The sequence below is a fragment of the Hibiscus syriacus genome, unplaced genomic scaffold (assembly GCF_006381635.1).
Source record: "Hibiscus syriacus cultivar Baekdansim isolate YM2019G1 unplaced genomic scaffold, ASM638163v2 tig00112259_pilon, whole genome shotgun sequence".
Classification (NCBI taxonomy): domain Eukaryota; kingdom Viridiplantae; phylum Streptophyta; class Magnoliopsida; order Malvales; family Malvaceae; genus Hibiscus; species Hibiscus syriacus.
This window is the reverse complement of record NW_024063287.1, coordinates 270,251-412,821: the sequence shown is the minus strand read 5'-3', so window position 1 is coordinate 412,821 and position 142,571 is coordinate 270,251. Positions and strand designations below refer to the sequence as shown.

Sequence of the window (142,571 nt, the reverse complement as noted above, 5' to 3'; positions counted from 1 at the left end):
CACTGTTTGGTTACTGGGAAAGACGCAAGAAAATTTTGGCTTCATTACGTTTCAGTCAAGAATCGACATGATTGGCAAATCTTCAACCCATCACCATCAAATTGTCAAAACTATGGTATGCAAATTGCTAGAAAACGAGTTGTTCATGTAACAGACGTGATGTTTTAATTTATATTATGGAGCATCGAAATTATGTTGTAATTGTTCCACTAATATCCATGATACACTAAGAATACGACATTAATGGTTATTTTTTATTTATTTAACCATTGGTATCTAATCAGATGATACATTAAGAATACACTAAGAAGTCGATATTCTCTTTCCATTGGTAACAGAAATTATATAAAATTTACGGTTCCTGGTGGTGGTAAGCCGTAGTCGATAGCAGAAGTCTTCGACGAAATTCTAATGTTGAGAGAGTTTTTAAGGTTCTTTTTTAGAATATGAAAAATAAATGAAATAAAAGTTTAGGGATCAAATTAGAAATTAACCTTTATGATTAACGTGTCATGCTAACATTTAATGATCAAATTAAAACAAATTGATAAAGTAACTAAAACATAACCTTTTAATTTTCAATGATCAAAATAAAAAAAATGAAAATAAATGACCTTGAGATAGTTTATCTTTTGATATGTATTATGTGTCACGTAATCTATTCTTAGAATATTGTATGAATTTTTGTAACGAAAAGAACGAGTTTTGATAACGTGTATCATAGTTAAAAATAATAATGATTAAATTGAATCAAACAAATTTTAAATATCGGAGTCATAATAAATAATAAAATCTACTAAGTGTAAGTCGGCCTAAATAGAACATAATGTTGCATTTGTAGAAAATTTTAACCATTAAATCGCAAAATTCCTTTTAAAAAAGTCCTCACAATTAAACCAAAGGCCTCACCACCTTTTAGTTTAAAAATGTCGTGGCACTCATAGCAATTAGGGTCAATGCTCGATCGAGTCGAGTTGAATTTAAAAAATTCGAGTTATTTTAGTTGGTGAGTCCTATTTTATAATTCAAACTTGATTTAAAACTTTCTCGAGTCCAGTCGAGTTTATAAAATTTGTGTCAAGTTGAGTCAAGTTTTTTGTAAATATTTTAATATATGATACTATTTTATTATAATTTAAACGGTTTTTATAACCATATACAATACATATATATTTCTTCATATTCTTTTTCATATGTGATACACATATATCATACATAGTCGAGGTACTCGACTCAAACTTGAAAATCAATCAATTAATCACTAAAAAATTTCTAGTTATTCTAGTTTTATTTTATAACTCGATTTGAACTTGAAACTTTTTCGAGTCGAGTTTATAAAATTACAACTTGAAGTCAATTCGAATCAATTTTTTTTAATCGACTCGAGTAGAATTTTACTTACCCTAATAACAATCATGGGAATTGGACCCTCAAGTCTCCACTAATTAAGAAAATTTATTAACCCTTAATTAAAATATAAGGGCATTGGTTTGTCGTGGGATACCTAATTTTGTCTGCCACAAAAAAGAAGGAAATATTTTCTATAAAAAATACAAAAAAGAATGAAATAAGTACTATATATGTGTCATATGTTAATTAAAATTCAAATGATAATTGAGGGAATGAAGAGGGACATGAATTAGACCTTAGCAATTACAATGGTGTTGATTGCCTAGGGCAGTTGAAACACTAATCCCCCCAATACCAAACTTGAGATCACCTTCAAACAAACGAGTGGATCATTCACAAATTTTAAGTCTAATAAATTTCGGGTTTTTTTAATTATAATATTTTTGTTTCATTTTAATGCATTATAGTTAAAAATTTAACGAAACTGCTGCATGTGACATTTTTATAGATAAATTACATCATTCATAACTTAATTATCTTCTCACTCTTATTTTAGTCATTAAAGTTTAAAATTTTCAATTTAACTACTCAACTTTCAAATTGCTCATGTTTAATCACTCCAATCTATGCTATTAATATTTTTTGTGACATGATATTTTTTTTATTATTTTATCAATATATAATTAAAATAAAAAAATTTAAAAGTTAGATGATTAAATTAGGAGTAATTTGAATGTTAAATAATTAAATTAAAAAAATCAAACAGGAGTGAGAAGATAGTTGGGTGACGGATGATGTAATTTACCCATAAAAAGTGTCATGTAATTAAATTTTTAACGGCGAGGTACCAAAACAAAAACTAAACGTTAGGTATGATTTAAAACACATGAAAGTTTAGATACTAAAACGAAATAAAACTAATAGTTTAAGTACTAAATGTGTAATTTATCATTTTAAAAGAAATTGTGCTTGTGCAACTCATCGGTAACAACTACAACTTGTGTTTATCCAACTATTCATTTAACAACAATAATTATCTTTATGGTTAAATTTAACTTTGTATGGTAACTCATTTGATTTGATCTATTAATAAATTGTCACACTTATGATTAACAATACGATGTTATTAAGCTCATTTGTGATTATGTGTTTGTTAAGAAATAATAATTAACTTTGTAGTAAGAGTTTAAATCATGTTATATGTCTTTGGCACTTCATGCTATGTCAATGTTCAATATGCTTGCATTACATGTAATTGTTAAGGGATTGTGTATTATTGAACTTCGTAATTCGGCAGTTGTTTACAATTTTATGAGTAGTATTGGCCAACACATGGGTCCCTAATGTAACCTTACACGTACCCTGATTATTATAAAGCTTGCAACTTGAAGAATTCATATTGCCCACTTTCCCAAAGGGGTATGGACTATGAACTCATGATATCCACTGCATAATCATGGAATTTGGGTGCATTCCTATATTATATTTAACAAAAATTTTATCATGGTGAAAATCATTGATGCTTTGGAATTCAGAGGGAGGCTTTGAATTTGTTTAATATCCCACTTTCGACGGTGAGATATTTTAATTAGTGATGAATATTCGATCGAGTTAAATAAATTTAAACTAATGAAGTTGACGAATCATACGACCAAAATGAAAACAACCTCGAAAATATACCAACATCAAAGGTCAAAGCAAAGGCAAGTAACCAAAGTCACCCCTTGACAAATTCACTCATTGCCCTAATAACGGCTACATGAAATCACCATGAAAGACGGCCATGTTGACACATTGTATTCTTCAACATGTCTGATATTATATTTTCAATATGTTTACACCCTCGTGATTTTGTTTCTCGTGCTTCATTAGAGGGTGGTGAGAGATCCGACCAAAAGAAATTTGTGTTATCGTAATATCCAACTTACTACACGAGTTATCATGATATCCATGTCGTATCATTTGTGTCATCATAATATCCAACTTACTACACGAGTTCAAATCCCACTAACAACAAATAATTTGGTTTCTCACTTATAAACTCTCACAACACCCTTAAGTCGAACTCGAGATTCTCGAGTAAACACATGATGAATACAGTATCAAATATTTTTGAGAAGTAGATCGATTATTTAAGAAAATAATAGTAAAGACGAATGACACTTGTCTCTTTAGAAACTAAAAATTCTTTTGACAGGTATTTTTTTTTCTGTATATTATGATGAAGATAAAATTTGACATATAATATAAAAGGAGATTTGAGATCCCTGGTGAGGCAGCAACAAAGTATTGGCAACATTGGCATCATCAAATGAAAATATTGTTGGTGGGGGCATCAAGGACAAAGAAAATGACAATATTTAGGTGCTTTCTTCTTACAAGGAAATCAAACCCCCATGTGCCGCGCACTCATATGCTGCGCTCCTTAACGTCAACTTCTCTAAGTTATTAAACTTAGTATTTATTATATGCTTAATGTAAAAATAAATATTCAGACTATACTTAATGTTTAAATTTTTTCAGTCAATTTAAGTGTTTAGCGTTACAAATGTTATCATTTTCTGTTTTTGATCTGTAACAAACGTTAAATTTCATTATTAAGTGATATGTGTCGCGTTCAGATAATTTTAAAAAATTACTTTTTAAAAAAATTAAAATTATATTTTTCTAAAAAAAGCCCAAAATTTTCAAAAATCTTTAAAAAAAACTAAAAGTTGAAAACCCTAAATCTAATCCCTATACCTACGCTAGCCGTCACCCTTTATCGTCATCGTTACCGTAGATTGAACCTATCCTCGATCGTGTCTTCACCCGATGACCATCCACGCGATGAATAACCACCGATAAACTCCAATTATGATTTAAATCCGACGAACGGAATAAAAAAAATCACAACATTTACGTGACTGCACGAGACCCAACGACGACAAGGACGATGTCAGCCGAAAAGGGAGGTGGCACCGGTATCATCGATGACAAGGTAGAAACTAGGATTGTGTGAGGGATTGGGGTTGATTTTAGAGATTTTTAGGAATTTAGGGCTTTTTTATTTTTAGAAAAAATTAGGTTTTTAATATAATAATATTTTAAAGGTTTTTTAAATAAAATTTTAAAAAATATATAAATATGACACGTGTCACTTAAAGGGTTTTTTAATTATTGTTACGGTCGAGACATCTAAAGTATATGTTTATAATTTTTATTAAACATTAACAATGCACACGTGTCTTGTAAATGCAACTGTTGAAACTCGAAACTTCAATAAATAATACCACTCCTTTAAACCACGTTTAAAGACTTCTGCATCATACATTGCCGAGTTTAAAGACTTTGCAAACAGATACATATATTTAAATGTCATCAAATATATTTAATTAATTGTAAATACCAAATCTAATATACAAATCTTTATATCTTTGTTTTAAATTTAAACCCTAAGATCCTAAAGTATACAATCATGAATTCTAAATCCTAAATAAGAAAGACAATATTAATGCAATTTCACTTTTTTTACACCATCAGTGTATTGATATTGTATAGTTCTATGTACTGTTAATAAATAAGATGATAACATGTCATCAAAAATGTTAAAAATTAAATTAAATTTACTTTATTTTTAATAACATGTCATCGTTTTATTCACTAACAGATCAGTACATAAGAATATATATAACATCGATATTGTTAGAGTTGTGTGTCTCAAATTCTTTTTTATGAGGTCCAAGATTACTCACTTAAAATAGAGATCTACGGTGAAATTCAATCCGTGTAAAATTATACTTTTTCCTTTACACGCTGATGAAGAATAAGAAACTTAGTTCGAGTAAATTTCTTTATATGTATATTTCCTTCATGAATAAGAAATTTGTTTTTATAAATAAATACTAGGTTTAGGGTTTAGAAGTAAGTCGATTAAATCTTAAATCACCTTCGTCACAAATCTTCTTGTATTCATTTTTGACTTGATGAATTTTCATCTCATTTGCCCCTGATTTTTTCTCGAAAGAGTACTTCCACGTTTAATCTTAATATTTTTTATTTTACGATTGTTTTACCTTCGTTATTATCGTGTTTACATTATTACAAAAATATCAAATATTAATCCTTAAAATTAATTCTTAATATACTGAGAGTGTATAAGTCTATACATTATCAGCTAGTTAGGACATATATAACACCTTATTAAATTCTTAATAACATGTAATATTTTATTGAATTCATTATAAGGGTATAAATTAATAAAATATACTTAAATTATATCATAAAAGTTAAGAGATTAAACCTTGTGTCTTATAGTGCAAAGGAATTCCACTAATCAAGATTCCAAATATTAAACTTTTTCTCTCCCCAGGCTGTTCTATAAATACCAATTGTCATTTACGCCATTAATCAACAACAATCGTAGCTTGTCCTTATTAGTATTGTTTTCAGCTGCATACATCTGGCCTCTTCTTCGTCTCTCTCGCATGGATTACCTGTCACTTTCAGGTGTTTGCAGGCACCATTTTTCACCCACCATGTTGGATTTCGATCATACCAATCATGAAATGATGGAGTTTTCTTGGGGAACAAGGCTGGTTTTACTAGGAGACGGGTAGCGATCGCCGGTGTAGTGAGTCCGTTGCGGCCGGTGATCGTTCCGTCTTTGGATGAAGAAACCGTCGGTCGCCACGATCGGAACCACCACACTGCATGGACGAGTGTCAGGCAAGAACGGTGGGAAGGAGAGCTAGTTGTGCAAGGAGAAATACCTTCGTGGCTGGTACGTACGTCAGAAAAAAAAATTATAATTTACATTGATTTTTCATTGTTCTTTAAAAAATTACAAATATCACCATTCAACTTTTTTCATCCTTTTATTTTGGTTATCAAAATTTAATATTTTTATTGATTCACTAAAATTTTGATTGGTTCTTATTTTGGTCCTCGGGTGTTAAATCAGAAATAAAATGAAGACATGACAGTTGTATGTGCTGATTTGGATCAATTTTGTTGACATGATATTCATGCCATCTTTTTTTTTATTTTATCTTCTCCCTCCAAGAATGAAAATTTTATAATTTCATCAATATCTCACTTTAGCACTACAACTATCATTCTTTGTTGTCTTTTTCGACCACTCAAAATATTAATAAACTCATCTAATCGTCTCATATCACTCTATTATGACTCACTTTCTCCTTCTCCACCTCTTCACTATTGGGATTTGAAAGAAAATGTTTTATCATTGAGAAATCAAATGAAATTTGAAATTAAGGGCTTTTCATAGAAAAATAAATTTTGGGGATTTTTCATGATTTTTTAAAAAATAAATATATTTAGTAATAATATTGTTAAATTTTTAACGATAGAGTGGCCAAAATAAAAACAAATAAAAATTAGTGAGTAAATTAAAAAAATTAAACTCTAATTATTAAAATAAGAGTAAAAAGAAATTCCAGTAAAAAAATTTGCAATTTATCCCAAAAAAATTACAACTTTATATAATTTCATCTTTGATCAACACTGAAAATCACAGGTACTTTGTCCTTTGTCTTTTTCCTTTTTTTTTGGGTCATTCAAAGAAGAAGAGATACAACAATATTTAAGTCATTGAACTTTGTAACTTCTTACAATTTAGTCTCAACTTTCTTCTGTCTATATTAATTTAAAATAATTTATGTAAACATTGGATCCATGGTCATCGTTTTATATGTAAACTATGTATAAACTATGGAGTACATGTCATAAGATCCTGATAATATACTAATATTTTATATACAAGAGATTTATAAACATATATCAAGTGTATATTTTATATGGTGATTATTGATTAAAATAATTAATTAATTTTACCCTAATGACATGCAGAAAGGGACGTACCTGCGAAATGGCCCAGGTCTATGGCATATAGAAGATTACAACTTCCGTCACCTATTTGACGGCTACGCAACACTAGTCAAACTCCACTTCGAGAATGGTCGCTTGATCGCCGGTCACCGACAAATCGAGTCCGAAGCCTACAAGGCTGCAAGGAAAAACAAGAGGATTTGCTTCAGAGAATTCTCAGAAGTTCCTAAGTACGAGAACTTCATGGCCTACGTTGGGGACATTGCGAAGCTCTTCTCCGGTGCTTCTTTAACCGATAACGCCAACACCGGAGTAGTCAAGCTCGGAGATGGGCGAGTCGTTTGTCTTACAGAAACTCAAAAAGGGTCGCTAGTTATCGACCCCGACAGCTTGGAAACACTGGGGAGGTTCGAATATAGTGATAGCTTTGGGGGATTGATACACTCGGCTCATCCGATAGTGACCGATACCGAGTTCTTGACGTTGTTGCCTGATTTAGTGAACCCTGGCTACTTGGTGGTGAGAATGGAACCAGGGACCAATGAAAGAAAGTTGATTGGAAGGGTTAACTGTCGGACTGGACCGGCTCCCGGTTGGGTCCATTCGTTTCCGGTGACCGAACATTATGTTGTCGTGCCCGAGATGCCATTGAGATACTGTGCACAAAACTTACTCAGAGCGGAACCGACTCCATTGTACAAATTCGAGTGGCATCCTGAATCTAAAGCTTTCCTCCATGTTATGTGTAAAGCTAGTGGAAAAATAGTAAGTGAATTCCCATTTCGAATTCGATTTTCTTTCTGCTATATTTCGTTTTGTTCATTCTTGAAAATACTTTTGAAGGTGGCGAGTGTGGAAGTTCCATTATTCGTTACGTTTCATTTCATCAACGCGTATGAAGAGGAAGACGAAGACAGTCGGGTGACTGCCATTATCGCCGATTGTTGCGAACACAATGCCGATGCCACCATTCTTGATCGGCTTAGGCTTCAAAATCTACGGTCTTTCAATGGAAATGATGACATATTACCAGATGCAAGGTAAGCTCCAAGACATACACACAGACATATTGCATGCATGCATGCATGCATGATTTACAATTAATTTGATTAACAGGGTGGGAAGATTCACAATTCCATTGGATGGGAGTCCCTATGGGAAGTTGGAATCGGCATTGGAGCCAAATGAGCATGGCAGAGGCATGGATATGTGCAGCATCAACCCTGCAAATTTGGGCAAAAAATACAGATATGCTTATGCTTGTGGAGCCAAACGCCCATGTCATTTCCCTAATACCCTCACCAAGGTAATTTACAATTGTGGTGATGATGATGGTGACTAACATGCACAAAAATGATGTGCTAAAGTTGATTTGTTTATGCTGTGGCAGATTGATTTAGTAAAGAAGGCGGCCAAGAATTGGCATGATGAGGGAGTTGTGCCGTCTGAGCCATTCTTCGTGGCTCGGCCGGGGACGACGGAGGAAGATGATGGTGTTGTAATCTCCTTGATTAGTGAGAAAAATGGAAGTGGGTATGCTTTATTGTTAGATGGATCAACATTTGAAGAAATTGCAAGAGCAAAGCTGCCTTATGGTCTACCATATGGGCTACATGGATGTTGGGTACCCAAAGAATAAAAATCAAACTCAAACTTCTTCACAAGCTTCTCATGCTTCATAAATGCAGATGCATTTGGCATATTAAAAGAAACTAACAGGAGAAACTACCTAATCCACCGTGAGCGAAGTTTTTAAACTTCACGAGCGAGATTATCAATCGATGCATACGGTGAGAAGCTTTTTCCCGCTCGGGAAGTTAAACTCCATTATTGATGTATGAAACAAGGACTCTAAGAAAACAAATGGAATACACAATCTATCCTGTGTAGGAGTGAAAGATGTATAAACATTCTTGATCAAGTATAAGCAAAGCCAATAAAATATCGATCTTATTACTACTATATCAAAGGCATTCAACCATGAATAAACATTGCCAAAACCTTTACAATATCAAATGATTTAGTGCATTGATATGTCTAAGAACAGTACAAGTGCGATTTATGACCAGAAACAAACATGGTAAGTATAATTCATGACTACAGTATATACAATCCTTCTCGTAAAAGACGAGCAAATAAAAGTAGTAATTTGTATCTGAAATAGGGAAAGCTTATCACAGTAAAAACAATGCTAAATGTACTTGTGTTTCTGTTGTTTCATTACGATGTTACCATGCTATTTTCCTTGCGTTGAAGAAGGAAGATACTCCTTTATTATCTCCTGGATCCTTTTCTTCATCATCTTATCCTTCACACCCGCGAGCATGTTTCGATAGAACATTTCCATCCTAACAAGCTTGCTACGATCTGCCGACTCCAACATTCTTTCCCATTCCCTTGCAATATCAAAAGTGCCTGAGCTTTGCAATGAATTCGGGATATCTCGCTCTTCGAAAGGTTTACCGAAGATTGAACTGTGAAGCATGCTTGCATAACGTTCCATGGTGGAAAGTTTCGATTGCAGGAGTTTCATCTCTTCCATGGCCAAAGATAACGTCTTCTCCATCTCTGAGTCTCCATCAGAACCCTTCTTATCTACAGTTTTATCTGGCTGGTTCAGCTCTTCTTGTTTGAAATCCTCGATCAGTGGGGGCCATAGCACAACTGAAGGGGTGAAGCAGTCAACGGTTTTGCCATTTCCAAGAACCCCACTCCTTCCCCTGCCCCAGGACCATAGCTTGTATCCATCATGTGCAACAAGAACAGTATGTGCAGCTCCACAAGATACTTGAACAGGATCATTAAATTTAGGTCCATGCAGTCCATCACCCGATATCCGCAGGGGAGATCGCATCTCCCGAATCTGTTCCAGTAAAGCTAGCATCAGGGCATAGCCCTAAACCCTTTTCCATTCCCCAAGACCACACTTCTCCAGCTGATGAAACAACACTAGTGTGGAACAATCCACAGTCAACAGAAACAAGATATATAGGCTGTGGTAACTCTTTCACAGGTTCAGGAACCAACGCAGTTTGAGTGGTTCCATGCCCAAGTTGCCCTCTGTCCCCAAGGCCAAATGTCCAACACATACTCTCAACTGTGTCACTAGGTCTCTTTTTGTGAGTAAGCAAAGCTGTGTGGAAGGCACCACATGCTACCTCGTAAACCGTCCATTGAAAGTCCTGGTTAAATGTTCCAATCATTTCAGGCCGGACCCTGTTCTCTGTATCTCCTAAGCCTAACTGACCATGGCCATTGCCACCCCAAGTGTAGCTTACGAGATCATCATCTTTATGCTTTTCTCCAGCACTGACTAAAGCTACAACATGCTCATTTCCACAAGCAACCTTAACAACAGTATGGCCATGGAAATCCCAAACAGGAATCGGAGTAAAACAACTCTCAAATGTCAAGCTTCCATCCCCATTGCTATTCTCCTGTGGACAATTGCCCCACATCCAAAGGGCTCCAAGATTATCTATAGCGAGAGACATCATCCCTCCAGCTTTCACTGCACAAATCTATGGTAGAACAAACGATGAGAAGAATGTAGAACATATCATTTGAATTCCAACAACAAATAACTCGAGTCATACCTTCAACGATGTTTTACTCTTTCTCTCTGAGTCTAACTCTAACTCAGCTTTTGATTGACCAGGGGAGCCCAATTCGAGGAACCGCTCCATCAATTGAGGTGCCAAAGAATTCTCCCCGTGCATACCAAGTTGGCCATCCATATGGCAGTCAAGGTATACACCAAAAATGAGAGCACATAAAGTAGATGATAGTGATGCAGCTTCAAAAACAAATCTTACGACAAATTCCACTGTAAAAAGGATACATGTATTATAACCCCATGACCAAACTGATCCAGAATCTGTCATCCATAGATAGGCGTCAACGAAATAAAATTTAGATCAACTACAAACAGTGGGCATTCAGTGTGGCATTTTAACAAACATCAAAAAGACTATTCCAATAAAAAAAACAAGACTGCATAAAACCCAAGAATATAATGAACCTGCAAGAGCAAGATTGTGATAAGCGCCAGCAGCGATAGCTATGGACTTAAGCTCCGAGTCCTGGAACTTGACCCGAACCGGGAACAGTTCGTCGGATTCTGAACCAGTCCCAAGTCGTCCAAACATTCCTCTGCCCCATGAATACACGTACCCATCACCTGCAATTTTCCAATCATTTTAAAATACATTATTAAAATCCCCCCATTTTAAAAATTCTTATCACTATATATAGATCGGGGAAGAAGGGAAATAATAAACGAAAGCTTTTTCTTTTTGTTTACCGGAGAGAGCCAAAGTATGAGCTTCACCGGCGGCAACTGCAATAACTTTGTGCGGCATGTTGCCGGAATCGGAGACAGACCCGGCAGGGGATTCCATTATTTCGGCGAATGTATAGCTTAGTTTTTATATAGTCGACGGAGCTAATAAAACATATGAAACTGATAAAAATGCTCGACTTGTAATTATCTTGAAGCTTTGGGGATACTTTTGGAAGTCCAAAATATTTAGTTATATGAAGGTCATTGGTCCATTTACTATAATCAAATTTGTAATTTTATCCTACACTTAACTTTTACATTATTCAATCCCTATATTTTTATAATATCATTAATTAATCTAAATAGTTAACGACATTAACTATATTCGCTAGAATGTTGATGTGGATTTTCTCTTACAACAAAAAAAAATGTTAGCATCACGGATGGAAGAGGGTTAATGAGGACGGTAATTACTTCGGATAATTTTAAATTTTTATTTTCACTTAGATATTTTTTATATTTTATATTGATAATTTATTTTTTATATCTTAAAATTTTAATAAATTCGTCATGTAGCATATAATAATGTATATGTTATTGTTTAGCACGATGGATTGAAATTAGAGATAGATATTTGACCCAAACCTGACGGGTTTTGATACGACATGACCTTATATGATTAAGTTTTTTTTTAATTTAGGCAAGTCAAATTAGCTTTTTTTTGAATGATAGAGCCAGGTTGAGAGGAGTTCAGGTTTATGGTGGAAATATTATACTCGACCCAAAAATAATTATATAAGTAATGTTTATATATATAGAGTTAATTGTTATAATTTCATCTATCGATATTTTTCAATTAGATCTCTAAATAATCTAATAAAATAAGATTTTTTTATATATATATTTAAGTCGGGTGCGAGTTTTATCTTAAAAATTAAGTTGAATTTCACATCAGTCGAAATTTATGTAAAATTGAGTCAAATCGCGTGACATATAGTTCATGATAAAATTTTGCATTAACAATTTAACCAAATAGTTGAAGATATTATTATTCAAACTAACTATAATATTATATAAAAAGTAGAAGGATCAATTAATACTAAATAAAGTATAAAGATCAAATCTCTAGTTTAAACATAATAAGTGGATCAAAACAACAATTAAACCTTTGTAAATTTCAAAACAAAAATGTCAGAGTCGGATGTAAATTCTCAACCTGCATTTAAAAGAAAACGATTAAATAATTTTTATAATTTAAAGGAAATTACGTGTTGGAATTCTAATAAGTATGTCGGTTCAAATGAATGAAATAATGAAACTATTATAAGTTAAGGTTATGGAATCAAAGATTTCGGCCGCAGCAGGACTTGTTAATTTCTAGTGTACGTGTGCTTATGGTTATCTTAAAATGTGACCAAAATGGATTGAAATTCGACCAACTTACAAATTAAATTAAATTAAAATTTATATACTTAATTTCGAAGAGTGAGATTTACTGAGAATCTTTCGGATTGATCCAAATCTCTAATAATCAAGTATTATATTTTTGAGTTTCAGACATTTCATGTCTACTGGTAGTGAGCGGGTTTCTAGAGTGAGAATTTGCTCTCTCTCTCTAGGATTTCTCTTCGAGATGGGACAATGGGTGGTTTCAAGGGTTTCTTCCATGATTTTTCATGGATATTTGGTTGTCGAGATTTTCAAGGGTTTCTTCCATTTTTCATGGATATTTGGTTGTCGAGATTCATTCTTGATCTCAAAACGGTTTAATTTCATCAAAGTCAGGGTGTTGTTAAGTCAAAATTATGGTTCTTGGAAGGTGAAAGTTGTTCAAAAGTAAGAAATGTCTTGGTTCTTCTAAGCTCAAGCGATGTGTTTGGTGTTCCTCAAAAATCAAGAGTCATTCTCGGTGTTCCTCTTATGCGGAGAATGTGAAGGTAAAAGCTATTATGTTATCATTGGAATTTTTTAATTGCGGTTTATGTCTGCAGGATCTTCTTAAAGGCTGTTGCCGAGGAAATGACATTGAGAGAGGGAATGTATCTTATGGGAAAATGGCCAAGGGGTGGTAGAGGAAGGGGAGTTAGAAAGAAGGGCTTCATTGGAAGAAGGAATGGGGTTTTAGGTGTAAGAACGGATGGGTTATTCAGTTGTAAAGGATAAATTAGGGTATGTTCTGGAGCCGGAAAAGCAGGAAGAAGAGGCCAAGGGCAGGAAGAAGATGATCGGCGTGGGTTTCAAAATGTGTTAAGGAAGAATTTGGATTAATTAAGGGGAGGTACAAGCTAATCGTTGTTCCAGTTCAGATTACAATTGGAAGGGGAAATGTCTGAAATTCAGCAGAACTTCAAATGTGATGTGATGTGGAGGTGGAAACATGAGCTGTGAATAGAGAAATACATCAAATATCAAAGAAATCTGTGTAATGATATTTAATGGGATTTATGGATGGATTCGGAGATGGTCTTGGGATTATGGAATACGGATAATATGTTGAGATTTGTGTATGAAGGTAGATGGTGTCAGGTGAAAGAAATTCTTTATAATTATTCCATTGGTTACAGCTTGTTCAGCAGGAATTCCTATATCTTGGCAGCATGGGGACGGTCTTTGTAGCTATTGTTGCATACGGGTTGAGGGTGACAATGGCAGTCCAATCACGGGGAGGGGAATAAGGTTCAGACAGGCAGAACAGGTGGGCAGACCCAGCAAACGGGCAACCAACGTATGGACATGCACTGTTTTTATGTAAGAGTAGGTTCTAGTAGGAGATGGGGAAGAGACTAAGGAGTAAAAAGATAATTGTTATTATCACCTTTCCAAAAAGAAGCAGACGTGTCCTGTTAGCATTTCTCTCTTGCAAGTTGTCCAATTGTGGGTTAAAGAAGAGTGTAAAAGAGGAGTGTTCTTGGTTTTATTGATAGTTTTTGCTACGGGTACCATGTCTGAAGAGGTGGCATATCTCATGGAGCAGTTGAAATTTACAGAGGATGAATCAGAAGATATCTCCCCTCCAAGGGTTATTTCCGAAGATGATCTAGTGGAGATAGACAATGGATTGTTGCTAAGATTATTGGATACAAACGTGTTGAGAGTGAGGCGGTTCTAAGAGTCTTCCGGTCAATTTGGGGGCAGCTAGGATTCTCGGAATCTAGCATTCTTAAAGATCAATGTTCATGTTCAAATTAAAACATTAGCGGATAAACAAGCTATCTTGAAGCGTACCCCTTGGAGTTTTGAAGGAACACTGTTGGCTATAGCTCACTTCGACCCTACGTTAAATCTTGAGGATTTGATTTTAGTCCACTGGGGGTGTGGATGAGGATTTACGAACTTCCGATGGGGCTTATGCGTATTGAGACAGCGGAAAAGATTGGCAACAGAGTGGGGAAAACCATCGCTACGGACACTAGGCCAGGAGAGGGTCGGATGGGTGAATATTTGCGTGTGAGGGTGGAAATTGACTGCACCAAACCTTTGAGGAGGTTGTGCTAAGATGGGGGGTGAATGCAATGGTCAACCGAGAAAGTGTCTACTCAAGTATGAAAGATTGCCCTCCTTTTGTCACCATTGTGGGCTAATCGGTCATGTTCTGACGGAATGCACAGGATTTTCGGAGCATGTACAACAGCCACTCCAGTTCGGAGAATGGCTCAGAGTGACAAGCATGAAGAGGATCGAAGAGAGTAACAGCAGAAAGGGATGGGATAGTTTACGCGGAAGGAATGAACAATACGGTAGTTGTCGAGTCCGGCAAATAGCCCACTTGCTGAAAGAGCTGCTCGGGCACCTCGTGGAAGACCCTGGTTGTCAGGAATAGTCCTTCTGCTCTCGTCAAATTCCAACCAAGGAGATGGTTTATATTCATCTGATCACTCTGGTTCTGATAACTCACTTCCCCATACATTTCCGGAGGTTTTTATGGTTTGTGAGCGTACGGTTATGGAAGAAAAGCAGCCTGAGCGTGACCCAAGTGTCAGAGCAGAAATCGGTTCTTCAAGTACGGGAAAAAGGAAGAGTGGGGAGTCGAGCAAAGCAAAGAGGAAGGCTAAACGCATTAACAGGCAGTTGGTGCACATTTCAGACTCTACGTTGAATTCCAAGGTGGGTACGAGTGAGGAAGAGGACCCTAGCGAAATCCCAGAGGAGAATTCGGAGGACATTCTTGCATTGGCGGAGGCTGAGGTTCAGCCCCGCTGGTCGCAGTGACGATCCTGTGCTGGAACTGTCGAGGGCTTGGGAACCCTGCGACAGTTCGTGAGCTTAGGAGAATGATCTCCATTAAGGACCTGATGTTGGTGTTTGTTTCAGAAACTAAACTACGGAAAAATAAGACGGAAGCTATCAGACTGGCGATAAAGATGTATGGATGTTTTGAGGTCGAAAGAGCGGAGGGATGTGTGGGTTTAATGATACTGTGGAATGAACGAATTGATGTTTCGTTGTTGAGTTTTTCCAATTTGCATATTGATGTGGAAGTGTCAGGGATGGGAGATAAATTTCGTTTCACAGGGTTTTACGGGCGTAGTTCTTGGGCGAAAAAAAAGCACAATTGGGAGATGATTTCTCGTTTGGCTTCGACTTCCTCGCTCCCGTGGTGTGTGGGAGGTGATTTCAATGAAATTATTCACTCTGATGAGAAAAGAGGGGGGTGGAAACCGGTTAGAAGTCACATGGAGGAGTTTTTTCAATGTCTTCGCGGAGCTGATCTGTGGGATATTCGGCCAAAAGTTGGTTTGTTCTCTTGGGCAAGTGGTACCCGGGCTAAGACTTATGTATGCGAGAGAATTGACAGATTTGTGGCGAAAAATGATTGGAGGCTTATGTTTCCGGATTATTCGGTTGAAACGATTCCGATGGCAATGTATGATCACTCAGCTATTTTGTTGAAGATGGTTGGTGAGGAAAGAAATTGCGATACTAGAAAGGATTACTTCAAATTTGACTTCTGCTGGGCTAATGAAGACCAATGTAGGGATATTGTGAAACGGATTTGGGAACAGGATGATTCTTTCACGGCAAAGGTGGGGAAAATTGGCATTTCTCTAGGAGATTGGCAAAGGTCGAGGAGGACTCAAGCTAAGAGGGAAGAGAGACGTCTAAGGGATTACTTAACTCGGCTTCAATCAGGTCCGATCACGGATGTGAATTGTGAGCTTCGTCGCAAGGCTTTGGTGGATCTTAAGGAGGTTATGGATAAAGATGAAAGCTATTGGTTCCAGAGATCCTGTGTTGCTTGGCTTAAGGACGGGGATCGTAATTCCTCGTTTTTCCATGCTAGGGCTAATGGGCGCCGTAAAAAGAATAGGATTGAGGGGCTGCTGAGTGAAGGGGGGGTTGGAGTGATAAGTTGGAGGACATGTTCGGTGTTGCTATAAGATACTTTTCCTCTCTTTTTTGCTCGTCCAAAGCGGCTCCCGATGAGGAGATCCTTCAAGCCATTGATCGATGCGTGACTCGGAGTGATAATGAGTTACTTTGCCGAGAGTTCTCCGCGGAGGAGGTCACCAGTGCCTTTGCCCAAATTAATCCTTCGAAAGCTCCTGGGTTTGATGGCCTTTCAGGTCATTCTTTCGCTCTTTTTGGAATATTGTGGGTTGTGATTTTGTTAATCTTTGTCTATGTCTTTTGAATGGTACGATGGATTTTAATTTTGTTAACCGTACCATTATTGTTCTTATTCCAAAGGTTGATAGCCCTACTTTAATGAAGCAATTTAGACCGATTAGCTTATGCTCGGTCATCTATAAGGTCGTGTCAAAAGCTATTGTTAATCGTCTTAAACCGTTGATGCATGGTTGTATTGCTAAAAATCAATGCGCGTTTGTCCCTGGTAGACGAATATCTGATAATTTTTTAGTTGCACATGAGCTTATCCACTATCTTAAGGGGTCTAAAAATGGTTCTAATAAGGGAGCTGCGATAAAACTTGATATGGAGAAAGCGTATGATAGAGTGGAATGGGGTTTTTTTATTGGATGTTATGTTGCGTATGGGTTTTGATTGTTCCTTTGTTAACCTTGTTCGGAAATGTATTTCAACGGTCTATTTCAAGTTCGGATCAATGGGGTGTTGTCTGACTCTTTCATTCCTGAGAGGTCTCCGACAAGGAGATCCTTTATCTCCATATTTGTTTTTGTTTGTGCTAGGGACTCTCCGCATTACTTCTCAAGGCTCAAAGGAGGAACGAGATTAAATGAATTAGAGCGAGCATGAGAGGGCCAAAGATTTCACATCTGTTGTATGCCGACAATAGCCTGTTGTTTGTGAAGAACTCGATGGAGGAGGTGTGCAAAGTAAAAAGCATTTTGAACCAATATGAGAAGGCCTCAGGACAAAAAGTGAATTTCGAGAAATCAAGTATTTACTTTAGTCCTAATACTCCTGCTGCGGATAGGATGAGATTCTTAAGTGAACTAGGAGTTGTTGAGGCCTCGGACCCGGGGAATTATCTTGGATTACCGCTTGCTGTTGGAAAAGGCAAACGAGCAACCTTTAATTTTATCAGAGATAAGACCGAGAAGAGGATTCAGGGATGGACCAAGCGACTTCTTTCTTTTGGAGGACGAGAAGTTTTCATTAAGTCGGTGGTTCAAGCACTTCCTGTATATGCAATGTCATGTTATCTCATCCCGGAGGGAGTTATTGAGGATATTAAATCACAAGCGAGATCTTACTGGTGGTCGGGGAAATAGAATGATAGAGGATGGGCTCTGGTTGCTTGGGACAAGGTGTGCCGTTCTAAAAAATTTGGTGGGATGGGATTCAGGGATCTTAAACTGTTTAATATTGCACTCCTTGGTAATCAGATTTGGAGACTTATTCAGGATGAAAATTCTTTGGTGTTTAAGGTCTTTAAGGCTAAGTACTTCCCTTCAACTTCGTTCTTTGAGGCGAAACTTGCTGATAGACACTCCTATGCTTGGGCGAGTATAATGAAGGCAAAAGAGGCTCTTAGGGAAGGTTTTTTCTAGAGAGTGGGCATTGATAGCAAAGTTTCTATGTTTGTGGATAAGTGGGGGGATTCAAAGCCTATATCGTGGACGGAAAGATATTTGGATAATGTGGAGGTACCGATGGGAGTGGGGGAGTTCATGATCCCAGGATGTGCTAGGTGGGATGAGAATAAGCTTAACAGAGTGCTTATTGCGGATGATGCGTTCAAGGTTCTTAACACGTTAATTGCCCCGGTTCACACTGATCTTATGTTGTGGTCTCATCACACTTCGGGAATGTACTCTGCAAAGTCGGGATACAATTGGTTAAAATTTCAGAACTCCCCTTTGTTGATTGCGGAAGGGATTTGGAATGAGGTGGCCAGGGCGAAAGTTCTCCCAAAGATAAAAATTTTCGGATGGAGATTGTGTCATGAAGCGATTCCTTCAGGGTTAAAAATTAAGCAAGCAAAATTGGGGGATGGCTTGTGTCCACTTTGTAATAGAGAGGTTGAATCGGCGTTACACGCTCTTAAAGATTGTCCCAAATCAAAGACGGTTCTCAATTTATAGGGGCTTCCTCAAGCGGTGGTTTAGTGGAGCGGTGATTCCTGTATCAGATGGCTGTCCTTCGCCCGGTCGGTGTTGTTATCTGAAGGATTTGATTTGTTTCTTGCTTTGCTTTGGAATATCTGGAATAGGCGTAATAAATTGGTCCATGATGGGGATTTCCAATCGGACAGAGAAATTATTGTTAATTCTTCTAATCTTATTGGGGATTATAATATCGCTATTAATCTAATTGGTGGTTCTTGTGAGGTACTGCAGATTAGTAGATCGCGTAATTAGAGTAAGCCGAATCGGGATGAGGTTAAAATTAATGTGGATGGGGCTTTTTGCAAATCTTCTCGTACAGCGGCTTTTGGAGTTGTTGCTAGAGATGCGTATGGGATGGTTTTAGGGGGTATGGCAAGGAAGATTGACCCACCGTTTACGGCGGAATCTATCGAAGCACTTGCTTTCACTGAGGGTATCCGATTTGCTTCAGAGAATGGGTGGAACAATGCTATTATTGAAGGAGATGCCATCTCGATAGTTTACAGGTTGTCGAATCAGAGTACGAAAAAGAGTCAGGACTTCTCTACAATTGGATTGTTGCTCAATGAGGCTAGGCGATTGTTAACTGATCTCCCTTCACTTAAGGTGTTTTATGTGAGTAGGGACGCTAATAGAGTTGCTCATGCTTTGGCTCAATGGGCCTTATCGAACCACAATCCAGTTGAATTTTTCCTGGATGAACCTGATTGTATTAAACAACTTGTAATTGAGGATGCTATTGGAATATAAGCAATACTTTATTTCAAAAAAAAGTATTATATTTTTGAAATCATAATTTTTTTTATTTTTTTAAATAATTTCAAAAAATTCTCGAAACAAATGGGTTGGTTTAAGTAGTAATTAACCTCAGTGACCAAAAATGCCTTATAATATACGATTTTAACCATTTTTTTTTGGATTTGCCAAAATGACCACGATAATTCGCAACGCGATCTCCGGTATCGCAAATCAGTTTCCAGATTCGCAACGATTTACATATTCGCATTGCGATTTATTCCAAGTTCGTTACGATTTATTCCAAGTTCGCAACTACGGTATTACATTTGTTTCTTAAGAATTTTCTCTAAAAAGATAGTATTCGTGCGGACGTGTCGAAGACACGTATTACCACAACCACGACACGACACGACACGACCCGAGATGAGACGGCGACGCGCGAGAGTCCCCCTTGTTCTCTATCACTCAACAAGGAAGTGTGAAAGCCAAGCCTTAAATACCATTCCCAATAGTGTTTCCAATACTATGTGGGATTGAGCATTACCAACACTTGTTCCCAATACTATGTGAGATTGAGCCTTAAATAGTGATATTATTTTTGAATGTTTTGCTTAAAATTGCAATAATCGTGATTGATTGTAGATTGACTTTTAATTATGACATATTTAATCGTATAATACTAATGCAATTGGTTGTTGATTCAGTTGTTTTAAGGTGCATGATTGTTAATTATTTCCTTAATAATCACATTGTATTAGAAACAAGTGTTGGTAATGCTCAATCCCGCATAGTATTGGAAACACTATTGGGAATGTTATTTAAGGCTTGGCTTTCCCACTTCCTTGTTGAGTGATAGAGAACAAGGGGGACTCTCGCGCGTCGCCGCCGCCGCCGTCCGTCTCGGGTCGGGTCGGGTCGTGGTCGTGGTAATACGTGTCTTCGACACGTCCGCGCGAATACTATCTTTTTAGAGAAAATTCTTAAGAAACAAATGCAATACCACCAGTCGTTGCGATTTTGGACTATCGCAACGAATTTGGAATAAATCGCAACGCGAACTTAGACTATCGCAATGCGAATATGTAAATCGCATTGCGATAGTCCAAGTTCGCATTGCGATAGTCGAAGTTCGCGTTGCGAATCTGGAAACTAATTTGCAATACCGGAGATCGCGTTGCGAATTATCGATCGCATTGCGATTTAGTTGATCATTTTGGCAAATCCAAAAAAAGTTGGTTAAAATCGTATATTATAAGGCATTTTTGGTCAATAAGGTTATTTTCTCTTAATTTAATATTGTTTAGACATGTTTTGAGTTCGAGGTATTGTGTATGCAGAAAATTCTCGTAAGGAAATTCACCCATCAAAACTAAATGTACGATATGAATCGATTCGAATTATTTAGAATAAAACCCTAAAATTGATAGAACAACCACAAAAATATAATCGAATCCCTTCACTATTCCTTAAGGGGAAATCGTGGTAATTCTATATAGACAAAGGTACATAGAGAATGAAAGGAGCTTTTGTCCATCCCGAAAGTTTTGGTATAATAGTATTCTAGATTTTTATCGGTTTAAAATTGAGTAAACTTATATTTCTACTCCCTTTAATTTTTTAATTTAAATACTTAATAAATCTCTATTATTTTAAAATTAGATTATTTATCCCCTTAATATTTGATCGTAGTTTTGTCTCTACTTTTCGAGCACCATTAAGTCGAGGTGTAATTCTTTTTTATTTTAAAAACAACATAAAAATTTGCTAATCGGAATAAAAATTATCAAAAATTGTTTTTTTTTAAGTTGTTGAGTGATTACAAAGGGTAGTATATGTTCATAACTTTCTCAGTTTATTGACAACACATACCCTGTAGACTTTACTACTCGAATTCATAAGTTCTAAGGATATCAATATTTTCTATTATCATTGAGACTGCTTACTGAATTTTATTTATTTAAATATCAGTTAAGGACATATTTCAATTTTTTTAAACATGCTTGTAAAATAGACTGTAGTATTATTAATTAATTAATTAATAGAACAATAACCATCCTAAACCTTGCTAATAGTTTAAATCCGGTCTAATTTAATTTATCAGACAAAATTAATAATTTGAATTCGTTTTATCTAAGTGTAAATTAATTCGATTCCGAACAAATTCAAACATAAAATTGGATTAGATTTAAAATATAATTTCTTTGGATGGAAGTTACTTTTTTAATTATTTTTTTGACCGTGGTTTTCTGATAAAAGTTTAGGGTAAACTACATGTTTAATACTTAAATTATTACTTTTATTCTATTTCAGTACCTAAATTTTATTTTTTTTAAATTATACCTAACATTTAGTTTATGTTTCATTTTAGTATACGTCGTTAAAAAGTTAACGTGTTATCATGAGATAAGGACATATCATCATTAAAAAAATTTAAAATATCGAGTCAATAGTTTTATTAAATTTTTTAATAACGGATACTAAATTTACATTTTACCTAATAATTTATTGGCAGTTCCTTTCATTGAAGTTAGCTTTAGTGAACATCGGGTTGGACTTTAACGTGGATGGTTTACTGCCAAAGGATGTAAGTCATAAGGTTGTGGAGATTAAATATTTATTTTAATTGAAACGAATATTTAAATTTATTTCGTGATGTTAAGAAGAGGTGAATTAAAAATTTTAGGGTCTGATGGTGGCTAACAATGACCAAGGACAATGGTGAGCAAAGACGACGCTGGGAAACTTTGATTGAATTTAAGGATTAAATTGTCATTTGTCTAAATTTCAAAAGTTAAATTGATATTTATCTAAAATGTAAGAGTTAGATTAAAAAATAAATTCTTTTGTTAATGTGTCATCATCAAATTAAAGACTCAATGACCAAAATATTATAAATCAATAATATAAATAACGAAAACATTATTTTTTAAAAAACCAATGATAAAAAATAAATAAAAATTAAACGAACGTAGCCATTTTGATAATTTGAGCTTCAGTTTGATTTGATATTTCTAAAATATTCAATTTAATCCTTAATAAAAAATTCGGGTCGGGTCGAATTCGGGTTTAGGGTAAAAAATACTCAATCTGACCTGGTTCGAAGAAATATAATTTTACTTTATATATTTATGAATAATTACAATAATATCTCTCTATATATTATTTTTTTTTCAATTAAATCACTATTTTTATTATTTCGAGTTGGGTCTGATTGAGTTCGAATTTTATCTCAAAAAATTGGGTCGGGTTCGGGTCGGGTGAAGGGTATATATTTTTCGAGTCGAATCAAGTCGAGTGAAGGATGTAAAATTTTTATGTCAGATCGGGTTGGCTGAAATCCGTCCCATATCGATCCCTACCTAAAAGGCATATTTTATACATATTTCTATTCTATCAATTTTATTTACGAGATCATTTTAATAATAATTTAAAATTAAAGGATCATAAAACACTTTAAAAATCAACTTAATAAGTATATAATTTAAGTAACTTATTCAGTGATCTTAATGATAAAATAAAATGTTATTCTTTTTAAAGAATATATATTTGAATAACTATGTCTATTGGGTATAGGGATAAGCATGGGACTGAATTAGACGGGTTCCTTCGACCCGACCCGATCAGTTTTTTAAATGTGATGTCGGGTCAGATTTATAGTAAAAAATACCCGACCAAACCCTAAAAAAATATAATTTTACCTTATATATTTAGAAATAATTACACTAATTAGAAATAATTACACTAATACCCCTCTATATTTTATTTTTTCAATTAAGTCAATGTTTTTGTTGAATAAAAATATTTTTTTATTATTTCGGGTCGGGTCAGGTTAGGTTCGAATCGGGTGAAATATTGTTTCATTAGGGTCGTGTCAGATCTCGGGTGGAAGAGTCATTGTTCTCGGGTTGGGTCGAGTGGATCAAAAATTCAACCCAACCTCACCTATACCATCCCTAACTGGGTATGTATTGTCAATAATTTCTTTTTAAATATATATTATCTTATAATTACACAAAAACTATATATATTAAGTTGACTCAAACTCGATCCAAATCAAATTTTTAGTACGAACCCAATCAGATCCGAAAAATAATCCTTTTTAAATATATGTTTATCAAAAATATCTCGTAATAAAAAATATTTTTTATTTTAATATTTATATATGATTATTTTTCTGATTGACACCCCTTTTTTACTATATAAGAGAAAACACATTTTTGTAGTCTTTTGCTCATGTGATAAAAGATGTATTTTGAAAGAAGCATCTTATGTTGATCTTTATAGAGATCAGTCATATTAGGTTGAAATGAAAGGAAAAAAAGAGATAAAAATAAAAAATACAAATTTTGTCTAGAAAAAATACACGTGTCAAAAATACGTAATTACATGAATACAAGTTAAGTGGTAACGACGGTGTGTGTATTAACATTATGTTCAATTAATGAATTTATGGATGTTTTAAATGTTATTTTTTTAGACGGTGTGTGTATTAACATTATGTTCAATTAATGAATTTATGGATGTTTTAAATGTTATTTTTTTATTTGTCCAAAGTTATTATAAGATAATATTTTATCGAAAGATTCTCAATAATTTAAAAATAAATATTTAAATATCACTATGGATATTGTGCTCAAACCGAGATTATTAGGACTAATAATCATCTATTAATCAATTGAATCATTTGGTTTGAGTTGGATGTCATAGTAAATAGTATTTTAATAGGTCTATTTAGGTAAAAAAAAAGCCATTTTAACCGGGCCGGGTTAAAATTAAATTCCAAAAATAAAAATTAAAGATGGAAAAATGTAATCGGCAGAGTTTTGCGTCTTTCACATCACATCGTTGCATCTCTGTTTTCGCTTACCCAACTGTGGAAGAGAATCCATTTTATCTTTGCAGATCTCCAAAATCTCACTTCCAAACCCTAAATTCATATTGCAAGTGAAGCTCCAATTTTTTTCTTTTGGGTTTAGACCTATCGACAAAAGCCGGCGATCGGAGTATATATATCCGATGATTCTAGAACCTTGATGAATAATCTTCACCAAGCTGCCTTCCTTCATGGACGTATGTAATCCGTATGATGCCTGAGCTGCGTAGCCACGCTCGTAGAAATCGGGCTTCCGTTAACCCATACCCGAATTCAAACCCGATTAATATTGTTCTCCAACCTGAACTAGAAACAGTAGGACGCGATTGTCGCTGCCGTTAATAATAACGAGCTTAACAACAACAGTAACAGACAATAATATTGTAAGCGTTGCCGGTTTTGAAACGACGCCGTTGGTAAGAAAGGAGGACGATAATATTAAATAGCTTAAGGTTTTGTCAGAACAGGTTGCGGAACAGAAGATGAACGAATTCGATAGTGGCGGCCGTAGCGGTGATAAGGGCCCCGGGGCTGAAGACGATGGAATCAAAGATCCGATTCCTGAAAAGGTTTCTTTTTTATTTTACTGGCTGTAATTTTTGGTTGTGGGGTTCTGTAGATTGTTGAATTAGTGACCATGACATTAGCATTTTAAAACAAGTTAATTTTGATGGTTGGTCCTAGTTGTAGGCTTCATTGAGCAAAGTAACAACATGAAGCTAGATAAGATAATGTTGAGAATGAAAAAAAAATCAGTTTAAGAAGTCATATTAGTCTTTAGAACGGATTCTTAATTCTTTGTTTTCTATGCAACAGGTTTCGGTAGGCGGTTCCCCGATGTATAGAATTGAAAAGAAATTGGGGAAAGGAGGCTTTGGACAAGTGTATGTTGGTCGGCGAATTAGCCTTATTGGTCCGGGAGCTCTAGAGGTGGCTAATAATATTATAGAAGATTCCGTTTCTTACTGAGTAGTTCATATCCCAAATGTGCTTAACTTTATGTTCGGATTTTAGGTAGCTTTAAAATTTGAGCATAAAAGCAGCAAAGGATGTAATTCTGGGCCACCATATGAGTGGCTAGTTTACAAGTGAGATTCTTATCATCTTATTTTTGTAATGGTTGTTATATTTGCATCAAAGCCTCATTAATCATGGCCTTTTGTCATTTGCGATTTAACGATGGCTTTTTGTTATTGTGCAGTGCACTTGGTGGTAGCCATGGTGTTCCTCGAGTTCATTACAAGGGTCGGCTAGGTGACTACTATATTATGGTATGTGTTTGCTTTGATGCAATCTCTTAGGTTTTGACATGCATATATATGTGTGTGTGTTTCAGGTTTCAGAGTATGATCTGAGGTGTTGCAATGTTTTTAACAGGTTATGGATATGCTTGGACCTAGCTTATGGGATGTTTGGAACAACAACTCGCACACGTATGTTCCTTGTGAAGTTACATGGTAGGTTTTGCTTTATTTATTCACAGAGAAACCATCTAATCACAGCTTACCTTTTCAATTCCAGGATGTCTATTGAAATGGTAGCATGTATTGCCATTGAAGCCATATCGATCTTAGAGAAGATGCACTCCACAGGGTGATACATTCTTATACTTTGCTTATGACTTTTTCCTTTTTGGTTTAAGATATTGCAAGAGGATTTGTGTTGTTAAGAGAGTTTATATGCTTGAGTTGATAAATGCTGATAATCAGTCTTCTAACTTAAGGTCTCTATCATTAGTTTTGGGTGGCAGTGATTATGATTCTTCCTGCTGTTTCTTTCTTTCTTTCTTTTTTTGGTGAGATAAACGCCTTTGGTACTATGATTCTATTGCTTATATACTTCTTAGATATGTGCATGGCGATGTGAAACCTGAAAATTTCTTGCTTGGTACTCCTGGAACTCCAGATGAGAAAAAACTTTTTCTTGTTGACCTTGGATTAGGTAAGCTGCAGAAAGTTTCTTTAAGATCTATTTCTATTGAGATCCAAATGATTTTTGACAGTTCTGTTTCTCTTTTGTCTTAACAGCTACCAGATGGCGAGATAGTTCGAGTGGTCAACATGTGGAGTACGACCAACGACCTGATGTTTTCAGGTAAAGCTAAAAAATTGCTATCCATTATCTTTACATGCTTTTCTTCTCCTTTTGTGCGTAAAATTTGATTTGCTAATTTATCCGGAGCTTTAAGCTTCATTTTCCTTTTCTATTTTGATTATTTCTTTACTGCAGGGGAACTGTACGATATGCTAGTGTGCATGCTCATCTTGGTAGAACTGGTAGTAGGAGAGATGATCTAGAGTCTCTGGCTTACACACTCATATTTCTCCTCCGTGGTCGGTTACCATGGCAAGGATATCAGGTTTGCATTTCCATATCATAACTTTCTACACACATATATATATTTCTTATCTCTTTCCTTTCTGATTCAAGTCGTTATTTTAGGGTGAAAATAAAGGCTTTCTTGTTAGTAAGAAGAAGATGGCCACCTCTCCAGAAACTTTGTGTTGCTTTTGCCCTGCTCCTTTCAGACAGTTTGTTGAGTACGTTGTGAATTTGAAGTTCGATGAGGAACCAAATTATGCAAAATATATTTCTCTTTTTGACGGGATTGTTGGTCCAAATCCAGATATTAGGCCAATAAATACTGATGGTGCTCATAAGGTACTTCTTACCTCTACATTATTTGGTTAACTTGTCATTCAGAAGTTTATCTAAGTTGTTGAAATTTATTCAACATATATGTATTTTTCTTGAAGCTTATATATCAAGTAGGACAAAAGAGGGGACGGTTAACAATGGAGGAAGAAGAGGATGAACATACGAAGAAGAAGGTTCGAATGGGTATGCCTGCAACTCAGTGGATTAGCGTGTATAATGCTCAGAGGCCTATGAAGCAAAGGTCTCTAAAAATCATCATTAAGATTTTCAAGTTATTAATAAGAGTAGATGTTTATAATTTATATCTTATGTTATAGATATCATTATAATGTAGCTGATGTGAGGCTTCCACAACATATTGAGAAAGGAAATGAAGATGGGTTATTTATTAGCAGTGTGGCTTCTTGTTCTAACCTGTGGGTTCTTATTATGGATGCTGGCACTGGCTTCACTGCACAAGTTTATGAACTCTCCCCATACTTTCTTCATAAGGTTGGTTATATTCTTTTGATTCTGAGACTTGTATATTGCAATTCTGCTATATTGCGCATATCGTTTGTATGCTATTTTGATTTTCCACATAGTAATATATGTCATTGTAAATAGCTATTATTAGTTTAGCACAATGTTCATCTACCATTTTTTTTTTGCTCTCTGAAGGAATGGATTATGGAGCAATGGGAGAAGAATTACTACATCAGTGCAATCGCAGGAGCTAATAATGGGAGTTCTTTAGTTGTAATGTCTAAAGGTCAGTTTAGCTATCCCTTGGGTATCTAAAAAGTTTCTATTTTTATATTTATACATCTATCTTATTTCTATTGCTGTATTGAATGTAGGGACTCAATATTTGCAGCAATCCTACAAAGTTAGTGATTCGTTTCCTTTCAAATGGATCAACAAAAAATGGAGGGAGGGGTTTTATGTGACTGACATGGCCACTGCTGGAAGCAGATGGGCAATTGTTATGTCACGTGGTGCTCCATTTTCTGACCAGGTTTATTGGATTTTTAGAATATCTGTTCAATTCCACTTTATTATTGTGTTAAATGAAAAACTTAAAGCGTTACTATATCTTGTTCTGGTGCACTTTCAGGTTGTAGAGTTAGATTTTCTATATCCTAGTGAGGGTATTCATCGAAGGTGGGATAGTGGCTATCGCATCACTTCAACTGCTGCAACTTGGGATCAAGCAGCTTTTGTTCTTAGTGTTCCAAGAAGAAAACCTTCAGATGAAACTCAGGAGACCCTTAGAACTTCTGCTTTCCCAAGCACTCATGTAAAGGTATTTACGTCAACTTTATCACTAGTTTATTTCATCCTTTTTCCTGTAAGTGTAAATGCTTATGCAGAGCTTTGTTTTCCAGGAGAAATGGGCGAAGAATCTCTATATTGCATCAGTTTGTTATGGTAGAACTGTTTCATGAACTGCCAAAGTTTTGTTCAGATGCCCTTCTCATTGTGTTTGATCTTGCACTTTTACAGCGAGGGACGACTCTACTGCTTCATTTTTCAGGAACTAAGCTCTTTAGCCAGATTGATTGATCACAGCATTAGGGAGTTGATGTATGCAAAACTCTACTTTATTGTCACCATAATGTAGTATCTAATCAAACACCTGTGCACTGTCATTCAATCAAGTTAAAATCTTTCAGCTCAGTTCTTATCTTTTTCTCCCGTTAGATGCTGACGTTCTTACCTTGTATAGTTTTGAAATCATAATTTCGTGGTTGAAGGCAAGTGCACAGGTTAAGTTTATTGTTGGTGTGCGAGGAACATGCAACGATGATTTTATGCTGGACCATAGATGCTTTCAGTCATTCGATCTGTGTACTATGCCTAGCATTGTTCTGGAGTAGATCATAATGATATTTTCAACCCTTAAACTTCTGGGATGTCTGATTTTACCTTAAAGAGAATGTTATTTTGTATATTTTTAAGTAACAGTATGTAATGGGATATCATTATTAGTTTCGGGATAATGTTGATGTTAGTATTCCCATTTCCATTATCCATCTAAATGTCTCGTCCATGGTTTACCTTCCTTCTGCCAAAACCCTATTTCCCGAATTTGTTTGGCTTAGATGTTCTCATCCCATTATTCTTTTCCAAAATGGAGAGTTCATGCTATTTTGTTTTACCTTGGTGAATGCTAAAGATTGATGTATCTATTTAAGCATTCAAATATTTGAAGTTGTGATATTTCAGTCTGATAATGCCATTTGCAATTTAGCTTGTACTTTGATCATCTATGCATCTTAAAGCTGTACTTTGGAGTTTGGACTTTATAATGGTGCTTTGTGGTGATTATTTATGAAGGCTCCCTGCATGTCAGCCTATGAGATGGTTTTGTTTCAGTGGCGGAGGTCAAAATCGCAAAAGAAGTGCCACTGAGGCCCTTTTATATGTGCCTAAAAGTTTCCTCGAAGGATCTGCAAGGAGACCACCCATTGATTTGGTAAGGAACTTTCACTGGTTAACTTGATCGTAGTTGCGAACCTAATTTCACTCTTTGCTGCTGCAGTTCTTGTGCATATATTGACATTCGATTCATTTTCAATATTTTGCCATGTATTTTTCAGGCACAACATCATCTTTCTTAGAAAGCATCAACCGTCTGTTTTTTCTTGCCTCTGAAGTGGTAAGCATATCATGGCTTTTTCGGCAATTCATATAATCGTCTTTAATGGGGAGTACCTGATAAATTCTTGGCCATATTGTATTTCGCCTTATGTGATTGTGACTGATGTCATATGGAAATACAAGCATCCACTCCTACGCTGGTTACATTCGGTTATTTTGGCACTTGATAACTAAGATCTTGAAACATGCCCGTGTTTGTGTTCACTTGCTTTCCATTCATTTGAGAACCTCTAATGCAGTGGGGTGTTTGTTTGTCACGGTCTATGCTAACCTGTGTTACTCGTAGTTTGGTGTAAACATCGAATGTAGGTATATACTTGACTCGGGTATGCTCAATTTCACGAGTTCTTCCATGTATTTAGAGAACTTGTGTCTAGATATGTGTGAGGCACGGGTACTTAGAACAAAATGAAGAGTTCGAGTAGGTACTTGTCTCAACCATGTTACATGGTTGCTTCTTGTTCTGGACAAAGAAACCTGAAGCAACAAGCAAGCGTGTCTTACTGAAGTGACTTGTTTATGCATTATAGTGGTAAATGGTTGAACAAATTGACTAATCACTTTCAGTTATTCTTTTATGGTCTGCCTCCCCCCGTGTTGAAATTTGCAACGACGCCAAAATTAATTCGAGAATTATTGATTGGTGATCATGGTGTTTCTTGCGGTTTTTCCGGTGCGGACTGAACACTCCTGCGGCATTGTATTTAACATAATATATTCGTCGGATTGTGGTGTGGACGGAAGAATTGATAGACTTTATGCTCCTGGTATTTACCAATGCATCCAGCTGAGATCTTCATGCACTAAAGAATGATGGTTTTACGGGAACTTTGGCTCCATTCCCTGGCTGATCCTGCTTCTTCTTGCTATGGGAAATTAGTGTAAATTGTTTGATATAATATTTATATCAATATATAATAAAATAACTCAGTTATCAATTACATTAATGTAGAGTTAAAATTGGATGAATTATACAAAATAAAATAAATTAAGGCATGACCCAAAATAATATAGAAAATAACTAAAATAGGACTAAAAATGTTGTACGAACACAAGTTATTTTGTATAATGAACCATTATTACGAATTATGCAATATATTCCAACAAATACGAAAAGATGATACGATTATTTACAAATTTGTAATACTTCAAACGCAAAAACAATAATATAAATAGGATCATCAACGTATATTTTCAACCCATAGAAATTATATAAACACAAGGGTAAGTTAACAAATTCATCGCTTAGTTTTCTTCTCACTTTTATTTTAGCCGATAAAATTAAAAAATTCAATTTACTCACTAAATTTTTAATTTATTCTTATTTCGACTGCTTTGTCATTAAATCTTTTTTTTTTTCATTTTTTTAGGAGAAAAATCCTAATTTCAAATTCATTTTGATTTCTCGATGATGAAGCATCTTCTTCCAAGTTTCAACGGTGGAGAGGAGAATAAGAAACTGAGTTGCATATCTTGATTTTTTGTTGATTGGAGGGTAAATATTATAGATTAGAGTGATTTGAGTTTAAGATTGAGTTTTATGAGTTTTAAAGTGGTATAAATAAAATCTAAAATGATATAGTGATATGAGACAATAAAACGAATTTATCGGTAATTTCGAGTGGTTGAAAAATGTCGATAAATAACAGCTACATCGTCAATATAACACAAAGAAGAAACTATAAAATTTTTTATTTTTGGAGAACAAATTTAATTAATATTATTATTAGCTGAAAATCTTCCAAAGTCCAAACACATACCGAAGTGGATTATAATTACTAATTAGTCAACCATTTAACATTGGAAATAAATATGAAAATTGAATATTGAACAATGAAAAAGCAAATACATAAAATCAACTTATAATAATGCTTTTTGTTGGACACATACCATCGGGGAACATTTCAAAGTCCTTAATGTTCATATTTCAAAATTGGCATACAGTTCAAGAGTTTGTTAGAGACGAACAATTTGACATTTACCACTCATTTAGACCTTCAGGTTAGTTGCTTTATATTGATATATGTTCATAATTATTTTAGATATTCCGTGTTTAAGCCGTGATAAAATTAATTGTTAATGCGTTTTTATGTTTATATTCTTTTTTACATTAGTATTGATGATATCTATCTTTCATCATCGACGATGGCATTTTTTTCGTATATTTTACTTTTTAAATTATTTGATTAAATTTTTAACCACTTTCATATATGATTGTATTTTTATTATTTAATAACTAGCTTCTATTCTTGGGTAATTTTAAGAGAAATGATTGATTAATATACTTAATTTATTTTTGTCAACTTATTGTTAAGATTGTGATTTTATTTTATATATTTTTAATTTATTCATAAAATTAATTGTTTTATTATTTTCAAAAGTTTAAACAAATAGATAAAATTGTAATTGTTAATACGAATATATCAACGAACGTTAAAATTTTATTTTATTTTACAAGTAACGTGAAAAAGTAAACAAATCTGATTTTTCTTTTTTTACTTCCTACGTCACATTAAAACATGACAGCCTAACTATTTTTAAAAGTAAATGTGCATGGTATAAATTTCTCTAAAATGATTAATCTGCTATTCATTCTATAATATAAGGACCTATCAAGCAATTTAACTAAAAAAGTGGTTGAGACGGTCAAAATTAAAGTTTACACCCTTTGATTTAGTAAAATTTTATTTTAGATCCTTTTAATAAGATTAATAGTTTGAATGAATTTGTTAATAAAATAAATCTAATTGAAAATATCGTTTTATAATAAAATGTTTGTAAAATTTAATTTGAATTAATCAATTAATAAATCAGATGCCAATAGTAATAGAATAATCGCACGACTTTAAAAGATATTATGAGGGAGAAGCCACACTCCCTGAAAGTTTCAAATTCTTATAAAATTTCATATCTTTAACATAAAATTCAACGTTTGTCTCTAAATGTTAGGTTAAAAATTTAAAAAAAATCAACCGTTGCAACCACCTGCCTAATAAATCTAAATGATTAGATTTACATGAATGCATAATAAATGGACTGGTAAAGAATTTGACCAAAACGAGAAAAGAGGGGAAAACTATACTTTCTCTCTCCATAGACGCGGAAAACATATTGCGTTTGTCACCGCACAGCAGCAAATCCGTCGGTCGTTCCCACGTTCCTCTCACGCCCACCAGGATGCTTTTGTTGAAACATTTGCTGGTATCCTTTCAATCATCGTTTTCATTATTTAATTCTCATTATTATTCCCGCATTGCAAGTTTCTGCCATGAAAACTCTACAAAAAAAAATTCTATTTGACACCAAATTTATATTATAAAAATCAACTCTACCTGTCCAAAGGATCTCCTTTTCCAACACCCATTTCAACGTGTCAAGCAGCCACCTTTCTTTTTCATTCTTTGATTTCATTTCCTGCCTTCTTACTTCACCTATAAAAAGGGGCTGCTTGGTTCCTGTTTTATTAAAAACATAAAGGCTAGAGCTTGTTTCTTTGTCGTGTTTTGTTCCTTCTCTTTGTAGTGTTTGCAGAGATCGGTGTTGGGTGGAGAAGAAAGAAGATTTGGGTGTTTGTTGTTGCTTAGAACAATGACGAGTGGTGGTGATTTAGTGGATAAGAAATCAGCTGTTGCTGGTGGCGTTGAAGATATGTATGGTGAGGATACTGCCACGATGGAGCAGCCTGTCACTCCATGGACCGTCTCTGTTGCTAGGTGATCTTTTATGTTCTCGTTGTTAAAATTTGAACTCCTGGTAATAATTGTTGCTTAATATTGTTCATACATTATAGATCGTTGATAGCAACATTCAAATTGTGCCGATAATAAACTGCTGTTTCTCTTTTGTTTGGACGGGACATTACAATCGATGATTCTAAGAAAAATAAGTTGTCTTTGGCGGGGAGGAAAAAGAGTCCGGAAAAGAAAACCCTTTTTTAGTCTATCATGGGGCAGATAGTGTTAGTTTCTTGATTGGATTGCTACTGTAGCTAAGGGTGAACATTCGAGCAGTCAGTTTTAATGAGATATATTTTTATAACTCAAATTTTATTTAAAATTTTCTCGAATCAAGTCGAATTTATAAAATTTGAGTGGAATCAAATCGAGTTGTTCGGGTTTATGTTTAAATTTAGCTATAAATATTTATAATGTTATGATACTAACTGAGTTAAATTTGAATGTTTTTTCTATAACCATGTGAGATATACTTATATATTTTTTCATATTTTTTCATACATGATATACATATGCTATGCAGAATTGTGAGGCTTACTCGAACTTGAATCTAATTATTAAAAATTTTGAGTTATTTGAGTTATTCGAGTCATATTTTATAATTCAAACTTTATTTGGATTTTTTTAAGTTGAGTAGAGTTTATAAAATTACAACTAGAGTTGAGTCGAGTTTTGTTCATCCTTACTTGTAGGCTGACTGGTTGATTGAATATAGTCGCTTGACAATATATTTGACTCAGATAGATCATGTGGGTAAGTCAGTGATCATGTCATGAATTTATTGATAACCGGAGGTTATAGATCTCCAGAAACTCTACTTAGCGGGAGAATACCACCGGAGGTTTCGATCTCCGGATGTATAACTTGGCTTTGTTTGGTGGCAATATAATGAAAAAAGCTTAATCCTGTGCCATGTTTATCAAAATGTCTACAAGACAGCAAATTGCATCAAATATGACATATAAAGTTATATTTGTCTGTATGGTGGTGGTTGTTGCATATGATTTAACAAAGTGAAATGATGCATTGTAACATGATTTGAAAATTTTGTTAATCTTTCAACTGAAGTTAGATCTCTGTGAATCTTGTTGCAGTGGATATACATTGATACGCGACCCGCGCCACAACAAAGGTCTTGCGTTCACCGAGAAAGAGCGAGACGCTCATTACCTGCGTGGCCTCCTGCCCCCGGCTGTTCTAAGTCAAGAGCTTCAGGAGAAGAGGATGATGCATAACATTCGCCAATATAAAGTTCCTTTGCAAAGGTACATGGCCATGATGGATCTTCAGGTATATACTTGTTCTTGCCTTGTGTTCTAAGTCACTTGTTGCACTTTCATTTGAATCCATTTATGACTTCAACTTACCGATCATCGATTTGCATCTTACAGGAGAGGAATGAACGGCTTTTCTACAAGCTTCTCATTGATAACGTGGAGGAACTTCTCCCGGTTGTTTACACTCCAACGGTCGGCGAGGCTTGCCAGAAGTACGGGAGCATTTTCCGGCGCCCTCAGGGTCTTTACATCAGTTTGAAAGAGAAGTATGTGTTTGATTATGCCCTCTGTATGTATTCTGTTGATGTAGAGTTGTTGCAATTGAATCACAATAACTAAGTATCACAATCTATCAGGGGGAAGATTCTTGAAGTATTGAAAAACTGGCCCGAGAGAAACGTCCAAGTCATCGTTGTCACGGACGGTGAGAGAATTTTGGGACTCGGAGATCTCGGTTGCCAGGTAATGCAATATTTGTATCGAATCTGTGAGTTGGAACCATGACCATATCTCTCTTTTTATCTATAAACTTAATGAACTTTGATATTATGATTGCTTTCAGGGGATGGGTATACCTGTAGGAAAACTCTCTCTATACACAGCTTTGGGAGGAGTCCGTCCATCTGCAGTAAGCATTGCTAAAATCACCTCGTCTCGTGCTCAATTTTCCTTCTTTTTTTTCTTCGTTTCTCCTTTGTCCCCTATGGATGACTCCGTAGTGAAAATGGGGTTACGGTAAATGTCGCAATAGTGTCCTAATTGCATGTATGATGTCGGTTCGGATTTCTGCAGCTTAACTGAATGCGGTAAACTCCATAAATCAACTAATAAGTTTTTAATATTTCAGTGCTTGCCTATTACTATTGATGTTGGGACGAACAATGAGAAGCTGTTAAACGACGAGTTTTACATCGGCCTCAGGCGAAGGAGGGCGACTGGACAGGTTCGATGGTTCTTCTTTGCTTCTATATGCTTAACATCCGGTCATATATAACATGCTTATTCTTTACGTGTATTTACTTATCTTACCAATCTACATCGGTTTCCGTGGTGTAGGAATATGATGAACTTCTTCATGAGTTCATGTCTGCAGTTAAGCAAAATTACGGGGAGAAAGTCCTGATACAGGTGATTACCGATTCACTGTCATCCCATTTAATTTCGGAATTTTACGTACTCAATTCTCTGAATAAGATAATATTTTCAGTTCGAAGATTTTGCAAACCACAATGCATTTGAGCTGTTGGCAAGATACTGTTCTAGTCATCTCGTTTTCAACGATGACATACAGGTAATATACCCTTTAACTAGATTCTCCTCTTCTCTTTTCCCTTAATGGTTATTCTGGTTTCTTATTCGGAAACGCTTTCATAATGGCAGGGTACCGCATCCGTGGTGCTGGCCGGGCTTATTGCGGCCCTGAAATTACTCGGTGGAACACTCGCTGACCATAGGTTTTTGTTCCTTGGTGCTGGAGAGGTAAGGCTCGATTAAACTTTTGTAGACAATACTTGCTACTAATCAGGCTGTTCGGATTTCATCGATTCTTTGCAGTATTTCTATTCAGGTCACTTAACTTTTGCCCCTTCTTTCATCTGTAAACCTATTACATATGTTTGTCATCTAAATAGCCGTTTCTTTTTGGTGTCGATAGGCCGGAACTGGTATCGCAGAGCTAATAGCTCTTGAGATGTCAAAGAAGGTAAGAAGTTACTGTATTTTCTTATGATAAGGATTTGCTTCCTTGGGTTCATGGCTAAACATGTTTTGTGTCGTGACAGACTGGAAATCCGATCGAAGAGAATCGCAAGAAGATTTGGCTCGTAGACTCAAAGGTACTGTGAATCTCATCCAAGTATCTTGTATAAAAGATGCTTAGATCTCCTTACCAAAAATGACTGATTTTTGTGCATCATTTCTCAATGCGATGAGTTCGAATCGTGTGGCAGGGGTTGATTGTCGCGTCCCGAAAGCAGTCACTTCAACACTTCAAGAAACCTTGGGCTCATGAGCATGAACCTGTCACGAAACTTGTTGATGCCATCAAGGTAAGCAACTAGTCTCTAAATTTTCACGATTCGAGAAAGAAATGTTTCATATTCATACATTTATACATATATATTACCTTTCTTTTGATTAAGCAGGCAATCAAACCGACGGTCTTGATTGGAACATCTGGAGTGGGAAAACAATTCACAAAGGAAGTTGTTGAAGCAATGACATCCATCAATGAGGTTCTCTCTCTCTTTCTAACTATATATACATAACATGTATGCATGGATGGATGCGCATACATACGTATGTATGTTGACATTATCTAAACCGAAGATTTTTGTACTAACCTTTGACGGTCGACTTGCAGAAACCTCTTATCATGGCTCTATCAAACCCGACCTCACAAGCTGAGTGTACAGCAGAAGAAGCATATACATGGAGTGAGGTATATGACATGCAATTTTCTTCTACGTTCTTTTAGCTTGGATGCTTTATCTCGTCTTAAAGCTTCGAATTTTGTACGGATTCAAGTAAAACTAATCTTAAAAGAGAACACTCTTTCTTACCATTTTCCTTTTAATCTTCAGGGTCGTGCAATCTTTGCAAGCGGAAGCCCATTTGACCCCTTTGAATACAATGGCAAAGTCTTCGTGCCCGGCCAGGTATCTACCGTCTGTCCCTTGAGCATTTTCGCAGCTCAAAAATGCAGTTTTGTTACATCTCTAAGTTCGTAAATCTGACTCTAATATCTCTCCATGTTTGATGTAAATTTAGGCAAACAATGCTTACATTTTCCCCGGATTTGGTTTGGGGTTAATAACATCCGGTGCGATCCGTGTACACGACGACATGCTTTTGGCAGCCTGTAAGTGCATCAAGCAAACCTTGCATAAAATTTCCTCTGGTTATCTTTCGAGCCGTGCAAATGGACTTAGCTGGTTTTTTCCGATTGCGACAGCGGAAGCTTTGGCGTCACAAGTGACAGAAGAACACTTTGAAAAGGGATTAATTTACCCACCATTCTCCAATATCAGAAAGATCTCAGCTAACATTGCTGCGAAGGTTGCTGCCAAGGCATACGAGCTCGGTGAGTTCCCCGACTTTGTCGCTTTGATTCTTTATTTTTCTTGAAGTATGCATGCCGATAATTCCGAACTAAAACATCCAAAATCTTAGAAAAATAAACTGTACATTCGGGTGGAAACATACCCATATCCGATATTTACATGCGTACGAATTGTTCGATTAATTGATGTTATTGTTGGCATACTAGGGTTGGCATCTCACCTTCCTCAGCCGAAAGATCTGGTTAAATACGCGGAGAGCTGCATGTACAACCCTGGGTATAGATCATATCTCTGATGTTCAATTTTGTTACTCTTAATCAAAATTTCTTCGTTAGTTTCTTGTATCCGGGCTCATCGCCTAGTTATTAGCAGGAATCTATTGATTTCTTCTTACTTTTTTCTCTTCCGATGGAAACTGTTCTGATGATACTTCTATGTTTGAAATAGAACACAATAATATTCAGCCGTTTAACTGTCATTGCTAGAGTGATTATTTGATCGAATCAAGTGAAAAAACGAGTACCATTTTATCATCCAAACACTATTTGAAATTCCTAATCCAAGAGCCGTAGAATTAAGTAACTGAACCCCTGCCGTAGCAAATTTTGTCACCGACCGAACAACGCCATCAGTATTAAAAATCACTTTCCCAACTGCTGGCTTTGCCCAACACACCCGATCGGTGAGTAAGGGTGACCTTCTAGATGCCCAAGTCATAAGCCTTCTGAATATCTGAAGCAAACTGCTTTGCGAAATTAAGAACAGCAGTTGGTTGCAAATTATGGAGCTTAGAGAATTCTCTCATTTCTGCATCTCCAAACTGACCATAACAAAGCAATGAATAAACTACCCCAAACATGTGATCCAGCAAGTTCGGAAGATTTGCGACGCTCTCTTAACAATAAAGTCGACTAAGTCGTGATGATCAACCCGCAACCCGGTCCAAATCTATAAAAATTATATCTAGGCAAGGCTCTCACAAAGAATGCCACAAAGTAACAGCAATGTAACCTAATCTTTTCATTTAGCATGGCAAGGCTACATTCCATACATGATATAACTACCAAGTTATTATATTATATACACAACATAAGCTCTTAAACTTCTATAGTTGCCAATTAGTGGGAGAAAATTTTACTACGTACTCGTAAACATATGGATTCTATCGCATTTCATGCGTAACTGAACAACTCCTTATACCCCAAAACGATTTAGGCTTCAACTTCTCGTTTGTTGCAGTGAAAAGCCACCCCATTTGGGTTTCACATGTCATGCAGTTTATGATTGTCCATGCATACCTGTGGGACATGGCAATTGAGTTAATTATGGTGTGAAACACATTCTTCATATTAATTGTGAAACACGGCAATTAAGTAAATTATGGTTAAGCAATGGAAATCATGAAAACCGGAACAAGATCATATCACTTTGTTCTTGCCAACTATATCAATATTGTATGTTTCCTGCCCTATCGTCTTTAAAACAACTGTTTACCCATCATTACTGGTTACTAACTGAAGCTATTCTATGGGATTGATTTTCCAGCTAGAATTTAAACAAAAGATGGATTATCCTGTAAGGAAACGTACTCTCACAAAAATAACATTGACAATCTCAACCTTCATGTTGACTCCAAGACAAATATGATAATCCAATATGTGATAGAAAGGTCACAACTATCCCTGTTATTTAGCATAACATGATTGGATTCATGCTAGCCTTTGAGAAAAGAGAATGTAAGAACATAACCAGGAAACCAGCTGTACTCTTCATGTGGTCGGCTTCTGAGAGCTAAACCCTTTGCTTTTCGAAAAGTCATTACCTCGTGCACATAGCCGTATGAGTTAACATAAGCACCCAGAGGACCATCAGTAGACATCACCAACATATCACTGCACCTAGCAATTACAGTCTAAAGAAAAAACTGGTAAAAACATAGCCCATAGACTGCATGCTGTACATTAATGAAGGAGAGAGCATGCAACCATATGATTGAGGGTATATACACACACAAGAGAGAGGAGTACCTTACAGATCTTGCAACAAACACAGTCAAGTCTTTCAAGTAACTCAATTTCTCGGCGCAGTCTATATGAAATGCCATCAATTTCCAGAAGCTCCCGCCTTGTAGGGTCAGAGACGGGAATTTTACTTGCAATATATAAAGATAAAAGATCAGGCTTATTCACAAAACCATCCATGCTTGGTGTCCCAACCACTTGTTTCCACATATCTGCAAAATTAGCAAATATCAAACATTTAACATTGTTGAGACATGTGAACTAGACCAGACCAAGAAGAAACAACTAACTAAAAAAACTCTAATTACAAAAAGTCAAACACAAAGTACAATAGAGATATAACACATCAACACTCACAACAAATGACCAAAGAAGTTGCCTTAAAATAAATTCTAAAAATCTGCCCTGAACCAGCAATCACTGACATAGAAAAATCTTTAAAGCATGCAAACTGAATGACCATGTGTCAAATGAGCATAGGAAGACAACCAAAAATAAAAATTGAGATACCCTCTGCCTTTTGAGCAAGACCAAATGAGTCATACATACGATATACCCAAATGGGCCAGAATGCTCTTTACAGTGTATTTGAAAGATGAGACATTGGTCCTGCCATTTTTCGAGTCATGGATCTGGTCCCAATTCCCAAGTCAGCATTTCTAACTTGTTTCTTATGGCCAGAAGGTGATGCACGTATGGAGGTAGGATCGTTTGTACATGGATTTCCAGATTGGACGTCTGACTCGGGCAATTTACTGTCATCACCACTACTTGTCGACTCATCTGTCCTATCAGATTCATAGCCAGCACCAATTGCAGCTTGATGAATTCTCCATTCTGTTTGAGAAAGTTCATTCTCAAAGCTTTCCTCAGAATTTGCTTCTGAATCATTTTCATCATTCCTTCCTCCATGTGATAGAGCATGTAAAGATAGGATATGTTGGCTTCGCAGGTTACTTAATGGCACCAACTTTGCACATGCATCTCGAGGAGTTCTAAATGGCACATCTTCTTCAATAATTTGAACCTCGCCACAAGGCTAAAGAGAATATAATTTATAAGCAAATCAACATTCTATCACACAGGTACTCTAACAAAAAAGATATTTGCGAATACTTTTTAAGAAAAAGAACAATTGTTTTCTTACCACCCCTTCAGCATCAATCCAACAGCGTCTCAAGCGAAACCGCTGCTGGCCACGAGTAACTACATTAATACTACCATCCTCTACGGGACGATATTGACGAATCTGCAAAAATTATAACATTTAGTTAAAAAATATTAATAAGAAAACTGCAGTCAAGTTTAAAATAATTATGAAATCAGAGTGGAAATAACAAAGTGCTCAGAAGAGTAGGTACAACATGACATATACAAAGGAATAATCTAAACATGTAATTTTCTCTCAAGTCCAGTAAATAGGCTTATCCAGGCGTCAGTTTGACAGCAGATATGCATTTGCAATAACATTTTTCATCACCTACTTATTTCCACCTATACCTAAACATGTTCACTGCATTTGTTTAGGTATAACAGAGTATTATATGATTACCGCCGAGATATGAGTGTAAGGAAGTCAATTGAGTATTGAAGGTAAAGTCATCCGTCGAAGAAACGCCACTACAATATGAACAACAAAGTTACAAGACATTAATGAACCATAACAATCTAAAACTGAAATATCAATCTAAACTATATATTTCACAAAATAGAAACAAAAATCAGGAGTCTCCGAATAGTTCAATCTTTTAATGAATTTAAATTTTCCCTAAACCCTCAGTTCCAATTAAATTTAGGAACGCCAGGATAAACAACAACAAATTACAAATGCAATGAGTAAAGAAACGAATCAAATTGGGGAAATGAAAGGAAATTTGAAAATGAGTAGAGTATATACGTGGCATCAGGATCATCGTCGGACGATTCGAGAAGGCTATCGACTTCTTCGACCTGTAACTCTTCATGATCGATCTCTAGAATGTGTTGGATCTGTCGCCTCCCAACTTCGTCATCCATTTTCTTCTTTCGAGTTTTTCTTTTCCCGTCTTAGTATTAGTGTTTCGGAATGGAGATATAGGAATTATTATAGATATCAATTTATTGGGTAAAATACTAAATTAGTCATCAATTTATTATCATTTTCTATTTTGGTCAATAAATTAATCTTTTAGTAAAAATATTACTAATGTTGCGTGTTTTTTTTTCACTATCCCTAGAAAAGTACCAATGATGCTAATATAATTTATTTTATTTTTCATATTATTTTTTTCTCTTCTCGCCATTAGTCTACCTATTATTTTTTAATAATGTTATTTAAATTAATAAAATAATAACATAAATCACCACTTTATCATATAATAAAATAACAATTTAAAAGAGATAAAATTTAACGAAAGACAAACCTAAGTCGATTTTTTTATCAAAAACCTTAAAGAGATATGGGTTTCTCTCTAATATAAGTCTCAAGGTTTCAGGCTTTGTTTGATGAGCTCGATTGATTTTCCCATCCATTACCACGTGACTCAATCCCTAACTCACCATCTTAACATTAAGATTCATCATATTAAATTCAATGCTTTCTTGCAAATAATTCTAGACATTACCGTTCATATTGTGTGAAACAAATGTATTTTTACGGATGTTTTCTGCAGATGAATTAGTTTTCCTTCCAAAACATTGGTAATTTGCTAGTAAAAAACTTTCCTGAAGTACATGGAATCTATTTGCTCAACCTTAGAATTCAAAACATTTATACAAATGATTCCTAGAAATTGTTCTTCTGAAGCTATCTACTGCAGCCTAGGCTGTCTAATGAACGTAAAATCTAGTCAGGTCCATGCTAGTGCTTCGTGTTGAACCTGCATCAGTGTCCAAACGGTACCGACGTTCATATTTGGTCCAATCATTGCTATTATTTTGTTCGTCTTCCCTACTCTGCTAATGGCACAATGGTTTTGCATGTTTGATAGCTGTAAGTTCTCTTCCGCCGATGTTTAATTATCATCGATTTAGGTGTCCCCATCCATTTTTCAGGTTCGATATGAGGAAATCATTGCTGAACCGGCTTATTTGGACGGAGTCTTGTCAGAAGGGGCTACGGAAGCTGCAGCTACAGCGGACGCTACTCTCGAGAACGTCTACCAAGCAATGGGATTCTTGCGTAGATGAGTGAAAATGGTTGTATACAAAACCTTAACAAGCATGATATTCTTGTCTTTTGCCTAATCCCATGTTGGTAGAATTCTTATTTATTTACTCTCTTGCATTTTGGGTCAGCACAAGCATGATATTGTTGTCGCCGAAATGAATGAACTTATGAATTATGATTATGTCGATCATCGGTACCGTACCCGTATCGGTTATTCCGGGTTTTGGTTAAAATTTTGGTGTTTAATATTTTAAATTAAATATAAATTGTTTAACAATTTTTTATTTTCTATAGTTATATTTTGGAGTGAAGTGTGATCATTTAATTAAATGATTTTGTTAATTGATCGGATTGGTAATGGTTAATTTGTTTTCCAGATATAATCAGTTCAAATTTCTTACTTAACCGAAATTATTAAATATATTATATATATATTAATTTTAAACTCATTTAACTATTTTTAATTATTTTCCGTTACCATTAAACTTTTAAAACCTAGTTAAGTTAATTTAAATGTTAAAGGAAAACTCGTAACAAATTTTATTAATTCAATAACTAATAAAATCAGCTGAAATTTATACGATTAAATGAATAATTTTAAAAATAAATTATTTCGATTAACGATTAATCTTTTTAATTATTTCAATTTTAACTAATTCAGTTAGATCACCAACCAAATAAACCAATTAAACATTCTTACTAATCAAACCCAAGGAATTTTATTATTTACTTTTGTAGGACAACATATAAAATACCCTCCAAAGTAAAACATAAAAGATTAAAAAGAAGTTGAAAACCAAAATCTGAGAATGATAAGGCAGCACTCCAGTTTCATTTACAATTTCATCATGAATTCATTCCTGAATGGAGACAAGCAGAGCATCCACTCGAGTACCAAAAGGGGAAAGAAAACAAAAACAAAAAGAGGGAATGCAAAAGAACCACTACTCTAAGTAGAGCGCTTCTTGGCTCCCCCTCCTACCCTAACAAACCAAACACCACACCTAAAAGAATGAGCCGAACAACGCAGCACAGCCAAATATGCTCTGCTAGTCCAGTCACACTCGGTATATATACCTGTAAAACCTTAATGTAAGCCCAGCTAATAATGTAACACTTACCAAGGTGTACCAGCCATATACTCCTTTGGTAACAAAGATTTTCTCCGAAACCCGTCATCATCTACAACACCTTATGCCATCGACTTCAAACTCAATCTGTTAAAAATAATGAAAAAAGAAAGAAAGAAACAGAACAGCAAAAAGAGTTCATAATTTGCATAAACAAAACAGAAGTTCCTAAAGAGACATGCCTCATCAGTGGCTTCTGCAAAGAATCTGACCTAGTACCATCTCGCGAATTTACAATCTTTCCGACTGAGATACTCGGCTATACAACAAAATCAAGGTAAAAAAGCTAGTTAGGCAAATAGGTCCACAAAAGTTGTTGACAGAAGTAATAAGAAATAAGAAGAGGGTCAAGTATCTGAGCCTTACACACAAAACAGACAGATTCAAGGTGTTAAGCACAGTTACTGGAAACATAGAGCGTATGGTGGTGCAGGACCTGCCACCACATATGCACCAGTTAGGATATTGGCTGAGAATTAACATTATAGAGAGATGAGGGAAGGAAAAAACTAGACAAAATTGCTTAGAGTTTCCTTAAGCGGAAAAGAAGATCATTGTATTAAGAAGCTCAAAATCATCCTATACCAAGATTTTGTTCCCTCATCCATTAAACATCTCATCATAACCCTTTCTGTGCTCAAAGCCCCATTGGATAAAATATAAAAACTGGGGTTGCCAGCCAAAATGACCCGAGAATATAGAATAAACAGAAAGGAACAAAGAAGCTAACCTCTACTAACAGCAAAACAAAGGCAGAACTAATGCAAGTAATTTATGTCTAAGAGTTGGATTCAAAACCTTTAACTCCTCAGACAAGCTACTTTGGAAAACGCCACTTGCTTTCAGATGTCCATTTTCCAGAAGTGATTCCAAATCAGAACTGCATATACTGCCCTGCAAAGATCCCCGACTCTTACAAAAACCATAACTTCCATTATTATCACTGCCCTCAGCTAATATTTTTTACCCAAATACCTCAAACAAAGAAACTCACCTTGCAATTGAGGTTCTGCACATTGGTACTCGACACAAATACACTTTCAGCAAGTTCTACTGCTGCTGTTCGAGTACATGCTTTGACCACCTCTTGATCAACCTCAACACAAACTCCTTTCCAGTTCAAAATTCTCCTACAAGATCCAATTTCTGGATCATTGATCAAAGCTGATGCCAAACCTGCAATTCTCTCTTGATTCAATCCAGATTTACATGTTTCCCTCATTTCAGAATCAAGAACTTCACATGAAGAAAGCAAATCCTGCCTAACTGGTTCTCTCATCTGCTCAGGTGATTCTACATTTCTAACCACCAATGAATTATCTACAGCTAAAGAAGTCTGCCCACATACGGTGAAAGACCTTCGATCAAAAGTTCTAGCATGCTGAACTGTAATCTCCACATTTCTTTTTTCACTGTCTAACCGCCCACCAAACAGCCTATCAACAGATTTGGTATCAACATCCCCAGTTTCTGAACATTGCACTTTAACTGCTTGAACATTACTAATATGAGATGTTCCACCAGACTTGTTTGTTATAATATCTGGAGAAACCGACTTCATTCTCGGGGGGCTAATTGAGGCTCGCTTCTCAGGCTTGTTCAATTTCTCATCAACTGATGCATCATCATGTTTTCTCTTAATTTGTCTTTCTGCAGAGCCTGAGCGGGACCTCGTGACTTCTTCACATGTTTTTCCAGTATGCTGACTTGGATGCCTCAGTGATCGAAGCCGCCTATATCCATCAGGGAAAACAAAGGTAGGGAGCTGCCTCCTACGAACATGGGAAACATAAATATCCATTCCTGGTTTCCAGTACATGTACATGGTTATCTCTTGTCTAAACTCATCAACTGTTCCACGAATGTCAAATTGTTGACCTTCTAGACCACTCCCTCCCTCTTTCCTCTGCAAGCCCATGAAGAAAACACAATGTGGGAATTGCTTGGATGTATTAACATACTCATTTGGGTAAGGGTTACACTGCAACATTCCATTTGTGTACCGCTCTATCTGCAGTGCGGAAAGGAAACATCATCTTCAAAGTCATACTAATGATTAAATAAAGCAAACAACTTAAAGCTCAACAGAGTAAATGGACAAGTTAATATTTCACCTTCAAGGTAAGTTGTCTCTGTCGCGACTCCACCCAGCCTTTCCATGACAACAAATCATCAGCATCTGCAGAAACTATGTCAACTTGTAGATAGTTTTTGTATGCCTCAAAGAAAAGATGGGGGGTCAAACAAAGCACTCCATTGAGCTTTGTTTAGCTCAACCTCCTACAAGAAGATAAAATGACCAAGTCAACAATATACGTCATCTACAGTTCAAACTTCAATATAGGCAGCTAGAACTTAACAAAAGAGCCATGTGCTATCGCACCTCACATACTCTATTACCAAATTGGAACTGTTCCATCATAACACAAAGTGTGCTTGAAGATACATTGTAACTGGAATTCATGCAAGGGTACGCAGGAGTTATTATAGGCATTTGGTGGAAACGGTCCCGAGGATTCTTGCGAGGATCCCAGATGGGAAAGCCAAGTTCATACTCTAAAAAACCGAGATACCAGTATACTAGGTACTGCATTGGGATAAAGTTGGCACACCCGAGCAACTAGAAGTGCCCAATTTGCACCTCCTAGGAACCCAGTAACCTATAAAATAAAAACAGAAATATAGGAATATAATTTTAAGGCAAAGAAGACAATGAAGAAAAAATAAATACCAAACGTACATTGGAATAAACTCCACGCCTCTTTACCCAGAACTTCAAACATCTAAGAGTCATGTGGAAGTGCTACAATCGTGTGGTAGATTAGAAGACTACAAAATTAGACAAATAATAAAACATGTGCTGATAGGGATATAAAGTATTCACCTCGACATTTGGAACAAGTTTAAGGACTTGATCAGTAACCCTACACCCATTAAGACTTCGAACAGTTTGCTCATCAACATTATGCAGCACAGATTCACTTGAGATGTCAATGTCCTGTTGATTAGTTTAAAACAAAATAGATATCAAAGTATCCAGCAACTACACATGCAGCACTACTGAGACATTACACTACAGGTTTACATTTTTCATCATACATCTAATTATGTATCACAGGAACCATATATTACATAGCAAATTTCACATAATGAAAATAATACATTTGCCAATCCCAACTCTTAGTCAACTTAATTTTGTGGACAAACAAAACCATCCAAATATGCTGTTTCTTTTTAAAATCTATGCCAGAAGTTGATCTGCTTTTTGAAACTATTTAGGAAAACAACAACTGAAAGGTCACAGGTGAAAAAGTTTTTGACCATCAGTCAAGAATAATGATATGATGATTTAGTTAAAAGAATACCATATTTGAATGCCACCGTACTTAAATATAGGTACCATGTCAAAGTACCAAGAAAATAAAGAAGGGAGAAGCAGAAAGAGTTATTTGGCATAGAATTGCTTGCAACTTGAAGCACTATGTACAGGTAATCATTCTTGACTTTCACCTGATTATAAGAGATGCAGTGGATTTGACTAGGGTTGATCCAAAAAAAGAATAAAAAGGATTGTAAACTTACATTTGGAACAACCAAAAGAGATATACTAGCATAAAAAAGATCAATAGATATCCCTTTGAACTTAAATTTCATTATTGGGACATGAGCATCTGGAACCGGTTGAAGTTCAGTAACTTCTTCCATCTCAGCCAAAATATCATTCAAAATGGCGAAAAAATCTTCCTGGAAAAATTCAAATTGTACAAAAATAAAACTCAAATCAAATGACCAACAACTAACTTCAAGCTAAACAAAATAAATAGTGAGATTAAAGACACCTCTCGGTTCACATATGATGGCCCGACACACAAAGTGTCTATGTCAGCCCCAGGTCCATGCACCTATCAAAATTGTAAGTTTTTGCTTGTCAACTAAATATAAAAGATGTATGTGACTTGTGCAGAAGAAAAAAATATAAATCCTACCATAGCAGGCTAAACGAGCATGAAAGATTTCAAACCATTTTTCTATTATTGCAAAGAAATGTCGGTAAGATTAGAACAAAAGTTTATCAAATAACAGTTATGATAAAGCAATTAGGAATTTCTGCTTACCCCTAAACGGTATGATCCAAAAGTGAAAATGACTGCACTTGCTTCCTCCACCATCTGATCAGTGTAGCCTCTTTGAAGAGTTAATTGCTTTACCCATCTTTTTACGATCTATAAGGGGGGAAATCACTTTCTCAAAACCACTAAAAAAATTGTTTTTTTACGACATAGGGATCGTAATAGAGGATTCTAACTAAATTACTCTTTCATAATTAGTTTTTTATTTCTGGAAACGAGAAGACGTCAAGCAGAACAAACTCAACTATTTGCTAATTACCTTAGAGATATGGCCAAGAACCTCCTCTCTTTTCGCAGCTCCCTCTTTGCTCTCGTAAAGTCCTGCCTCTATCAGAAACTACAAAAATAAACAACAACAACAACAAAATCGTTAATTAAATAACATTAAAAATACAAAAGAAGATCCTCAAAACAATAGGCTAATATTGCCTTCTCCAATTCCGTATTCCGATGAATATCAGCCTCAGTCGGCCCCGCGAGGGATATAGGATTCGTAATCCCATAATGCTTGGACGGTGATGATTGTTGCGGAAAAGACCCGTTAGGGCTCTGAGTCTTCATCGGTTTCTGCAGTAAACCAAACACACTAAAACACGCAAGCTTGGATTTAACCCCAAATCTGATATAGATCAAGCAAACGTGATGAAGATCGAGAATGCGAAGGAAAATTGGGAGGAAAAGAGAGGAGGTTTCGCCGTTACAGTGCCCAAAAGGGAGTGTTTGGTATGCTTTTTTCTTCCTTTTGAATGATTTATATATATATATATATTTGATGGGGTGAATTCACGAGATAATGTTCTCGATTTTTTTTTTCACGATATGGAGCATATTCCAGATTAATTGTTGGAATGAGGTGAATTCTACAGTGATCGTCATAGGACGCCATGCAATCCAGGCGACCTTGGAGGTCGCCATGCAATCCGGGCGACCTCCAAGGTCGCCATGGCATCCGGGCGTCCTGTGTGTATTTTGCAAAGGTCGCCATGCAATCAACATGGGACGTGGGAATGCATGGGGAAGGGGATGCATGCTGTGCATGGGACGTGGGAACTGTGCATGGCCATGCAGATGCATGCTGTGCATGGGACGTGGGAACTGTGCATGGCCATGCACGTCGAACGGTGTAGGTCACGGCGGCGTAGGTAGGTCGCCATGGAGTCTCGGCGACCAAGGTCTGTCCTGTAGCTGCTGTAGCTGCATGCATGCGTTGCATCATAGCTGAGAGATTCCTGCACCCGTAGCTGTATGTGTTGCATCTATAGTTGCGTTATTGCAGCGTTAATTTAGCTGTCAGCCTTTCAATGCTCAATAGTTAGACGACAATACTAATATTATTTGCTTCAACAATCAAATTTAATGACTATGTCCAACGCTCAGTTACTTTATATAAAGGATATGGGGTTTAGGGTAGAAGCACAAGCAGAACCAGCACATATAAACTTTGCCGAGAAAAAGAAAAGGAAGAAGAAGAAAAGAAGATAAAGGCTCAAACATAGTTCGTGAGGTAATTTTTTTATTGTTTAATTTAGTTTATTATATGAAATTATTAGTTTGTTAGTTTCGGGTTTAGGGTAAAATTAAAATCTAGTTAATTAGTTTGTTAGTATAAATTATTAGTTTGTTAGTTTAAGTTATATTATATTAGTTTATTAGTTTAAGTTATATTATATTATATAAAAATTAGTTAATTAGTTTCTTAGTTTAAGTTATTAAATATAAAAAATATTAATTAATTTGTTAGTGTCTTTAAACGTATATTAGGTTGTTCGTTGAAGTTGAAGTTATATTATAAAAAAAATAATGAGTGCTTAATTAGTTTGTTATTTTAACTAAGTTATATTATAATAAAGAAATAGTTTATTAGTTTAAGGTATATTATAATATATTAGATTATATAAATTAATTTGTGGGAGCTATTGTTGTTTAAATAAATATTTTGTTTACACATACAGGACATTATTTCACAATATTTGCCCACGTACAGATTGATTCGAAGAAAGAAACAAGGCAGGAAAAGAAAGTAAAGGAAGAAGGCATAAAGACGTGAGTAATTTATTATTTTTTGTTGTCCATTTTTTGTTGTTGTGTATGTGTAAATTAGTTAGTTAGTAAGTTTATATTAGATTATATAAACTAATTTGTGCGAGATAATTTCCGTTTTAAAAAATATTGTGTTTAAAAATATTTAGTGTTGTTTTAAAAATATTTTGTTTAATTTACATTGTATGTGTATATTAGTAAGAAGTAAAAATTAATTGAATGAAATAATCCGGACAACGCATTATCTCGCGAAATAATTATTTCGAGAACATTATCTCGACAGTTTTGCCTAACAAATTTGTTTGATATTTTTAAAAAATAAAAAATATTATCAAACTAATCATTATTATTAGTAATAATTACTAAATGATTAGTATCAAATCTAAATCATTAAATATTTATAATAAATAATTATTAGTGATTATGACTAAATCATATTATTATTAAATTATTAAATATCAAATCATTAGATTAATAGTAATTATCAAATTATTATTAGGTTTATTAGTAAGCAATCAATCAAGTTAAATAATAAATTTTATTTAATCATTAATATAATAGTAAATTATATTATATTTAATAATTTATGAAATTATCTTATCTAATTTTTTAATTTAAATTAATTTATTTTTTTATTTGTAGAGAAAATGAGCAGCAACTTTTTTACGATTGTCCATTATAATGGACAGATTATGGAAAATGAGGTCGGAGTAGTTTTTCAGTCTGAAAAACCAATAAATATGATGTTCAAAAAAGACATCGCATTTATAGAAATGAAGCATAAGATAGAAAGAAAAATTCGAGCTGCAGTTGATGGTTTGAGGTATAGGTTTATGATATGCTCTAACCCAGTCAGATATGCTGCAGTTCCACTTGAAGAAGATGATGATATTGGAACCATGGTTGGATTACATGAGTCAACCAATATAGCAGTTATTGAATTATTTGTTTATGTGCGTAACATATGTGATGTTCCTGGGTCATCAAGAGGTGTGGCTCAAAATCCATCTGAAATGGCTTTATATAGTCAGTTTGAGGAGCCGACATACAGGTTCCCGAACAGTTTTATGGCACTATTGGAAAGTGTAAATGAAGTCGGGGGGACATCTACAGCAGCAGAGTATGAGACGAGAAACATACCGGAATTGGTTGTTGATATTGACGCTGAAAATCGATGGGGAGAAATTCATGATGATTCAAGCGAAGATGAAGAAACTGAAGAACCCGTTTTGGGCGGCGACGAAAATATTTTAGGTGGAGGTGCAATTGATGAAGTTCCGACACCGTATGAAGCTACTCCTCACATGTACGAGATAGATTATGATGCAATGAGGGCACCTTAATTCCCAGACATGCCACATTTACCTCCGTACCAAATGACTGAATCATTCGATAATTCTGGTGAATTTTCAGTTGGGGTGCAATTCAGAGGAAAAAATGAAGCTACGCTGGCGATTAAAGAGTACTGCATCAAATGCCATGTTGATGTCCATGTTGCAGAGTCCAACCAGAAAACCCTATACGCAAAGTGTGTAAAATATGGCCCAGAGTGCAAGTGGAAGATCAGAGTGTCGAAAAATCAAAGGCACGATGTTTGGGTCATCACGAGGTACAATGGTTCGCACACATGTTTGCGAAACTCCATCGAACAAGACCACCGACTATTGGACTCCGATGTAATATGTGAATACGTTAAGGCGATGGTTGAAAAGGATCCAAGGATATCTTGTTCAGTGTTAGCTGCATCTATTCGAAGCCAATTTGGATATCAAGTAAAATATGGCAAGGTGTGGAATGCGAAAATGAAGGCAATGAAGTTGACGTATGGAGATTGGGATACATCGTACAATGAGCTACCACATTTGCTACAAGCAATGAAGCGATTTATCCCAGGAACTATAGTGAAGTCTCAAACCATGCCCGCATATGACGAAGAAGGTCAACTTCTGCCAGGGAAGAAAATATTTCATAGACTATTTTGGGCATTCAAGGCATGTATTGAAGGATTTCCATTTTGCAAACGTATGATCCAAGTAGATGGTACGTGGTTGTATGGTCAATATAGGCATGTACTTTTGATGACAGTTGCTCAAGATGGTGAGCGAAATATCTTCCCAATTGCATTCACCATTGTTGAGGGAGAGACAACAGAGGCTTGGGATTTCTTTCTGACCAATCTACGTCAATATGTCGTTCGTGAAGATGGAGTTTGCTTGATATCCGATAGAGGAACGGGTATTTTGGCGGCAATTGAACGACCAGGAAGTCGTTGGATACCTCCGTATGCATATCCGACATTTTGTATCCGTCATATTGGCAAGAATAGTATCGACCAGTTTCATAACGCACATATTCGTAGCGAGATAGTCAGCATGGGTAAGTCGGGGCGGACGTTTGATACGTTGTGGCCGTTGTGGCTCAGGAGTATTGTACCCATCCCCCTCATTCATTGGGGGTATTTGAACTGTCATGTGTTCAAAGTCATACGTCGACGAAAACGTAGGAGAATAGATGGGTGCCTCAGGCTGCACAAACTCTGGTATGTATGCCGGGCCAGTAGAATCATCAATTGCGTTATGCAACGATTGTGGTGCGCTATTATCCACATCGGTCATTTCCGCTTCAGTTTGTAGAGATGAACTCCCACTCCCACTCGGTAGAGAGTATTCAGCTTTACCAAATCTTTTCTTAAACCTCAAAAATTGTCGCCTCTCTACTATTGTTGTGAGAAACGGCTTTCCATTATCCAAAAAATAAGCAAGGTAAGCCGAAGTCTCAAAATTAAAGTCGTCGTCTTGAATGGCGTCAAGAGTTGGCATGAATGAAGCCCTATTGTTCCAAGCATTAATGTAGGTTGCATGCTTCTCAACCCAATTAACGCTTTCTTTACGACGACCATCAAATCTGTGCAGGTCGTCATGCGTCTCAACCCAATTCACTGGACGACGACCATCTAAGTTTTGGAGGAGGTCATGATCCCATAGACTCCGCGGAATAGGTTGGTGGAAGTGGAATTGCCTCAGCACTCTATCCCCAAATTGGATCTCAACAAAAGCAAAATTGATCAATGGTGTAACAGCACACCAAAATTGAAACACATCTAAAATATCGTGCGGTATCAACGCAAATAATTCTTCATTCATGTATGGTCTCCAATTAAACTGTAAAATTACAAAAATAATAAAATTTATTTAAATCAAATAATATAGTTAATTTAAATAATAATTAAAAAAATACAAATTATGCATACCTCCTTTTTGGCCTTAATGTCGATCTTCAACCTTAACTCTTTAATGGTGTTGTGCACCAACCCTGTGCCTTCAATTTTATGCCTCCATCTGTATATCAATCAAAACAAAAATAGAGACATTTTGTTCAATAATTTTAATCAAAATAAATATTTTTTAATTAATATTTTATATTAAAATAGAGGATTCATATTACCTTCCGGCAAGTGGAAAGTCAACCGCAGTCCAACTAATCGGTGTCAAAAACGGAAGTCTATGCCAAGCCCATGATTGTAGCAGCAACAGACATCCACCGATTTCTATTGTATTATTATCATTCACGACTAATGACGCCTTGCACATCTCACGATACAAGAACGCCAATATCGCCGAACCCCAGCTATATTGCCTACAATTCTCAAAGTTTGTTAAAAAAAGAAGATACTGAGTGTGAACATAACTACCGGATTTATCAGGCATCAAAATTCCCCCAATCAATTGTAATATATATGCTCGTGTTGCATATATAATTTCGTGCTCCGTACTATTTGATTGAAGTTGAAATTCATTCTTCAACCATGACAACCTCACCCGCCACCCTTTACACTCTGGTGGTACGGACGCTTTCCCAAGAAACAAGTTGCAAAGTTGTTCCACCTTATTAAACTTATGTGACATTACCACCGGCATCCCATTAGTTTGGACCCCGAGTTGCATTGCCACATCCTCCAAAGTTATCGTGCATTCGCCACACGGCAAATGAAACGTGTGCGTTTCTGGTCTCCAACGTTCAATCAACGCACTGATCAAACCTGTGACCAACTTGTAATCTCGCACAAATGTTATATACCAAAATCCAGCCTCTTGCAAATTTTCTTCTATTAGTGGGTGTGGCTTGGGCACTTTATGTAGTCGAAGACGAAGGACTCGCTGCTCGTCCTCCTACAATTAAATATTTCAAAAAAATTATCACAATCATAAAATAATATTCAAATATTTATTAATTATAATTCATTAAACAAATATTTTATTCACCATTATTCCCAAATGACTTGAAATATGTTCATTGTCAAGCCTCAACAGTGGAATTTGGTCAGCCATTAGAATGAATCTGTAAAAAAAATTAAACAACAATATTTAAAAAATCATTTAATATAATCTAATATAAACTAACTAACTAATTTACAACACTAAACTTTAATATAATAACTTATAATATAATAAACTAATAAACTAACAAACTAAACTTTTTAAAATATAAGTTAAACGTAAACGCTAAACCCTTAAACAACTAATAAAATATTCTTTTATATAACTAAAACTAACTAATAAACTATTTTTTCATTATAATATACTACTAATAAACTTACTAACTAATTTTTATATAATATAAATTCAACAAACAAATATAACTTAACTATTTAACTAACACAAACTAATTAAATAATTTTTTTATATAACTAACTATTAACAAAACAAACTAATTAATTATTTTTTAACTATATAACTATCAAACATATACTAATTAAATAATTTTTAATTTATGTATACTATAACTTAAACTAACAATCATATAACCCTAAACTAACAAACTAATTAACTGCTTTTTGTTTTACCCTAAACCCTAAACTAACAAATTAAACATTTATAATAATAAACTAATTTAAATATAAAAAAATTTACCTTATCTCCCTTTCTTCTTCTTACTTTCCTTTCTCCCTTTCTTTCTTTTCTTTCTCCCTTTCTTTCTTTCTCGGCTGCAATCTCTTCTCCCTTTCTTCTGCAATCTCTTCTCCCTTTCTTTCTTTCTTTTATAACCGGCTGCCTCAATTATTTCACCAATAATTGTACAATTGCAGCTATGATATCATCAGCTGATTTCACGCAGCAATGGTTCAATTATTGTACCAATAATCAAATGGTTCACATGCATGCATTGGCTCAAATGGTTCACATGCATGCATTGGGAGCTGTAGGCATGCAGCGGGGAGCACGTGAAGGAATCTATGTGGCTGTGCATGTGCATGGATGATGGGAATGGCGCTGGGACTACATGGCGACCTACAAGGTCGCCGGGACTACATGGCGACCTACAAGGTCGCCTAGGCTGCATGGCGACCTCTCTATTCCTGCATGCTCCCCATTGGCTCTCTATTCCTGCATGCTCCCCATTGGCTCGTATGGCTCGTATATGGCTCGTTGCATGCTCCCTATTGGCTCGTATGGCTCGTATATGGCTCGTATGTCACCCTCGTATGTCACCCCGTATGTCGCCTGGATTGCATGGCGTCCTCCAAGGTCGCCTGGATTGCATGGCGTCCTATGGCGATCACTGTTGAACTCACCCCATTCCAACAATTAATCTGGGATGTGCACCATATCGTGAAAAAAAAATTCGAGAACATTATCTCGTGAATTCACCCATATTTGATGGCCTACTAAAAATAATTAGTTCCGGATTTACGATATTTCTTTTGATTTTTTGAAGGTGTGGATCGGTTCCCGAATAAAAAGGGTAAATTACACAATATCACTTAAGTATTAGTAGGATCATAAGCAGAGCACATAATATTAAAAGATTACAGATGAGTTACTTAGTTAATCACTTGTCACAAATTGATCATACCACAGTTACGAATAGGGTTGTAAACTAGTCGAGTTGAGCTTAAGTATTATTGAGTTTAACTCTACTTGAAAACATTAAAATTGAGCTCGACTTGATAATTCGTGAGCTTAAAATTATCAAGTTCGAATCAAATTCGAAATAAAAAATTTGAAACTCGACTCGATATTGAACTCGGACTTAAATACATAAAATTCTTACGTTGCGTTTTTTTAAATAACATATAAATATTAATATTATTAATAATTTAATTTAAAAACCTAAAATTTTAATATATTATTTTTTCGAGTAGCTCAGGAGTTTTTCAAGTTAAGTATCAAGTAATTCGCTTTGACTCGTTAAAAATTTGAGTGAATCAAGTCTATTCAATTCGAATGTTGACCAAACTTTAACAGAAACAATCTCAAGTAGCTCACAATCCTTGGTACGAATGAAACGGAACACAAAAGTTTCTATCAGGGAACGTTATTTTAATGTTTATTAGATAAATTACATCACATGTCACCTATAGTGAGATTACAAGTCATTCAATTATGATCTTAAATATTAAGATTACAAGTCATTCAATTATAATCTTAATTATTAAGATTACAGATGTACCATTTAATTTAAAAAATCATAAATAAATCATTCAATTAATAAAAAATAACAAAGTACAGTCACTGAATTATGTAAAATTGATATTTTTAGTCAGAAACCTTTCAAATGTTACATAATAGTCATTGAACTTTTTAAATGATTCCAAAATGGTCCTTACAACGTTAAAATAGTAACAAATTTGTCAAGTTTAAACAACAGTTCAATAACTTTAAAGATCATTTTATAACAGTGCGGTAAGTTTTAATGATCATTGATAATCGTTTTAAAATTTTAATCATTATATAACCGTGTGAAAAAAAAGGAGTGAAGTAAATATACAACATTTTAAAAAGCAATAACTTCGAACGTTAAAAGTAAATAAATTATCGATGTTCTAAAGTCCCGTAAAAATAACATTACTATTCAACCATGTAATAATCATTGTTATTATGTTTTAGCTTAAGCTGATTTTGCTACATATTAGACGAACAAATGTATCTTAAACTATATTAAATCGTTGTTACATATGAAACAATCTTCATCATAAAATGATATTGGAGGAACAAATGTATCTTAAGCTCTATAGATGCCAGATGTGTCAGCGCTTTGAACAATCCATGGGTGCTCAAGAAGCTTATGCAGTGGCAGGTACCGGGAAGAATCCTTGACAAGCATCTGCAACTAAAGTTAAACGTTCATAATACGTCGACGCTGGAGCATCGTCTTTATCGGTAAGTAATACAAGCAACGATAGATACCTGACTAATGAGGTCCTTTGCTGCAGATGAAACTATTGGTTTAGGAGGGAACTTCAAATCCACTTGCACAATCCTATGAGTGGAGGTGAAAAGCGGAAAAGTTATGGCAGATAGAATCGAACCTTTCTAAAATGCATATTTTAACTCAAAATCGAAAAGTATCCAAAAGTTTTAATCATGTTTCCTAGTTTTCGCAGCTCAGATTTACCTTCTGTATGTGTCGGAGTGTTCCTTGGCCTCAAAAGGAGGAACTCCGTAAAGAAACTCATAACACAACACACCAAGGCTCCAGATATCTACACCAGCTCATGCTCCACGCTTTCGACTGTGGAAAACATAAAGAACAATCTATGAAGTTACAGACTGCTCGATAAAGAATGCGCTAAACCATAATAAAACGACAAAAGGTGCAGGAATTAGAGCTAATCCCTTAGGTCTAATGGCTTACAACATACCCATTTTAGGAGGGAGATAATCGAGTGTACCGCACATAGTCCGCCTGCGGTTAAATGTGTGCACTGACCATCCAAAATCTGCAATCTTTAGTTCACCCTGATAGCAAATCCAACTGGACTAGATAAGCACAATGAGATTTTCATTGGATAACCAAACAAATAAAGCCATAGGTTAGGAATCACATGTGCACCAATTAACAGGTTCTCGGGTTTGACATCTCTGTGTATTACATGCTTTCCATGACAATAAATGAGTGCTCGCGCTAAAGAGGCAACATACTACATCAAGCAAACAACATAAACATAAGAATCAAACATTAAATTTGTTCAATGCTCAAATCATCACAATAATCCCTTTTTATGGTTCGTTTGCTGATGTAATTAGATTGTTCGTATCTATTTTTTACTTGAGTCTTTTGGTTGGACTTTTAACATTTTCCATGTATGCTCTTTATATAATCTAAGTGACTAGTTTCAATGTTATAAGAAAATATTCAAATTATGTATTTAGTTTACTAGGATATTATGCCTTAATTTTTTAATATTTTTACTTTTTAACAATACTAGTAACTTCTATTAAAAAAATCATACTTAAATTCAAAATTTGAAACTAAAATAAGATTTAAGGTAACGAACTCATAATTTAATAACAAGATCTGTTGTTAAAACATAAATGTTAAATAACAAGTTTAACGAACCTTACATCAAGCGTTTGTAGTCCAACGGTTAGGATAATTGCCTTCCAAGCAATAGACCCGGGTTCGACTCCCGGCAAACGCACCATTGCACAATTTTTTCCTTTGTCAACCAAGAAAGGCTACCGTACTGTCACTGTAAATATCAGATTTTGTGCCTTTGGCTCCTAAGGTGCATATTTCAACTCTGCACTGATAAAGTCCAGTTTTGATTCACATAAAACAATACATAGTTGGCAAACATTTATGCAGCAATGCATACAGGAAAGCCTTTTAAGTCATAAAGACAGTAGATTACCTACATGTTGGACACTGGCTATAATTTACTACCATCAACATTCCTCGGTGTACCTACTCTCTCAATTCATACTTTCGCGCCCATATGTATTTACCGTTGATCCGGAACTTAGCTACACGCCTTCCGTTCAAGATTTGATCTACGTTCGTGACGTCATGTAGAACCATTCTAGCAAACAAAGGCTGTTCACCACAGGGGACATAATCATGCATATGTACACTATCAACACAGACGCCTCCTTGATGGTATAAGTTGTTTATTTTGAATCATTCACGATTTAAAAGTTCAAGTTTTCTTGTTTCTGGATTTGTATAAGTTGACAAGCTCACCAGATAAAAATTCTCGAACCTCAACCCTCATTGATTATGTTCCAGGTTTTTTCAACGTATTGTTTCAGTCAATTTTTGAAGGATCGATGATGTGTAAAGGACATTATCAGGGGATTAGCTTCTGAAACTTGGCTTGTGGAAGAAAATATGGACGAAATCTGTGGAAAGAATATAGAGGAAAAACACCATGACAAAATCAGAGAAAATGAAAGAGGTGTGGAAATCTGTATTGGAGTTGCAGAAGGCTAAAGATGAACTTTCTTTTTGCTTCAAATCATCTCGGTCGAGCTTTACAATGAACATATGGGAGCTTTAGGAAGTAGAGACTAAAGATTCATGCATGATTACTGCATTTTTTATTCTTTTTATTTATTTATTTAGAATCTATGTATCATCATGTCATTTTTTATTCTTTTTTTATTTTATTTTCTTCTTTCAAAAAGAAAAATTTTACAGTTTTATCCATGTGTCGTATCAACATTGCAATTATGATTCTTTTTTTCTTTTTTAATAACTTAAGATATCACCGAACTCGTTTCATTGTTTACTATCACCCTCTGAATTTAGATTGTACTTAAATCAACTTAAAATTCATGAAACTCAACTCAAAACTCGTGAAACGTAAAACTACTTTAATCTATAATATCCATTGTTCGATCAACACGGAGTTAATATATTCTTTTTCCACCTCTTCACTATTAGAATTTGAAAAAAAATATCCGTAGTCAAGAAATAAAAAAATCTAAATTAGAAGGTTTTTTAAAAAGGTAAAAAATGTTCAATTTCATAATTTTTAAAAAGAAAATTTACCATCATAATGTCCTTAAGTATTTAAAGATGGGGTGATCAAAATTAAAGTAAATTAAAATTTTAGTGAATAAATTGAATTGTTTAAAATTTAATAATAGAAGTGGAAAGAATCCTCAAGATAAGAATGGGGTATTTGAAGCAGTTTTCAATCCAACAACCCTTCAGCATCGCAATGGGGAGCAGCAGAGCTTTGCTGATGCTCAGCAACTTCAAATTCAAACCCAGTTTTCCCTTTGCTTCTTCTTCTTTTTTAAAACCATTCTCCCCAATTATTAACAACAATCTCAGAACCCGGAGTTTCTCCATGAAAACAAGGTCGTCTTTGCAGCCACCGGATTTGCCTCGCTTGGCTGAAACTGCTCGAATTTCCCTTTCCCCTAATGAGGTTTCTTCTCTCTCTCTCTCTCCCCCCCCCCCACTCCCCTCAATTCTAATTCACTTTCTCATTCTTTCTTTCACTTTGGTTTCAGGTTGAAGAATTTGCTCCCAAAATTCGACAAGTTATAGACTGGTATTATGTATAGATAGATAAAGGATTTTTGAGAACCGGTTTAAATTTAAATAAAGATTGATATTTGATGAATGATTTGGAGATTTCTCAACAAACTGGGTGCTGGATCTTAGGTTTTTATTTGCGATTTTAACTGTTATTTTTTATCAGCTTATTGTTCGAATTATCCTTTTTTTTTATCATTGAATTTTCGAAAACTATAAAATGGATCGAACTGTTATCATTGCGACATTACAAAATGGTCATTACAATTATCGAATTGTTACAGAACTGTAATATTATTGCGGTGACCATTTTGTAAGTTTTGAAAGTTAAGGGATCAAAAAGATTATTTGAGCATAGTTCAGTAACCTCCTGTGTACTGAATCCTTGTTTTAAGATGAAGCTTTTGCAAATACTGTGTGGTTATTATGCTTGTAATACTTTTGAAGATTACAACTTGAAAATGGGAAAACAACAGTTGGAATTTTGGTTTGGTTCTTGGGTTATTTATTGCAGGTTTGGCCAACTTCAAGCTGTTGATCTTGACAATGTGGAGCCAGCTCTTAGAGCAGGTACTTAGAAACTCATTTACATAAATTCTTATTTCCTTCTTGTTATTCGGTGTTGTAATTGCGCCGTACATTTGTGATGTGTTCGAATGAGAGCAAACTAAAATATGGCGTGATTGAGGCATTAGTAATGTATCGGTGAAAAGTAGTTTCTATACAGTTTCTAGATTCAATGCTGTCAAAGGCAAAAGGCATGCTCTATCCACACAAACGGCTCTCACTCAGAGCTAAATAAGGCACATTTACACGTACATATATGCATGTGTGTGTATGCATGCACCATGAAAAGTAATTTTGATATACATGACTTATTGTCTATTTGAGTTGTGATACATTCTTTTTCGTTGTGCTAAAACACCCGAAGTGTCTGGTATTGCTCCAACTAATAAAAGTACTAGTTGTAGTTGCGTATCTTAACAAAGCTACGAGGACTACCACTTACACGAATTCATATTTCCTTCTTTTTAGTCGTGTTGCAATTGCGCCTTACATTTGTGTATGTGTTCGAATGAGAACATACTAAAATATGGGGTTGCATCAAAATCAAACATGATTGAGGCATTCGTTAACGTATCCGTGAAAAGTAGTTTCTATCCAGTTGCTCAGTTCTATTCTGTCAAAGGTTAAAGGCATGCTCTAGGCACAAAAACGGCTCTCACTCAGAGCAAAGTAAGGCATATATAGCATATATATATATGTATGTATACACCATGCAAAGTAGTTTCGATACACTTGATTAATTGTCTATTTGAGTTGTGGTACAGTCTTCTTAGTTGTGCTTAACACCCGGTATTGCTCCAACTAATAGAAGTATTAGTTGTAGTTGCATATCTTATCAAAGCTACGATGATGACCTTTTTAATGTATGAAAAATGTGGCATAATAGATGCATTTCGTTCTTAATATTAAGCTCTAATGAGCTTTTTTGCCATTCTATTTATTTACAGACACCGAAGGCGATAATTTGCGCGAAGATGTTCCGGAAACATTTGATAACAAGTGAGTACCTGCAATGTAGAATTTGGTTTGTACATTTTCTTTCACTGAGTTATTCTTAGGGCGTTTTAACTTCGAATACGTTCTAAACAGGGAAGCACTGATAGCGTCTGTTCCAAGTTATGAGAAGCCATATATCAAAGTTCCTAAAGTATTGAACAAGGAGTGACACTATTCGGGTATTACATTATACTTTAATTACATAAATATGAACTTGGATTATCTAACATTTGCTTCGGAAGAGCATAATTTCACATCATAATACGCATTCACCGGTACCTCTATGCGCAGAACTTAGGAGATGATCATCGAGTAATAAGAGGGAAGGAAGGAAGCTTTCTCTTGAAACAAATGTGTTTCGGGTTTTCCTGAAGCTTTTCAATATAGGAGAACGTGTCTCTGTAAGTGTTATGTTTTTATAAGCAGAACTGTTGAAATCGGTAATCTTGGGAAAGGTAATTTTGATGGCATGTCCCCTTCATGATTATTCAATGAAATAAATGGTTTAGTCATAGGGTTTAGCTTTTTCGAGCTCGTCTAAATCTCACATGCAATTGGCGACGCACTCGAGCTTTGACAGAGTATTCCGACCCAGCAGTTTATCTAGTTGAAAATTTGCAGTAATACTAGGCAACCAAATCATTGTTCAGGCAAATACATAAAGAGAACCTTAATCCCTTTGACATTTCTGCTTCATTTCTAGCAATAATACTCTTCTTCTACAACACAACATTCCATTCCCATAAGAAACTTGGGGTCTTTAAAAGCACCCATGTCGGGTGTTCAACGGCAGCAATCAATGATCTTGTCGGCCGGAATTGGGCTTTACATCGCATATTTAAAGTGCTTGTGATTGGAATCAATATCCTCATGGCTAAAGTGTGTTGCTAAGCTGAGCTAGCTGCATCTTAGTTGATGGTTATTGTTTTCACCAGAAATTATGTTGGGGGAATCACAATTCACAGTTATAATTTTTTTGGATCCAAATGCAATTTTTTTTTTCATTTTATTGGTTTGCAACTTCACAATTTTTTGGGATCAAAATATAAATTTTAGGCTTAAGGTGCATAAAGCCTTCAAACTTTTTTTTAAAAATTATGTATAATGAAAAAATGTTCAAATTGTACTCTATTTACTTTAGATGCTTAATTTTTTTTTGTTTAAGGTAGGTGTTTAAAGTGGTCCTATCTCTATAAATTTTAATCTGAATTAATTTAATAATTATATAAATATAATAATAAAACCCTAGCTAGCTATCATAAAGTTTGCCACCCCTACGGCCTCACACTAGTTGGGAATATGCCACTTCTTTCTCTTAGAGATGATGAAAGAGAGGTAGTAAAATTAAAAGCCAAAAATATTGCTAGGTTTAAATTAAGTAAAAGCTCACCGGGTCTATTTCATTTGCACTAAAATTTACCTGCATTATAAATACAGACGTTATGGTAAAATTCTCCTTTTACTACTGGGTTGCAATCAAAGATTCATTGTGGTAAAATTCCCTCTAGTTAAACCATTTTCTAATTTACCCAAAATCCTAATTAAATTATTCCTTCAAGAATGATCTAGAACATGACACTCTAAATCCTGTTGGTTTAATGAGTTAAGGTGTTAGATTCCTTAATCAATGTTTAAAACTCGAATTTTAATATTATGAAGAAAAAAAACAAGTTTGATTGAGAGTGGCGTTCCTATAATGAATCTATATAATACCCAATTTAAATCAATTGATTAATGAATCGAATATATATCAAATATCAAACAATCAGGTTGAGTGGGTCCTACTATCTTAACAGACAAGAAAGACGCAAGGGGAAAAAAGGCCAAAAGCAAATATCGAAATTATGGTTTTAGTTCCTATACTTTAATTTGATTGTATTTAGTCATTTATTTGTAGGCTAATATATAAAATTTGCCTTTCTAATTGTATCTAAAATCAAGTGAGTTCTCGCTTTTAATCACGATTTAATGAGGCATTATTTTAAAAAAAAAACTTTAAGGGGTGTTTTCAATGTTTAAGACAATTTCAAGGGCTTATTTTATCATGAGGGCTAACTTAATTTTTGGATACAATTAGAGGGACCAATTTGACATTTAAGCCTCATTTTATAACATAATGAATCAAAATAACTAACGCCATAAACTATTTTAGCTAAACTGTTGATGTGAACTTTCTTCAAAACATCGACCCCAACAGAAAAATGTCAATTATAGGTGAAAATTCGATGAGTCAAGTGGAGTAAATTTTGTTCGAATTAGTCGAGTTGATGAGTCTTATACTATAACTTAAATTTAATTTAAAAAAATTCGAGTTGAATTAAGTTGTTAGAATTTCTGTTTAAATTTAATTATAAATATTTATAATGTTATAATATTATTTTTTTCTAATTTAAATGACTTTCTATAACCATATGCAATATACATATATATTTATTCATATTTTTCATATGCAATATACAAATATCATGCATAATTGAGGGATTTGACTCGAACTTAAAAATCAATCTACTAATTATTAAAATTGTTTTTTGATTTAGTTGAGTCCTATTTTATAACTTATTTTTTTATTTTTTGAGTCAAATCAATTTTTTCAGTGTCAAATTAAGGTAAAAGAATCTAATTTTTTAATCTAATCGAATTTTGATCGCTCCTAACATCAACACCATGAATCGAAATGGTTATAAGAACTAATTCCAAATTTGAGCATAGTACAGGGATGAGAACCAAATTTGACCAGTCAAGTTGAAAAAAAATAAGCCACCAACTTTATAAACCCCAAATTTTAACCATGAGATGAGAATGCCCACTGTTTCTCTTTTCCTCAAAATCTTTCTGGAAAAGGCCTTCATCTCTCAGTGTTCTCCGACTGTTAATCCTTTAGTGTCAGCCATGGGAAGAGCTCCATGCTGTGACAAAGCAAATGTGAAGAGAGGCCCTTGGTCTCCTGAAGAAGATGCCACTCTCAAAAACTACCTTCAGACCCATGGCACCGGTGGCAACTGGATCGCTTTGCCCCTTAAAGCCGGTACAAAAAACTAGGGTTTCACAGATTTCTCACTGGTTTTTTTCCACATGTTTTAGTTTACATTTTTGCTACTTCCCCTGCAAGAAACTAAAGACACTGGTCCTTTGTTTATAGGTCTAAAGAGATGTGGCAAGAGCTGCCGGTTGCGGTGGCTTAATTATCTCAGACCAGACATCAAACATGGAGGTTTTACTGAAGAAGAAGACAACGTTATATTCACTCTCTATAGTCAAATGGGAAGCAGGCAAGTTGCTTTCGTCTTCGACTTTGTCTTTGCCTTTTCTGGGTTTTACTTTTACCCAACTTGTGGTTGTTTTTTTGGGTTTTTTTTAGGTGGTCTCTGATAGCGTCGCAACTCCCCGGAAGAACCGATAACGACGTGAAGAACTACTGGAACACCAGGTTGAAAAAGAAGTTACTCGCCGGGAAATTATCGAGCTTTAATATCGACAACAATGGCGGTCTTATGATCAGTGCTGCTAAAAAACCAGAGGCTGCTGCTGCTTCGTTGCCTTATTATTCAACCCCACTGCCGATTTTATCTGATGTCGGCTATGGATTCTCTGTCAGTAGCAGTAGCGGTACCTCACAAAGCCTGCCTTTGGACCAAGTCATGCGGTTTTCTCTGTCACCCTCGTGTCCAATTCTGCACATCAGTCACAACAACGTCGTCGTCGTCTCATCCCAAGAAGGATCCGCCGTGTCGGATTCCGCTGGTAACGGATATGTAGAAGATTCGAGCGGTATTCTGGTCGATGATCATCATCACCACCACCAGCAACAACAACAATTTAACTTCGACTTCCCTTACGAGTTCATCAATGGCGAGATCGGTGTTCCGAGTTTAGTTGATTTCTCTCACGCTGAGTCGCTGACATAAAGGCTACTCAGGGACTGAGTCAAAGCGTTGTTAACCGATACTGAACGTGGAATCGTTTGAACAACAAAAGGAAGTAGAAGAAGAAGAAGGTGGTTTCTTTTTATGATGTGGACATTAGGGTTTATGTAGATAAACAAAATATATTATATTAACCTCCGATGTGGATTCAAGTCAAGTAAGTGTAGCTTTAAATTAATCTCTGATGTTGATGTTTTATGGTCAATTAGTCTTTAAATATGTCTGGTTCTCTGAATGCAGCCCTTAAACTTTCAATGTTTGAATCCCATTTACCCTATTATATATATAATCATCACTTTTTGGTATATATATTCGATCGAATCTTAATTCAGTTAATATCTCTTAAAGATAATGAATTTTAATGTATTTAAATATAATATCTTTAATTTAAAACTTTGAAGAACATGCTAGATAGTTTAAGTATTATATCAATATATATATATATATAGGGATACAATCGTATCATGGTTTTCAGAACCGGACCGGTTAGCGAACCGGTCATGCTACCGGTTTACTGGTTCGATCGGTCGGAAGAACCGGACGACGTCATAATTATTTAAAAATTAAATAAAAATACCAAAAATATTTAATAAAAAATATTTTTTTATATCACAAGTCATATTCAAAGCAAGTCATAACATATATAAGTTAAAAACCATAAAATCAAGTGAAATAAAATGATTCAAATTAACTACAACATAATATTTAAGATAAAACATATTAAATAATAAATATAATTATATAACTATAATTAAAAAATAAATTTGGGGTTAAAAAAATCATAACAAAATTATATAACTATAATTATATAATTATTCTTTCACTTCAATCAAGCTCGAATTTTAGGCTTCAATCGAGCTTCTAATTTTTTTTGAGTTCAAGCCTTTTTGAGTTCAAGTTTCAATATTATATTTCGAGTTTGAGTTGAACTTGATAATTTTTAGCTTGTGAGTTTGAGTTGAGTTGAGCTTACTGTTAAAGTTTTCAAGTTCGAATCGAGCTCAGCAATACTCGAGTTCGACTTGGCTCGTTTAACAAGCGACGTTGTTTGGTTTAATTTTTTTTTTTAAAAACAAAAATCCCGGTTTTTTCCGGTTTTCAGCCGGTCCGGTTCGAACGGTTTAGCGGTTCTGGCCGGTTCACTAATAGAGGTTCAACCGGTTTAGATTGAACCGGACTAAGCAACGGTTCCCGGTTGAACCGGCCGGTCCGGTCCGGTTTTCAAAACAGAGAATCGTATTATACAATATAAAATCTTTTTAATTTTACATAAATTTAATATCGTTAAATAAATACAAATAGATAATTGAGATTAATAATAAAAAATGACTAAACTTATTTTTATTTTGTTGAGCAAGGAACAACGGATTACTTGGCAGTCTCAATCAAGCATCTACTTATTGGTACTAAAATTCTCTTACGACCACATGGTGCATTCGTTTTACTCTCTCGGGAATGGTAGTTTTGTAATCAAAACATCTTTTTTAGCCATATATACATATAAAAAACAGTATTGTTAAGGGGAAAAAATCAAAATGCTACCTTTCCCCCCCTAACTTTACGAATGTGGATAAAAAGACATTCAAACAACAATTGAGATACATGTTAGAATTTGTTAAGTCACCAAATGGGTATTTTTTTAATAGTTTATTGATTATATTACGAGATAATATTTGTTTAGCATTTTTCTTAATTATTGAAAACACACATATATTTCGTAAACGTATTTACTCAAATTCAAATTTTACAAGAAAAATAATATCTTTTTTTATCATCGATATCGTTGACTAAATTTAAATGAATCACATTTTAACAATTACATATAACCAATTTATTCATGAAAAGAACATAAGTGCCACGTTTTGAAATCTAGAAACATATTTGTTAAATAAAACAAAAATGCCATATTCATATTAAAAAAAACATTAGGATATATGCATGGACAAAGGGAAGATTTCATATAAAATGATGTAAACTTTTAAAATATTATATTAGAAATATATGAGTGTGAAATTATAAAATTTCAGGGGTACGAAATTTTAACGAGTTATATTAAAAATTTAGAGGGTGTGAAATCAAATCATCAATGTAATATACTTGAATATATGAGAATCTAAAAATTTTAGAAAATACGACTGTTCATCGCCGCTCGATCCATCCCTTTAAATAGTATGTACAATTGGGACAAAAGTACATAGAGAGTGAGAATGACTTTTGTTCTGATAGCATTTTAAATCCCTATTAGTTCATTTAAATAAAATTAGAGTTTACCTTATCTAGCTTTGTACCGTTTAAATATCTAATAAATTTTTATTATTTGAAATTATCAGTTCACTTAAGTAAAATAATTTATTTATTCTTATAGTTGTTCTTATCTTCGTCTATGGATACACATAATTGTTTGTTTTGAATGAAGTGATTGACTCATGTGGGTGGGCATGGGGTGTGATTCCATCATCATGTCTGCCTGTGTTTTAGCTGTTTTGAGTGGTCACGAAAGCTGCATGGATGGCTCTACCCATGGCCCGTTCAAACCTCATCATCATCCATGCATATTGCATCTTCTGCAAAGTGCAAACGTATTCTCTTCTTACAGTAACCATAAAATCTCTTTCTCTCCTCATAATCATATTCCTTTCCAGTTTTTGGCAATCTCATCCTGCCCTACTTGTCAGGATTCTTTATTGTTTTCTTCTTCTTTCCACTACTCTATACGTATTTGAATACAGTATACAAGAATAAACCGAAGAAGAACGGACGGAGTAGTCATCCCACTAAAAAAATTTAAATTATTAAATATTTTTTATATTTTATGTTGATAATATATTTTACCTTCTAAAATTTTATAAATTTATTCCATCTTCAAATTATAAAATCTTTAATATCCATCTCTGACTGTACGTACGTATAAATTATCTTCTTATTTGAACATTCAACATAGGTTTCACCATCCAACTTTCAACATACGTATTTGACTTTCCCGTTAGCCACCGAGTTAAAAAAGGGGGTATATTGTGGTTTTAGTCCCTCCACTATACTGAAATTTTAATTTAAGCTCTCTACTTTAGTTTCTTTTAATTTAGCCCATATTCTTTTATAATATTTTGGCTGATATATAAATTTATTATTGATTAAAAATGATTGTTTAGATTTTCACATGATTTGAATGTGTGATCGTATAATATTTAAGGGAAGACCATGTCTTTACTTGTACCAATATCAGATGGTGCAATTAATTTAAACTTAATAATAACATTAAGAAAGTAGAGCGACCGAATTATAATAAATTAAAGTATAGAGACTAACCAATAAATCCTGATGCAATTGACATATAAGTACTTACATATTATCTCAATGAAGACAAAGCCGACTCATGGAGCCACATGAGCTCTTTTTTAACAAAACAATTAAAATAACGTGTTTGATAAATTTTAATTATATTTTTATAATTTATTAATAAAATATTAAATTAAGTATTTTAGAAATATATTTTACTATATAAGGGATATTTTTAATTTTTCGCTGAAAATGTTCAAGACCACTCTAAATAAAGAATATGTTTAACAAATTTTATAATTTTAATTTAATACTTATTTTTTTCATTACATGAAATAATACCCAATCCCAATTTTTTTTCACAATAAACATTTATTTTTCTATCAACATTTTCCGCTGTTATGCACTTTTTTCTTTCTAAAAGTAAACAACCTTTCTCTTAAAGCATACATACACATATCATATAAATTATGTGACATGAAAACCTTGCGACTTATATTATCAATTATCATATGATAAAAGTTAGGTTATTTCAACGTACCTGAATTATAAAGTTAAAACTCTAAATTAATTAAATTGATTCACATAGTTAATACCAAATAAATGTTTTGATTCTCTCGAATACGTATTATTATTAACTAATAAAACGATAAAAATATATTTTAATATCGAAAAACTTGTAATTCGATGTCGATCCTCTAATAAAAAATTGATAGCTTCAAACAACTGCAAACCCTGTTTACCCATCTTTGCCCTAGTAAGGAACTGCTGAGAAAGGATATTCAAAATTCAAAGTTTGGACAGACATTTTGTTCCCTCTAATGTTTGCACATTGCAGTTTCAGACAATTTGCATCATAATGTCCTTCAGCTACATCTTGGTGTCATTACATGTGAATGAATATTCCTTCTTACAAAAGTATTTAACAAAGACAAGCATATCGGCACCATTGGATAGGCCACCGTTGCTTCCTTTCCGGGCTTGGGGACACACATAATTTAATTTAATATTTAAAGTTTATTGTTTAACGATAAAATTATTAGTTTGGTCTAGTGAGATTAGATGTTTAGTCTTTTAATTAAGGTCAAGTGCTCGTCAAGAATTATGACGTTATAAAGGGGAAAACTCAGTTGGAAGGATTATTCACATAGTGAATATTTACAATATTTAATTTAGATTAACTAATTATTGAATCATATATAGATGGTAATTAGTGGAGGACGTATGTGTATTTTAGGGTGAACACTGAAATCTGAATTTATTTATATTAATTATTCATTTTACTGATGGTGTCCATCCTGAAATTTTATTTGTGTCTGCCACAATACGAAATTTTCTATTATTAATACATATGTGTTCACCATAAAAATATTTTTGGGTTCGCCACTGATTGTAATACAAAGCACATTCTTTCATGAAATTATAACATATAAACAAAGAAGATGTAGATGGACATGCGATTTTATTTTAGGAGACAAATTTATAAAATTTTGGAAGAAATGAACTTATAAAATTTTAATAGACGAAAATAAATTATCGATAGAAAATATATAAAAAAATCTTCTAAAATATATGATAATTTAGAATTTTTATAATAACGACTACCTCTATCCATCTCCTTCGATACATCTCTAAAAAAAAGATATTCATTCCCATTGACATTAGTATTATTCAATCTAAATATTTGTATATTTATTTATTGCTATTATATCAAAATTCATCCATTCTTATTATATAATAAAAATGTGTTTCCCTACATTCATTTATGAAGTTTAAAAGTTAAAAGAAGTTAAATTATAAAATATAAATAGTTTTTAATAGTTTTTTTTTATTACATTTATGTTTGTATGATGTGATTTTGAGTAGAAATCATAGTAATTCTCTTGTTATCTTAATGTAATCACATTAATGTCCCAAAAATAAAGACATTCATATTTCAAAATATTTATGCTATTCAAGTTTAAATTTAGTTATTTATTAAGTTTAATTATTACTTAGAGCCGACCTTTATGAGAAGAAACACAAAGAGAAATGTTAGAGGATAAAGTATTTTCTTAGGATTGAAAACCCTTTAAAGGTAAAATTATTACATTATCAAAATTACCTTCTGTTAAAAGTATTTACAAAAAAATAAAAACCCTAGATGACTTTCACCCTTGAGCAGTCTGACGGCCAGCAACTCCCCAAACGTCAACTCCGGTGCGATGAGGAGCCCCTTGATGATTCCACGACCCCATCCCACCCTCTTGCTGCTATGGAATGTGAAAACTCTCCTGCTAATGTCCCAACCGCCTCCTATCGTGATATGGTCATGGGCCATCTTGATGAAACCCTCGAAGAGGATCTCCTACCCCTAGAAGATGACGACATCGATCTCCTTGATGATGATGTAGAGTTTGGTGATTCAAACGGTATTCCTTTCATAAACTTCTCTGAGCGTGTTCATAACCTGGCGCTCAAGAGTATGGGATTAACGTTAATTGTTAAAATCCTTGGTCGCTGTATTGGTTATACACCCATCTACAATCGGATCCTCTCCCTTTGGCAACCTGTCCACCCCCATCAAACTGGTCGACATTGAGAACGACAATTTTCTTGTTAAATTCGCTACAAGAAGCGATTATTTAAAGGTGCTTGCTGACGGCCCCTGGATGATCTTTGGTCACTATCTCACGGTAGAGCCTTGGTCGATTGACTTCAATCCCTCGCAAGCTCATCCTAGTCGCGTAGTGGCGTAGGTGCGACTTCCCGGATTGCCGATCACTTGGTGTAAGAGAAGTACAATTCAAGCGATTGGTGAACGGATTGGATCCGTTTTAAAGATTGATTATCAGACTAATAAAGGACGTCGTGGTCGTTTTGCTCGCATGGCCATTGAACTGAACTTGACGAAACCTCTTGTGTCGAAGATCGAGATATGCGGGCATCTTCAACTAGTTGAGTATGAATCCCTCCGTGTTCTGTGTTTCAACTGCGGCATATACGGTCACACTCACACCAGCGATCTTTTCCCCCGAAACGAAGTTGATAGTCCTGCTACAAATCCTGTTACTCCTGCTAACTGCTCAGGAAACCACGTCACCCTAACCTAATCCCCAACAACCGTTTGGGCCCTGGATGCTTGTCGAAAAAAAGCAACAAGGAGTAAACCAGAAAGAAGCAACAAAAAGCTCCCCATCATCTGCATTAAATATTGGCCCTTTCCGTTTCAGCCCTTTAGTTGATGCAACTGATTCTCCACAAGAAAATGACACTGCTCACGTTGCTGAGGAAACCATTGAAACAGCTCTACCCAAAACCAGCCTGCTCAAGTCCCACAAGGCCTCCTCTCGCTCGAATAAAGAAAATATTGGCCACAAAAATGAACAGCCTAAGAACAAAGGCAAAGGTCCCACGCCTGTTCGCAAACCTCCGGTTACTACCCTTGGACCAAAAAACATGAATATTGCCTCAAACCGTACTACTCCTAAGCACACCAATATTGCCTCTGGAAGCCGTACACGTGCTCCAAAACTAAATCCAGTCCACCACGTCACTGTTACAATAGAACCCGATGGCACCCCTCATGTGCTTGGTGCAATCCAACTTCCTCCCCTCCCTTCATCATCAGCGAATGAGCATGACAATCGGGCCATGGACATTGGTTTCATTCAACCGACAGATCCTTCCGATATTCCTATTACTTTGAACAGCCATACCGTTCACAATGTTGATCTCGTGACCCCACAACAGAATATGGCTGGTAGCTCCCCTCAGTTTGAAGTCGATGGCCATGGTGGAATGAAATCCTAGCCTCTCGGCTGCTTGTTTCTTTATACTATTTTATGGATCTTAAAATATTTGTTTGGAATTCTCAGGGATGTGGCAGCCGCAATTTCATTAGAGTCATGCGGCAATATCTTCAAGATAATAAACCAGATTTGTGTGTTTTTGTTGAAACTCGAATTCATTCAGTTAACGCAGAGAACGTCATTAGTCTCATAGGATTCCCAAATTCCTTCCGGGTCAAAGCTATGGGTTTTTATAGAGGCATTTGGCTTTGCTGGTATGACTCCCTTCGCATTGATATCTTGTTCAGTCACTTTCAGTTTGTCCATTGTCGCATTACAGATCAACGTCAGCAAACTCGTTCTTTCCTTGCCACGTTCGTCTACGCTAGTCCCAGGGCCTCAAGAAGGAAAATTAGCTGGAACTATCTTAAATCCTTAGCAACCATCTCTAATAAGCCTTGGATTATTATGGGTGATTTAACACTACCTTATTTTCTGAAGATCGTAATGGATGTGCCCCGTCCTCCTCTACTGACTCTGCTTTCAGTGATATGGTTTATGATTGCAGCCTGCAGGATCTTGGTTTTCATGGCCCGAAATACACTTGGTTCAGAGGAAATTGTTCTGTCCGTCTTGAGCGCAGTCTTGGCAACTCGGCTTGGTTTGAGTCTTATCCCATGTCATCTTTGGAGCATCTTATTCGAATGAAGTCTGATCATCGGCCTATTATGTTATCTGTTCACCCCACTTCATCGAGATGAAACTGCCCTCCTTTCCGGTATGTCTCCGGATGGTCCTTGCATACTGATTTTCAGCGTCGTGTCTGACAACAGAGGCTTAGTGATTTTCAGCTCCTTTCCATGAGGTTTTGTGAACTCATTATCACTAGGAGTCTTCCTTGCGGGCATATAATGTCGTGATAATTTAACTCACTTGGTTCTCCAATGCTCTCAAAGATGAGCTATGAGTTTTACAACAGGGTGCTTTGGTTCTTGATTGTTGATGAGTGTTCATGCAGCAAAGCCTTTCTTGAAGCCATGAAATCTTTTGTTTATGCCATAAATTCTTACAGTGAAGCTTAGAGAGAGTTAGAATTGAGGAAGATGTTGAACCCTTGTTAATACTTTGTCCAGGCATCTATTTATGATGAAAATTTGAAAGTTTAGAAATTTTGTTGTGATATTTTAAGGTTGCTTGCATGATTGTTGTTGGTCCCTTAATTATCATCCCAAAAATTATTTTTGAATGCTAACGTCATCTTGGGTTTTAGGTATTAGATTAGGGTTGTTGTCGTCGTTTCTATTGAAATTGATTACGAAATTGATAAATTTTTTTTCGTTGGAATGCTACAAATTTTCAACATATTTGTTTTAAAGAATACAAGTGGAGTGTCCTCCCTTCTCGGAACCTAGCCTAGTATATCCTTATGTTTTGGCTTTCTTTTAATTCAAAATAATTTTAGTTCAATTAATTTAATTTTAACTATCAATTTGATAATTTTTAAATACGTTAGTAAATAAAATGATTTTATTTATTTTCTATATCAAGTTAAGTTACAAATTAATAAATGAATTATGTCATTAAAAAAATATAAAACACGTGATACATTTTAAAATCCGTTAATGAAATTAAAAATATAATTATTTATACTTTTACATAGAGTTAAGTTATACATTACTAAACAAAATTATTGTTTTATTAATTTAGAGTAAATACTAATATTTATTCAAAGATATTTAATTTCTATATCAAGTTAAGTTACAAATTAATGAATATGTCATTAAAAAAATATAAACACGTGATACATTTTAAATCCGTTAATGAATTAAAAATATAATTATTTATACTTTTACATAGAGTTAAGTTATACATTACTAAACAAAATTATTGTTTTATTAATTTAGAGTAAATACTAATATTTATTCAAAGATAATTTATAATTATTTGACATCGAATTTAAGATCTTAAGAAATAACAAGTTTTTACTATCAAAATCGATTGGTTCGTACTATAAAAAGAATTATATCAATCAAAAGGTGTAATTTTTTTTAAATAAAATAATTAGCGGTTTTTATAAAAAAATGTAAAAAAAAACTATAATTTTCTATTTCGGTTGCTAAACTTAATTCTTTTGTTTATTCCTACCGAATTAAGTTATAAATTAGGAAACGAATTATATCATTAAAGATATATAAAACACGTGATATTATTTTTAAACTTATTAATAAATTTAAAAATATTTTTTATTATTTCTTTTATATCAAATTAAATTACAAATTAGGAAATCATTTAAGAAAAGCCAACGTGAATAGTATAGAATCACGAGATCTTCAAAGACACATCACTAAATTAAAAAAGATTTAATAAAACGTGAAAGCAAAATCCAATGGTGAGTGGGGAATTTTTGCAAGAAAAATAGTTTAAAATAAACATCAAATGGATAAGAACGATTGTGGCCAACCAATGGCAGAAAGAGTAAAAATATTGAAAATCCAAGAAGAAAAAGGTGCTTCTAGTTCCATCCAAAACTGGCCTAAATCTATACGCTTTCCCCAATTTATTCTTTGAATTTTGGTGGAATTTTGATTTAGAAAGCAAAATTAATGAGGGGGAAAGATGATGAGAAGATAATGGAACCTATGTTCCCTAGGCTTCATGTTAATGATACAGAGAAAGGAGGGCCAAGGGCTCCTCCAAGGAACAAGATGGCTCTTTATGAGCAGCTCAGTATCCCTTCACAGAGGTTTAATCCTAGTAATACAAGCAATTCGATTCCTCCTACTTCCTCAAGCCAGGTGTGTTAATTTTTATTTATGGCTCTTGCAACTTATCTATGTGTTTTTCTGTTGTTCTTAGTGGTTCATTAGGGGCATGACGGATGTAAGATTTTATGTTGGGGCAAATTTATAATTATAAAATTTTAGGGGGGTGAAAACAGATTATCAATAGAAAATACAAAGAAAATATCGAAAATATATGATCATTTGAAAATATTGAAAACAGATTAGGAGGTAATTCCTTTATTTATGAGTCATGACACGCTTCGTTTACATCTCTGGTAGGGGGTTTGGTGAGGTGTTAATGATTTCCTTAGTACTTATCCGAATGCAATGTGAATTATAGTGATTCTCTAGGCATGGTGGTTTATGTTGTAACTGGTTGATGCTTGCAGGGAAGTAACCTTGAAAGGAATATGCATTTCCCATCGTATTCGACATCTACTAATCCGGCTACACACCATCTTGGAGGAGTGAGTGCAAATGCTCGTGTGGCACGCTTTGAATCGAGAAAGAAGACCAGAGATGAAAATGATTTCGCTGTTCCTGTTTTTCTTAATTCAGAGACAGGTCAACAGCATAGCAGAATTAAAGATGGCTTTGATGGGGGGAAACTCGAAAATGTTTGTGATGGTGATTCAAATAGAGGTAGCTCTTCTGGTGTTGGTTCAAGAAAGGAGGTCAGAGATCAGACTGTAGAGGGTTCAAAAGCCTGTACAAGTAGGGAGCGATCAATAAAAACTGCTGCAGACTTATCAACTAGAGAAGCAATTGATGGATGTCCCAAAGAAGACAGCGTGTCTCCTAATCAAGATTCTGGGGAGATCCCTGTTTCTAGATCAAGTAGATCACCGGAAAATGATGCTTCCTCAGTACAAAAGTTGAGAGCGAGGAGACAAGAAGTTGAGAATGGATGTACTGATGCTGCCGCCTTGATGACAGCTATTTGGTGAGGGAACCCTTTCTCGGAAAAGAAGCCTGTCTTTTTCAAAGTGGAACCACAGTGTTCCCGATGAAACCACTAATGACAGTGAATGCCGTGAAGACAAGACTTGTGGCTCACTAGAGTTGGCAAATGGAGAAAAAAGTGATAATGTCTCTGAGAGCTCCATGGTGGATTCTGTTTCAAGCTTGGATATCTCTCCTGATGATGTTGTGGGAATAATAGGTCAGAAGCGTTTCTGGAAAGCAAGGAGAGCAATTGTTAAGTAAGTGATCATTGCTAAGTATTTTGTCTTGGATTTATTTTGCTTTTTCTGTTTCTTTATGGGGGTACTTCTTTCTCCTTTTAATACTGAATTCATATCATCTAGTTGTGCCAGTACATATTGAGAATGGTAGAATGAAAAGAATGCATTTGAAACATGAAACTCTCTAGGTCCCTTACGAGGAGGGGTGGAACAAGAGCTCTAGTCTAGTGTATGTTAGGTTAGATGATTCAATGTGATGTTTCAGGAAACATCGCATGGTCCAATGGTGAATCATTTCCTTGATATTTGATAAAATGCAGGTAGTATTCTTGTAATCGGTCAATTTAGGAACCGGTGCTTCATTGACCTTGAAGCAATTTTATAAATCGGTCTATTGGCATAGAAAGATATGCAATGTTTTCATGAAAATTTATTTGAATTTATCTATTACAATTAGTTTAAATGTGATTATATGTTCTGAGGTTTGTCCTATTGTAATATCTCTTGTTACAGTATTAAGCTGTAGCTTCTACTCCCATGGTTGTTATTTAGTGGAAATAGAAGCACTGCTTTTACTCATTATGAAAGTTATACAATTAGAAATAGCTGTAAATATATATTGACTAGGATCATTATTTCTAGATATTATCACATGTTAAAGTTTACTTTAGTGTGCCGTATGCAATTTGGATTACTGATAGTAGGAATATAGAATAAATGCTATATTGTGGAACATAGTAGATATGGCTTTGAAGGAGGGAGAAGTAATGATCTGGAGTTCTTATCAAAGTGGCATCTTTCTTTGTTTAGAGCCCCTCAGTTTCGTATTAACCGTGGGTCATCTTCTAGCAGGGAGATGGCTATTTTAAGTTCTGTTCATCTTCATTTGAGATGTATTCTTTTCTCGAGTTGGTGCCACTTTATTTACCTTTTATCCTGAGGTCATGAGCAGGAGGACGAGCAATGGAGAACTATCCCTGGAGCTAATGTTGGGTGGACCTCAGAGGAGGGTAATGGAGGATTAATGCATGTCGCTTTGTCTTTGGTTTTATTGTACTGAAGTTAATGTTCTTATTTGGCTGCTTCAAAGATGCCATTCAAGAATTTTTCTGATTGACATTTATAACTGCCTTCAGGTTGATTATTATGGTGTTTTCTATGATATAATACTAGCATATCTGTTTGCACGATATTACCTTCTGTTTGTTAGATTTTGCTTTAGAACCATCTAATTGCTATGAAGTGCACAAGGAATGTGGTAAAAAACGATGTTACTTTAGAAAGTTTTAACCAATGAAGATATTGTCTCAAAAGAGTTGCAAACCACCCCTCCCCAAAGCATAGAACAAAGATTTGAGTACTGTGTGCACATATGAAGCAATTGTTGTCTGTGTAATGATTTTTTTCAAAACTGTACCCATATGATGCTTTAAAGCATTATTGTGATGAGATTTTGGATGTTATTTGTCTGTCATAACTGTATTACTATGACCTGTGCAACTTTGTCTCGATAAACTCTTGTTATTCTCTACAGTCAACGAAGAGTATTTGCAGTACAAGTGTTTGAGTTACATAGGCTGATTAAGGTGAGGTCTAAGGTGATCCTGGAACTTGTTTATTAATTTCTGCTGGTACACACATACACGTAAAGACACCTGTATATATACAGTTAAAATACTTGATACTTTGCGTTGAAACAGGTTCAGAGACTAATTGCCGGATCGCCACATCTCTTGCTCGAGGGTGTGGCATATCTGGGCAAACCATCTTTAAATGACTCTTCTGCAAAGAAGCTTCCACCAGAGTTGATTGTAAAGCCACTGCCACAAAATAAGCGCAAAGATGACACCGAGAAGCTAAGTCGGAAAATGGAATGTTCAGCAGAGAATGTGGTCGGTTGGACATCCCTCTCTTCTGTGAAAAATGGTAGTCAGCCTTCAAATTACGGGCCTTTCCTCGGAAATCCACCCCTTTCAGCTGCTAATGGTGATAACAAAATGAATCCTTGGTGTTTCAATCAAATGCTAGAGCAACAGTGGTTGGTCCCTGTCATGTCCCCCTCCGAAGGTCTGATATACAAGCCCTATCCTGTACCTGGATTATTAATGGGATCTGTTTGTGGAGGCTGCGGACCTTATGGACAAACTCCAATGATTGGCAACTTTATGGCTTCAGCTTACGGTGGTCAGGCTCCTCCTCATCAGGGACATGGGATTCTCCCCGGTGCTCCTTTATCCGGTCACTCATACTTCCCTCCATATGGGATGCCAGTCATGAACCCAGCACTCTCAGGTTCTGCTATGGAACAAATGAACCAATTTTCCGTACCGGGTTCCCATGCCCCAAGTGGTCAGGTATCTGCAAGTGGAGCTAACTTTTACGTACAGCATCAAAATTCATGTAATATGCCTAGCAAAAACAACACGAAGTTTCAGGCATCTAAAGATACCGAGCAAGAACGGTGTACAGCAAGCAGTCCTGGTGAGAGAGCAGAGAAAAACAGAACCGGTAGTACTGCGGAAGGTAAAAACGCACCTCCACTTCTCCCTACAGGTCAAGCCATTCAAGATGGAGCCTTGCAGCCTCGTGATACTGACAGGAGGACAAGAGTCATTCGAGTCGTGCCTCATAATCCAAGATCAGCCACCGAATCGGTGGCTCGTATTTTCCAATCTATACAAAGGGAGAGGAAGCTGTGTGACTAAACAAACAATTGCTGGTAAGTGATCTTGGACTCCATAGACCTAGGTGTGCTGCTTGATGATCATTATTATCTCTAGTAACTGTAAACTTTTCTTTACATGTCTTGTGGTTTATTCATATGTAGATATATGTTTGAAAGATTACAAGTCAATGGAATATGAATTTTGTTGTGTCTCTTCATTTTATGAGAATGATAAGCTTCTGGATCATAATGATTGTATCTTTGATGACTTATGTTCGTTTCCATATCTCTGTTAGATTATCGATTTTAATCTTTGAATTTCATAAATTGTATTAATGTTGTCTTTTGACCAACAAAAATTATCTTGAACCGATACGATATTAAAGTGTCAGTTAATTGTGTTTGTATAATAGTTTTGTGTAAATATAATATAAAATGGAATTTGTATATTATTGAAAATTAAAAATTATTAAAAATTAAGTAAAAATTTTATATCAAAAGTTATAAAACAATAAATTAAATATTATTAAAATTTAAAAATGATCAGGGTTTCAAATTACAGATCGAAAACGTGATAGCGGCCGTGATTTTGCGGTAGTGTCGCAGTTCGAAACTGATTTTCATGTTTTTTACGGTGGGTAACGGATTTATACCAATAACGGTATGTCACACCTACAATTTAACGGGTAACGGTGGATTGCGCACATCACGGGACACTCACTATAAGCGTTATCCAATTGTGATTTTAACCGTAATTTTTTTTGTTTCAAAAAATGAAAGGTCGGGAGAGGAGGAAGGGGGAGTTGAGAGTGAAAACAAATTTTGTTTTCAGACAATGAAATTGGGGGGAAGGAAGGGGAGGGGGAGTTGGTTTATTTTTTAAAATATTTTTTAAAATATAATTTTAAATGATATATTAATTTGACATTTCTCCCACTTTTAAAATTTATAATCTAATCCCTAGTTTAAAATATAAACTTTAATTTAGTCTTAATTTCAATAATTTAAATTTTTGCAATTTAAATTTTATAATTTTATTTTAATTAGATTTAATTTAGTCATTTTAGATAAGTTGTGCGACATTTAAAAAAAATCAGGACCGCGATACCCGCAATGACATCCATTATATCCGCAATCGTGCTATATACAACATTACCGAAAATATGACCTCAAAAACTATTTAAATCCCTAAAAATGACATAAAATAGTAAAATAATAATTTGTTTTTGTTTTTCCAATAATTTTAAGAAGTATAAAACTAATCATGAATATATATATTTGAAACCTTATCCAGACACGAAAATATCTCTCTTTCCTTCCTTTTTGTCTAAAAAAGCATTTAAACGATTGTACCTTTTTAACGGAAATAGAGAAAGTAAAGGTCATGAGATCTCACGTGAGATTTTTTTCTTTTCTTTTTTTAAATCCGGAATAAATACAGGGTAAATAATATATTAAGTATCTAAACTATTAATTTTAATATATTTTAATACTTAAACTATTAATTTTAATCAATTTTAATACCTAAAATATTATTTTTATTTTATTGTAGTACTCCACCATTAAGTTTTGAAAAAAATAAAAAGTTAGGTACAAAAACATGTTTAATACTTAAATTATACTTGAGTTTTGAAAGAAAATGAAACTTTAAGTACTAAAACGAATCAAAAATGATAATTTAAGTACTAAACACGTTAAGTTTTTAATGACAGAATTTTAAAATGAAACAAAAAGTAAACTTTATATATTATTTTGAAAAAAATGTAAGTTTAAGTATTAAAAATATCAAAATTAATAGTTTAAGTACTAAATACATAATTTATCATAAATATAAAATATTATTTATTCAAAGGTTTTAAATACTTTAATAATAAAGGTTCATATACTCGAATATTCGATACTTGAAGTCAAAACTTCAAAAGATAACAATAAATCTCTTAATCATTAAAACACTTAGTTTAAAATCCGAAAAATCAAATTACGAGTTTAAAATTAATTTCATTTCAAATTATTGGTTTATTATGATTAATTTCAGATTCCTACCAGAATTAACAAGTCTACCAAAAGTAGAAATAGAATGTAGCAGATAAAGATTTAGGGTTAAATTTTAATTCTTTTTTCATTCATCTCAAAGATGAAAAGGGTCTTCATTTACACCACTTCAAATCCTTTCTCCCTCCTCCTACAAAAGAGAGCAACTTACCCTTAAACACTCCATCAGCCAATACTCAAACCCAACTTGACTTTTTATTCCGAATCCGATTCCATATTAGTATTTCCCATTGCCTTCAATCCTCTTGGACTCTGAAAACATTAGAAAAATATTCAAAATTTGAGTTCCAACAAAATGATTATTTTTGTTTAAAATATGGGTGCCGGCCAATAAAATTTTATGTTATCTGATTCGGATTGCTAAGCTAACATATCAAATACCGATTGGATAATATGAATGATTTTAATCCAAGTAGAATTGTACTGATTTGATACCTTCTTTGAGATTTTCTTCTCCCTGACCTCGTATCGATCGAGGGTTAAATCACATAGCCACGCCCCCGGACTTACCAACTGCACAAAAAGAAAATCTTCCATTAAAATTTCAGTGTCTGATTTATTAATCGAATTAGATATTACCTAAATTGTACCATGATTTGGAAAGACAAGGGGGAAAAGGAATAATAGTTGGTGCTTTGTGTTTTTTATGCATCACAACGTGGTCCACCCTGGCAAGACAAATTATTCAACCATGACAAAAAGTAAACCCTACAATAATAGCGTATTTACATAAATGCCCTCCCGACAACGAGGTGTCTCGGCCAATTCAAACCGGTTCGAAGGTTCAAGTCTTCCTAAATAATAAGAAACCCATCTAACCGTTTTTAATTTATTTTATTATTTTATAAGAAAATATCTATATGGTTATGGGTCACAGCCTTTGCAGTCAGTCCTCATCCACTCATTGAATGACACGTACACGATTATGTTACACTCACTGTCACTTTACCTCTCTAAAAAGGTTTTCTTTTTCTCTTTTTTTCGTAGGAAATTGAGGAAGCCATTATTTGACGTAAAATTCACGGGTAGTAGTTCTCTACATCATCTATAAGACTATTTCCCAAATCCAAATAGTAAATTAGTTTATATTTTCAAATCAAAATCTGCTCTAATATAATGACTAAATACTCGATTCAATTTTCAAATCATGATTCAATTCAAGGAAAAGAGTAAGAGGGACTTACGTTGAGCGTCCGTTGAATAAATTTCGCTCGCTTTTTGGGTCTTTGTGGCAGCTTAGATCCTTTGATGGCCATGAAATCCTCTTCCTTCTCTTTATTCGTCAAAGCAATCACGAATTTCGGTGGCCAAACGATGGGCGCAGTAGCAGCTGCTGCCTCGCCGCTTCCTGAAGAGGAGCCTCCCTTTTTGCTATCATGAGCCATGTCAGAAGATGCCGCTGATTTGTTGTTGTTGTGGCTGCTGCTACGGTGGTGGTGGTGGTGGTTATTGTTATTGTTATGGTTGTTACCACCCACTCTCTTATCGTGCGCACCCCTATCTGGTGAAGAGAATCCCCTTACAGCTCCGTTGCTTTGGCCTCTCATAGCACCGGAATTCTCAGAGTTCCTGGAAAAACATTAACAAAACAAATTCACATATAAGAATCATAAGGTAAAAAATAAAATTAAAAAAAATGATTTGCGGTAAGTTTTAGAAAGTAAATAAAAAAAACGTTTAGCTGTAAATTTCGAATTTACAAATATAACCTCGGGAGTAATCTATAATACTTAAATGGTGAGACTATGAGATTTTGGGTTTTAAATAAGAGTTGTTAAAGTTATGGAGAGGATAGAAAAGAGTGGGTCTAAAAGGAACGCAGGTGGTTTTTTGGCCGTTGGATTAAATCCATTTTTTTCCTTTACGGTGGATTAAGGTTACGTGTTGAAGTATGTATGGGCTGAAGAGGTTTGGTGATGTAGGCATGTGGTCCAAGGACCCCACGGATACACATGGCTGGGATCAGGTGGTGTAAGGTGCAGAGACATCAAACAAGAGGAACAACAATTGTCAAGTGTCAAGTAACTCAACCAGTATAAGCAACATCCACTACTAAACATTAGTAGGCACCAAAAGAGTTAAAAACAAAAAAATTCTCAAAAGAAAATACAATAATTCAAATTTTCTCTTGACAAACAATCTTAATCCATCATCAATATATGACGATAGATTAAGATCATGTCTAAGAAAAATTAAAAGTTTGATGATAGATTAAAACTGCTCGTGCGACATAAAAATCTCGATCAATATACCAAACAATAATACTAACACAATAATTTAACATGTTGCTTTGCTAAAAGATCTTAGGGAATATAATATGTTCTATTAAAGGAAGATATAATCACTAAACTAGACCTACCAAAAACAATAAGAACCCTAAACACGTTAGCATCAAAGGAAAAAAACTACAAGAAGTTCTAAAAAAAACACACAATAATTAAAAAAAAAAATCCAAATGATCTTAATCTATTGTCATATATGAGGACAAATAAGATCACTTTCGAAGGAAAAAACTAATTGTATGACGACAGACTAAGATCACTTTTGAAGAAAAAAACAAATAGTATGACGATAGATTAAAACCATTTGCGAGAAACAAAAAGCTCAATCAGTATATCAAATAATAATCCTAATGAAAGCTAGAACCATCTTCTTCTTGTTTACCATGTTGCTTTGCTAAAGGATTTACTATATAATCACTAAATTAGATCTACCAAAAAACAATAAGAACCCTAAACACAGAAGGCGCCATTTCCATAAACTCACCATGAGTTTTCTTTTATCCTCCAGAACCATACACTGGCGCCCACCTGACCAATTGGAGAGTGCACAAAACTAATCCATCCCTGAATATGCATCAATCATATAATGTTATTTTTATAGAGAAAGAGGCCCATTAAATGCATTCACCAACTAGTCGACAGGCCCATCTGGAAACATCTAATCTAAATTCGTGTAGGTTCTAGGAGTGTGGCAATGGCAGCCAAGTGTGAAAGCTTATCCATTCTTAGAACAAACCTCTCCACTACTAGGGAAAAAAAAGTAAAATCAATATTTTAGCCAACCTTTGATCAGATCCAGCTACTTATGCCCTCAAAAACATTGAGAATCTTTCTAGCAAGATCAGGAATGGCAATAGAGCCGAGAACCGGAATGAAAGCGGAGATCGCTTTATCCAACTCTGCACAAATTGGCATATCCGTAAATATTCATAACCTCTTCACACTTTTTTTACGGTCACTTCATCTCTTCTATTAATACATTCGATATTAGAAAATATATATATATATAATATATTGATCATACTTTTGTATATTATAGTTTATTTATATATTTATAGATGTATAAAAGACTACTAATCTGAATCCAACCCTCACTATAAGAATAATCTTCTCGATCTCATTTTTTTCTGTTAACAACGTCAAAATTTAAACTTTAAACCTGAAAATGATGAGATCTAAAGATTAATTCAATTATTTATTCTTAAATTATGACTCTTATTTTAAATAAATCTTTAAATTTTAATATATTTTAATTCCATCATTAAACTGTAACTCTAAATTTAAATTAGTACTCAAAACTTTTGAACATTTTAATTTTATTTCTAAACTATGAAAATCAATCTAAATTGATATCTAAACTTTTATATCTTTCAATTTCATTCCTAAACCTAAATTTTAATTTTTAAAACATATAATTATATAAAAATATATAATTTTATTTATTAATATGAGATGTGATTAACATATATCTATAGTTGGAAATGAAATTAGAATATTTAAAAAATTAAATAATAATTTCAGAATAAATTAAAAATTTTAAAACTATTTTATAATTTAAAATAAAAATTATAATTTTAAAACATGTGATGAAAGTAACTCGGATCTAAATCTTTAAAGTACTTTATCTCCCAATTGGAACAAAACACCTAACGCAAAAACGAGTGACACAATAAAACCAGACATAAAAAACGAACCGAAACCATCCGGTATTACCCCATCAGAAGGGAGCGTATGATACACGCGCCCAAAAGAAATGTAAAGACGTCAATTTTTTAGTACCTGAGAAAGCGCTGAGGTGGCGGAGCTTGAGGGGAAGCAGGCCGTTGACGGAGGTTAAAATACCCGTTCCCGTGATTATTATTGCTTGGCTGATTCGAAGAGTCCTTTTCGGCCCTCACAACTCGGCGGTCGACTCGAACCGTGGTTCGATTGACCGGTCCAGAATGATCGCCTTTGACTTGGAACTTCATACATCGCAGACGTTTCCGATTTCCCCATTGCAAAACGAAATCAGAAGACGACAACGTTTGCTTGGTCGGATCCGAGCTGGATCTTAACATTCCGCCGTTGACTCCGGCTCCGGCAGTTCTATCTCGGCTGTAGTTGGTGCTATTGCCGTTACCATTGTTATTGTTGTTTCTTAACGAGTCCTTCTCCATTCTTTTGTGTACACCTGTACCATCAAGAGAGAAAAATAAATTTTAATTTTGGAAAAAGCTTTTGATTCAATTTCAGAAATAAAGTGAAAGCGCCGATAAGGAAAAGAAAAAGATGAGATTAGGAGAATTAGGAAAAGAAAATTTCCGGGAAAAATAAAATAAAGAAGAGAAAGCAGCCAAACACTGGCGAAAAGTCGAAGATTAGTTAAGGAAGTATACGAAGAGAGATGGAAGAAACAAAGAAAGTGAAGCTGTCTTTGGTCGTAGTTCTTATTACCTGAGAAAATCACAGATTCAACATTCTTTAAACTATTAAACAAAAAATCAAAACGCTTTTTACAAGTGTTTTTCGGTTTTGACTTCCTCTAGGTTTCCTGGTAACCAAACGGGAAGTTATTGGCTACGCAGAAACGAGATTAGAAAAAAATGGAAAAAATCAACAGGATCGGGGAAACGTCAGAGCAAAAGAAATAAAAAAGTTTCTCAGTGGAGAATTAAGGAAGCGAAAATTAAAAACCAAACAAAATTTTCAATAAGAGGAAAATCTTAGCGGAACAGATCAAGTTCTTCATAAAATAGTTTGGAAATTTCCATTGAAACTTGTAATTCAAACTCCGAGAAAACGAAAACAAAATGAACAATACTTCCAAAGTGAAATTAAAATCTGAGATGTAACATTCTAGGAAAAACCAACTCTGTCAATCAAATCGAAGCTTGAGAAAACCAATTGGAAGAACAATGAGCGTTCTGGAAAAAATAAGAGGCTGAGGAGACGAAAACAACAACTCTTTTAAACAAAAAGTTTGGCGTATCAACGGCGACTCAATTATGTTGAGGTGGATTTAGAATCGGTATTCAGATGCTCAGATTCCTGATCTTATCTCATACCTGAAATCACTAAGCCTTAGCCGTTACAACTTTGCTTTAGTCTTAATGGTATAAACACAAGTTTACTTTGGATTTCAACAAAATAATGGCATTTGCAGCCTATTCTCCAGACTCATTCTAATCCTTTGAATATGACAGCAATTGATCTGCCAATCCGCAGATGAATTCGGTCCAAATTTCTCCAGAAAGAAGCTCTGTTATCTTCCAAATGTTTCTGTCAACCAAAAACAAAAACAAAATTATCTCCAAAGAAGAACATGGCGATAGTTCCAAATCTCTTGAACTTTGTTCACGGGCTTCTTTTTCCTTACAGATTCTCAGAAACTTCAACGAAATAAAAGAAATCTTCATGATTGGTTATCAGAACCACCAAAAACTTTCCTCCAATCTCTTCAATTGTTTCTGCAGAAAAGGCATAAAAAAACGAAATTTGTTGTTGACAGAGTTATCCATTGAATATAGACCAACGAGAATTCATCAGAATAAATCAAAATAGAAACAATCCCTGCTCTCGTATTATACACACCTCTAACAATTCCTCAAATTCTTCTCTCCTCCTCCCTCCCTCCCTTTCTCTCTCTCTCTCTCTCTCCTTTGTTCCGCTCGCTTCGTTCAGAAATTATATCCTCGACATTTATTTATATAAATTAACGCCAGTTTTTTTTTCTCGGGAATTTTCTGTTTGGTTCACGAGAAAGAAGAAGAAAGTAGAAGCATATCAGCAAAGAAGAAGAAAATGAAATTAAACAAAGAAATCATGAAACGAAATGCGCTCTTCCCTTCTGAATACCATTTCTTATACCTCTTCTCACCCTCCGTTACACTACAAAAGGTTTCTTCACCGAGAAATCCAAACCGTTCATCATTAATCCAACGGTTCTTATTGCATACCCTAAATTCGAACAAATAACTCCGTCTATCTTACAACTCCCGTTACGGGATTTTCTTACGTCAAATTGTAGAAAAAAAGTCTTTGTCTTATATGAATTTTCGAATTTAGGATAATTTAATAAATTTTAATATTTTTAATATGATAATAATATAGTATCTATGTTCGATTTTAAATATGATTAAAGTCGTTAGTTTAATTTGTTATTTATATATTATTTTGATTAAAATTATAAGTTTACATGTATAATAAAACATGTTATAAGATAATAAAATAAAGGTTAAAATTATAATTTTAGTTTTAAAATAAATCAGATACATACACATGATTTTATTTCATAAAGCATTAATTTTTAAAAGTTTATATTAAAAATTTAAAGATATAAAATTATATTATCAATAAAAATATCTAAATTATATGATTATTGAATAAGGATTGTGATCCCCTAATATCGCTCGATCCAATTTTTTAAACGTAAAATTTTTATTTTTTATATTTAATTTAAAATATATTTTTAAAAATATATCTTCTTCAAAAAAATTATCTATTTAACATTGTTAATAACTCTAAAAGTATTTTTTTTACTCTCAAAACGTAATAATAAATGGAGGCTAAATAATTAAAAATACATAATATAAGGACCTTCTATACAAATTGACCATGTTCTTGTCCCTTACTACTCTTAACTTTAACTCACGGCGTTAAAAGATCTAGCGGAATCTTCAAACAACGGAGGAATAATATATTTATTTAATTTTTCTAAAATAATTATTATTTTTTGTTTTATTTTAATTTTGTCTCTGCTGGGTGAGGTGGTGCTTAGCACAACCGCGCAACAAAGCTAACTATAGTTAGTTAAGAAAACCCTGGTTAATTGACTATGGTTAACTGTGTCCGGGTCGCCGGACCCGAATCCCTTCAACTTGTCGCTTGTAGGACAATTCCGTAACTCTTGGCTGACTTCTGAATCAAAGAGTAATTGTGCTTTCCCGACTTTATTATACTTTGTCTTTCATTATTTTACATTTTCTTTAATTTTTAATATTATCTAAATGTCTAGAGAAAGTTCAAGGAAATGTACCTACTTTATATATATTTTTTTGGTAAATTATATGTTTAGTACCTAAACTATCAGTTTTTATTTGTTTTAATATCTAAACTTTTAATTTTTTTCAAAATCATACCTAATATTTAGTTTTTATCATTTTAGTACCTCGTCGTTAAAAATTTAATGGACGGGCTGAAAGGACATAGCTCCGGTGGACGGACGATCATTCCGAAATGTGGAGCATAAGAGAATGACGAGTTGACCAACATAGTCCAATTTCAGGCCCATTGGACTGTTGACAACAGAGATTGGAGGATGAAGAAGTTGAAGAATTGATCGTCGATTTAGGGAGATGGAGGCATTTTATGGTGAGACGGAGGTCGGAATCACGTTCAAGGGGTCGAAAAGGTAAAGTCTGGAAATTTTGAACTTCATCAGCCGACGGAACAATGATCGACTGCTATAGACGCGGATACTAGCAAGCCGTTTAGATACTAAAGTAAAAACTAAATGTTAGGTATGATTTTGAAAAAATTGAAAGTTTAAGTACGAATACGGATCATAACTGATAGTTTAAATACTAAACTCGTAATTTACCTTTTTTATATTTTTTAAACCTTATTGGTAATTTGAAGTTTTAAAATTTATTTATTTAAGAATTTTGAAAAGTTTATTTACTAAAATATTTCGAGAAGTTTTAGAAAAATAAAATCAAATAATAAGTTTTGTTGTTTATGTTTTTAATAGTACGAGGTGATTATAAGATAATATTTAATATTATTTTACAACCCGACAAGATACACACATCTTGCAAATGTAACTATTTGAATCCGAAACTTTAAGAGAGAATAATATTCTATTTAACTATTTAAGCCGTTAGATAAATTCGTTATTATTTATCTTTTTATTTCACCCTTTATGTGTTTACATAAATCAAACATTCTAAAAATGAGAGATTTTAATTTCAGCTTAAAAAATTAGAATAGTTCTATCTTAGTCATTATAAAAAATACGAGAAGGTATATATATATCTGAATATTCTCATAACTTAGAATCAAACCCGATCAATATGAGATAAAAAAGATCATTGTCCAAACTCGACTCGACCCGAATCACACCTCACTTACTGAACTGCCCGTCTCTTGAACAGATCTACTTATAATGTACATGTACATAGGAAAAATGCATTAACACATACATACAACATCATTTAAGTTATGGTCTTTAATAGTTGCTAATGCCGCCGGGTACACTTTTATGCACTGAACCCTTTCTCAAGAGAATCCCAATGACTTTAAGGAATGTCGACTCAAGCTTGCGCAGATGTCTCGGCCATCTTTTCCGTTTGAATTCCGGCATTGCAAATGTTGGCAAAGGAACGCATGTGTTTCAGCCCATACTGTGACAGTGATGCGCATTGCGAGTCGAAGGTTTTCACCCGTGTCGACGAAAAGAGTAAACAGCAGGACCTTTAAAAAACAATGGAAGAGAGGCTGAGAATCAAGGTTAGTACCATTTCCTTAAGGCATTTCCAGTCATCAACAAGAGGTTGACCGGCTGGTCGAAAGGTCTTTAGAACTTCCGAGCCCCTTTCGATTCCGAATAACAGCTGGCCAATCAGTTTAACACTGTTGTCTATATGCATCCTATGAGACATGGCTTCCATAAACTGCTTTCGGGCTTCGACCTTCCTAGCCGAGCCATCGGGTGCTTTGCGATACTGCACAATAGGTTCGAATATAATTTGAGTGATACGGGTTCTAAAACCGGTATGTTCGGCTTTCAAATGTATGGAAATCATTACATTAATTCACAGTAAAAGCATCATATACGATTTAAGAGACATTGATACAGACCTTATCCCAGAAAGAACAAGATCAGCATCATGTTGATTAACAGTTTTTGTAGGCGGCACCAAGGAGTTCTCATAGACAAATGTGAAGTCATCGTTCACCAGATTCGTACCAAAGTATGCGAAGAGATGGTCCTTGATAATCCCTATATCGCCAAATTGCATGATATGAGAACCGTATTCCGAATTGTCGTTGTTAGCCCTCCGTTTCACCTGTAAAAGCCAGCCACATGAAATTTCACAACAAATCCCATTTCTTTCCCAGAAATGAAACTAAGTTGTTCATGCAAAATACGGATTTTAAAAAGGCCTTACGAGTTCGTATTGCTGGTGCAAAGTCTCGGTCCGCAGATTATGTATATCACTGCTCAACAGCAAACAGAAAATTGAACTGCATACCAACAGATGTAACTCAACAAGAATAAGATTTCCTAATTCAAGCCAGATGATACTTTGTGGATAAGAATACATCCACTCAATTTATGTACAACTGTCCCATTTTTTTTGGAAACCGACATAGACAATAAGCTTCAACGTCAAAGATCTTGTAATCCATTGTTCCAATGGGTAAATAGAAAGGACTTATATGTACCTGTCTTCCATCCAAGAAACACTGTACAAGTCTCCTAAGCAGGTCTCATACTCCGGGGGAGGACTAAGGTCCTCTCCGGGACAATAGGTTCCCCAGCTACTCTTGATTGCATTCGACGTCGTGGTTGCATAGATATTCAAACCCTCTGGAAGAAGCCCCTCAAAGATACTTCCAGACTCACAAGCTTCAAGATAGAATACCTACAAAGTTACATGTAGACAAGACATAAAAAACGGAACAAAATCGATCGATAATGATACATCGAAAATCGACATATATTAAAAACACAATTTATCAAGCTTTTATAGGTTCCCATCAAGTGCTTTTTCTTTAGAACATCATTCAATTCATCAGCAAAAATACTAGAAAAGGTAGGCATTCTGGATTAACGCATAATGAATCATGATTCCTTAGGAACTCTACAAATCGATATTTCGTTTCAAGCCAAAAAAACATGCTAGGATCGTCGAGGAGCCAGCTAAAGAGAACTAACCAAGAGCACCAGGACCCCCATGGTCAGAGTAAAAAGTGAAAATATGATCACTGGGGCTACTATCTACAACTTCGCCACTACCACCAGTGATGGCAGATTTGTTTCCAAGGATAGCAGCAAAAAAGTTGTTAACAGTAAAATTTTATCCAGTATAATCCTGCAAAAGAACACAAATTAGGCAATGGTAAGAATCAGAAATTGTAACAGTTTATAATATCTTTAAAAGAAATTTACAAGTAACAAGAAGAACACACCTTTGGAACTCCCTTGTAAACAACATTACCATGAAGACTGTTGATGATGATTCCTTGACTAGGGTTTTCTTCATTGTAGGCAATATCATCATACATAAAAACAATGATATTTTCCTCTTTCAGACCACCATTTCTTAGCACTTGATAAGCATGGCAGACATCAGCCTGAAACAGATGAATTAGCATCCATATGAAAAAAAATTAAAAGACCCATCATTCATTATGTTACGAATTACGAAAAATAACAAGTAATCGATCACAACGTACCGAAACAGAATTCGAGTCGCAATCACTAACTGAATATGAATCAAAATCATTAACTTCATCATAAAATTTCCCAAAACAGTAACTTTAATGAAGTGGAGTGGCCGTTAAAACATGATCACAAGCATCTTGGGGAGAATTTATGACTTGATGCCTGCAATTCCAATATCCATTAGATCCAGCTATCAAGACCGCCCATCTCGTGCCCTCAACTTCATCGTTGTCGCCCCATGGAAGAATTTATAAGCTTCAGACGGTAACCGGAGCACGTCGCCGGTAACATCTATACCGGCTGAGACAATTCCGGCCATCGACAACAAGATTAGAATCACACCAGACAAGAGAGATACCATGATTTTTTATGATTACACAAAATTCAAGATATTTGCAATTAATATGTACATGGCAAAGTGCAACGTAAGATTAGAATCACACCAGACAAGAGAGATACCATGATTTTTTATGATTACACAAAATTCAAGATATTTGCAATTAATATGTACATGGCAAAGTGCAACGTACTGGACCCCAGAGCTATTATATATCGAATTTCCACATAGATGCTTGATTGCATCTCGGACGTCGATGTTGGTTGTTGAAAATTATAAATTTTGTTTAAATGATAGGTAGAGTTTTTAATTATTAAATATTATATAATTTTATTTTATTGAGTTTTTAATTATTAAAAGTTACGAAATGATCACTTGACTATCTATATATTTTAAATTTATCTTTTTAATTAAAAATGATGGCAAGTGGAATTCGAAGAGGATATTATAAAGTATGATACTAGGGATGTAACCATATTATAGATGGGAGGGGCAATGCCCCTAACTTTGATGGTATAATTACCTTTCAAGTCACTACTAGTTTTGAAACCATTACAATACCCTTGCCCCTTCTAAAAGTTTTTGGTATAATTATTTGTAAGACATGTTAGTTTTAAAATTAATGAAATTAAACTCTGACCCCAAATTTTTTTGGTTTAATTACTTTTTAAGACCTTTAAATTTTAAAATTAGTGAAATTAAATCATTAGTCTCTTAATTTTTATTGTTTAATTACTTTTTAAACCTTATTTGTTTTAATGTTAAACAACTTGCCCCCTCATAGTTCAATCCTCGCTCCGTTCCTCTATGATCCCATAACCTTAAATAACTATACAGCTTAAACGGTTATGGGATCAAATTTTATCATATTCCAGTCAACAGGTTAACATTTAGTTCAGACGATTTTTATTTTTTAACGGAAAATTATGAGTTTGAAAGATACTAATATCCAAATTATTGATAAAAGAAGATTGGTTAGGTATAGTTCTAAATGGTCATTTATGACTATAATGGTAGGAAACAAGTGGCATAATCTCTAATTTATTGGCAGGTATTGTCATACTTATATATATATATATATAATAGATCGAATTCGATCTGATTTTTATAATATTAATTTAAATCGAGTTTTAGAAAACCGGATGAAGGCCCACTTGAACTTCATGGGCTTCTATTTTTCCCTAAAAATGAAAACCCAGAATCGGCTCATAGCTATTCAGCTGGGCTAAAATCCATCAAATCACAAGAAAACAATGTAATTATTCATATTTCATACCCATTTTAATTCAGAACAGAACATAAACATCCTCTAACAAAAGCACGAGTAGCAGCAGTTCAAGGAAACCTGAAATTCCAAATAATACCCATCTTCTGCATGGCATTTCACCTGAGAATTGATTTATTTATTCGTAAGTAGCCCGGAGTCAACTCCCGATATCTCCTTACTTGGACCACCAATGGAGGAAATCCTTGCGCCTGTTGATCTTTTTCTGCAATTGAAGAACTCCATACAGTAACGCCTCTGCAGTGGGTGGGCAACCAGGAACATAGATGTCGGCGGGGACGATTCTATCACAACCTCTAACAACTGAGTACGAATAGTGGTAGTAGCCACCACCATTTGCACAACTTCCCATTGAAATCACCCACCTCGGCTCGGGCATTTGGTCGTAAACCCTGCAAAGATTACAACATCGTCAAACAACCAAAGCCTGATCACATTTCTATTGCGAAGACTGGAAAAACAAACAGGAAATACGAAGGAAAGCAGGAAGAAGTAGAGATAGACACGGTGTTGGTCTTTGCCAAGTCATTCACAAGCAACAAACTTCAAAATGAAAAATCTCTATTATACATCACCAAGCAACAAAATATGGCAAATGCTACTAAGAATCACAAAATTCGAAGCAGGGAATGAGATACAAGCAAGGGTAAGAGCATTATAGACTTACAACACCGTCCTCAAATTACCAAAAAGCCTAATCAAATTTGTATTCACGGAAAACTGGGAAAACAAACAGGAAATATGAAGGAAAGCAGGAAGAAGAAGTAGAGACAGATGCGGTGTTGGTTCTTTGCCAAGTCATTCACAAGCAACAAACTTCAAAATGAAGAATCTCTATCATACATTACCAAGCAACAAAATATGGCAAAAGCTGCTAATAATCACAAAATTCGATACAGAGAGTGAAATACACATACAAGCCAGGGTAAGAGCATTATAGACTTATAGTTGTATTTTTTTAACTCAACTCCGAGAACAAATCAAAATGTCAAATCACAATAGAACAACAAAACTCTTGAACATCCCAGTCTAACTTCACCTTACGAGACTAAATTACAAGCCAAACATGCCATGTAAGTTAAACAGAACAAACATTGACGTATTTTAATATGTTCATAATAATTACAATCTTCTTCGTAACACACCAAGTTCCGTTCAGTCACAGAATTTTATCCATGGAAACTTGAGCTTCGGCTTTAAGAGGTGTTTGGTCAACCAAGCTAAGGGCATAAAAAGATTACAGATAGAAAATGATGGCAATCATAGTTCTCAATGTTCTTAACTCTTCAAAAATTCCCCCAAAATCTAATGCATAATGTTTAAGAAGACACAGCCCCAGGTTGCTTTCGGTTCATTCTCAACTTCTCAAATATTCCCACCAAAAGCTCCATCAATTTCAGAGAAATAATTATATTCATTGTTTGAAAATTGCTCTCAGAATAAATCAAAGCAAGATTTCGAAATCATCAAATAAATTCAGTCACAAATTAAGTTATAAATTCATCCTAGGCACAAATCACAGTGGATCCACGAATTAAATTTTGCAATTATGCCTTCACTTAATTAACCTAAAAAATCAACGAGCTATAGAAAGTTGGGACTGCAACAATTCAGTCTCGAAAACACCCAAATCTAACATAGAGATCAAACAAAAGTATTATTAGATCGAATATCTCAAAGAACCCCTAAGAAATGGAATTAAACAATACTTGCGGAGAGCAGGGGCCATTTTGTTAGTGAGAGTTCCGGCAACGATCACGCAATCGGATTAGCGAGGGCTAGGCCTGAAAATTACACCGAAGCGATCGAAGTCATAGCGAGAGGCACCGGCGTGCATCATTTCCACGGCGCAACAAGCGAGGCCGAAGGTCATGGGCCAGATGGACCCACGACGGGCCCAGTTTAAGAGGACATTGACCTTGGAGATCACGTATTCGGCCGGCTTGGAGAGTCCATGTCCGGAGGTTGTCGGCGGAGAAGGGCGGGCGTATGTGGATGGGGTGGCGGGGGAGGAGAGAGACGGGGCAGTGGTGTGAATAGAGAGTGCACGTTGTACGGAAAGGAGGTGGGGAGGCGGTTGGCGGTGGTTCGGGTGATTGAAGCCATGTCACGGCGGCGATTTCTAGATTTTGGCTTTGGAGAGGCCAAGAGATTTGGAAGTTCTAAATTTTAAGTGACGATCTCTCTCAGGTTTATTGTTTTATGTTTCCTGGTGTTTTAAAATGGCATTGTTGTCAAGGTTTGTTGGATAGCACGTGTTAGATTACAAGTATATCAGTTTATAATTCGGGTCGAGCCGGTATGTGATCCGATTTTATAAAATGGTAAACTACATAAATAGTCACTAATGTTATGGTAATTTTCATTTTCTCCACTTAAGTTTCAAAACTAATGAATTGGTCACCAACGTTATTAATGGTTGTGGGATACTACGTGTTATTAGATTACAAGTATATCATTTTTTTCCTGAAGGGACTTGTGTGTATGATTATCATCGTCATGCAAACAAGGCTTTTCTGATTTTCTCATTCATCATCAATTTCTCCACCTTTGGGGTCGGGATGGTTAGAGAAAGAATCTGGTCTCATCCTTTAAACAAGAAGTTTAGAGCTCTTCCTATTTCGTTCGCAATCAATGACACCATCTTTTTCGGCACAAACCTTTGTGGATATCCGATGAAGAGTTCTGGCCGGGAATGAGTTGGAAGAAAGAAAAAATACTTGTATTTTAATTGCTGACGAGATTTCTTGTTCCGTCCCATGCACAATCTTAAAGGTTGCATTCCAGATTTCCAGAGATATGAGATGAATGGGTGGAGCTGTTGGGGATCTCCAACATCAACCGGCTCACTGACGGGCTTGCTACTATGAAATCCAAATGCGCCATTAGGCGGTGGATCAAACTCAAAACCAAGTAGCGGACATCTTCTTGATAGCTGCCTCTTAAGTCTTAAGTGCAGTAATAGCAGGGTTTTCACTTTCACCCTTAACCTTGCTTTTAGCCATCCTTGTGTTTGCGTTTATTGGTAAAGTTGCTCCGTCATTTGTTTTTGTCCTTTAATTCTAGGGATCCACCATTTCAACCAATGCAAAATCTGGGTTTTCGATTCTACAAAGCTCCTTTTACAATTCTAACTTTGTTTTGGACATTATGTTTACGTTTTTCAAGAGATGGAGAAAGGGGGATTGCTTGTTGTTGGTTTTGGTGGGTTCTCCCCCTTGTTCGTTCCAGTGCAAATTTTTGGGTAAACTGCCACATTTATCATTTTCTTTTGTATTTGTACATTTTTTCACCGAATTTAAAAAAGTTATATTTCAATCTATTACGTTATTGATTTATTAAATTCTAATTACTTACGTTATCGATTATTACATTTTGGTCACTGAATCGTTAACTATTGTTAGATTAATGTGATATGTTAGTAAAAAGAGATTAATCTTTAATTTAACCCTTAAACTTTAGATAGAATATTAATTTGACTATAAAATTTAGATAAAATATCATTTTGACCCCCTAAATTTTTAATAGAATATCAATTTGATCTCTTAATTCAATCAAAGTCTCCCATCGTCGGCCATCACTCATCATTCTCGTCATCCATATCCGATATTATTGGTAGGACGTGGACAATGGCCTTTGCGATTGTCGTATTTCGAATTGGTGCAATTATAGCTATAGTTCATACAAACGGGAGAATGATGGTGGGTGGAATTTTACCTTCTGTTTTTCGTAGGCTTTACACTTTTGTTTATCCCTAAGTCACGCAGAAGCGAGTTATGTGCTACTAAAAACACTTGAAAACGAGAAAAATGTATGACAGGTTAACAAAAATAGTAGAAGACGCTGGAATGTCTAATGGAGAGAAGAACGAAAAGAAAGTGCTCGTTTCCTTGAGGTTGCAAACCCAAACATTCGCTCTCAGGACCGTATGTAATAGAATATGCAATGGCCTTGTTATGATCGATAGCAAATCCACATTATTGAATGTGTTCATCGTGAAATACAAATTTTTTTCTATTAATTATCTGTAAAATTTTATTTGTACTCCCTAAGTTTAAAACTTGTGTTGTTAATATATGTGTACGTACCCTCAAAAATATTTTTCAATTCGTAATTGGTTGTCATGTGGTTCTTCTTTCTCTCGTACAATTACCATTGCCAGAATCTTTTTCCTCTTTACATTGTTGTCAGCACTTCTTTTCTCTTTGCTTACAAACGTGTTCCAGAGGCCAAAGGAAAATCGTTTGGATAATCATATCGAATGGCAAGGAAGTGAAATGAAGATGGGAGGCTCGAAGCATTTAGTACAGAAAGGCAAGAAATTGAAGATCGATGGTGCATTTTTCAAGGAGCTATCATCGTTCACCAACGTGCAAGTGTCGGATTATCTAAAAAGAATGCTTATTAGTGATGGCAACGATGATGGCAACAACTGATGTCGATGAATAAAATATTAATATTTTATCTAAAATTTAGAGTTTATAATGATATTTCATTTAAAGTTTAGAATTAAATTAGTATTCTATATAATTTACTGCTCAAATTAAAAATTAGTTCCTTTTAAATAATATGTTACGTAATCAAACTAACCATAGGTAACGGTTAAATGACCAAAATGTAACAATTGATTGTGTAAGTGACCAAAATTTTGATAAAATAATAATATAAGTGATTAAAATATAATATTTTTGAAGTTAGTAATGAAAGTATATAAATAGAAAAGATAAATGTTCAATTCAATAATTTACCCAATTTTTTAGTCTACTTAGTACCTAAACTTAAAAAAGAACACCACATAACACCGAATTCACACGTGGCTCTCTCCTAACCATTAGATAACCACACATCACCCCTTCCCAAAGAAAAAAAAAAGTGCATAAAAAATTTTATTCACCAAACTTTTTTCTTATTTTAATTCACGTCAATGGAAGGTGCCACGTAAGTGTAAATTCTTACACTTTTTTTTTTATTGTTAAACTTTGCTTTGGTCCAAATACTCAATCAAGTGATCAACTAATCATGTCAGCCCACATTGTATTAATTATTATTAATTGATTATCCTCAAAATTAACAACAAATTACATAGCTTTTTCAAAGGGTTGGTCCTTGATTTCTTTTACATATTAGTCTTGAAATTTAATATTCTTTCAATTTGATCCTTAAATTTAGATTTTTAATTCTCATGATGACACGACTCCTGAATTTAGGTATTGATGTGAAATAGTACCAGAATTTAACTCATCAAAAGAACTAAAAATCTAAATGCAACGTCTAAATGAGAAAAAATTAATACAATTACATATCTACATTATCAACATCATCTCTTCAGCTTTGCTTTTCTTTTTAAATTCTAGTATCAATCTTGGTCTTCATAAGTTGTCTCGTCCTTGCCCAAAATATGAACAAATGAAATATATAATGTCGATGATTATTTTGAAGAAAAAAATGGACAAAAGAAAATTAGGGACCAAAAAAATAAGTTATTAGATTTAAGGACTAAATGTTGATTTATCTTTTTAAAAACCTAATTTAAGGCCGTCTCGAAGAAGAGAAAACAAAAGGTAGAAAGAAGCTTCCTTTCGCTTTACACTTCATAAACATAAAGGCAAAGTGGCGAACATGTATACATATATGATATAATATATGTTTTCTTTTTAATGGATTCCATAGCTTGTCCTTTTCCCCATTTATGATCTTATCCTGTGTAAAATTTCAAACTATCCGGATATCATCCACTCATAAATTAAAATATAATATATTTAAATTCATATAATTTTGAATAAATAATATTAATATCAATAGAATTAAGATAAAATCAAAATAATATATTTGTAATTACTAAATTAACTCTAATTATTTTTAACTCTAATCAATATTAATTAAATTTTAACTCAATTAGTATGATTGTTGTCATATAATTTAAAGCACATAAATTCGAACAAATTTAAACACATATTATTCTTTTATTTAACATCATGTGTAATTCTAATATTTTTATCAAAATAAATAAAAATTAAAACTCGAAATCGTAAATTTATACAAATTTAATCTTTGGATCTGAACCTTCAAAATTAACCTCCAACATTAATCCTAAACCTAAATCTACTTATGTTAATATCAACTATTAATAAAGTATGTTACGAATAATAACAAACAATGATTAGTAATCAATTGTGAAATAAGAATAAGAAAATAAAAGAAAACGAGTTTTAGTGATAAATTATTTCGAGAGAAAAATCACAGACATAAAAGAACAAATTTATTACATCAATGATCAAATACACAAAAGATTGTAAGAGACGTTAACAAAAACTTAAATGTGTCACAATAGTGCACTTATTGAAACTTAAAAATTTTAAGGGGTGTTTGGATGGGGGAATGTGGGATTCCCATAAAAATGGAATCCATATTCCCCGTTTGGTTAGTCCTGTAATCCTATTCTCGGTAATGTAAGATTATTAATAATGAATTTTTTAGGGTATATTACCGGGAATGTCATTACCTCAATTTCCTTAGGTATAGTTGGATTATCGGTGTTTTGGACTAAAATGCCCTTAAATTTTTTTTTTTTTCAAAAATATCATTATTCTGTTATTGAATAATAAAAATTCTACGAATGTTAAATTACAAATTTATCCTTAAATTATTTTAGATTTACAAAAAAAAATCTATAATTAAAATTTTATATGAAGTTCAAGGGTTAAAATAAAATTTTACCCTTTCATTAAATTTTTTTATTTTTAATTTTGTAAAAAATACATAAATATTATAAATTTAATTTTTTTAAGAAAATATATAAATATTTTCAACTTGTAATATTATACAAATATATAATAAGGACAATTTGGTCAAATATACATTCCAATAATCTTTTATTCCTTTAACCAAACACGGTAATCTTACATTCATACTAAGCCAACCAAACACAAAATACAACATTCCAGTAATCCTATTCTAGTAATCTTACCTTCCCACTGGTAATCTTACATTTCAGTGATAATTTTATTCCGTAAACCAAACGCACCCTAAGTATATATTTATAGTTATACAGCACTCAAAGCCCTAAAACAATATTATAGTATCAATTCAAGAGTTTTCGTATCTATCGTATATCTTATTTTTTGTTTTTTTAATCAATTTCTTCATCAAACATATTATATCATAAACTTTTCAGGTTGAACTAAAAGAAATTCAAATTACAATCTTCAACAAAATATTATTAGTATATAACTTGTTAAAAAAATGAAAAATATAATTTTGTTAAACACAACAAATAATTTTTTATTAGATGATTATTTATGACTACGTACTAACCATCAAGTGTACACGGAAGATCTGAAAACTCGGCTCATCTCGTGGTCTCATGGTGTGAGTCGACTCAGTTGGACCACGACCGTGTGTCACCGTTCGGCGGTGATGGTGATGTTTACAAGAGCCAGGCTTTGGTCGTGAAATGTACAAAAAGACATATTTGGGGTGCGTGTAGTGTAATTGTAACAGATTCTTGGATAGCGTAGACTCGACAAAATTCACGTGTACTTGACTACAATCAATTCTTGCATTAATTGTGCTTCACATCAACTCACCTTGACCTTACTGGTTCACACATATATTTTTTTTGGATTAATTTCACACACACACACAAATATATATATATATATATTCAAATCTATCAATTGATATCAGAATAGAAGGTTATTCTCCCTAGAAATATAATTAAAATTTTTAAAAGTTTAAATACTAATTTAAAGTGTATATATATTGTCAATAGATAAATTTTTTTAAACAAATATTATTTTTGTAATCACTCAATCTAATCAATATATATATATATATATATATATATCATTATAATTATAAAATAAAAAAATTATTTCATTAATTATTAAATTTTAATATATGTATTGATTTGATCAAATTTTGAAAAGTTTCAATCTATCATCAATAATTGATTCATAAATATTTTTTAGAGTAAATACACATATATTAATAACATAATTTTTTATTTGGGATAGACATAAATAAAATCAACTAACTGAAATAAAATTTAAATTTCAAGATAAACATTTACCCCATATTAAATTAAACTGAGCATCCATTTTACTATTAATTTTTTATCACTATATTATTAAATTATTAACGGTTTGATGATATGACTGTTTCTTTCTAATTTTTGTAAACAAATTATTAGCTCTAATCGAACATTACTTTATAATTAAATTTAAATAAAAATTATTATTAATTATTAATCTACATTTGATTTAATCGATGCAAATTCATAAAATCTCCATTATAAATTGGCTCATATAAACCAAATAAACAACCCAATCATAAAAATTATATTAATTATTAATCTACATTTGATTTAATCGATGCAAATTCATAAAATCTCCATTATAAATTGGCTCATATAAACCAAATAAACAACCCAATCATTAAACAAATCTATAAAATAAGAAATAAAAAATGTTGGTTAATTTTGTGAGGTAAAATGTAAACCTCTAAAGGTTTGAGAATTTATTCAAAAAAAAAACCATAGATTATATAGTATTATGCACCAAAAGAAAAAGTAACGATAAGTAAAACAGATATGGTCGAAAATAAAAAATATATATTAAGATTTACATAAGAAATTTTAAGAAGAAAAACTATAGATAAAAGAAAAAAATTATTATAATGTCAAAACTATGAAGATATACGATTAAAGGGCTTAATACGAATTCTAAGATTTCATTTTACAATAACATTAATATATTATTTATTTATAGAGTTAATTACTTGATGAGGAAAAAAATTTAGTATTACAAATACTCTTATTTAATATAAGTTCTTACATTTAGTTAAAAACTAATAATTACAAGAGTTAGAATCTACTTATACGATATAAAACTTTTTAATTTTACACAGATTTAAGATCATTGAATGTATAAAAATAAATGAATGAGACCGACTCATTGTTTTTTTTCTAATTAATATATTTTTATTTATTATTGTTAATATCATTTATCTATTTTTACTATTTAAATGATCATAAATCTATAAAAAAATTTTAAGAGTTTTGTATTGTATAACATGATATTATCCCTATAAAAGATTTAGTTACATATATATTGAATGTACAACCAAATCCGTACTGTAAGAGCTCCTCTCCCGCATTCCCATTCAAGATTAACGATGAGCTTCAACCTCATATCATTTTTTTCTTTGAATTCAATTATTTTGTTAAAACATATCAAATTATAAGATTTTAAAATTAAATAACAGAACTCGAGCCATAAAACTTACCAATATTTATTTTATATTTAGAAAATTAAAATCAAAATCTGGCTTAATAATAACATATATTTTAATTTTATTTCTTTTATAATAACGTGATGTAGAAATAAAGGTTTTATAAAATTGAGTAAAACGACATGAAAGCGGTACGGAGACGGACTCGTAGCGGGGGTTACTGTCGGCCATTGGTTGAGTGGTAATGACAGATACCAACTTGAGCGGAAAACGATGTCGCATTTTTTGCATGAGATGAATTTCTGATGTGGTTGATTTGGGCCCCATTTTAGTCAACGATGTTTCAACTGTTGGATCCAACGGTTGACAATAACCTAGAAAAAAAATGATAAAAGGAATAAATATCAAAATTATACACCAAGTTATCGTGATATAAGAATTTTGATTTAGTGTTATTATAGACATGCAATTTTTCTTTGATTTTGATTCGACTGTACATATAAAATTTCAATGTTTGAATGAGTGGACATAAATAAAATTTTAGGATGGACATTATAAATAAAATAAATAATTAATCAAAAAAAATCAAATTTTAAGATAAATACGAACCTACCTAGAATATATGTGCATCCACCACGGTCTATAACTTAGATATATTACAAGAACTAAAATATGACTTAGTAGATTTAACGGCTACTGCTTAGGTCAAAACTGAGTGTTCAATTTTGAAAAGTAGATGGACTAAAACGGACTAAATTAGAGAATAGAGATTAAATCCACCAGTTTTACATAGTACAGGAACTAGTAAAAGAAATTGACCAAGAATAAAATACGCTGCTTAAAAGGTAAACAAGTAAATTGGGAAAGCGATGAGGTCAATATCGTAAAATGTAGGGAACTGTCGGCCTCTAAACTGGGGTTAAATAGACTCGAGACCCGGGTTACGAGTTACCCTTGTGAGTTACGAGTTTTTCCTCTGACTCTGAGTCCTGGAGCGTCGGTGACTCGGCCAGAGTTTACCACGAGTTAAACTTGTATTTTCGAAGATAAAGATTAAAAATATATTAATCTGAAGAGAAAAGACGGAGGGAAATTTGGTATATAAGGAATGGAACCCAATTCTAAAAATGCGTCTTCGTTTTGGTTGTGAGAGGGGAAAATGGCAGATTCTAGCGATTCGGTTTCCATTGATATGGAAATAATCTCTCTAGGCGGCAAGGTAATTTGCATTGATGTTTTACCTTCCTGTTTGGTTACTGAGAAAATGCGGGAATTGAAGAGAACGTAAAGGAAACAAAGCTTAATGCAGCAGCTATCTATATTTTCTTTAGCTAAGCTGGATTATTCTTCAATTTCTTGTTTAATTCCCTGTTTTAAGCTATGTAGCTTATATTTTTAGGTTTTATCCTTTGATTCTTCTTTTTTTCCTCATTTTAGAAGTACCCAGATGGATTAAATTCAATGATATTTTGAAACTATAATGGGTTTTACCCCCAGTTATTTGCTTCATGTGCAAGAAGATCAAAATTTCCTGAGTTTGGGCGATGAATAACATGCTTAGATGATCAAAATTGTATTCTGATTAAAGGATTTCTGCTGCACATGCTAGCTTTATCTAGTTAGAATATACTTAACTCGGGATATGCTTTTGAAACATTTCTAATTTTGTAGCAAATAACACTTAAGTGAGTTGGATTTTCCTTAGCTAATAATAATAGATCATATATTGTAATTTTCTGCTGTAGTTATTTGTTCAAATCGAGGCGTTTTTTCCGGTTTGATAAATGAATAACAACGCATTTTTAAAATCTTTCTGCAGGAGTACCTTGTGAAAACTCGCCTCGGTACGGTTTCTGTTGTTGTGTTTGGAGACCAAGATAAGCCGGCTCTTGTTACCTACCCCGATTTAGCTCTGAATCGTAAGTAATTCAGAAAATTTATTGTTTCTTCGATTTTCGTTATGCTTCCTTCCTCGTGACAAAATATTTGCTTCAGAGTCTGTAAAAATGGATCTTGGTTTTTGTTAACAATTTGGCTTTTATCTTTGCATGCTGAATTTTCTCCTTAAATATAGATACATTTGTGTTTTCATCATAGTGCATGGGACATTGAGGCTGTAATGCTTTCAATCCGAAATATGTTGGAAATTCATGATCTTATTTGTAACATTTTTGTACTGACCAGATCATTTCATACGGTGATAGGTTTCGTATTTCAAATCTTTTAATTATGTGACTTTGTGCAGATATATCCTGTTTCCAAGGCTTGTTCTTTTGCCCAGAAGCTAGTTCCTTACTCCTGCACAACTTTTGCATATATCATATAAGTCCTCCTGGGCATGAGGTCAGTTCTATGAATGTTTTAATTAGCTTTTCTAATCTTCCTTTTTCGGTTAAGTCCTATAATTCACACCTTTCTTATCGGAACTTCCTTCAAGAAATATTGCAGTTGGGAGCTGCCCCGATCGGTTCCGATGACTTTATTCCTTCTGTTGATGACTTGGCGGATCAGATTCTTGAGGTTCTCAATTTTTTCGGGTAAAATATAGTTTCATCATTGCTTTATCTTTCCAAGTGTATCTCTTTTGCTCTAGACATTTTATGACACATTATGTTGTCACGGTGGCTGGTAATTGGTGTGCTGTAGTTGTCTGAAAATGATGCAAATTGAGGCACCTACCACCCTTTACATAATTTCTTAAGCTGTCGTCATCTTTAATATATTATCACCACTAATAATCTATATTGGAAAGGAAGGCAAGGAAGTTGATGTTCCTTATCTTTTAACTCTTCCTTTTTTAATGGTTTAACCGCAGGCTTGGTGCCGTAATGTGTATGGGAGTTACATCTGGGGCATATATTCTTACCTTATTTGCGGTAATTCAACTATCTTGGCATAGTATGCTAATTTTTTTCATTTCAAATCTCTCTTGAAGTTGAAAATAATTATTTATGCTTTCTTTTTTCCTCAATAGATGAAATACCGACAACGTGTCCTTGGGTTAATACTCGTTTCACCCCTCTGCAGACTGCCTTCATGGACAGAATGGTTGTTGAATAAGGTTCCTGTTCTAGACCATTTTAGTTTTGCTTAGGTCTTAGGGGTTAAATGATTACGTGCTTAGATAGATTTTTGTATTATTTCAGGTGATGTCAAATTTGCTTTATTTCTACGGCATGTGTGGCATGGTGAAGGAGTTATTGCTTAAACGATACTTCAGTAAGGTATTTTCTGCTTCAAAAACTTGTCCCGTTTCCTTTTATTTTGTGTCTAGAACTGGACTAATTGAGTGATGAGGTTGCAAATGACAATTGCAGGAAGTTCGTGGTAGTGTTGTAGTACCGGAATCCGATATAGTTCAGGCATGCAGAAGAGTTAGTTCTTCAGCTTGTTGTATTCGACTTTTATATGCTATTCAGTTGACTACTTGTACGAAATATGATGGTCCGTCTCACGGCAATTTTCTGACACAAATAGTGTTTTTTCCACCCCTGCAGTTGCTCGATGAAAGGCAGAGTATAAATGTTTGCCGATTCCTTGAAGCAATGAACGGGTAAGCCCATCTCATGCGGTTGCTTTCCAATGCGAGCATGCTGTTACTGCTTTGATCCAACACCGATGTCTTATTGACCGTCTTTCAGGAGACCTGACCTTAGCGAAGGATTGAGAAAACTCCATTGTCGTTCGCTAATATTTGTCGGGGAGAACTCTCCGTTCCATTCCGAGGCTCTTCACATGACATCGAAATTAGATAGAAGATACAGTGCCCTAGTGGAGGTATGTTATAACATCATACAACCAACTTTTTCAATGAAATAACAATCTTGAAATGGTGTGGAACCTACAGGTTCAGGCATGCGGGTCAATGGTGACAGAGGAGCAACCCCATGCCATGTTGATACCAATAGAATACTTTCTAATGGGATACGGCTTATACAGGCCGACTCTAAGCATTAGCCCAAGAAGCCCTTTGAGTCCATCTTGCATCTCTCCGGAGCTCCTTTCGCCGGAAAGCATGGGCTTGAAGCTGAAACCGATTAAAACCCGGATTTCTTTGTAAGCTGGAGAGATAAGATGAGAGAGAAACTGCAACATCACCTTTTTGTAATACATATATGTGTGTGTATACGTAAGGTGTGTAAATAGAGACGAAGTACAGACGGAAAAGGAGATATTGTCAATTCTTTTATTTGTAACCATTTTGTAAATTCCTGAGAATAATTATTTAGCAGAGTAACACTCAGTTTTTACTGATAATAACAATGTGCTCTCCATTTTCTATATATGGCGACCTCTCTGTTTTGCTTACTGTTGATGATCTCAATCATTGAATGAACCACACACACTACCTGTTTCAACTAAACATGGTGGGGTCTAAGAGGCTAATCATGGTGGTGCACTGCTGATCATCTGGCTGTGGAGTCAGCCATTGAAAATGGGTTTATGTCACTTTCCAGGGAATTGATAAGAAAAGCAAAGAAAAACCATTGGACCGGTTGCTGCCACAGTGTCACTGAAATAGTATTCTCTGTCTTTACCACCAACTTTCCAGGAAAATGATTTGATTCCCATCAAAATTTTCTCTTTTATAATGTGGTGAATCCATATAGTATTTTACTTTTTTATGATTGAACAGGGTAAAAAAAAAACGGGGGGAAAATGTTTAGTCCTTTTCATGATCTGACCCTGGGAAAATGCAGCAGATGATTTATCTCTATTGGTTTGAACGGGATATTATGAGTTGTGATTGGTGATTTTACGAGAGAATGAGAGAAATGATAAGATGAAAACAAAAATAAATATTAGAGAGAGTTTAGATCTCAAGAGAGAAGGGAGATCCTCTAATTTTGTATGAGATTTTTGTACTTTCCTCGAGTTTCTAGGATGAGAGTGATTATCTACAAGTCAGTAAACTGAGTAGATCTAAATGTAATATAAAAATTTAATCGGTGATGAATGACAGATCTAATCAAGGTACTGTAGCATTTCAGAGTATATAAAACTCCGAAAGAGATGCAACATATATAATCTAATTCATTAATTGAATAATCAAAATTTGATACTTCAGATTAAATAAAGCTATGTATTATATATGTTATCAATATTGGTAATTTGTGGAACAGAAAGTACATTGGTGATCCATGAATCCTCCCATACATGCAAACACACAAAAGTGTACCATTTACCCATCACAGGGTGTTAACTGTTAAGCGTATTCAACATACCAATTCATTCCAAGAAAGTTTACTATGAATTTCATAATATTTTCAACAAAAGTGTTCCCTGTTTGAATTAGAACCATACCCTTAAAGCTAAAAGGTCCCAGCTATAATGGAGCATTACGTACAGTTGTAACCTTAGGTGTATGTGTTTCTTTCGTACAGAAAAGCTGCTCGAATCCGGAATCCATTGACCCGATCTATACTTTCTTTCTTTCGTGTGCTTTTAATTGATGTTGAATCTTTGGTGGTTGATGCTGATCTGCGTCCTGGAGTTGCTGTTGGTTCCTTCCTCGTTTTGTCGTGCTTTCATCCTGTTCATATCCGAGTACATTTCCTCTATCATCGGCTTCAATAGACGAACACGAGCGTTTATGAACCAATTAGAGACCTGGACATTCATCGATCCGAATGCATACAATAAAAACAATCGAGTCTTATAATGTAATAGACTAAAACAGCAATCTAAATGCTCCAACCAGCTGGCTCCTTGTTAAGCCGCTTTTTATTGCAAGTAAATGTTTTTCTGCATCCTTAGGGTACCTGCAAATATGATAGTATATGTCAAAACATGTATAACCGTGTTCTGCAAGCAATACTCCGGTAAGAAGGCTTACGGATGAAGAAAGTTCTGAAACATCCATGATCGTAAAACCGAGACGGACTTCTCCGGCAACCTCTCTGTGGTCTCCATAGTTGATCCTTCTTTAGCTGCTTAAGGGCCCATTGCTCCTGGTTGAATGAATTCTGAAAAGATTTCTCCCTGCTTCTCGTGCATCCACTGTTGAAATTCGCTCCCATGGCTAGGATTTGGTTGCTGATCCTCTCCCTAAGGTTCTTGTATAAGAAAGAGATCGTATGTAGATTGAAACTAACGTGCACCCAAGGGTCCAACTCGGTTACAGCATGGAATTCAGATATGACCGTATGGATTTCATCCAAGCATTGATTGTATTTGTCATCAACCTGGTCTCAATAAAAGAAGGATAGAAAAGACGTTCAAGTACACCACAATGCAAGAAATTCGAGAGATGAATCATTTATCTTATGTATTGGATAATGAAGAAAATTATGCAGTTCATGTTTCAAAGTAGCAATTGATGCAGACCAAAACTGATCATTCATAATTCTACCAGCATAAATTAGATCAACATACCACTTGGAGCAAAGTCAGCAGTTGGGATTCTTTTGCCTCGACTGCCTCTAACTGAACTTCGGAGTAACCATTAACCTCAGGGAGATCATTCGAATCCATCACTGTCATCACTGTTGTTGCTCTGGCTCCTACACTCATCTGCTCTAGATTTTCAAGAGAATAGCTTGCAATTTGTGCTAGTATTTCTTGAACTGCATGAAGATATCTCGATCCCGATATCAAATGCGATACTTGAACTGGTCCATAGGAACCGAAACTCAGAGAAAGCTCCTTGGCATTGCAAGAAGTTTGTTCCGAGCCTAACCTTGTTGTATTCAAGCAACAGTTTATTTCGGAGGACCGGTCAGGTATATTGTTCCTGCTGATAACTCCAGGAAGCGATGTTGCAAGGCTTAAAGATAGCTCGTTACTGCTTTTCATGGAACCACGGGGATAATCCGGGCTCATATTTTCACCATTCGATGGTATCCACCCGTTTGGATCCGGATATCTTATCGACCAATACGGTTGAAACGCCGTCTTCAACGAGGTTTTCCCGGTAAGTTCAAGAGAACCAGGAAACTTCTCATACTCCCACTTACTGGTCATATTACCAAAAACTTCATTAAACACACAATTCACTGAGGTCACCATTGCAGAATTCATGCCATCAGAACATTCAATCAAAGAGTAGGTCCTGAAATCATGGGGGTAGATCGAAGGCGAGACGTTCGCTAACTCGTTTAAGTTTTCTTGAAGGCCACACCTTGCAGGTTGAGTTGAAGAAATGGGAGTCCTCCCCATGAATTGATCGTGAAACTCGATGTCATGTTCCGAACCCGAAGCGACACTCGCAACCTTTCTTCCAACCGTAGGGTCGAATAACCTGACATGATTAGTATGGAGATCATCACATAGATTGCCACTAAACCCCCTTGCACCGAGGGAAGCACCAGGAATCCAGCTAGTGTCTGGCTTTGGTTGATCTGGTTAAATAAGTTGGACTCGACTATCGAATCATTAGCAATCGTCCCCGGTGGATTCCCATCGACAACAACGGAATTTCGAACGAACATATCATTCTCCATTACACTTTTGGGCACAAAGATCCTTAGGCATATGGAGCTCCAACAACATGTAGGGTTCTTAAATCTTAGCCTTCATTTCATCTGTAAGTTCACTAAACAACTACCTTGACTTCAACTAAGATCATTCCACTGATCCACCGTGAACTTGAAGAACTGGTAAAATGGTAATGAAATGAAATCACCAAGTCAATGCATATAAAAAAAAGAATATGTTGGAAAAGTTAAAATTGGGGTTAAGGAAAATCATTTAAGGGAGCATCGATTCAAAAACGGGCACCGAATTCGGTGCCCAATTTTTTTTATTGAAAATAAAAATGGAATTGCATTTTAGTCCCTACATACTTTAGGGTATTTATAAAATTAGTCCTTAAGCTTCAACTATAAATACCCTAACCCATTTAGCTTCAAAATCATCCAAAATCATTTATTTCTCCCAATACTAGAGAGTTTTATTATGAGTTGTGAGTGTTTTGTAAACACCTGTAAATTTTCTCTCTTTGGTAAAAGATCTGCAACAGTCCGAAGACGTAGGCAAAATTGGTTGAACTCCGTTATCAATTTCGGGTATTATTTTTCCGCTCTTATTTCGTATTCTCGCTAATATGGTTATAGGGAAATTTACTAGTGTTATTTCTCAACAACTGGCATCAGAGCTTTGGGTGGTATGTAACATCCCAAACTACGGGTTAATGACTAAATTGTAAAAATTTCAGAATATGGTGATTAAAGTAGAATAGTTGAATAGTTTAATGATTTATGTAGAGATAATTCCTGAAAGTTATTAGTAAATATTAAAGGAGTCAAAGGACAAATAAGTAATTGAACAAGGAAAAATAATTAAATAATAATTAATGGGTATTATAATACCCATGTGGATAAGGACTGAAGAGATAAGCTTCAAAGCAATTCTCTTCTTCATCTTCTTCTCTTCTCCACGTGAAAACTCAAAGCAAAGGTGAGTTCTCTAATTTCTTGATTGTTTATTGATTTTAAGCATCAGTTTTGATCCTTAGAGGATAATTAAGCTTAAGGAAAGCTTAAGTTATCTTAAAATCAAAAGATGAAGAATTTATAAGAGATTTAAGAAAACGAGTTTTTATATGAAATCATGGAATAGAATTGATAAGTTGAATTTTAAGTTGAATTTGACTTGTCATCTATGAGAATAAGAAGATAGAAGTGTTAGAATTGTATTTAGAACATATGGAAAATTGAGTATGATTCTTGAATTTCATATGAAAGATAGAATTTTGAAGTTATAGATGATTTTCATGGATATAAGTTAGTTTGAGAAATGGTAGTTGGGTTTAAGGACATGGTAGGGGATTAAAATAAAAGAATTGAAGGAAAAATTGATGATTCTCGAGCTTAAAATACAATTTCTGGGTAGAGGGAACCGATACCCTATGAATGGGAATCGATTCCCTCTCTTGAACGAAAAATTACAGTATGTTCAGGGGGTATCGATTCCCCTTGGGGGTATCGATTCCCCCTAAATGAAAATATAGAATTTGATTCATTAAACCGGTTTAAGTTATTAACATCAAGTTTAAGTTTAGGCTTCTGATAGTTGTTTTTGAAATGATATATTTATGTATATTGAGCCTAAACAAGTTCCGGAATAATCAAAGGATTATAATCGAATCAAAGCAAGGCTAAGATGAGTGCAATTTAAATTGTACTTATGTGATTGATCAAACATTGGCTTGCGATGAGTCAATGATAGAGTTACTATGGTAAGAAGTAACTTATATAATGTTATGTGATTACTATGTGTACATTAGTACATATAATGGATGTATGTTTATATGTTACAAGATTTACATACTTACGTGAAAATGCAACATATTAGATATATTTTACACATACATACAAGTACATGTGATACGTGACTGAAAAGAAAAGAAACTGTTTATAAGAGAAAGATATGAATAAGAATGTGAACTATAAATGATATGCCCATGTTATGTGATATGAGAGCTAGGGGTATAGTTGGTATGCCAAGGGTCGAGGGTTTACCTATGTTCTTCGGGACATATGGACTGTTTACCTATGTTCTTCGGGACATATGGACTGATTACCTAGGTTCTTCGGAATCTATGGACTGGTCCTTCGGGACATTTATACGAGCTGTTGTGACAGCATAGTGGTGCACAACCTCAATGTACTCACATACCTTAAGTTCTCAAAAGTATACATGGGCTAATACATGGTCTTTACAGAGAGTAAATAAATAAATTGATTTGCTACTATGTATGTTTTGTTGTGAAGTAGTATATGTGTTCCATGGTATGTAGAGAAATGTTCGATATATATATTTATACGATAAAAATGTATTAAAAGTACTTGTATTATCTTATGTTTATCATGTATACTGAATTATATGCGACACGGTTGAATTCATAGATTGAATGTTTATATTTATGAGAAATGCATTATTATTATGTTTTTGCTTCATTAAGTCTATGACTTAACGTGTAAGTGATTTACACGTAGGTACTGAGAAGCAGAAGGATCAAAGCTAAGTTCAAAGTAACAATATATCTCTGCCCAAAGATCAGATCAGAAGTAAATTACACATTATGTATTATTATGTGATAAATAGGTTGGCATGTAAATAAAGTAGGTAAATTAGGTATTTATGCTCTGATCGAGTTTTGTAATATTTTAAACATATTTATATAAGTATAAATGCAAAGAAATGAACGGTTAAATTTTTACGAGTGTTATGTACAATTACGAAAATCACTGTAGCACTGTAGCAGGTTACTGTAGTACTGTTCATATCGTATTTCACCGTTCATAAACACGTTTTTATCTCAAAATTTTATACCAAACACAATTGAATAATATTTGATTGTATTTTCTTAATATAAATTCAAATGTTCAGTTATTTTACAAGGGTAAAGGTTTTGAAAATGTCAAATGTGACATCTCGGACTCGTATCCAGGTTGGGTATGGGTTAGGGTGTTACATGGTATTTTTTCGATTTTTTCTGCGAGATTACTATTCACTTGAATAGTGAATTTTGTGAATAGTGAAATTTGGTCGGCGACACGAGTTTGTCGACGGAGGTGTTCCAATACACGGTGGTTCCCAAAAATTATCAGAAACGATCCAAACGAAGCCAAATTCGAGTGAGAGCGATGGCTGCAAACGAAGGGAATGTGAAAATTGAGAAGTTCGATGGTGAGGACTTTGGCTTTTGGAAGATGCAGATTGAAGATTTTCTGTACCAGAAAAATCTATATCAACATTTCTCAGGAAAGCAACCAGAGGGCATGAACAATGAAGACTGGTTTCTTCTCGACAGACAAGACCTCGGAGTTATCCGACTGACGTTATCTTGCAATGTTGCTTTCAACATAGCAAAGGAAAATATCACAGCAAGTCTTATGGCGGCTCTCTCCAGTATGTATAATAAGCCATCGACCTCAAACAAAGTTCACTTTATAAGGTGATTATTCAATTTGCGGATGGCGGAATGGGCATCAGTGGCTCAACACCTAAATGAACTCAACACAATCACAACCCAGTTAAGTTTCGTGGCAGATCGAAATCTAGAAAGGGAAAATCAAAAACGGGAAAGAAATATTTTAACTGTTATAATTGTGTCAATAAGGGTCACTTTAAAAGAGATTGTCGAGCACCAAAGAAAGATACTGGCGCACAGGAATCCGCCAACATGACAGAGGAGATAGGTGATGACATGATTCTAAGCGTCAATAGTCCGATTGAATCATGGATCTTGGATTCAGGGGCATCTTTCCACTCCACCCCATACCAATAAATCATGGAGAACTATGTCAGTGGTGATTTTGGGAAGGTTCATCTAGCTGATGATGAAACCTTGAAGATCGTCGGAAAAAGAGACATCCGATTAAAGTTGCCAAACCAGATCACCTGGACGCTGAAAGGAGTGAGACGTATTCCTAGCCTCAAAAGAAATTTGATTTCTGTAGGACAGCTTGATGGAGAATGATATAGTACAACATTTTCAGGCTGTGAATGGAAGATTACCAAAGGAGCACTCGTCATTGCTTGTGGTAAGAATACTGATACTCTCTATGTAACCTCAAATTTATAAAATATCATTGCAGTAGAATATGCTGATGGAAAATCAAACCTATGACACCAAAGGCTTGGCCATATGAGCGAGAAAGGGATGAAGACACTTTTGTCAAAAGGGAAGCTGTCGGATCTAAAGAATATAGATGTCGGACTATATGAGGATTGCATTTTTGTCAAACAAAAAAAAGTCAGTTTTGCAAAGATTGACAAGACACCCAAGGCTGAAAAGTTAGAGTTGGTTCATATTGATGTATGGAGACCATCTCCAGTTCCATCTCTTACAGGCTCACTATATTATGTCACCTTCATCGATGATTCTACAAGGAATGTGTGAGTTTATTTTTTGAAGAAGAAATCAGAAGTCTTTGATACCTTCAGAAAATGGAAGGCCATGGTGGAAAATGAGACTGGTTTGAAAGTCAAGCGGTTGAGGTTTGACAATAGAGGAGAGTACAGAAACAGTAGATTCAAAGATTTCTGCCAAATAATGGGATCAAGATGGAGACAACAGTTCCTATGACACCGCAGCAGAATGACGTAGCAGAGCGCATGAACAAAACTCTAAATGAACGTGCCAGAATCATGAGGATACATGCCGGCTTGCCCAAATTGCTATGAGTTGAAGCTATTAACACTGCAGCTTACCTGATCAACCGTGGGCCCTCAGTTCCTTGGATGGTGGAATACTAGAGGAAGTTTGGAGCAAGAAAGAAATAAACCTCTCACACTTAAGAGTGTTTGGTTATATTTCTTATGTACACATAAATTCTGCTGAAAGAAGTAAACTTGATGTCAAGTCCAACAAATTTGTCTTTGTTGGTTATGGTGGTGATGAGTTCGGTTATCGATTTTGGGACTATGAAAATCGAAAGATCATCAGAAGCAGAGATTTCATTTTCAATGAGAATGTGATGTACAAAGACATGTCAACCGTAGAATCAAGTAGCTCAAATACCGAAGCTGGTGAATCAGAGTGCTATGATGAAACAATACAAGTGGAGGATTCAGTCAAGTGGGAGTCTTCCATGAAAGATGAGATGGACTCACTTATATCAAATCAGACGTGGGAATTAACTGAATTACCACTAGGCAAGAAAGCGCTCCATAACAAGTGGATTGATAGGATCAAAGAAGAGCACGATGGGAGCAAACTCTATAAAGCAAGATTTGTTGTCAAAGGTTTTCAGCAAAAAGAATGTATTGACAACAATGAAATTTTCTCTCCACTCGTAAAATTGTATACAATCAGACTGATGTTGAAAATTGTAGCTGCAAAAAATCTACATCTTGAGCAGTTAGATATAAAGACAGCTTTCCTTCATGGTGATTTGGAGGAAGAAATCTATATGAGGTAGCCAGAAGGCTTCATAAAGGCAGATAAGAAAAACTTGATATGCAGGTTGAAGAACTTGTATGGTTAAAACAATCTCCTAGACAGTGGTACAAGAAGTTCGATAGTTTCATGGGTAGCAGTGGTTTTACCAGATGCCAAGTAGATCATTGTTGCTACATCAATAAGTTCGACAACAGCTTCATTATTTTATTGTTGTACGTTGATGACATGTTCATTGTTGGCTCAGACATGCAAGAGATTATAAACTTGAAGCAAAAATTGTCGAAGCAGTTTGCAATGAGAGATCTGGGCGCTGCAAATCAGATTCTTGGGATGAGGATTAAGACAGACACAAAGTCGGGGACTTTGATGTTATCACATGTTGAGTACATCAACAAAATACTCTCCAGGTTCAACATGTAAGATGCTAAACCAGTAAGTACACCTTTAGGTGTTCATTTAGACTCTTCAAAGAACAATCACCAAAGAAGGAGGAAGAATGTGCACACATGGTGAAGGTGTCGTATGCCTCAACAATTCGAAGTCTGATGTATGCCATGGTTTGTACTAGACCAGATATTGCTCATGCAGTGGGAGTTGTTAGCATGTACATGAATAATCCGGGCAAGGTACACTGGAAGCAGTCAAATGGATCCTCAGATATCTGCGGGGTACTACAAATAAAAACACTTTGTTTCAAAGGTGGAGATACACTACAGGGTATGTCTATACTCTAGGAGGTACCGCAGTGAGTTGAGTTTCTCAACTACAAAAGATAGTTGCTCTCTCAACAACTGAAGCAGAATATGTCGTTGTTACGGAAGCCAGCAAGGAGATGGTTTGACTCCAAAGTTTCTTCGAAGAGTTAGGCAAGAAACAAGAAAACAATGTCTTGTATTGCGACAGTCAAAGTGCTATCCATCTAGCGAAGAATCCGTCTTTTCATTCCAGGACGAAGCACATACAATTGCGATATCATTTTAACCGGTCTCTTCTAGAAGATGAGATTTTGAAACTTGAAAAGATTAGTGGAGTTCAAAATACGTCAGACATGTTAACAAAGACTGTGACTACGAACAAATTGAAGTTATGTTCAGCTTCAGTTGGCATGCTAGAGTAACAAGACCAGAAATGATGCTACATTGATCGAAATGTGAATACATATTAAAATCAGTCTTCAAGTGAGATATTGTTGGAAAAGTCAAAATTGGGGACTAAGGAAAATCAATTAAGGGAGTATTGATTCAAAAAAAGGGCACCGAATTCGGTACCCAATTTTTTATTGAAAATAAAATGGGTAAATTACATTTTAGTCCTTGAATACTTTATGATATTTATAAGATTAGTCCTTAAACTTCAACTATACCCTAATTCATTTAGCTTCAAAATTATCCCAAATCATTTCTTTATCCCAATACTAAAGAGTTTTCTTATGAGTTGTGAGTGTTTTGTAAACACCTATAAAATTTCTTTTTTTAGTAAAAGATCTGCAGCAGTCCGGAGACGTAGGTAAAATTAGCTGAACTCCGTTATCAATTTCGAGTATTATTTTTCCACTTTTATTTGACATTCTCACTAATTTAGTTATAGTAAAATTTACTCATTTTATTTCCCAAGAATAATGGTACACAGATTTCACAGGAGCATCATGTGAAATGATTTAACCTATCAAAATAGCTGAACCGTTACAATTTCGGAGTATTTTTTCCACTTTTATTTGACATTCTCACTAATTTAGTTATAGTAAAATTTACTCATTTTATTTCCCAAGAATAATGGTACACAGATTTCACAGGAGCATCATGTGAAATGATTTAACCTATCAAAATTATTGAGGTCATTTCGTGCCCCACTCTCACACAAAGATAAGACTATTGCACCTATGGCAGAAGCATGTCAGTAAGAGTAAAATGGGACTCACAGTGCCATAAATCACTAAAATCCATGCAACTATGGCAATGAACACTGAAGCAATAGTTTGAAGAAAATCTAAAGTTGAACAAAACGGAAAAACATGAGAACATATATAAAAACCTTAAATCTTCATATATAAACAGTTCATGTACTAGAAAGTAGATTATTTAGAGGCTTCAAGATTCATTTTCTGCAATGCTTTGTGTGTCTGAAACAAAGATGTATAAGCTGGAAGAAGAAGAAGATGACCAGGTCCATTGTAATGCAAAGTTCACATGAAATCATTGGGTTTCTGTTTCTCCATAAAAAAGAGCATTGTCAAAAATGCCTGAAAAGAACTGCAGGGGAAAAAAAGATTATGTTTTCTTCTTTAACATGAAAGAATAAAAGAAATGATGAAAGAAAAGTAAAACACAAACAGGCGGGATTTAATCTGTTTGCATGACCATAAAAGCGGAGTTTTTTTTGGTTTTCTTTTTAATGAACTCAAACACCAAGAAACTGAGATATGTAAAAACAGCAGAAATCATAGAGAAAGCCCCAGAAAAATGAAAATAAAAAGCAGATGGTGCAGAAGAAGAAGAAGAACCATAGAAGGAGATGATGGCCCATTTCATTAAGAATGAGAAAAGATAAGTAAAATACAAGAAGATAGAGCATTACTCTTTGGTGTGCAGTGCTACTCATTTCTGTTGCAGGCGTTAGAGAGATGCCCCCCTCTCTTTCTCTTGTTTATCTGTTTTTTCTCAGCAATCATCACAATTTAAATATCTGGATTCTCTGTTGAAAAAACTTCTGCATTTCAGGTGCACCATTTTTTCAGACGAAAGTCATTTGCTTTAGCTTCTCTAATGGAATGTTTGATGCGAAAGGAGAGTGCATTAACAGAGAAAGTGTAAGCAAAGTAACAAAAAAACAACAATTTTTGAAGGGTTACAGCAAGAAAACACTGTATTGTTTGCAGTGTACTTTGAACATAAATGATGATGATGATGATGCAAGCTATGGCAAAAGGTGACGAGAGAATATTTGATGGGCAAAAATCTTTGACGCATTTATTCAAGCAATTACCAAGCTTGTTATTGCCATTGTTGGCCCCCCAAAACTCCTGCTACTACGATAATTTAATCTGAAATCGACATATTCTGCTCTAAATGAACCAGACAATTCAACATATAAATTATTATCATGATTCTACATCTAAAACTAACATTAGATTATTATAAAATCTTTCAATTAAAATTAAGAGAAAAGATTGACATATGAGATCTTAACTTCGACCTTTCTTCACAAAACAGATAATCTCGATATAGCCAACGACCACTATATTATTGATTGTGATTTTTCACAATTAAAAGAAGTGAACCCTTTCTAACCATTGTCATCCTCTTATTACCCTCAACAACTACTTATTTCTTATGATTGTGTATGGAATATGGAGGCAAACCGAATCTTTTGTAATGATGAACATTTGAAGCCATATCAGTTGATCTTGTGAATCTGATACTTGGATTTTTGTCAGTACTTGGTAGTGTTTGAAGCTGCTTTAGCAACAATTTGGTGTGTGTTTTGTGGGGATCATGACGTGATAATTCAACCCTTTCTTTCCCTTATGAATTGTCGTTGTCAACATGCCATGCTCGGTTCTTAAGATATGGTTAAAAACAAGGGTAAACTACAAGTTTAATACCCCAAACTATCACTTTTATTTCATTTAAGTCATTCAACTATTATTTTTTCAATAACATACTTAATGTTACGTTTTAGTTTAATTTTGGTCACCTACCGTTAAATTTTACATGAGATAAATATCTAATATCACTCAAGACATCCTACTTCTAATATCTAACAACAACGGACTCGAAAATTTAAAACATAACGTTCTTCATATGAGAGGAGTATACTACCAGCAAGGAAAATCTTTAGATTATTAATGTAGAAAAAATATCGATTCAATAATTACCGATGATTAGACTGATAATAAGTTACATCCTAGGATGTATTTATAATGCAAAAGAAAATTTATTTCAGTCTATTAAAATAAAGTCCATGGTCCATGAAATTATAATATACAAAATATTCGATTATTATTCTGTCTAAGAGCTTAAGAGGAGATGGTTTGTCTTGACTATCGAAGAATGCTAATTTTTTAATAGAGACAAAAATATGTTGACTTAGTTAGAAAGTGTATTAAAGTAAGTCATGAATTTAAAAAAATAGAGATACCAAAACCATAATTTGACGAAAAGAATCTAAACTTCTCCAAGACTTTAGATTCCATCTTCTTCTCAACAGAGGCAGATGTACAACCATATATGCTTGCCGTCGATGGCTCTAAAGCTCAATATACGCTTCGCGTCATCCGAAATCCCTAGCCTTCTCGTACTCGTCAAAGCCGGGAGACCCGAAACGACGATGACTTCCGTGACGCTCCGCCACTTACGTGTTGATATGATCTTTTTACGACTCAGTTAACGAATTACTCAAATGCCTAAATAACAAGCATCTCACCATAAAAGCTAGAAATACTTGAATAGCCAAACCATACTTAGACCACTTAAATTATTATTATCCGGTCATCTTCTGATCATCAAAAGCTTTTAGCACCGTCTTACGAACCTCTACATATATACAATCATTACATCAACATGTGTTATTACAAAACATATATGTCACTAATTACCAAAAGAATTGTTAAACTAACAATAAGAAGCAAGTTTAAGCAGTAAACTTTCTCATCTTATTAACTTGAGCAAAGATACATTTATAGGAAGTTTACAATAATAACAGCCTCTAACAAACTCTCAACGATACAACAACTTTTCCCGCCTTTATGAGCTATACGCTGCATGCATATCACGTGCACTAACAAAAGTAGAGTATCCTCAACAAGAATGTATGCGTGTCACACTTTCAATGAAGAAATTGTAAGATAAGAATGTATGTATGCCTGTACAGAAATGTTGATGAAAACAAGTTATTGTTGTCGTTTCAGGACAATAAAATGAGTGGATGGTAAGATTTGAAACATCTGGCTGACTCATATTCTCAGTTGGTTGTATCCTGATGTGGGGAAACAGTTGGTGTGCAGCGAAGCACCCGAAGAGGAAGATAGCATACGCAAATGCAATGGTTCGAGGGATTGATTGAGTCTGACAAAATCAGGGATGGATTCAAAGGTTGATCAAGGCCATCGTCCTCTCCTGGGACAAAACCAGGGATGCACTGGCTAACCCAAATTCAGTCAGTTATGTCTTAAAACATCACAACTTCATTTACACTAACATAAGATCGTCTTGAGACGAAACCCTAATAGTGAGAGGTACAAAACAAAACGAGACAAGGGTTGTTACTTTACGTCATTAAATTGTTCCGTCTTCTTCGACCAATCGGAGGGAGGAAGACTTCGTACTTAATAGGGTTTTGCAAAATTTGATGGTAGAAATGAATAGATGCATTCAGATTTTCGGTTTCATTCTCTGATACATCATTTTAATTTGAGTGTCACGTAAATAATTTAGATATATAAGAATTATCACGTTAACAACATCATTTGTTACTTCGACATAAAAGACAAATACTTTTAGAAAAATACATGCTAAAGTGATAATTAAGTCAATTCGATTTGGTTAGTTTAATTTCACATTTGATTTGGTTAAGAGTTAAATAAACATATCAATTTAGTTGTCGATTTTTATATCAATAACCGATTTAATCAAATTTACTGCTTTATATAAACATATTGGTCTAATTATGTCCCCAACCCCTGTACTTGTTTATTTTTGAAATTTAGTCTTGTTATGCCCAAGTATACCCTCCGCTAAGTGTTGAGGTAAGGGTTTCGTGCACCACCAGACCGACGAGGCACAAAGACTAGGATCATTGCCAAGTATAAGGTACCTACATCAATATTCGACAATCGATGAAGATTCACATGATCCCCGAAAGGCATCCGAAAATTTGTTCATCAAATTCATCACTTCACAAGGACAATCCACCACTTCGTCAAGTACGACTCCGTTCCAACTCGAGATAAAATTCTCGGCTTCGGCCCTGTTTGGAACAGCCTCTCTCAGGGTAGAAGCATAGAACTGTTTATAGCTAACTTGATGAACTTACTACCAGAACTATTAGGATTGTAATAAAATGTCAGTTTCCATTTACTGAAGCAAATCTACAATTTAGTTTGTTGAGGGAAGGGACAAGACAACCTTAGGCCACTGTATGTCAGATGTTCGACAACCTAGGAGTTTGAAAGAAACACCGAACTGTACTTACTATGCCTGCATCTTTCGACTAACCCAAAAATTCAAATTTAATGGGGTAAAAAGGAGAAAAAAGAGTGAAAGCTCTAGCTTTCCAGTAAGGTTTTGACACAGTAAGTCCCCAACAGAAACCACATGAGGATGAGGAGAGAAAACGAGAAGAGTCCGACCACGAAGGGCCACCCGACCAGCACTAACCCGAGGCAGAGCACCACAGTGAAAGGGAGGAATGATCTTACTATCGACATGGTATTGACCCACTGCCCCTTGAGCATCAACATTGCTGCCACGGTTATCATGTTCCAATTCATTGAACCATCGTAGCAGAGCCGGTTGAGACAGTTGGCAACAAACGAGTATGAGTTGCACGTGAATAGGTTGTAGCTCTTGTGCTCAAAGTAACGCACGCTTGACTGCAAGGCATCGTCCCATGTGAGCGCAGTCCCGTACTCTGTGTGCTGGTACCCACGCTTGCATGTGTGCCCGGCCAGGTTCGGGGGAAAGCAGCACTAGTTCCACAATAAAACTGGTTAATGAAACAACCACTAGTTCCAGCAAAGAGAAATGCCTTTGTATGCATGTAGAGATGTAAAAGGTTAAATTCCGACAAAACTATACCTTTTCTCTATTGAGTTGCACGTATCGAGCTACAGCACCAAAAGCAAAATCCTCAACATTAACAAAATACGATCCCGAAAAGTCCAAAATCGCTCCTGCCTCACGGCAAATGCCAACATGTCCAATGAAAGGTGCCAACCATGAGACAACTGGGAGTGGGGTCCAAACTAGACAACAAGGAAACTTCACATTCTTCGGATCAATTTCATCTAAAGGCCACAGATCATGTTGAATTCTAGATCCATCACGTTCAACATCATAACCTCTTTTTAGATCCATCATAGGAACTCTTCCACACAGCATACGGTTTTCTGCAATTCTACGTGGCGAACCATCATCATTTCAGACAACACCCTCAAACATGGACTTGTTATCCAATCACAAAGACGATAATTTCATTCTACAATAAATGCGTAATACCGTTACTTTTGAAAACGATTAACTGCAATATACAACACCAATAAGTAAACGCCATACAAGAAAAAGGCAACAGAATTGTGCCAAGATTGCAAAGGCTCTAAATGTCAATATATGGTGAATGGCCATCAACACAAACCAAAAGATTTTTCGAAATACTGCGGTCACTTTATTGCAGGTTGCAATCATTGCTATTCGAAATTGGGATTAAATCCGGATATATTTCATTTAGTTGATGAATAGTCCATATATTTCATTTAGTTGATGAATAGTCCAAACTAGAAAGTGAATGAGTTATGCCAGCATATCTTAGTAAGAGCATCAAGCCTTGTTCATTAAGATCCAAAATAAAATACACTATGATATATACGAGAACATTCGTGAATCGTAACTTTATTTATCTACCTGATAAAATGCTAAGTTCTTGTCCATTTCGGAACCTAGCAATTATCTAGCCTCGAATAACATTCCTTTTGACCCTTTATAGTATATCTAAATCAACTCAATTTGGAAACATCATCCCAACTTTACACAAACTAAAGACTCATCACAACATTGTGTTTCCCCCACAGCCGGCTACAGTGGACGAAGCGCCGTAAGGAGCTCCAAACCGACATGCAAGACTCCATTTCATTACAAAGCAATTAACAAATTTCCAAGCCAGGGGGCACAAAGGAAAGCAAAATTTGCATCACAAACTATCATCTAAAAGGGAACATGCATTTTACAACCAACAGATTAACACAACAAAGTTTGAAATTACTCAAATAGATCCTTTTCCTTGAGTCAACTATTCAGATTATTAAACCCTAAATACATCATTTTATCATTGAGAAATCAGCAAAAACAAATCCAGGCCGAAAACACCAATCAAATTATCAAGTCCCCAAGGTTCAAAATCAATCAAATTAAGAACAAAATAAAAACTTTAACTCTATGTAATGCATGTTGCTAAGAAAAAGGAGAGAAAAACCAAAGGAAAAAAAACGAAAACTTTACCAGTGAAGGAAGATGTTTCACTAACCTGCAACAAAAAAAAAGTAGGGTAAATTGCTTGAAAACAGAAAAGGGTAAAGCAAATATGAATCAAAGAAGAGATCTTTTTAAAGGGTTGGTAAAGAAGAAGAAGAAAGGTTGTTGGTTTGGGAATCTGTTTTTGGTCTTGGCAAGTGTTGTTGGAGGGTGGCGGAAGAGGTGACTACGCAGTTTCATATTGAAGATGCATAACAACAACTGATTTTATATAGTCTGACTAAGGTGAATTTTATTTATTTAAATACGTATGAATTAGTTATGAATGTAATATGTTGTTTAATAATAACTATGAATTATTTAAAATATATTTTGATATTAAATCATTCAATATTATTTTTTTAAATCATTCAAAGGTAAAGAACAAACACATAACATTAAATGATTAAATTCAGAACCAAATAAACAGTACTAAGACTCAATTTCGGAATTATCAGAATTTTTTTTATAAAAAAGAAAGAAAGAAAAGAAAATAAGATAAAAAGGAATTGGGATTTGGAAAGAAAAGAGAGGCTATGGTAAGGTTCATGAACAATTCCGGATTTTCGCTTCCCGGTGTGGGACCCACGCCCACTCTTTCACCTTTTTTTTTATTTGAAAATTTTGTGAAGATACCATTTTAAAAAGGTTAAACTATTCCTATAGTAATTAAAATTTAATTTGTTTTCATTGTGGTCACTAACATTATCTGAGGTTAAAAGATGTTAACGTAACACGTTAAAATTTTATTTTCCTTAAAAAATAATTTTTAAATTGACAATTGTTGCAAAGGTCAATTTTTTATGATAAAAAATGTCGACGATCAATAATAATAATATCAGATAACAATGGATCGAAAAGTTTAAATTTTAATTTATATTGAATAGTCACTTCCTTTCTTCGTCGTTTATAAATTCAGTGATTTTTTTATCGAAAAAATCATCAAAATATTTTTATTTTTTCTCTTTCTTTCTTTTATTTTAGTTTAAACTCGTCGAAAATATTTTCAAGCTCCTCAAATCTCCATTATATTAAAAATTAAAATTTTCTGATATTTTGTTATAAACTATTTATTCAACTTAAAATCGAACTATATTAATCTTGTGGACAAGCATGATCTTTTTACGTTGAAATTAACAACTATCGACTTGAAAAATTAAGGACCTTTTTGAAGGAAGGCTTTATTGTGTCACATTGACATTTTTAATGTCAGTTATCATAATAAAAAAATTAAATAATCAATAATTATATGTAAATTAAAGTGGAAACATCCTAAAAAATCACTTACCATCGTTGTAGTTTACCCTTCATTTAAAAAAATTTAAAGTAAAAAAAAATTAAAACATAAATTCTTTAAATTTAATTTTTAAAATGACATACCACTCCAAATATTTACATAAATGATCATTTTGTCTAAATTGATTATGTTCGATAGAAAATGTTAGTTGACTAACGGTCAAATTATGTTGTTAATGTAATATTTTTATATGTGTCTAATTATATTACATCATCACTTTAAGTGGTATGACACATATTACGTTATCAATTTGAGCGATGTGACACACGTAATGTCATGTGATATATATCACATCTTCAATTGAACACACGTAAAAATATCACATCAATAATATAAATTATTAGTTAATCAATTAATAATTTATATCTAATAATATTTGTTTTGACTAAAAGTTAAAATATTTTAAAATAAAACACTTCAAAAAAAATAAAACGTGAATTATTTATATAAACATCAAAGTAATTGTGTCATTATTATTTTGTTTTTAAAATATTAGATAAATTATCTCAGGATTGATTTATTTCCACGTGTGTCAACTTTTTAGAAGGTTCTGGATTAAATCAATAAGGAACCTACTGATTATCAAGACGAAGACCTTGATAAAGATATCCACATATATTATATTATATCCTATAATCTTTTCTTCAGCGAGCATTTTGTCGGAAATCATATTATATAAGTGATTTGATGTTGATTTTATAATTATTAACATGTTATTATCATTATATCTATTTTAATATTGATGATACTTACTACTCACCTTCGATAATAATATTTGGTAGCATAATTTACTTTTTAAGTGTTTAATTAGATATTTTAACTCTTTTTATGTACGTGTTATTTTATTGAATATGGTAATAATAATATTTATTTAATTTTAAAAACAATATACATTTAATTAATTAATATTATTGTCATGTATATATTTGCATTTCGTCTCTTTTGAATAAAAATAAAAGAAGATGGTGAAATTCAGTGTAAGAAACAAATACATGTAACCTAACCTAACAATTAACACTTGCCCACAAAATTTCCATGGCTTCTAACCTTTTCAGTGTATCTTGCATTATTATTTATTCTCAAGTGCACGCACGCACGCACATAATATATAGTTCCAAGTACTTTATATAATAATCCGTTGGTCTGAATTTCTTTTAAAATTATTTTATAATTTCGTGGTAATATTACTATATATATATATATATATATATTTGGCAAGGATATTATTATAATTTTCGTTTGAATAAACTCTAACACATTGTATATATAATATTGTTTGAATTTGAGTCGATCAATGAGAACATATTGCCCTTTATTATTGGGATCATACCTTAAATCTTATTTTGACATCACTTGAGATTATTAATATCTTATTTATATGTATATAACATGTCTTGAAGAAGTGAGGACATAATCTCGAAATAGAAATCTTGAAATTTTAAAATGATGATATTGTATGTCTTATTAGGTATATCTTCTAAGAACCCATAACATATACATGATAAAATCATAATCAAATATTAGAAGGATTATATTATTTAATTTTTAGTACAATGCGTAACGATATCAGTGAATCCTGAATATTGTTTCAGGTTTATTACTGATATTTTTAAGGGTATATCTTTTTGGCTCTTTAACTTTATTAGTTTAGTTATTTTATCCCTTAAATTGTTATTATTATTAAACCTTTATTTTTCAAACACACTACTTTGTATTTATTAAAATATTTTCACCTATTTTTCTTTTTTCTATTAGATCATAAAAATAAAAATGATAAAAATTATACAAAAAACTAATAACAACATTTTCGTAAGGACGAGATAATTATTTTCCTTTCCTTTCCTTTCCTTTCCTTTCCTTTCGTTTTCTTTTCTTTTCGTTTTTTGATCACATCTAGGTTTTTCTTCAACATTCTTACAGTTGACAAATGCTAAACCTATTCATAATACTAAACACGGTTTTCAAGTGGTATCCTCCACTGCAATATGCAGCTGATCACTTATCTGAGGAATCGATCCACTCTCGTTCAGGACGGGAAGTGCCGATCCCCCCGTTTCGAATGAGCCGGCACTTTACTCATCGCCCCTTTTTTTTTTTTTCTTTCTTTGCACATTTAGAAGTAAACCTTTATGGCGGCCTGGCTCTTCAAGCCAGGAAACAGCTAATGAAGTTCTTATTACATCAAAAATCAACATGTAATTTGATTTCCCGACTTTGGCCTTTCAATATACAGCTGTTGAAGACGTCGTAGTCGGGACATGAGCTGTGCGAATGATGGTCGGAGATGTGGCTCCCTGCAGAGACGATAACACAAGTTATATTAATGTGAGTTCCACAACAATCAATATTACCTATATGATATGCTCGTAACTTGGACTGAGTCACGAGCATGACTAACCATAAAAAAAAAAAGATTATTCTAATTATTTTGAATTGATCATGAGCAAAAATCCTTTTATTTAATGCAAGGGAAAGATAACTTGGGTTTGTTTCGGAAGTTTACGAGTGCCCGAGAAACGAGACCAATTTAACATTCGGATGAGATTGAATCAATATTACCTATATGATATGCTCTGGACGAGCACGAGCATGACTAACCATAAAAAAAAAGATTATTCTAATTATTTTGAATTGATCATGAGCAAAAATCCTTTTATTTAATGCAAGGGAAAGATAACTTGGGTTTGTTTCGGAAGTTTACGAGTGCCCGAGAAACGAGACCAATTTAACATTCGGATGAGATTGAGATTGAATTAGTCCATTTTATATGATCATTCTCCATACATGGATAAATGTAAAAAAAATTATGTCTAGAACTCACGTTTGCCAACATTCACGTATAATCTGCGCAACCATTGGATCGACATCTTCGGGAATTTCAAGACGCCTATTCTGGAATCCAACAGCTCCAACAACTTGCATTGGATTCAAACCTTTCCAAGGAACACGCAGCGTAACCAACTCCCATAATATCACGCCAAAACTGTACACATCACATCTGAAACCAAGCCAGTCTATTCGTATGAGAAACGGGATAGAAATGTCAGTGAAACACGCATGTACCAGTAAAAATTCACTTACTTCTCATTGGCTGGTTCGTTCCTTAGAACTTCCGGGGCCATCCATTCGGGCTGCAGTCCAAGTGAAAACATTTACTTCATAAAAAGATGATATATTTGGATAAATAGGTAACATAAAATTCAAAGTGAAACGAAGGATCAGTCTTTTAGTAATACTACCGTTCCAGCAGTAGACTTTGAAGAGAGGAATGTGTGATGTTTCATGCGCGACAACCCAAAATCACATACCTGAATGGAGAAACAAACATACATATTCCAAACGAAATCCATAAACATCTTCCAGCAGAAACTTAAGCAATCAGTAAAGTAGCTTAAAAACAAGGAACAGCTTTAGCCAGGAATTAGATTTATGATAAGAACCTTTACAACCCAGTTCTTATCGACAAGGAGATTTGGTGTTTTCAAATCTCGATGCACTATAGTAGGATGGCTTGTGTGCAAATAATTCATTCCTTTAGCCTGCAAATAATAGCATGTTTTAGTTAAAAATAACAGAGCAGAAAGAAGAATAATGAAAAGGAGAGACGGAACTTTAGTGCAAAATAAAAATAAATAATTTATTCACTTGTGACTCCTACCACATCAAGAGCCATTCGCATCCGTCTCTTCTCATCAAGTTGCGGATTGGATCGATGCAGTAGCTTATACAAACTTCCCCTGCATAAGAACGAGGGAGGAACAAGAAGAAAGTAAAACAGGATGGCCAACCTTGTCATATTAATTAATCAGTTATTGGCAGAAAGCACAAAACCAATAAGAGTGGTCATCTTAATAAAAAAGAACACAAAGAGAAAAGGATACGCCGTTTTCATACACAGCAAAAGACAAAACGTATGCACTTAGTAGCTTACACAGGGGTACAGGGAGATTCCAATACCTACTATCAACAAACATAACATCAGTGACAAAATATGCACAATATTACCAGGAGGACATAGAGCTAACACTATTTTCCTTTTTCAACTTTTAATACCAGAGGGAAATTACCATGAAGCATAAAATGACCACTAATATCCATAACAACTGAAAATAGCATACAAATAATGTTAACTTACTAATAACAAAAGAAGAGAAAAGAGAACAATTTCGATTTTGTACAGAAAATCAACCTGGGTAGAAACTCTGTGAGTATAGAGAAATGAGGGGACTGAGTAACAGCTCCCATGAAAAGAACAACATTTGGATGTCTCAACCTTAACATGATTTCAACCTGCGCAGGGTCATCAATCAGAGATGACCTCAATTCTCAATATAAATTCATTCAATTCTATAGTAAAATTAAGCTCACAAGCATGGAAGGAAATTAACAAGCATGATACTATAGGAAGCTCTTTGGGGCTTACTTCACATTTAAACTGAACCAATGCATCACCAGAGAAATCTTGATCTAGAAACCTCTTCACAGCAACCTCCTGAAGAGCCAACAAAGAAAATGAGTCAAATACTAAAATGAAAATACCATAGAAGTCATTGAAGAGAATTTTGGAACAAGCCGTATATATACTGTTATCAGTCATAGAAGAATTATTCAACAGAAGCTAATGCAGATGCAACTAGTAAAAACTTACTACAGCAGTCAGATTTTTTTGAGATTTTTGTAAGTTTGAATCAGATATTACCATGACTGTGCCATCATATAGCCCTACGGTATTTGCCAACTAGGAAACTTGGCATAAACAATGTCAATGTCACTGCTTAGATAAAGAGTTTTTTTTTTTTTTTTAATTTTGGCATGTAGCACTGTTATTGTGTGTCATTGTATCATTTATTATACTACTCCTAAAAGTTCCACGGAACAAAAGTAATAGCAAATGTAACTCACAGTGCCATTCCAATCTGCTAGGTAGACCTCACCATATGATCCTGCAAGACAAGAGTTCATCTATTAAGCAAGTGTGCACTGGTACGGCACAGTCAAGTCATATTCAAGCAAGTACCGCATTCTGACTGTAGACCCAGTAAAACATGAATATAAAAAAAATGCAATCAACTGTGCTAGTTCCTATTCCTAAATTGTTGCATCAAAAAGCAGGTTTAACCTATTCCACAAACATCAATTTGCAGTTTTCAGGTCTAGCAGACTTGCACAATCCAGTTCAGATAAAATGTGAAACTTACAGGATTGTCCCTTATACTGTGCTAGTCCATGTTAGCCTAGGCAGGAGATATCCGATACTTAAAAGAAATAGGGAAATTATCAATGAGGCCTTACCAATACCGATGCGTTCACCAATTTGAAGATCCTCCCATGGGATTTCCCATTCTGAAACCTCCCTTAGCATAGGATGTATCTTCTCACTGTGAACCCTACTAATCAAATGCAAATCACAACCTGTGGTTTCAATCAATTCCAATGCAGATTCTTTATTGAACTCTGTACCAGAAGTCCTTTGTATTAACTTGTCATTCGTGACCAAGACATTTTCTGACTGTATTTGGCAAAACTCATTAGCAGAGCAGAAGGAAGTCTCACAAACTTCTGTCTGCTCATTAGTCGTATTACCAACAAGAAATTCCTCACATGTAGCATCAGATGCAGATGCAACTTTAGTTTTTAATGTTTTTATGGCCTTCATTCCATCTCTGTGGTATTTAGCCATGTGGTTTTGTCTAAGATTTGAATCAGTATTTTCTGCAGACTCTATGCCAGAGGATACAAGACGGTGAACATTGATTGGCAACTCATTTGAATGGCAGCTAGAAGCAGCATCTACATTTATCCCTTTCACTACTTGTTCAGCCCTACTTTGTTCACAAAGATCCTGCAAATTAATATCCATGAACAAATCTGGAGGGGGTGATGTGCCACTCTCCATCAAAACAGCATGTAACTTTTGAGCAAATTCTGGGTCCTTTGCTGCACTGATAACATACTTAGAAACATTTTTAACCTTTCTCTTTTGCGCTGATGGTGGCTTTTCATGGATGCTAGAAACATTTTCACTAGATTTAGGTGTCAAGGGAAGAAGCTTCCCAAAATCCTGTTCAAATCTCTCCAAGACAGCTCTTTCAGCATGGCTCCTCTCCTCTTCATTTGCCTGACTGCTGACAAATTCTGTTGACCTCATGGCACCATCTTTAGGGCCCATATCGAGAGCAGCTGAAACTGACAAATCTACAATTCCTTTGTCAAGCAGAACAGGTGGATTCTGAGAAGCTTCAGTACGATCAGCAAAGCCTCGTACATCCAGCGCAGAACTTAGGAGGTGACAGCTTGGTACTTCAGCAGGAATTAGTGTCCCAGGAGCACCCATCAGATCGATAATGTATTCACTGCATATTTCAGATAATTAATTACATCAGCATGTGTCGATACAAAAATGAACTTTTCTTTGCCAGACAGCAAAACTGCTTAAAGGCTGAAGCAGAAGACAGGATGGAACTGGAAAAGAAAAAGAAAAAAACTCAAAAGTTGTGTATTTAGCCTGAATGATTGCATCAACTAAAGAACATTGCTAAACAGAAAATATTAACTGGTATGACAAAATGTCAAGGGATTAAGTCAAGAAAAAAGACCTTGATATGCACAAATAGTATAATACACTGCATAATTACCAAAACCATAGATGATTAAAAACAATTGTAGATAGAGGAGACTACCTTCCGTTATTCATTCTGACCAAGTTCACAGCTCCATCATCTGTACCAGTGTAATAACTCCCTTTGACCAGAATGCAGGGGAGGTTAATTCTATCAGCTAGAACCTGGAACCCGAAACATAAAACAATTTCCTTATAAACGGTCCACATACAGTTATCCTTAATGCAAGTTAAAAGTAGACAAAAGTGGCAGGATATATGACTAGCAGAAAAGTAAGTCAAATAAAAGATATCAAATGAAAAGGAAAAAGAGAGGTGGTGTAGACATTAGTGAAGTTAAAAGGAAAACATCTTTGATGAATTCATTTAACTAATGGGAATAACAGGAGTCGAGGGCTTTTAAAACCTTAAAAAGCAAGGCTCTGTGACGAGAAAGTCCGACATCAAGCCGTCCAAGTGGAAGAATGATAGTGTTAAGAGAATTCCGTAACTCATAACTTCTCGAAGTCCACATTCTCAACATCTCTTCAGCATCAGAAACAGGACCACCCATTCTATTTACAATTATTTCGGTAATTTGCTGAATCATGCCATTTAAAACTGGGCCATGACCAAAAGCTTGAGCCTGCACATATATGTTATACACTCTTTTCTCAAGTGCTTGCAATTCATGATCAAGCAATCGGTTAACCAAAATTACTTCATAATCAACATTATTCAACACTGATACTGCTTGAAGATCAACCAAAGTTGGCATCTTCCCTTTGGCACCCAAATTTGAGGCAATTCCATACACATCATAAAATCCATCCACAATCTTTTCATCATAGTTTACAACATTATTATAATTCTGCAAATAACAAAACAGAGAATTTATTTTTCTTTTCCTCAAGAGATAAAGAAACAAATATATGATCTAATGTGTTTTAGAACATGCCCAGTGCATAAAAACCATAAAAAAACATAATCAAAATTAATAACAAGTAATATTCATATCCATATTGAATACAATATCCCAATAACCAATAACAAATCAAAACATAATAACAGGAATAAATAGAAGCAAGGTACATATATCATTTATATTTATGGGGAAAAAAGCATACATGTAAATTTTATTGGGGTGGGGGGTGGGGCTAAGGAGAAAGCTTTACCAGCTAGCTCTGCTTAAAAAGGAGATGGCATTGTATAACAGAGTTCGAATAAACAAGCATATTGCCATGCTGAAACACTAAAACAAGTTTTCATATGATAGAAACACAGTTCATTGGCTGCGGCAAGCAAAACTTAACATGTTTAAACAGTGAGATGTTCTCAAAGTAGATGAAGGAACCAATACAATAAAGATGTACCAATTGCAATATTTAGCAAAACTTCAATTAAAACAGGTAAAAAGACTAACGAGAATTTCAAAAACCAATGAATTTTTATCCCAAGCAATTCATGAATAACGAGAATGGCATCAAAGCTAAGAATTTCAAAAGTTTACAAGTGAATATGTGTTCTGCAATTGAAAATCCTCATTTACAATACCAATGAAAACAAACAAACAAACAAACAAACAAACTAGTAATCACATTGAGAAAACATGAAACGCAATCAGAATTTATTAGTAAAAGACATCAATTCACAAAAGGGTGGGATGAAGATAAAAGGAATAAATAGAATGACCACATAACTGAATTAAAGGAACAAATAATTGACTATTGAAACCGATTCAAACAGGAAATACAATCTCGAAAATCTAATTATATTAATACGTATATATATCTGAAATATGAAAGAATATATTACCCAATAACGAAGCGAGAGTAACTCCACGAACGCCTTGGTATCTGTGCCGGCGAGGCTAATCCTTTTAGCTGCGTCGATCTGAGCTGTCTCGGGATCGGAGGCACTGATCGCCAAGGCCAACTGCATCTGAAACTCCTCTTCTAATAAATTAAAATCCACCTCGTCTCCAGCCGTCCGATCTGCCTCGACCGATTCAACGACCCCAATTCTCCCCATTGTCCTTGAATCAACCGAAAGACGATGAAGGAGAAGAAGAATTTGTCGCCGTTTCCGGTCCAGACACGCTCACCGGATTCGAATTCGGACTCGAGGCGATCAGAGACCGCGCCTCCGCCAATCGTTGGTGCTCATTTAAACCACCGCCGATGTGGAGCTTCCTTAAGAGATGCTTCATTTTCGACATCGATCATCAACAGCGACTATTCTTTTCTGTTTCCTTTTTTTTAAAGAATAATTTTTGGTAATTGTTTCTCTTTTTGTTCTTGTTCCACTGTTCTTAATTTCTATACTATTCTATCTACAGTCTTAACCTACGCCCAAAGGACCAAAGTAGATTCGCTTATCCTGCGCACTCTTTTCCCGTCAAAGCTAAAAAGTAAACGGTTTCCAACAATAAACGCCCAACAAATTCCCTCCAAATACACATACAAAAATGGCAAAATCGATGGAGTAATGCAATCCATGAATTATTTTTTCATTTGGGGTGATTGTTACAGTGATCCATGAGATCGTCGGTTGCTCCGGGCTATCAACATAGGTCGTTATATGCTCCGAACGACCTCCATAGGTCGCACAGTGCATCTTCGCCTAAAAGCTAAATTATCGATATAAGTAATATTTATTACTTGGGAAATTTAGATAATCTTCGTTCGAAGCACATGGTGACCAACGTCGGTCGTTTGGAAGATATGACGACTTATGGAAAACTGTAATGTTCTAAATGGGCAAATAATCCTTCGACTGTATTATCTGAGCAAAAAAAAAAATTCAACACATTGTTCCACCGATTTTTTCATACAAAAATAGTAATAAATAAAAAAAACAAAAAACATGTATACTAATGTCAATGAGCACTTAACTCCAGAATAAATTATTTGGGCTTTCTCGTCCATGTAGAGTGTTGGAAAAAAAATTCCCCATATAAGGCTCTAATCAAATTATTTCTTGAACTGATGTATTTGCTACAGTTGTAACAACCCGAAAATTTCAAAATAATATTTAATTGAAATTTGAGGTTTTAATTGTGAAAAATGGTAAATTTTGGGGACTAAATTAGAAGTTTTTAAAACTTTTAGCTTATTTTAGAGTTAAAGAAAATTCGGACTACGATCCCGACTCCGTCTGAATTCTGATCGTCGTTTTAAAACCACCATCGTGTTCGTTATCGAGTGAGGAACAATTCCCTTAAATTAATTAAGGTGAAATGATGCCGAACGTCGGGAATCTCCAGTCAAAGTCTCGACGTTCGTTTTAGCTCAATCGCTGAGAAAATCTTAAATTCATCGCCGATCGTTGCTCCGTTTACGACACCTCCCGCATCATCGTGTTCCTTGTGCCGTTCCGAGTCTGCCGGTGTCATCCTCGGTCTCCGTCTACGCCGGCGCATGGGGAGGTGAAGCGGTCAAAGTTTCCGATTTGATGAAATCGAGCTCTCCGCCGTTCAAAAATTTGAACCGATCTTTTTAAGTATCTCGAAATCGCTCAAAATAATTTTTAGAAAATTTTTCGTGAATTTTACGCTGCCAGAAACGATCCCACGCGCCACCACTGCGCGTGGGGAAGCCCAAAATGACCGGTTTATCAGGTTATATTCAAGGGTTGATCGGTTTGACCCGACCAGTTGACCCGACCGTTGACCGTTGATCGAGTGACATTTTGGGAATTAATTCGAAATAGGTGCTATTTTAGGAATTACATCAAAAAGGTGATATTTTGGGAATTTAATTCAAAAAAGGTGCTATTTTAGGAATTTAATTCGAAAATGTGCTATTTTGGTAATTATTTTAAAAAGGGTGTTATTTTTGTAAAATAGTTGACAGTTTGTTAACCTTTGACCAGAACTTTGATCGGCCATTAAACAACCGTTAATCTTTTTCGAGAATACATATTCTGACATTTTTTGACGTTTCGAATCCGTTTTTGGGGTCGATTTCACAAAATTCAAACCCGAAAGTCCGAATCGTCAGTCAAACCCGTTGACTTTGATTTTGACCAAGAATTCAAAATTTTGGAAGGTCATACTTTATATTTTTTGACGTCCTGAATCTGATTCTGAAGTCCGTTTTGTCAAATTCTGACCCGAAATTCCTGAATCGAGCTTGTAAACCCAAAAGGATTAATATTTCAATATTTTGATTATTTATTTGAGATTTGGTTAAGGAATTGATTCAATAAAAATATTTTATGAAGGTACTCGTGTTTCACCTGAGCAAGGATCATTTAGATCCGGTGTTGTTCGTTTGTTAGATCAGCATGAACTGCGTACTACGAGAATTACCCGTAGGTTTCCGTATATTATTTAAATAATATTTAGATTATTTATATTATGTTTCCAATATGGATTTTTCCAATTCGTAGGATCTAGTACTGCAGTAGAGCGTGATCGACAAAATCAGTAATAAGCTTCCTTATCTGATTTCTCAGACTGTTACAGGTGTGTTTCCTGACAGTGTTATCTTACAGTTTTAAACTATATATCTGAACTGGTTTATATTATGAGAATATAATATATTTTATGAGGAAATATCCGGCATTTTGAATAATGTTTATTAAATGTCTGATTTACCGTATAATTTTTATATGGTTTATAGTTATAGTATTTTTGTACATGATTTCTAAATATGGAACATTTCCATATTTAATGGATTAATTACTGTTTTTACTCCAATGCATACATCTTTATTTTTGTAATTGGGGGTACGATAAGGAAGTATTATCAAGTCCCTTTTGCTGTGTGCGAAGGTAAGCCTTACAGTTTCCCAGGTCCTTTTATTGTGTGCGAAGGTAAGCCTTACAGTTTACCAGGTCCCTTTGCTGTGTGCAAGGGTAAGCCTTACAGTTTCCCATGTCCCTTTGTTGTGTGCAAGGATAAACTTTACAGTTTTCCTAGGCTCCTCTGCTTTGTGCACAGGTTAAGCCTTACTGGTGTATAGGTGGTGTACGGTTCAGGTGAACCTACATATTTTGGTGATTAGATGGGGGTAGTGTGCATATTATTAAAATATATTTGATAAATTGTTTTATCTTAACTGAATTATTTTGTTATGTATGTGTTATACACTGTATGGGGCACACTGGGCTTTTTAACTCATTTTATAGTTTTTACCTTTTTCAGATAACAACAGACCGTAAGCTAGCAGATTTGGCATCAGGGGAGATCAACTACTTATTTTGTACGAACTTATATCTCTATATGTTTTTCAGTTATGTTTGGTGACATGCATTTGCTATCGTTTTGGATATATATGTATTAATACATTTTGTTCTGTATTATATCTAATGTATGGTAAGCTATTTTAAAGAAATAAAAAAATATATCTCTGAATGAGATATGTGACCACTTAGGTTTGGGTCTAAATTACAGACTGGGTTTAGGGGTTATATTTGATGGTATCAGAGCTTTCAGCTTTAAACACTCGGACTGTATATGGGTCCTAAACTTTGGATTTTTAAGAAATTTTGAAGAAAAAAAATGTCACCTTATTTTATGATTTAAAATTTTCTCGAGATCCCTGATGCTAATCTGACATATGTTTTAAATTCTTTCTGTAGAGCCTTATAGATCTAACGATGAGTGTTGTTAGAGGTCGTAGGACAGGACGTGGCCGTGGTCTAGGAGGAGTCACTCGACCTTCTGTTACGATAGACGATCCGATGTCACCACGTGATCATCCTGTTCCGCAAGTAGATCCGACTCTTTCTCATGATGATCAGTTTACTCCTGTGAGAGACCCTCCCATCACTGAAGATGAGGATACTGAGATGAATGAAGACGCCATTAATATAGCTATCTTCCGCATGTTTCAGAGAGCTGCTAGAGCCCCTAGTAATATGACTGCGGTTGAGATTTCAAATTCCTTGGTAGCTGCTGGTGTAGTTCCATTCGAGGGTATTACTGGTGGACCTCCGATAGACGCTAAGTATTGGTTAGAGGACACAGATAGAATTATGGATGAGATGGATCTCAGACCAGAGCAGAAGTTGAAAGGGGTCCTAACTATGTTGAAGAAAGAGAGTTTCAGATGGTGGTAATCGATTTCTGGTAGTATCCCGAGAAACCAGTTAACATGGGATCTTTTTAAGACACGTTTCCAGAGTTGCTATATTGGGGAGAGATATCTACAGGAGCGACGCCAGGAGTTTCAGGATCTGGAGCAGGGTAATATGTCTGTTATGGACTACGAGGTGGAATTCATCTGATTGAGCTGATATGCCCCTGGACTTGTTAACACAAAGGTAGATAGATGCTTGAGGTTTGAGAATGGACTCAGGTATGAAATTATGAGCCGAGTTGCTACCCACCGGGAGAGAAATTTTGATGCATTGGTTGAGATAGCCAAGACTGCTGAGGAATTAGAGCGATTGAGTATGGAGGATAGGAGAGACAATGATCGAGCTCAAACCCGATTCAGGAGACCTTCTGTTTCTGTAGATTCTTCTGCACACCCCAAAAAAAGAGGCAGGGGTGAATCCTTGCAGAGAGGTGGTGCAAGTGTCAGGCCTGTGGCATCCGGTTCTTCAGTCGTACATCCTTCTAGACATGGTGGATCTTTTGGGCTGCAACCTATACCGACATGTGTGTAATGTGGAAGATGTCATTATGGTAAGTGCATGCTGAAATTGGGGACATGTTTTAGATGTGGTTTCGGTGACCATTTCATGAAGGACTGTCCAGAATGAGATCGTTCAGTTCAGACGCCAGCTCGTACTCCCGCTAGTTCTCATATTACAGTCCAAACTCTAGCAGGGGGTCATGTTTAGGAGAGAGCATCTGGATCAGCTAGTAGAGGCCGAGCATTTCAGAGTAGGGGTCCAGTCAGATCTGAGGCCAGACAGCCTACATTGGTTTACACTGCCAGACTTCGACAGGATCGCGATGGGCCTAATGTGACTGCAGGTACTGTTACTATTCATTCAATTCCCTACTTTGCATTGTTTGATAGTGGCTCTACCAATTCCTATGTATTGCATTCCGTTTCTGAGGGACTAAATATTCCTGTTGAGAATATTGAGCATTCGGTGATAGTTCAAAGTCCCTTAGGCAAGTCCATAGTGTTGGATCGTATTTATAGAGAGTGCCCTATTGAGATCAATGGGGAGATTTTTCTGGCTGACCTGATGGAGTTACCTTTGGAAGAGTTTGATTTGATTATCGGCGTAGATTGGTTGGACAAACATCGAGTAAATATTGATTTTAAGACTAAGAGAGTTGTTCTGAAGACCCCGGATAATCGAAAGATTGTAATGATCGGGGAACGCCGTGGATTTCTAACGAATGTTGTATCTGCGTTGGTAGCTGAGAAGATGATCAGGAAAGGTTCTGAGGCGTTTCTTGCTTATATATTGGATACCAGAAGTTCTCAATCTGATATTGAAGGCATCCGGATTGTTAAGGAATTTCCTGATGTTTTTTCCGAGGAATTGCATGGATTACCTCCGGATAGAGAAGTTGAGTTTGAGATTGAAATCTATTCAGGTTCCACTCCGGTTTCAATGGCTCCTTATCGTATGACCCCAAAGGAGCTTAAGGAACTAAAAGTTCAACTCCAGGAGTTGTTGGACAGGGGATTTATCCGACCCAGTGTATCACCGTGGGGAGCCCCAGTTCTCTTTGTCAAGAAGAAAGATGGGACATTGAGACTCTGTATTGTTTATAGGAAACTGAACAAGCTCAGGGTTAAAAACAAATATCCTCTGCCCAGGATTGATGATCTATTTGACCAATTTCGAGGGGCTTCTATCTTTTCAAAAATAGACTTGAGGTCTGGTTATTATTAACTCAAAGTGAAAGATTCAGATATTCCAAAAACTGCTTTTCGAACTCGGTATGGGCATTATGAGTTTTTAGTGATGTCGTTCGGGTTAACAAATGCCCCTGCTGCTTTCATGGATCTGATGCATAGGGTGTTTCGACCTTATTTGGACCAGTTTGTAGTTGTGTTCATTGATGATATATTGGTGTATTCTAGAAGTGAAGAAGAACATGAGAAACATTTAAGGATTGTTCTACAGACTCTAAGGGACAATAAGCTATACGCTAAGTTGAGCAAGTGTGAATTCTGGCTTAGCGAAGTGACTTTTCTTGGACATATAGTTTCTGCTGATGGTATTCGGTCCAAGCAAGGTAGAGGCTATTCTGAACTGGAAGCAACCCAGGAACATTTCTGAGATCCGTAGTTTCTTATGCTTAGCTGGTTACTACCGTCGTTTTGTTGAGGGGTTCTCCCTTATTGCAGCTCCTCTGACGAAACTATTGAGGAAAAATGTTCCATTTGTCTGGTCTGAGAACCAACAAGCTAGCTTTGAGAAATTGAATATTGTTCTAACTCAAGCCCCAGTGCTGATTCAGCCTGAATATGGGAAAGATTTTTCTGTCTACAGTGATGCTTCTCACTCTGGATTGGGATGTGTCTTGATGCAAGATGGGAAGGTTTTCGCTTATGCTTCGCGTCAGTTAAAGCCGCATGAGCGTAACTATCCTATTCACGATCTGGAGTTAGCTACCGTGGTTTTTGCTTTAAAGATCTGGAGACACTACCTCTACGGAGAAAAGTGTTATATGTATACTGATCATAAGAGTCTGAAGTATCTACTTACTCAGAAAGAATTAAATTTGAGACAGCGTCGCTAGTTAGACCTTCTAAAGGACTATGATCTAAAGATAGAATATCATCCATGGAAGGCTAATGTAGTGGCAGACACCTTGAGCCGTAATGCAATATCAGATCTCAGAGCCTTATTCGCCAACTTGAGTCTATTTGATGATAATAGTTTGTTAGATGAGTTGCAGGTTAAACCTATGTTGACCGATGAGATTAAGACCAAACAACTTCTGGATAGCTCATTTCTTCCCATTATTGAACAAGTTAAGCAGGGAATGGGTTTAGAGTATACTGTGAATCAAGATGGTATTTTGTGTTTTCACGGTTGTTACTACGTACCTAAAGATGATGAGTTGAGACGGGTTATTCTTCAGGAGGCTCATAGTAGTCCTTATGCAATGCATCCTGGCGGGGATAAAATGTACAATAATCTCAAAGAGCGTTACTTTTGGACTGGTATGAAAAAGAATATTTTAGATTTTGTGACGAGGTGTTTGACTTGTCAGCAAGTTAAGGCAGAACACCAACACCCATCTGGATTGTTACAGTCAATTAAGATTCCTGAGTGGAAATGGGAGCGCATTACGATGGACTTCGTTACTGGTCTTCCTCTGACTCATTCTAAAAAGGATTCTATTTGGGTAATTATTGATCAACTCACTAAATCAGCGCACTTTATCCCTATCCGGATTAATTATTCTCTGGATAAACTGGCTAAGTTGTACATTTCAGAGATCGTTAGACTTCATGGTGTTCTGTTGTCTATCATATCTGATCGAGATCCGAGGTTCACTTCCATGTTATGGAAGGCTTTGCACGAGGCTCTGGGTACTTGTTTGAATTTTAGTACATCTTTTCATCCTCAGACTGATGGACAGTTTGAGCGAGTAATTCAGGTGTTGGAGGATATGTTACGGGGTTGTGTGATTGATTTTCATGGTAGTTAGGAAGATTTCTTGCCAGTAGCTGAGTTTTCTTACAATAATAGTTACCAGGCAAGTATTCGCATGGCACCGTACGAGGCTCTGTATGGACGTAGATGCCATACTCCTATATGTTGGACAAAGTTGCATGATAGAAAAACTTTGGGTCCAGACTTGGTTCGAGAGACTGAAGATACTGTCAGACTGATCCATGATCGCTTAAGAGAAGCATTTGATAGGTAGAAGTCATACGCAAATAAACAACGTAAGGATATCGAGTTTGAGGTTGAAGATCAGGTTTTTCTTAAAGTATCTCCATGGAAGAAGGTATTGAGATTTGGAAGTAAGGGTAAACTGAGTCCGCGATTTATTGGGTCGTATCGTATTCTGAAGAAAGTCGGACCTGTTGCTTATCAACTTGAGTTGCCTCCCCAGCTCAGTCGTATTCATGATATTTTTCATGTGTCTATGTTGAGGCGATACCGTCCAGATCCAGATCACATCATTCAAGTTGATGAGGTAGAGCTGAGACCTGATTTGTCATATG

General features: G+C 34.8%; 8 protein-coding genes, 1 non-coding gene and 10 pseudogenes across 13 annotated transcripts; 9 read left to right on the top strand and 10 right to left on the bottom strand.

The window, feature by feature from the left end:
- Positions 1-5,816: 5,816 nt before the first annotated feature.
- Positions 5,817-8,852, top strand: LOC120176847 (annotated as a pseudogene).
- Positions 8,853-9,320: 468 nt separating this feature from the next.
- On the bottom strand, positions 9,321-11,579 carry LOC120176874 (annotated as a pseudogene).
- A 6,094-nt stretch (positions 11,580-17,673) lies between these two features.
- On the top strand, positions 17,674-18,435 carry LOC120176866. The gene is made up of 2 exons (XM_039183175.1): positions 17,674-18,140; positions 18,231-18,435. Exons 1-2 carry the CDS (start codon positions 17,674-17,676, stop codon positions 18,433-18,435), a joined length of 672 nt encoding a protein of 223 aa, XP_039039106.1.
- A 6,144-nt stretch (positions 18,436-24,579) lies between these two features.
- Positions 24,580-29,273, top strand: LOC120176868 (casein kinase 1-like protein HD16). The gene is made up of 16 exons (XM_039183176.1): positions 24,580-25,173; positions 25,421-25,534; positions 25,619-25,692; positions 25,806-25,875; positions 25,982-26,037; positions 26,126-26,197; positions 26,451-26,545; positions 26,632-26,698; positions 26,834-26,963; positions 27,047-27,265; positions 27,361-27,503; positions 27,580-27,754; positions 27,923-28,013; positions 28,102-28,259; positions 28,359-28,547; positions 28,630-29,273. Exons 1-16 carry the CDS (start codon positions 25,087-25,089, stop codon positions 28,687-28,689), a joined length of 1,800 nt encoding a protein of 599 aa, XP_039039107.1. The 5' UTR covers positions 24,580-25,086; the 3' UTR covers positions 28,690-29,273.
- A 3,756-nt stretch (positions 29,274-33,029) lies between these two features.
- Positions 33,030-38,456, top strand: LOC120176857 (NADP-dependent malic enzyme-like). Of its 2 annotated transcripts, none has more exons than XM_039183170.1 (19): positions 33,030-33,106; positions 33,437-33,618; positions 34,734-34,929; positions 35,031-35,182; positions 35,273-35,378; positions 35,479-35,544; positions 35,764-35,859; positions 35,973-36,044; positions 36,124-36,207; positions 36,297-36,395; positions 36,571-36,618; positions 36,698-36,751; positions 36,866-36,964; positions 37,061-37,150; positions 37,279-37,356; positions 37,499-37,573; positions 37,686-37,776; positions 37,870-37,998; positions 38,185-38,456. In XM_039183170.1, exons 1-19 carry the CDS (start codon positions 33,083-33,085, stop codon positions 38,271-38,273), a joined length of 1,830 nt encoding a protein of 609 aa, XP_039039101.1. In that variant the 5' UTR covers positions 33,030-33,082; the 3' UTR covers positions 38,274-38,456. The 2 variants fall into 2 exon arrangements, with proteins under 2 accessions (XP_039039101.1, XP_039039100.1); XM_039183169.1 differs by having other exon boundaries at positions 33,068-33,106; positions 33,428-33,618.
- A 518-nt stretch (positions 38,457-38,974) lies between these two features.
- LOC120176858 lies at positions 38,975-41,385 on the bottom strand (annotated as a pseudogene).
- Positions 41,386-44,006: 2,621 nt separating this feature from the next.
- Positions 44,007-49,136, bottom strand: LOC120176871 (annotated as a pseudogene).
- Positions 49,137-57,418: 8,282 nt separating this feature from the next.
- LOC120176865 lies at positions 57,419-58,873 on the bottom strand (annotated as a pseudogene).
- Positions 58,798-58,869, top strand: TRNAG-UCC. Its single transcript has one exon. It is a non-coding gene; the product is annotated as a tRNA-Gly (tRNA).
- Positions 58,874-60,338: 1,465 nt separating the features above from the next.
- Positions 60,339-62,810, top strand: LOC120176855 (glutamyl-tRNA(Gln) amidotransferase subunit C, chloroplastic/mitochondrial-like). Its single transcript, XM_039183168.1, has 6 exons — positions 60,339-60,606; positions 60,692-60,732; positions 61,231-61,286; positions 62,231-62,282; positions 62,373-62,458; positions 62,571-62,810. Exons 1-5 carry the CDS (start codon positions 60,346-60,348, stop codon positions 62,446-62,448), a joined length of 486 nt encoding a protein of 161 aa, XP_039039099.1. The 5' UTR covers positions 60,339-60,345; the 3' UTR covers positions 62,449-62,458; positions 62,571-62,810.
- A 2,290-nt stretch (positions 62,811-65,100) lies between these two features.
- On the top strand, positions 65,101-66,437 carry LOC120176842 (transcription factor RAX2-like). Its single transcript, XM_039183159.1, has 3 exons — positions 65,101-65,304; positions 65,419-65,548; positions 65,638-66,437. Exons 1-3 carry the CDS (start codon positions 65,169-65,171, stop codon positions 66,182-66,184), a joined length of 813 nt encoding a protein of 270 aa, XP_039039090.1. The 5' UTR covers positions 65,101-65,168; the 3' UTR covers positions 66,185-66,437.
- Positions 66,438-75,815: 9,378 nt separating this feature from the next.
- LOC120176835 lies at positions 75,816-80,088 on the top strand (annotated as a pseudogene).
- A 1,870-nt stretch (positions 80,089-81,958) lies between these two features.
- Positions 81,959-87,665, bottom strand: LOC120176837 (homeobox protein 2-like). The gene is made up of 6 exons (XM_039183151.1): positions 87,573-87,665; positions 87,262-87,475; positions 85,994-86,387; positions 83,117-83,501; positions 82,368-82,445; positions 81,959-82,184 (listed from the first exon to the last, which is right to left on the bottom strand). The coding sequence occupies exons 3-6, from the start codon at positions 86,371-86,373 to the stop codon at positions 82,128-82,130; spliced, it is 900 nt and encodes a 299-aa protein (XP_039039082.1). The 5' UTR covers positions 86,374-86,387; positions 87,262-87,475; positions 87,573-87,665; the 3' UTR covers positions 81,959-82,127.
- Positions 84,862-93,044, bottom strand: LOC120176836 (annotated as a pseudogene).
- Positions 93,045-94,223: 1,179 nt separating this feature from the next.
- LOC120176849 lies at positions 94,224-96,457 on the bottom strand (annotated as a pseudogene).
- An 8,022-nt stretch (positions 96,458-104,479) lies between these two features.
- On the top strand, positions 104,480-107,779 carry LOC120176844 (protein NDL1-like). Its single transcript, XM_039183161.1, has 11 exons — positions 104,480-104,717; positions 105,318-105,417; positions 105,744-105,841; positions 105,947-106,035; positions 106,314-106,374; positions 106,473-106,559; positions 106,645-106,722; positions 106,816-106,872; positions 106,996-107,051; positions 107,140-107,275; positions 107,346-107,779. The coding sequence occupies exons 1-11, from the start codon at positions 104,658-104,660 to the stop codon at positions 107,556-107,558; spliced, it is 1,035 nt and encodes a 344-aa protein (XP_039039092.1). The 5' UTR covers positions 104,480-104,657; the 3' UTR covers positions 107,559-107,779.
- Positions 107,780-108,718: 939 nt separating this feature from the next.
- On the bottom strand, positions 108,719-110,842 carry LOC120176864 (annotated as a pseudogene).
- An 11,590-nt stretch (positions 110,843-122,432) lies between these two features.
- On the bottom strand, positions 122,433-124,790 carry LOC120176838 (protein REVERSION-TO-ETHYLENE SENSITIVITY1-like). 4 transcript variants are annotated; one of them, XM_039183153.1, is made up of 4 exons: positions 124,584-124,790; positions 123,143-123,542; positions 122,604-123,033; positions 122,433-122,570 (listed from the first exon to the last, which is right to left on the bottom strand). In XM_039183153.1, the coding sequence occupies exons 2-3, from the start codon at positions 123,443-123,445 to the stop codon at positions 122,611-122,613; spliced, it is 726 nt and encodes a 241-aa protein (XP_039039084.1). In that variant the 5' UTR covers positions 123,446-123,542; positions 124,584-124,790; the 3' UTR covers positions 122,433-122,570; positions 122,604-122,610. The 4 variants fall into 4 exon arrangements, with proteins under 4 accessions (XP_039039084.1, XP_039039083.1, XP_039039086.1 ...); XM_039183152.1 differs by lacking the exon at positions 122,433-122,570 and having other exon boundaries at positions 122,577-123,033; XM_039183155.1 differs by lacking the exon at positions 122,433-122,570 and having other exon boundaries at positions 122,577-123,033; positions 123,143-123,461.
- Positions 124,791-128,684: 3,894 nt separating this feature from the next.
- LOC120176873 lies at positions 128,685-134,740 on the bottom strand (annotated as a pseudogene).
- Positions 134,741-142,571: the final 7,831 nt, after the last annotated feature.

Coding starts and splice junctions, on each gene's coding strand:
- LOC120176855 (XM_039183168.1), top strand. CDS start 60,346: ATGGGGTATTTGAAGCAGTTTTCAATCCAACAACCCTTCAGCATCGCA. Junction 61,287..62,230: donor GGAGCCAGCTCTTAGAGCAG/GTACTTAGAAAC, acceptor ATTTATTTACAG/ACACCGAAGGCGATAATTTG. Junction 62,283..62,372: donor CCGGAAACATTTGATAACAA/GTGAGTACCTGC, acceptor CGTTCTAAACAG/GGAAGCACTGATAGCGTCTG.
- LOC120176857 (XM_039183169.1), top strand. CDS start 33,083: ATGCTTTTGTTGAAACATTTGCTG. Junction 35,545..35,763: donor GAGGAGTCCGTCCATCTGCA/GTAAGCATTGCT, acceptor TTAATATTTCAG/TGCTTGCCTATTACTATTGA. Junction 36,965..37,060: donor AACTTGTTGATGCCATCAAG/GTAAGCAACTAG, acceptor TTGATTAAGCAG/GCAATCAAACCGACGGTCTT.
- LOC120176838 (XM_039183153.1), bottom strand. CDS start 123,445: ATGCTGTGTGGAAGAGTTCCTATGATGGATCTAAAAAGAGGTTATGAT. Junction 123,034..123,142: donor TGCAACTCAATAGAGAAAAG/GTATAGTTTTGT, acceptor TTGTGGAACTAG/TGCTGCTTTCCCCCGAACCT.
- LOC120176837 (XM_039183151.1), bottom strand. CDS start 86,373: ATGGAGAAGGACTCGTTAAGAAACAACAATAACAATGGTAACGGCAAT. Junction 83,502..85,993: donor CCACCTCAGCGCTTTCTCAG/GTACTAAAAAAT, acceptor ATGTTTTTCCAG/GAACTCTGAGAATTCCGGTG. Junction 82,185..82,367: donor AGAAGAAAATCTCAAAGAAG/GTATCAAATCAG, acceptor TAATGTTTTCAG/AGTCCAAGAGGATTGAAGGC.
- LOC120176844 (XM_039183161.1), top strand. CDS start 104,658: ATGGCAGATTCTAGCGATTCGGTTTCCATTGATATGGAAATAATCTCT. Junction 105,418..105,743: donor CCCCGATTTAGCTCTGAATC/GTAAGTAATTCA, acceptor GACTTTGTGCAG/ATATATCCTGTTTCCAAGGC. Junction 106,375..106,472: donor ATATTCTTACCTTATTTGCG/GTAATTCAACTA, acceptor TTTCCTCAATAG/ATGAAATACCGACAACGTGT.
- LOC120176866 (XM_039183175.1), top strand. CDS start 17,674: ATGAGAGGGCCAAAGATTTCACATCTGTTGTATGCCGACAATAGCCTG. Junction 18,141..18,230: donor TCACAAGCGAGATCTTACTG/GTGGTCGGGGAA, acceptor GATGGGATTCAG/GGATCTTAAACTGTTTAATA.
- LOC120176868 (XM_039183176.1), top strand. CDS start 25,087: ATGAACGAATTCGATAGTGGCGGCCGTAGCGGTGATAAGGGCCCCGGG. Junction 25,535..25,618: donor TTGGTCCGGGAGCTCTAGAG/GTGGCTAATAAT, acceptor TTCGGATTTTAG/GTAGCTTTAAAATTTGAGCA. Junction 26,546..26,631: donor TCTTGTTGACCTTGGATTAG/GTAAGCTGCAGA, acceptor TTGTCTTAACAG/CTACCAGATGGCGAGATAGT.
- LOC120176842 (XM_039183159.1), top strand. CDS start 65,169: ATGGGAAGAGCTCCATGCTGTGACAAAGCAAATGTGAAGAGAGGCCCT. Junction 65,305..65,418: donor CGCTTTGCCCCTTAAAGCCG/GTACAAAAAACT, acceptor CTTTGTTTATAG/GTCTAAAGAGATGTGGCAAG. Junction 65,549..65,637: donor TATAGTCAAATGGGAAGCAG/GCAAGTTGCTTT, acceptor GGTTTTTTTTAG/GTGGTCTCTGATAGCGTCGC.